The sequence below is a fragment of the Tauraco erythrolophus genome, chromosome 10 (genome assembly GCF_009769465.1).
Source record: "Tauraco erythrolophus isolate bTauEry1 chromosome 10, bTauEry1.pri, whole genome shotgun sequence".
Taxonomy (NCBI): domain Eukaryota; kingdom Metazoa; phylum Chordata; class Aves; order Musophagiformes; family Musophagidae; genus Tauraco; species Tauraco erythrolophus.
The window spans coordinates 33,709,191-33,818,129 of record NC_141474.1 but is presented as its reverse complement, the minus strand read 5'-3'; the positions used below and the strand labels follow the sequence as shown (position 1 = coordinate 33,818,129).

Below are 108,939 nucleotides of genomic sequence, written 5' to 3'. Positions count from 1 at the left end.
TGACTAGTGTTTGACTCGCTTATTATTTTACTTCCCATTCTTCCCTCTCCGTGACAGCGCACGCCGTTAGCTGCATTCCTGTGTCTGCATATTTTTTATTTCTTGCCTTTTAGTCTCGTTAAAGTGCTGCCAGGGATGATGCACGACTTACTCAGTTCAATCCAAGACTTTGTTTCAGAGTATTCAAAGATTTGACTGGCTCCTCAGCAGCGTCGAGCTGCGGAGCTGCTTGCCAAAGGCTGTTGTAGATGCTAAAAATGTAGGTGCTTCACAAAGAGAGCGGAGAAATGTGTGGGAAAACCGGATCTAGAAGGGGCCATTAAATAGGAGCGTATCGCTCTGTGCTCTGGAAGTCCCCAGCCTGCAAACTGGTGGAAAATCGGAGGCTGCACAGCTGTTGGTACAATTCTTCAGGCTGAAATCAGATGTTTAGGTAAAAATCAGATATTTTGCTGCCTACCTACCATTCGTTCGTCATTTCCCATTCACTGTGAGGTAAGTGGCTAAACACCAAGAAAAATCTGGGTGTAGCCCTCCTAAAGCCTGTTTGTCAGCCTGCAAAATACGTGTACGTGTAACCCCCGAGAAGAATGAAAGGCACGAGTTCAGAAACACAAAAAACATTTCCCTTGGCAACAGAAGAAGTTCCATATTCATTAATGGAGATAGAGGTGGGCCCATACTTGGTGCCTCACAAAAATCTCAGCTTTATATTAAACCTGGCTGCTTGCAACGGGTTGCAAAGATGTATTACTCAGCGCTTGCACTTGCAACGCGTAGCTGCGCATTGCGTTAAAAACAATACAATGCCCAGATCTTTGCCTTGTTAAACACCTAGAAAAAGTCCAAAGTGTAATTTTGAATTTCTTTTCAGCAGGTTGTTGCTTGCAGTGGGAAATGGCTGGTGGTAAAAAGAAGCAGGAAAATTGTACGAGTGAGTCGTGGCTGTAGGTGAGTTCAGCTCCTGCTGCTGTGCTCAGGGTCAGGTTCCAGCAGCAAATAATGCAATAAAAATAGTCAGGTCGTTGCTCTCGGGCAGCTCCGACCAAGGACCCCTCAATGCCATCAGTCCAGTGCCTCACTCCAAGCTTCAAAGTGATGGTTTCTCTTGGATGGATGGATATGTTAAGTGAGGTCCAGCTGATGAAGGGTGGGAAGATACCGGTGAGTCTGATAGCACAGGAAGGTTTGCCAGGAACCCAACACATCCCCCGTTAAAGTGGTTCTACCTCCTTACAGATTTTGGTAGCACATTTTTTATCTAATACTAGTAGGAAAAAACATATAGTTAGAACTTTGTTGTTCTGGCTGTTATATAAAACATCAGAAGATGGTATCTGTCTGAGCTCACGGTATCTGCTGACTTACAGGCCTTGCATCACACCTAAGTGATGCAGTTTGGGTTCAGATTGTAGCTGCTCATCATTTCCAAAGCAATACTCCAGCAGACTCGACAAGGCTGCGTACGCTCTCTCCCACGGCGCTGTTTTCAATCCACACCGTTCTCTGCAGTTTTGGAAGAACAGCTTGGACATGATTCAAGGGGAGAGACACCCAGTTGCATGGGAACAGCTTGCAACGGATCATCAGGACTTTGGACTCAGGCTGCAAATTCAGCGGTACAGGAGCCAGGAGTCTGGTCCTCAGCGACGTTGCAGCCCCTTTTAGCAAGGCAGGGTATGAATGCCCTCATCCTGCTCCTGGTGACCCATCTACACCGTGAACGGTAACAACCCCCACTCTGCTATTTCCTAACTGAATCAGCTTCTGGTGGATCCCACACCTTGGTCGCTTGTCTGGGAACGCATCGCCGGATGCCTTCAAGGCACCAGGCAACAGAAAAGCTCCGTGAACATCCAGATGAAGCACACTTGACTCAGCAGAAGGGATGCAAAGCAATCTTCCCCTCCAGCAATGCCTCCTGTGCTGCTGTAAGAGTTCAGCGAGCGCCCGTGGGATGCTTCCCCCGAGGCTGCAAACAGCCCTGGGAGAGGGGCCGGTGATGGAGTTGGGGAAAACTCAGGGTTCCACCCAGATCCAGCTCAGGTTTTTAACACCATTTAGGGCAGGAAAGAATTTAAATTATTATCACCTACGTTAACGCAGACTGTAACATTGCAGGGGACAGACCATACCACGTGGCTTTGAAATAATTACGCGTGTGGCTCCCAGGCTGGGAGTTTGGTGTGGATGTGCTTCAGTTTAAATACCTCACAAAAATCTATTGGAGTGGAAAAAAAAATGCCAGGAGTGACTGTGTGCGGAGTCGGAGAGCCTGCCCGCGTCCTGCCCCGTGGCCCTCGCCTCAGTCTCCCTGCAGGATTTTGTTCTGCACACCCAATTTCTCCATCTCTCTGCTTCCCAGCCGTGATTCAGGGCTGTCAAGGATACCATTTCCCATCCTCACTGTATTTCTGGTTACTGAAGACAAGAATTTATTCCAGAGAAAGAGATCTGTGTGTTGTTCACAGTGCCTATCAAAACGGGGCCTCGTACGCTATTGTCATGTAAACTACCGTAAGAGTTCATAAAATACTATTTATAATTTAGCATAAATAATAAAAAGTAATATTTATACCATTTTAATGTTGAGAGCTTCCCACAGCTACTTTATCCACCCCCTGAAAAAGCATCTATAATCTAATTTTTACAGCGGATGGAAATTACAGTGTCTCAGTCCGGTGCGGTCGCAGCCGGGATTCCCGGCCCGTGTTCCCTACAGCCGGAGATTTTTCTTCTCCAAATCTGAGCGCTGCGGGATGCCACGCACCCAGCAAAGCTCAGACCCCCATGAGCAGCTCCCCAGCGGTTTCAGACATCTCCCCATGCCCGGAGCATCCCGGGAGAGGGGCGGTCACCCCTTTGGGTCCGGCTGTTTGTTATAGATGTCGGGATATATCCTTTGCTCCATCCCTGCTAACTGCCTTCGCGAGGGGAATTTCAGCCACCTGAGCGGAGCAGGGGGTGCAGTAAAACACGACCCTGCGGTGCCGGCACCGAGCCCCGATAGCCCAATTTTGATCCCAAATCCTGGCCACATCTGGGTACCAAACTCTCCCCCGCCACGGTCCAGCGATTCCCTTTTCCACGCAGTTCCCCCCGCCTCCCCCCTGGGGCTGCCACCGTATTTTCGCAGCAAAGCGGGCCGGATTTTAGCAAATCCTGCCCCAAAATCCAGCTTTGAGGACTCACAGCGAGCAAGGCGGCGGGTGCAGCGGGAGGCCCCGGGATTAATCTGCAGCAGGGCAAAGCCGTCCGCCAGGCAGATTAGCCGGGTCAGCGATTCGACGGCGGCGCGCAGGAAAAACCCACCGCTCAAGGACAAAACGTGGGTCCTCCTTAAAGGCTGTGGCCGCTCCGAAATGCTGCATCCATCGGCTGGGAGCGTTTCTGGGATCATAAACAAGCCAGCCGTGTCACCGCCGGCTAAATATAGTGCAGCCCGGGTTGCCTTCGCGCTGCCTGTGCCAGCTGAATTACTTGGTACGCTGATTTTAATTTTTTTTTTTTTGTTTTTTTTTTCCTCAGGGAAGGCTATGACTAAGAGAAATCCACAGTTGAAGGGATAGCAGAAGATGGAGGCCCAAGTCCAAATGCAGAAGGTGAATAAAGTCTGTAGTTTGGAGACCTGGGGGCCTGTCCAAAATATTCCTCACCCTCCTCCTCCTCCTCCTCCTCTCCTTGGCAGTATCCAAAATAAGACTATCCTAACGACAGCCACAAACACATCAGCAAACGTTCAATATTCCCTGATTTAAAGCTGCGGTGATGCCGCGGGGGATAAAGATGTACCTGGAGAAGTGGCATGGTGGGGAGCTGGCAGCCCCACTGGCCACCCCATCCCTGCCGCCCCCCCCCGCAGCACCCCGGCTGCGGCTGCCTCAGCACGACCGAAGCAAATGCAATGATGTACACATTGAGCAATGTGGTGGTTTTTTTTTCTCTTTTCTGGCCTGAAGTCGGGTTTTTAAAGGGAATGCAGCTCTGTGTTTGTCTTGGCGTGAGAAAATTGGGGGGGGGGGGACGGGGGACGGGATTTGAAGGTCAGCTTCCCAGCAGATGCGCTGCAAAAGGCTGGGTATCCGAATTCCAGAGGAGCATTTAGACACTCACATCCTCACCCCGTTACCCTTCCGGCAGGACGGACAGCTCTGCCCAGCCGCAAGCTGCAATTATTAGTTAAAGCCTGAAAACCACTCAGTTTTTCCCCATTTGAAGGTAACACGCCCAAAGAGGGCTACGTGGGGGGGTTCCGCAGGGAGCCACCGCGGCGAGCAGCCCAGAGGCACCCGGGGCTGCTCCAGCGCCCTGTGCCCGGCAGCACCCCGCGGCATTCCAGCCCCTCCGAGCGCCCGGAGCCGCGCTTTCCCGTGCCATACCCCCCCTCAAGCCACCTTCCCTCCATCCCATTACATAACAAAGCTTCAAAGCAGGATTTTATTATTTTTCCCCCTTTTTCCCCAAGCCTACCTTCCCAGCCATTACTCAGCACCACGCTATTAACACCGTCCCCCCCCCCCCTAATTCGCTCCGCTCACCCCCTCGCCCCCATTCCAGCGCTCCCCGCTCCCGCCTGGGCTTTTCCCTTACCTGGCTCTTCACATCCCCGCATCCTCCTCCTCGCCCGGTGGCTGCGGCAGAGCGGCGGGAGGTCCGGCTGCGCTCCCGCCCCCCGCCCCGGTACCGGCGGCAGCGGCGGGCGGGGGCCGCGCTGCCCGGGCACTGCGCCTCGCCGGGCCGCGGCCGCGATTCCGGAGGCTCAGGGGAGGATGAGGATGGAAGCAGACATGTCACATCTTCTAAAACGTGGCATGGAGTGGGATCGGGAGTCTGAGCCACCGAGTGCAAACCTCAGCTCTTTATTTATTTATTTATTTATTTATTTATTTATTTATTTATCTATCTTTCTCCCCTCCTCTCTGATTTTTTTTTTTTTTTTTTCTTTTTGGAGAAGGTTAAATGCTTCGGGCTTGGCCTGTCAAAGCTTTGCAGTGCTGGTAACGGGGGCAGTGTGCCAGTTGAGGCACTGGATGGCTACCACTAGCCGATGCTATATCATTGCCCCCAAAGCTTGGGGTTACGAGCTCTATGTGCCATTTTTTTTCCAAGCAGTCATTGTTAATTCCCGTTATCTTCCCCGTCCCCACCGTATTGGAGCATCCCAGAGGCTTTCATCTCGCCACGCGCCACCCAGGGAAGCGGAGCGGGGTGCTGGCTGATGGGGAACCGAGAGGGTTTCGAGGCACAGGTCCCCGGGGACAGACACGCCAATGGACAAGTTTGTAAATGAGCAGCCTGGAGTGCAGAAAGGAAATTCAGAATAATGTACTACGAACCTTGCACAAAGGGGTCGATATTGCGCAATATATACAAATACAAGGCAGAGGTGGGAATTTCAAAGCTTTCAGTGTTGTCCTGAAATCCAAAGGAATGTTTAGCAGCTCCCACAGATGCAGCCCAGCGCGTGCCGTGGCTGGAGGGACGGGGACGCCGGCCCTTGTGCCACCCCAGCTGCCCTGATGGCACTCGGGGAAAGCCAAGGCTTTGGTCTCAGCTTGATTCTGGCACTCCTCCCACATCCCTCTGCTTTTTGACCTCCAAACTTTTGCTTTTAGATCAAGTTAATTTTCTAGCTTGCGTAGCGCTTTTCCCCTCCTTGTATTTATCTGCCCTTGCACCCTCAGACGGAATTGCACGGTGGCAACACATCCCTCCTCCGCCTCCGGATTGCCACGACCCTGAACCCCAGCACCCCTCCTGCCCGGTTCAGCTCCTTCATCCACGGACGCCAAGGCCATGCCACTGCTTCCTCACCTCCCAGGCTGTGGTTTCGCTGCTTATCACCCTTTTTTTTTATTTCTCCTAATCATTTCTGAGGCTCTGCTTACTCCAAACAGGGGACCGAGGGCCCTGAGCTGTTATTTGGGAATTAAAAGAAAAAAACTGTTGGATCTGCAAGGTGGCAGCGATGGGCAGAGGCGCTTCAGTTCATGGCTTTTAATTCCCTCTACCGAAATACATGTGATGGATTACGTGGGGCACAGGCGACAGGCAAAGCCTTGCTGGGCCTAATGCTCTCCGATACTTTCACTGGGGAAAGTTCAACAGGAAAACAAAAACCACCTTACGTGCGACAAGGATGGGAGGGCAGGAGCAACCGGCTTCATCCGCACTGTAGAACTGGCTTTTTAACCCATATTTTGGATTATATCAAATAAAGGAGTTGTAAGACAGGACCTGAACAGCAGCATTGTGCCCCAAAACCTGGGGGATCCCTTCAGCTGGGTGACTTTCTGCTGTGTTCAAGTGAGGATGCTCTGACTCTTCTCCTTCCTCCCCTCTCCTCCTCCACAACTCCTACAAAGAAACCCTGGGTCAAAAATGCCCAAGGCACATCCTGCAGCCTCCGCACAGGGCAAGGGCTGGTGCTGAGCCCAGCTTTGAGCGGCGCTGGGGTACAGCTCACACACAGACACTGCCAGCACTGAGTTATAAGCAGGAGAAAAATTTTATTTACATCTTTCGAGCAGTAACATGGCTGCAGCGATTCACCGGGAAGAAAAGTCCGGGAAGAAGACTCGGGGTGACACGGCAGCGGTGCCCGGCACGCAGGGAACCCCTCCTGCCACCGCACAGTATCTCGGGTTGGTACAAAAGTGCCGTCGCTTTAGAAAAGGTGTGAGATTCACAGTAACATACCAAAGGGGAGCGCGGCGGGGAGGAAAGGCGAGGGATGCATATCGCTCCGGGACCTCATCCCTGCTGGTATTTGGTCTATGGAAATGCATTGTACGACAACCCTTCTGGAAAAATCCATCCCGAGGGCTCGATGCACGCACAGTCGTGGGATTTCTACACCTACTATAGGGCTCAAAGGCTTTCAAACACACGCCCGAGCGGCTCTCCTGGGGCAAAGACACCTGCGAGCCCTGTCCTGCCGCTGGGCGCTGCCATCTCCGCAGGACACGTTTTGCAGCAGGGGAGAGGATGAGATGCAAGAGCCAGGCAAGGGAGAGCCAGGAGCATCCCCTTGCCCGGCACTTGGCCCCGACAGAGCTGCCTGCTGCGGCCAGGCTGCTTTTATAGTCAAAAAAACCCACCCCCCATCATCTCCTCCCCTCCTGCCCAACGCTGTCGGAAAGAAAACAGCGCACGCATTTCGGTTATTTTCTAGATTTGTGTTTAAAAAGTGGCCCAGACCTTCTTCGGAGGGTCATGGGATAATCTAAAATCTTTCTTACACAGGGTTTCATTGCAAGGTGGGAGATTTGCGTCCTCCCAGCCCAGGAGCTCCAGGGGGATGGAAAACCTCCCGGGGACAGCAGTGAAGGTCCCTCTGCTCCCACCTGGGAAATTCCCTTCCAGAGTGGGATGCTGAGCCCCCCGCCGCCGCCACCGTGCCGTTGCATTCACCGGCAGGCAGGCGATGGGTGGGCAGCACGCGGGCAGAGATCCCACTCAGCGGCTGCCCGACGGCTTCTGGCTCCTTCACTGGGAGAGCACCGGGACCAAGCTGTTGCTGATGGAGAGAGCAAACATCAGGGCTCCGCTGGCAGCGCGAGGATGCGGGCGGCCGAGCGGGGATAAGACTCCGGGTGATGCGCCGAAGTTTCGCCCCTGCATCCCTAAAACAGCCACTCAGCTCCTCCTCCACTGCCACAGGGCTGCTCTCTGAGCAAAAATAAAACCAGTGACAATTCAGCAAGAGAAACTTGCCCAGGCTGCTCTGATTTATCAGATTTATCTGATTTATTGGACAGATGTTGGGGAGCAAGAGCTCTCCTGCCTCCCGGCTGAGCCCCCACGGCAGACCGCAGCATGCTCTGCCGATGCGCAGAGCTCCCCCAAAGCCGATCTAAAAACTGGCACTTTTTGTTTGCTTGAAACCTTTAAAAATACACATCTTGCTTTTTTCCTGAAATATATGTTCTATAAAATAAGGCAACCGGAGGAGACAAAAAAAAGAGCATCCCCATTGCACAGGGACTGCATTCCACCACCCAAGAGGGTCACAGTACTTCTAGCTGAGAAGAGCCGCTCCAGCCACAAAGCTCCAGCGTGCAGGAAGAGGAACATCAAGAGGAGCAGCTCGATGCTGCTGGAAATCTTGGACAAACACCTGGGCAGGGCCCTCAGCATCCCTGCACACATCCCCAGGAAGGGAGGGCTCTCCTCCCTCCGGGGTTCCGTGGGGAGGGAGCTGCTTCTGCTGGGGACGCTGCAGCCGCAGTGGGAACCGCTTGGGGACCCTCCCATCTCCAGGGGACCTCAGGGATAAAGGCAGCACAGAAGCTGGAATGACTTGATTTCTCCCCAAAACTGAAGCACGCATTAAAACAAATCTTTGGGAGAAACTCTTACAACGTGACTGTATCTTGTAGTATTAAAAGCTACAAACAGGGTAAGCACAAAGGAGTGCGGCTCATCGCCGGCACAGATCCTGCTCAGGGTCACAGCATCTCAGGAAAACTAGATTGTGCAGCAGCTTTTTAGAACTGGGGTTTCATTTCTCTCCACGGAAGAAGCACAAGCGCGTGTTCTACCTCCAGTGTTTTCCCTCTTTTGGGTGTATTAATGCTGGAAATGTGATCTTCAGGTTTCTGAGCATTGTAACATACACGTTTTCCATGTTGCTCACCAATTCCTGCTGGGCTGAGCCTGGCTTTTTAGAGCTTTATTTTTCTGAGAAATAAGTTTAATAGAAAATAATTTATAGAAAAAAAAAAAAACAAACAACAACCTACCCACCTAGAGAGCAACCTGCAGTAAACGATACCGTGGGGCAACGGGATGGCACACTGTAGGCTCAGACAGGGGCTGGGGTTGGTACGGGGGGGACAGGGACATCATGGCAAGCTGCGTAAATCTGGTGTGATCATCACCAGGGTTGGCATCACTCATCTGTGTGTCTACGTGGACCACGGACAGGAATACTTTATAGCCTCAAAAGAGGAAAAAAAAACTTATTCTAGCAGGCTTGACCTTATAAGCAAAGATCTTCTTGCCCTGACACTGGCTATAACCGTGTATCCATCGATGCCACCCAGCACACCCGGGGAAGGGACTTTAGGCACCGCGCGATCGCCTCATCTGAGCGCAGCCCCAGCGCCGCGCAGAGAAACCAAATCCATCATCCGAGTGATCTCCTGGTCCTTGGCACGAGCCGTTTAGTTCTCCTCGTCCGAGAGAACGGGTGGGATCTTGCTGGAAAGCAGGGTGTACACGTACGGCCAGATCTTGTTGGTCTCTGTCCCCGAGAAGGAGTGAAGGATGCCCCTGCTCCTGGAAGAGAGATGGGGGGAGAAGTCAGCGCCAGCCCTTCCTGGGGATGGGGGGATTCATGGTCAGGCTGGCTGTTGGCAGGGGACAGCCTGGCCAGGCTGGAAGCTCACCGATGGCTTTTTGGGTGAAAGGAGGGGGATAGACAGAAATCAGCAGGATTTATTCATACCCTCAAGTGAGTGGGAAATTCAGGGCGCTGATTCTCCCCCTCTCCTGCGAGGGCACTTTTGGCCTCCATGGACCAATTCTGCTCTTAAAAACGCTCCCAAGCACCTGCTCCCTTTCATAGAATCATAGAATGGTCAGGGCTGGAAGGGACCTTCAAAGGTCATCTAGTCCAACCCCCCTGCAAGGAACAGGGATATCTCCAACTAGATCAGGTTGCTCAGGGCCTTGTCCAACCTGGCCTTGAGCAGGTTCACTTTCAGCAGTGGATTCCTACCCCTCAGCAATCCGTCTGCTCCCAAGGGGACGACTGCCCCAAACCACCAGCAGTGCAGATGGAACAAGCCCCAAAAGGTGTCTGTGCCCACAGCAGCCCTGTCCAAGCCAGCGCTGAGGTCTCCTGCCCTCTTGCCCATCGCTCCGTGCTTCACCTAAACCCCTTAGGCCCTGCACTGATTTTTTTTCCAGGTGACTGTGCAGCACGTTCCGCCCTGGACCTGCACAGCACGGGGCAAACGGGTTTATGTGCAGAAAGCAGCTCGTGGGTGAAGGCAGGAGGGGAGATGCTCCCTACAAGGCCACTGTCCCCACCCGCCTGCAGACCCTCAGCTTCCTCAGCGACGGCTTTGCAGGGTCTGAGCATCTCAGAGCTTCTCCATCTCTTGCTCTGGAGCTCCGTAGTGTTGATGGGCAACACCTCTGCAAAGCAAACAGGTTTCCCACCCTGCGCAGCGGAGCCGGGGGGTAGAAGGGATTTGCAAGCGCCGTTTGCCACAGCCAAAAAATCCCTCCCATCGCCGGCACTGGCAAAGCCCTTTGAGGAGCCTGCCAGGACAAACAGGAGCTGTGAATTTCTTTACAACAGCCTCCTCCCTCCAAACAGGGCCAGGCAGGGCTTGGCTGGACTTCGTGCCGCTGAGGGCAGCGATTTGCCCCCCGAACCCCGGCGGGGGCCGTGCCAGGGCTCCCCGGGCTGTGGGGATGGGGCCGCAGGACCGGCTGGTGTCCCGTTTTTACGGCACGCCGCGATTTATCGGCACGCTCCAACTCACTTGTACAACTCTATGACGGGCTTTGCAGCATCCTTGTATTTTCTGAGCCTGGCAGCCACGGCCTCGGGTCTGTCGTCCTGGCGCTGGACCAGGGGCTCGCCCGTCACGTCATCGATGCCCTGCGGGAAAGCAAATGCCATCAGGGGGACGCAGCCACCGGTGCCCAACGCTGCAGCTCCTTGCCACGCAACCGCTGCCCAACGCCTCGTCCCGCTCCACATCGATCAATTGATCAATCGAGCATCCTTGGACGGTGTTTAACATAAATCCCATTTTCCTAATTAACACTTAGCACGACTCCTTCGGGCTGGCTCCCGAGGGCAGAGCCCTGCGGTCCTCGGCGCCCGCTACCCGGGATTTCTTCCCCGACGCTTTTTTACGATCCCAGCTCACGCAGAGAAAGTTTTCCCGGATCTTTTCCTTCTGTGAATGGCTCCCAGCCAGCACCACCGCGACGCTACGGGCTCTTACATGGACGTGGGGGGGGTTGAAGTCCATGTTGTACACCCTCCCGCTGCCCGGGTGGACCCAGCGGGCGCTCAGGCGGTCCTTCAGCGTCTCGAAGGGTATGTTCAAGCTGATCACCAGGTCCAGCTCGCAGATCCCATCCAGCGCCTCGGCTTGCCCCAGTGTCCGAGGGAAACCTGCACAAGGCACCACAGGGACCGTGGTGAGAGGCAGGAAAGAAGCAACGATGGAGTCAAAACCACCCACCCCGCAGCCCCGGAGCTGCAAAACCACGGCGGCTCCTCGCGACAGCGCACGCGGTGGGAAAGACAAGGCACCCACCATATGGCTACAAGAAAAAATAGCTCCTGCGGCACCGGCTCCCGGAATACAAGACACGGGTCGCCACAAGCTCGTGTTCTTCTGCAAAGTGGTGGCTGGTGCAGGGTGGGTGTCCCTGCACAGGGGCTGGAGGCAAGGGAGAGCGCACAGGCAACGACGGAACGGGGATAAATGCTGCCGTGGAAGGAAACAAGACGCCGTGCACAGGCGAGTAACACACTGCTGGTTTACATGGAGGACATCCAGGATACTGAGATAAAAGGCTTTGCACAGCCATCATCCAGCTCTCTGAAATCCCTGTCCTCCCAAGGTACCGGGCAGCGCCTTTTGTTCGGAAAAGCCAGCAAACGGGTGGGAGCACCCGCTCTCGCCGCCGGACTGCAACGAGGGGTGACTCCGAGCCGGTCCCCTCTCCAGTTTCCTCTGCTGACAACATCCACTTTTCATTTCTGTAACCTTTTTTCGACATCCATAAACCCCTCTGAGACCTCCCAGGCTTTTCCCAAGCAGAGCATTATTAGCCAAGAGCTTGTCAGGACGTCGGCACAAGGAATGGATCAGCCATTACGAGAGAGAACACGTTCAGTCTGTCTCACCAAGTGGAGTCGGTCTGTTATTTACGTTATCGAACGGACCGCTCGAAATAAATACGCTCCTCGTCACAGCGCTGCTGGAGCGGGGCTCTGACCGCAGCCACCACCCCAGGCAGATGAATCTCCCCAAAATCAGGATGAAAAATGTGACGTGGCTGCTGCCCATGTTCAGACTTTAGCTTCAGGGGCAGCCCGTCCCTCCAACGCCTCGCTAGGAGCGGAGGTCAGCGCACGAAGCAGGCGGTTCCCGAAATCCTCGTTACCAGCCCACGGCCAGGATTGCTTCACCCTCGTGGCACCCTCGTGGCACCTCCGGGTGCAGAGCCGTGATGAAACGGGAGCTGGTCCCCGGGCCAGGCTGCCGGGGGTCACACCACGATGAATCACCATCCCTGAGCTGCAAGAACCCGGATCCGAGCGCGTCGCTGCAAACCCCCGCGAGCGTGTTGGAACACCAGGGTCTTACCACCATGAAATACGTACTGGTTTACGCAGTGCTGGTTGCTGTAATATTTGTTAACCGCTGTGTTCCCCGACGAATTAAGTGGTATTGTTGTAAGAATAATGACATTTTAATAGCAAGGATTCACGGGCATGTCCAAGGCAGCCTGAACGCACAGGGTGGGGGGGTCTCTGACACCCACCCTGCGAGCCCAGCGGGGCAACGCTGCCCGGCCCCCCAGAGCCGACACCACCAGATCCCCAGTACCCACTGGGGGGAGAGAAGCTCGTCGGGACCGCAAGCCCCAGCACAAGCCCCCCGCTCCTCTGGGGCCACCCAGGGCCATGTGGGGGAGAAGCCCAGCTCTACCACCCTCCCATCCATGGCACTAGACGGCAGACTTGTTTTGGTTGTAAACTATTTTCTATTTTCCGAGCTCTCCAAAAGTCCAAGTCTGTTATAAATCAACTGTTTCAGTCTTATCTCTGTATTCACTGACTCTTCCAAAGAGCTTCAGCAGATTGGCAAGAGAAGTTTCTCTGTTTCTCCCTCTACAACGTCCCCAAATGTCACACTTGCTTGTGCCCAACACTACAGGTAAGTGCCACCTGCCCAGCCCTGCCCCATCCCCTACCCAAGCCCCAAAGAGGTTTCTGGAGCTGCCATCGACACTTGCCAGCTCCCAGGCCACCGGCAGCGATGTGCCACGGCTGCTGGCATCCAGCTCCACCACCCAGGGCTGCGGCAGCTTCCAGCAAACCCTCTGCTGCTCCCCCCACCACCTGCCTCGCCTGTTTGCTCTCAGCATCTTCTCCACCCGCACCTCGGGTGGCTTTTGGCCTTGGCATGAGTACCTCCTCCGCACACATACGGAGGTGGTAAGGGCTTGTTCTTGGCTTGCCTCCAGCCCCGCTCCGCTCGCTGGAGGAATGAAACACCCATCTCCTTTCCCTGCCTTCCCCTTTCCCGGATGGGTGCCACGGACGGACACGGACGTGCGTGGGAAGGAACACCCACGGGCAGGTATCTCTGGCAGCAGGTCGGCTCCTGCCTCTCCTCCCACAACCAGCCAAAGCACCTTCTGTTTTTTTTCTCTCTCCTGGTGCTGCCAAACCATCAGCAGCAAAAATAGCTTTCCAAAGGGGGCCGGGATTTTCCCATCCAGAGGGGATGGATGCCGGCAGCGCACTCACCGTCGAGCAGCCAGTGCTGCTCTCGCCGCTTCTCCAGCTCCGTCATCATCACGCGTGTGATGACGTGGTCCGGCACCAGAAGGCCTCGCTCAAGGTACTGCTTTGCCAAGACGCCAACTTCTGTTCAAGAGAAGAAAAAAAAAAAAGGAAAAAGCATGACATTTCCGCTTAAAAAATATCGCTCCCCCTCAAATTCTGCCCGTCCTCCCAAATCGTTCCCAGGAGCTTTTCGGCAGCATCTGTCTGCTCAAGGCTGCTGCTCCTGATAGCCAGGGCCACGCCGTCCTTTTGGTGCTGTGGAAATGGAAATGCCTCAGATACCCGAGACCAGGAATGCCAAGCTCCAGCAGCTGGCAGCGAGGGGCACCGGCACCATCCCTGCCACGCCGGACGCGCGCACCGCGCACTACGCACGGAGCTCCTCTGGTTTTGGAGCCGGCACCAGTGCGGTTACAGGTGGCACTGGCACAGATGCTGAATGTCCCCCAGACACTGAACCAGCTGCAAGGGATGCTGCCAACCTCCGTGCACCTCCGACGGCGGGACGGTCATCCCGGACCGCGGATCTGGCCAACATCCCACCTCCTGGCTCACTGCTTGCCCTAGAGCAAGGTCAGTGCCGGCCGGAGGATGCTAATAACGCCTGTTCCTACACGCACCGAGCCACAGCTGCAAATCCTGGTGCCTCCAAGGAGGTTCCCAGTGAAGCCATGAGGACAAACGACGCCTTTAAGCAACGCCTGCAGACCTGGCAGCGTTTGGCTCATAGGCACAGAGCTTCCACGCACACCCATCGCCGGGAAAAGCTGGTACCGTCATTTACAAACGCCGCGAAGAGGCGCAAATTCAGGATTTGGCGCGCGAAGCGCGGCAGTAGACAGGCATCACCGGCGAGCTCCCGTGAGACCCAAACCTCAAAGGGTTTGTTAAATCACCAGTTAAAGATGGTTTCCCATCCAAAGGGCTTCAGACTTCAGAGCCTCAACTTAAAATACGCTCAGGTAAGAGAATTCTTTCCATGATCAAGTCCTTCGAGTAAAGCAGATGTTGCTTCAAGGGGAGAAGCAATAAATTCAGTTAATCATAGAATCATAGAATGGTTAGGGTTGGAAGGGACCTCAAAGATCATCCAGTTCCAACCCCCCTGCCATGGGCTGGGACACCCTCCACTACACCAGGTTGCCCAAAGCCTCATCCAACCTGGCCTTGAACACTTCCAGGGATGGGGCAGCCACAGCTTCCCTGGGCAACCTGTGCCAGTGCCTCACCACTCTCAGAGTGAAAAATTTCTTTCTTATATCTAACCTAAATCTCCCCTCTTTCAGTTTAAATCCATTGCCCCTTGTCCTATCACTACACACCCTTGTAACAAGTCCCTCTCCAGCTTTCCTGTAGGCCCCCTTTAGGTACTGGAAAGCTGCTATAAGACAGCTTTTAATCACAGCTTTTTTAATCACATTACAGTTTCTTTCAGTCACTCGGAGACACAAAGAAACTGTTTAGAAAACACAAATATTCTTCGCCACCGTGTAGGACAAGTCCTGGTCCTGCCTCTTTCCTCTTGGACCAGGACCCCATGGACATCTCTCCTGCTCCATTCCCGCAGCAGCTGAAACAGCGTTTGTGATCGGAAATGAATCATTTTGCAATCAATTTTCGCAAGATTTCTGGTAAGGACAGCACATTTGAGCCCTCCCAAAGCACGAGTCCTCTCTAAAGGAAGCTGGAGGATCCTGCCTCTGGAGGGTTAGAGTTAGGGATTTTCCAGATGACAGCAACGTGTCAAAGCGGGGCAGGCACGTGCCCCTGGCCACGGGTCAAACTCCTGAGCCACAGGAGGGTTTTTTTTGGAGGGCTGAGTCACTGCGGGGACGGGGACCACAGTGAGGATGGGGACCATGGTGCATCCCCTCCCTCTGCTCCATGAAGGTGTTCCAGCTCGCCCCGCTCAGCAGCTCCTTCCTGGGAGCAGCGGTGGCTGCCGGGCGCAGTGAGCGGAAAACACCTTTTTTCAACACCGAGTTTTTTTGGTCGCTGCCCATCCGTCGCCGGCGCTGCTGGCAGCTCTCCTGCTTGCGAAAGCAAAGGACATGGGGATGGAAATGATCCACGACGTCTTACGCAACCAGCATGGAGACCTGCTAGGGCATAAATATTTTTGCATCCACCTACATTTTTTAATATTTATTCATACGGTCCGCGTATCGCCAAGGCTGGCAGGGATGGCGCTCCCAGCAGGACAGAGATGTTGCCAGGGCAGGGCGCGGTGGCCACGGAGGCTGGAGCTGCCGCGGAAAGTCCGGCTGGTGCCCCGAGGAGGGCTGCCCATCCAAGGGACGGGCTGCTGGGGCCAACCTGGGCACTGCAAACCAAAACCACACCGAGCCGCGGTTGTGATGTTGGGAAACGGCCGCTGCACGTCCAGCCTGGGTCCACAGCTCTGCATCCCGGCGGCTGCGGTTTTCCACGGCCCCGATACGTGTGGACGGCTCTCCACTGCTTCGCGACGGACAGCTCCGGCTGCCGGGATGCTGCTCCTCTGTGTCCCCCCACCGTGCTGGGGACATCGGCGTGGGGGACATGCACCGGCACAGGGGGGCACACGTGGGCATGGGGTGCACATGGCAGCGTGGGGGGCAGACACCGGCACCAGGGTCATGCACTGGCACAGGGGGAGTGCACTCCCACGGGGATCCACGCACCAGCACAGGGTGCCAACTGCTTTCAGACAGCTACTGCAGCCCCTCCGGCCTCGGAACAGGCGCGTATTTCAATGAAGGACCTGTGGAGCTGCCCGGTCCCCGCACCCTCGACACCAGGGATGCTCTGGAGCGCATCATCCCTGCAGCACAGCCCTGCTCCTGCGGGGGTTTCTTCAAAGCAGCCTTTATCTCCAATTTTTACACTTGCTATCCCTTCCCAGCCACACCAGCCATCCCCAGAGCCCACCCTGCTCCATACAAGCCCCTCCTGCAGGGTGCAGCACTCCCGAGGCCCAATCTGAAGGGGAGCAGGGTCTGGGCAGTCCTTCCCGAGCAGGGTGGAAGATCTTGGTCCCCTCATGTGAGGCACTGGGGCTCACCCCTATCGCACTGCATGGCACCTACGCAAGCACCACAATCCCCATTGCTACGGCCGGGTGCAGAGAGGGGTTGCAAGCATTGACTCCCCCCTGCAGTGATGCGTTCAGCTCAGGGGTCCCCCACACAAGAAGGACATGGAGCTGTTGGAGCAGGTCCAGAGGAGGGCCATGAAGATGATCGAAGGGCTGGAGCACCTCTGCTATGGAGACAGGCTGAGCGAGTTGGGGCTGTTCAGCCTGGAGAAGAGAAGGCTCCAGGGAGACCTTCCAGCAGCCTTCCAGTACCTAAAGGGGCTACAAGAAAGCTGGAGAGGGACTTTGGACAAGGGCCTGTAGTGACAGGACAAGGGGCAATGGCTTTAAACTGAAAGAAGGAGATTTTGATTAGATGTAAGGAAGAAATTTTTTACACTGAGTGTGGTGAGGCACTGGCACAGGTTGCCCAGAGAAGCTGTGGCTGCCCCATCCCTGGAAGTGTTCAAGGCCAGGCTGGATGGGGCTTTGAGCAACCTGGTGTAGTGGAGGGTGTCCCTGCCCATGGCAGGGGGGTTGGAACTGGATGATCTTGAAGGTCCCTTCAAACCCAAACCATTATATCATTGTATCATTCATTTCTCTGCAGTTTCTACAGGTAGCAAGGGGCTCCTTAGAGGCTGCTCGTGCTGCCTGAGCCGGGCTGGCAGTGGGGGCTCCTGGCAGCGCTGAGCTCCGTGCAAAACAGCTTTTTGACTCATGGGCTTAATCCCATTAACCTAATGACTGAGGTTTTAACCTGCCCTTTCACGCACGGCACTTCAAGCTCTCCGTGGCTTCCCCGGCAAGACCCTGACCTGTGGCAGTCCCTCCTTATCAAAGCAACATCGAGCTACAACCCTGAGGGACGTCTCCCACCGCCGAGGCCACGACCAACAAAACAGCCTGCCAGGACCGGGCAGGATGGGCTGGAGGAGAGGTTGTTCCCAAACACGGCGCTCAGCAGCCTCCAGACCCTGCCAGATAACCCTGGACTTTCTGCCCTACGGCGCAATCTCTTACGTGATTTTTTTTATTTAGGCTACAGCAACGCGATCTGGAGTTAACGGAGAGGAGGAAGCCCGGGTGGCTACCAGGGCACTGGCCGCAGCTGCCTGCGCACCAGCACAACTACGCTGCAACAATCCTGGCTGGCTGATGTCACCCCAGTTTTTGCACCCCAGGACTTCTTTCCCAGTGCAGACGGTGCATCCAGGGCCCTTGCTCCCACCCGCTCCCCGCCAGCAGGACGTCAGTTTAGGGAGCTGGAGCCTTGTGTGACTCCAAATTCAGGCCATGACCCACCTGCCAGACGGACAGTGGGGTCTGTCCATGGGGCGGCAGCTGACACCGGGGGAAATCCCTGCAGCCAGAGCACTGTAGTGGCTCCCGCATGTAAAGACAGAGCACGGACCCTATGGAAAACCAAAGGGCTGGTAGGTCACATCTCCGGGGCTCAGCTTCGACTCTCAGCCAAAGCCACTTGGAAAAGAAATTAAGTTGTATTGCAACTTCACTGCCGAGTCCTGCCAAGACCCCGGGATGGGGGCATGCAATGACAGGACAAGGGGAAATGGATATAAGCTGGAACATAGGAGGTTCTGCTTAAACATGAGGAAGAACTTCTTCCCAGTAAGGGGAACAGAACACTGGAACAGGCTGCCCAGAGAGCTTGTGGAGTCTCCTTCTCTGGAGATGTTCCAAACCTGCCTGGACGCGTTCTTGTGTGATCTGATCTAGGTGGTCCTGCTCTGGCAGGGGGATTGGACTAGATGATCCTTTGAGGTCCCTTCCAACCCCTGACATTCTGTGATTCTGTGATGCTGCCAGCACCAGAGACAACCACCCAGGTACTGGGGCACGTACCGGCCGAGGAAAGCGCTCACTGCCCTCCAGCACCCCTGCCTAGCACCAAAACCAGCTTTTAAGTCTTCCAAGATCTTTAAAAGTCCCTTTCCTACAGCAGAACAGCCACTCGCCAAGCAAAACCCTGAGGAACAGACCAACGCGCGGTAGCGGATGTACTCGTAGGGTCGCTGTAGCAAAACGCCAAACAATTCGGCAGCAGCCGTGCGTTCAGCCGCTCCGCTCGGCTGCGAAGCAAAGTTTTAGTTCCCCGAGACCACCGACACCGGCAGCGAGCTGGGCACGCTCTGCGCGCCGGGCAGCGGGAGGCCTCCGTGCCACCCGAGCCTGAACCCCGTGGTCACGGCTACTTGTGATGGCGAGGAGGAAAACCCCACGTGCATCGACGTCCTCGCCCCGAGATTGCTCCGAAAACACCGGACTGACGGGTCCCTCTGGGACAGCGATGCTGGGACGCAGCGGTTTGTGTCGAAGGGTCTCAGCTGCCCCAAAACACAAAGCCGGTGGCACGATAAACTCGGGCGGAGAGTCTACTTCCACCTCGTTTCCCCCGGAGCCGGCACACCGCAGCGCCGTCGTGTAACAGCTTGTCCAAAGCAAACAGAAAAAAAAAAACACAAAAAAACACACAAAAAAAGCCAATAGCTGCAGCTTACTGAGAGCTGTAAGCAGAGGCTGAGGCAAAGGTGGGTCCTGAACGTCACGCCAGTCATACCGAACTAAGGCTGATTTACGTTTGAGGAATTTTACCGGCATTTCTTAGCGTTTCCTTTGGGAAACTGAATTTACCTGATGCACTTTGGGAAACACCTTCAGCTAACGCAGTCCACAGCCCCTTCTTCCTTCTCTGCTGACCCCAGAGAAGCTTTACAGCAAGAATATGAATGGAAATATAAAATCCAGGATCGCCAACTCGTTCAGACCTCACTCGTCCAAGTCCCCGGGTGTGCACGCAGCCTCACCACGCCGCCCCGGTCCCAAACACTGCACCTCCGCTTGCCTTTCACCCAGGCCTTTTGTCCCTCAGCCAAAGCAGTCATCGGGATTTTCCTAATTTTGAGCTTCCCTCCAAAGGAAATATTTTCGTCCTCTTTATTTACAAAAGGAAATCTGGATATTTTTAAATGAGTGACCAGTGCACGGCTGTGTGCGACATCCCTGCCGGAGTGCACAGCTCTCCCAAACTTTACCCTCCCTTTCCCCCCCCCTCCTTTTTGTCACATCTCTAAAAAGGGAAATCGCTTCTGGGTTCTCTCGGCTTGTTTTGTATCGATGCCATTTTACCGCTCCTCTGCCCGGTGAGTCAGCTTCCCCTCTGGGTTGGTCTTTCACGCATTTGCAGAGGAGAGAGGGAGCTGCTGGAAAAAGAAATACGCTGGGATTGCCTAATGGCAGCTGCAGAGGAACCCAAATTCAAGCCGGGGTGCAGCACACCCGCTCCCGAGCCCGGCCGGGGAGCATCTCACCAGCCGACAGTGCTGCCCGGGGCGCAAACACAGCAAAGACCATCAGTTCTCCCAAGGGCTTTGGACCTGGATGTCAAACATGGGACAGGCAGGAGCAGGGATCCGCCGCGGCGAGGCTGTGCTCCTGCAGGCAGCTTTGCCCTGCCCGGGGGCTGCCGGCTGCGCTCTCTGCTCCAGCCCCTAAACCGCCAGGTCTCAGCGGTGCTGCCCTCCGTTTCCTCACTTTCTGGAAGGGATTTTCATAAGGAGCTGGGGATACGCACCAGCACCCCTTGCCACCCCACCGGCCTTGCCACAGGGGCTGGTACGGCACGGTACCCAGCCGCAGCACCCCATGACCCACAGCGATTTTCCCAGCGGGGTTTGCCCCGTGGACCAAAGCACGTTCCCGATCCATCCATCCCTCCCACCGTGGGTGTCGCGCAGGCACAGCGTGCACCAGCAGTTCAGCCATCTGCCGTCCACCGCGCCGCAGTTTTTACCCTGTTCCCGTACAACCACCTGAGGCAGGATGAAGTTATTAATAACGCGCGACCTGTGTCCCCGGACGCCGCCGCTAACCATCGGTGCACGAGCAGATGGGTTATTCGTACTGGCTTCTCTGGAGCTGGTGCAGGGATGGAACTATTGCACCCCAATGGTTCCATCCCTGCAGCATCGGACCCCACTTTTATCAGGCACCTCCGGCTGGAGGGAGAATGTGATAAAGGAAAGAAAACAACCTGTGGCGGATCCAGGGTGGAATTCCCCATCCCCATCCCCAACGCCGCCCCGTTGAAGATGCCTCGGGGCTGCAGACCCCCACTCGCCCCCGGTCCCCCCCGACGGCGCGGCCCCGCGGGCACTTACCGCCGCCGCCGCCGAGGCTCTCCCGCAGGAATTGGCCGCTGGAGAGGTGCTGGAGCCCGAAGCTGCGGGCGATCCTCTCGCACACCGTCCCCTTGCCCGATCCGGGGGGTCCCAGCACCACCGCCCGCAGCAGCTTGGAGGCCATGGCCGGCTGCCGGAGCCCGGCCCGGGTCCCTGCGGGGCAGGACAGCGCGTCAGACGGCCCCGGCCCCCCCGCCGCCCGCCGTGCCGTGCCGAGCCCAGCCGCTCCCCCCGCATCCAGCCGCCGCCGCGGCCCGTACACATCAGCAGGGCGGGGGGAGCACCGGCAGCCTGCGCCGCCCGCCCGCCCCCTCGGGCCGCGGCACCCTGGGACTTGTAGTCCCGGAGCCCGCCCGCGCCCGGCCCCGGTCCGACGGGGCCCCCGCCGCACCGCACGGCCCGGCCCGACCCCGGGGGTCGCCGGCAAGGGGGAGGGCCGCGGCTTGGTGCCCAGAGGCCGGGCTGAAGGTTGCGCAAAAACACCCCCGGTGGTAGCGGCGGCTCTTCGGGCGGCCGGTGCACGTCCTGCACGGCCACCACGCCGGCGCTACGTGGGTGCCGAGACGGGCGATGCCCGCAAGAGCCGCGGTGGGTGGGGGGGTGGTGGTGGTGGCGGGGGGGGGGGGGTTGGGGAGTCTGGCCGCAGCTCCGAGCACAGCGGCAGCGGAGCGCGCAGGCTGCAAACGCACCGTCTGCAAGCGCGCAACCTGCAGCCGCGCGGCCTGAAAAGACGCGCGAACGCGCTTCGCGCGCGCTCACAGCATCTGCCCCGCGCCGCGCCCGCGGGCGGCTCAACGCTGGTGGTAACGCGGGAGCGGCGGGGGGTGGGTTAACTCTTTCCGTGCCCACGCGTGACCGCGCTGCGGGGGGGGGGGGGGCAGGGAGGGCAGCTGCCCCGCACCGCCCCCCCCCGCCAGCCGCCCCCGACGGCGCCGCGGCTGTGGAGCCGCGGGAGCGCGTTACGCGGACACGCGCGCTCCCTCCCTTCGCTGCGCGCATCCGCCAGCGCGGGGTGTCGTCCCCCTCCTCCTCCTCCTCCTCCTCCTCCCCCCCGCCCCCGGAAGCGGCCGTCACATGGCCGCGCGGCGCTGCCATAAACACACGAAGATGGCGGCCCTCACGCCGCCAGCCCGTGCTGCGTCATGCCGCCCCCGGCCCCGCCGAGCGCCGCGCCCGCAGGTGGGTCCGCTCCGGCCCCGCGCCGCCCGACGGCGGCGGGAAAGGGGGGAGGAAGGGGGGGGGGGGGGCTGCGGCGCGGGGGCGGCAGGGCCGGGGCGCGGCGCGGCGCTCCCCCGTTGCGCACTATTATTTTCCGGGCGGCGGTGTTTACGCGGGCGGGGCCTGCCGCCGCCGCGGGGGTGCGGCCGCCCGCCGGGGCCGCGGGAGGAGCGGGGCCGCCGTCGTCGCCCCTTCCTCGGGTGGTTTGCAGCGCTCCGGACGGATGGCGAGTGAGGCGAGCGGGGAGGGGGGCCGGGCCGGCCCCCCCCCCCCCCCCCCCCCCCCCCCCCCGGCTGTCCTCCCGTCGGTGCGGGGGCTGGGGAGGGCGCGGTGGGAGCAGGTTGCCCGCCGTGGCTTCGCATCCCGCGGCCGCGTTGCCAAGGCGGCCCCTGGTTTCAGGTAACGCCGCCTCGGGAAGCGCCGTCGGGGGAAAGTTGGGAGGGGGCGGCCCGCGGACCTGCGAGGGGCCGCTCTCCGCATCGGCGTCGCTCCTCAGACCGTTGTATCCCCGTAACTGTTACGCTGTGTGTTTTCTTTCCTCTTCAGATTTGTGCAGATTTCTGGTAATACGGCGCTAACTGGGACGGAAATCAGGTTTGGTACCTGCGCGCCCCACGAGCTTCTCTGCAGAGGTGGGGTGAGAGCGACTGGTAGCACTGGGAGATGCCCGACCCGTGTGCTGGGGTGGGGAGTCGCCGGAGTCGTGGTCAGGGCGCATCGGTAATGCCGTCGGTGTGATGCTAAAGGAGTTTCGGTTCATGCGAAACGAGTGGAAAAAAAAGTACATGGGATCGCCAGCCCCGAAGGGGCAGGAGGTGGAACTGGAGTTTAAAAACCAGCCAGGCAAACTTACAGGGCTTTCAAAAGCGAGAACTGGCAGCGAACACTGGAAACCAGAGTTTTTAAAAAAGTATATGGAAACATGCAATGCCTTAGGAATAACAAGAACAAAAATGTATTCTAGACTCCAAAACTAATGTGGGTTTTGCTTAAAAAAGGCGGTTCTTCAGATAATAATGGGGAACCTACTGGCTCTTTTTCTCTCAGGTCTGGGTATCTTTAGTCCGACTGAAGCAAAGCAAAAACCAGCATGCACGTGTTAGATGTGAGGAAACAAACCATATTTGTACTGGAGTGTGATTCTCTCTAGAGAAAATGGCATCAGCCCTTAGGATACATGTGTAACTCGAACAGTCGTGCCAGAGGGTGCTGGGGAGGGGTTTTTCTCCTTTGTGGTTGTGTATCTTCTCCCATTAAACAGCGTGGTAGTAGCTGCTGGGGCACGGAATAAAATCCTGAAGCAGCAGTCGAGGCGTACTTGGGCTATAAAATAGCGATTCTGTTCTCATCACTCCAGGCTGTGCAGTGTAGGATTCCCCACCCTACACTTATGCCATTTGGGTGAAATCAGTAGAATTTTTCTGCTGGAATAGTAATGGCGGTGTAAAACTGCCTCAAAGTGAGAGCAAATAGTTCATCAGTTACTCAGCTCCCTTCCTTTTCAAAACTCACCATTGTATGTACAGGATTTATCAATTATTTTTTACCAATTTTTTTTGAGTTTTTTTCTCTAGCAACAGACTCTTTGATGATTAATCTACAAGTGGTGGTAAACCCGTGAGTTTTAGGATACATGTTTTAAGTCATCTGTGTCGTCTTACATCAGTATTGCATAATCTGTTGACTGTCCCCTTTTTATGTAATGTATGTTTGTAGTTTGTTTTAAAATGTACAAATATTTTTTTTCCACTGCGTGCTTCTCCTCAGATATTTCATATTTGTCTCTCCATTGCCCTCTGGAGTTAAAAACTTGTAAGGCACCATTTTGGTAGCTGGATCCAGCTGAGCGTTACGTATTTCTCTTTTAAAAACAGCCTCCGTAACATCTCAGGACGTGCTGTTTTCTAGGTAAGTTATTTGGAGTCTTATACCACTTTAGGAGTTTCTGCCTCCTCCTGGTAGAAACATGAGAGCAACTTGTACTGGTGAAGTCGATCAACATCAGAAATGAACTTTTTATGAAAACTTAACAACGCGTTAACTTTTACTGTGTAAAACCGTTATGTTTTTTAAACTCATTCCAGAACTCGGTGTATTTGATTCCTTTAACCAAAGGGGGCGTATGTGTTTAGAAATAGTTCCATGATCTTTTCAGCGATGCCTGGTTTTAAGGAAGAAAAAAAAAAAAAGGGGGAGGGGTGTAAAATACAGGTTGATGTAAGCTTAGAATTTAACTAGTTTGCAGTGGAATTGTTTATTTCACAATTTTGTATTTGGATCCTGTGACCTAAAAACGCCAGCTGCACACTCGAAGCACCCCAAGCCTTTAGGTGCCTCTTCTGCTTACTCCAGCTGCAGTCCCTTGTGAACGCAGCTGGCGGCGGGCGCTGCTCCCGGCAGAGCCCCCGGTAGGCACAGGAACGGGCACGTGCCACGCCGGCTCCAGCAGCGCGTGTGGCAAACCCCGATTCAGCCCAGCTGAACGTCTTCGCAGCGCTGTACAATTCCACCGCCGCTGGCGAAAGCCTGGCAGGCTCGGTGCACCGTGCAGCCTGGTCACGGTGTGGTGCTGCCCTCGGATCCGTGCCGTTAAGGATCCCGCTCCTCAGCTGTCGGATAGAGCGGTGTGGCTCCATTAACTCACCTGGCGCTCTGCCAGTATACCCACTGTCTGGTTCATGGCGTTCAGTAGCATAAACCAGCTGCTGCTGTGAATATAGGGGGGAGCAAAGGGTGCCCCCGTTCTCTCCAGTGATATCTGTAGAGGTTGTTACCCTTTCTCTATGAAATCCAGCATGGGTGGATTTGGCCAGGAGAAGCTGCTACGGAAATACTTTGAGCGGCATTGGAGAAGCCACCGTGGTCATTAAGACAGCGCCAATTATCTGGATAATTTTCTGGACTGAGTGCTCAGATGCAAAGTCACTTCTGTTAAATGCTCCTGAGCCTTTCAGCTGGGCATCCGTTGAGGGTGATGTGGGGTTTTTGAGGCGCGGATGAGATGAGGATGAGGAGGACGCTCCTGCTGGGCTCGGCAGTGGTGCGGAGGGGCCACAATGACTGACAGGCTGCCCTGGCTCAGTTATCACAGTGCTGATGCTGTCTCTTGTAAAGGTACAGTACTGTGATAACTGAAGGATGGCAGCCATCTGAGCTTCACGGCGCCCCGCGCCACCGCTTCTCCGTGCTCCGGGGACGGACGGACTGACACGTACAGCACAGCGTCCTGCTGAAGTGGAGTGTACTCGTCTTGAATGTACCCCTTTGCAGAAAAGTCAAAGGTTAAGAAAACACTGTATTTGAATAAAATATTATACTTTATCTCCGTTGAGAGTTTGGCTGTTCATTGACTGTTTCGCCTTAGAAGATCTTCCAGAAATGCTGTGCTTTGGAAATCTTCGAAAGTGGTTCTGAAAGCGGGGTCCTGTGAAGTGTTAAAGAGTTGAGGGGTGGATTGATGGGTAATTCTTGGTACCAGAACACAGAAATAACTGTAGCAATGCAGAAAACAAAGCCCTTTTTAGATACTTTTTAATACTTCTTGCTAAAGATACCGCAGTCTGGGCTAACTAGTCTCCTAACTCATTTTCTGTGTGTCTCAATACATGGAAATAGATGGTGGGACACAGGTTATTTCACGGTCTGCCCAGTGTGCTCTGGTGATGCAGCTGGTACAGTCCCTTCCCGGGTTTGCTTGGGCTTCTCTGCCCCCGTGAGTGGGAGACTGCGAATTTCCCAGGTAATTTCTGTAGTAATGTCAGCAAAATACCTAGAAAGGACAAGGTTTTTGGGGAAGCTGCCACCTGATTGTTGTGCCATGTGAATTAAATCGTGCTGGGAGGCCGAGGGTTCCTCTGTCCCTGCCTCGGTGGCTCTGGGGGGGTGCTGGGTGCAGGAGTGCGGAGCTGGGCTGCAGCGCTGGGACACGACAGCAGAGGGGACCCGTGGGCAGGTTGTGTCGAGTGCGAAACCCGAGGGATTTTTGCGTAAAAGAAGCAGAGACTTGCAGACGTGTTCGTGCCGTGCCTGTTGCTCAGATTCTTCCCCGAGGAAGCGTATGGCCCTGAGGCCGATGCAGCAATTCCCAGAGGTCTCAATTTATTCTCGATAGGGATGATAAGTGTGGTCATTAACCCAGTGGTGGTCAGGAAACTTCCTTCTGGACTGGATGATTCATGACTGTGCAGGGCTTTGCCCTCTGCTTCCCTGCACAGCCTTTGCTTCTCACTGCTCTGGGGAGAGGACAGGGATTAGCTCAACCAGCAGTCTGCTCCGAGATGGCAATGACATGGTTTATGTTATTTCTCGGATCTTTGCTGGAAGGCGTTCCTGCCGGAGCGTGCTGCTGGCTGTGTCCGTGGGCCCAGGCAGGGTCGGTGCTGTGCAGCCGTGGTGGAACGTTTTGCCAGCGTGCATCGTTTAAACGGGGGAAGTTATTGCTGGTGTTACGAGAGCGGCTTGAGTCTGTTTCTGGAGGAGGACTCTATGGTACTAGAAACTCTCCAAATGATAAAAAAAGACATCCTGCTGCCAAGAGTTTAAGTTCTAGATAGATTAAAATCTGAGCAGAGTCAACCCTCAGCTTCCTTTCTGCCTCTTTCTGAAGCCCCCAGGGACTCCTTGACCTGGGCAGGAATCTGCTCATCCCAAAAAGGGGAGGTGGTCATCTCCCATGGTACAGGTACGTGCCGTGCCACGCTCCTGTTTGGGTTGCAGGATGAACAGGAGGGAAGAGGAGCTCTGGGATCTTCAGGGTGGGAATGTTCATAAGCTTGCAGGCTGGCCAGGGCTGGGTTTCATCTCTCTGTAGCTATTTCTGCTGTCGTTTTAGGATCCAGCAGGTGCTCAGGGAACATCCATCCCCTTTCCTGGGAGAAAGGCAGGTGCAGCGGAGTTCGGAGCTGGAATGAGCATGACGTTCAACCAGGTCCTCCCCGTGCTGACCCAAGGAAGGCTTTGGGTGTTCACTGATGAATACAGTCAGGACACCGACTCATACTACAAACCAAAAAGTCCATGTCCTTCCCACGAGAAGTAAGGTAACTGCTCAGAGGCAGAGACAAGGTTTGTTATGGACCAGGTCCAAGGAATACGGTTCCTCACCTACCGAGCCTTGGGTCAGGTTTGAGGGTTAATGGCCAACCCAGCTGATGGACTGGGACGTGCTGCAAAGCTGCTGGCTGTGTACCGCAGCACACGCCGAGTACTGGGGAGAGAGCAAAGAGCCTGTTTGAATGATACGTGCCGCTGGCTTCAGATTGTGAGTCTCGTTTCCTGTTACAACAAGTAGAGCTTCGAGCTCTGGCATGGGACAGGAACTGAAAACGCTGTCTGTGCCTGAAAACAACACCTCTCCCATCAGATTTACTGGGAGCCTTTATCACCCTCTGCAGCTCAGCGGACACAGAGTCCATCTCTTTTTCGTGTCACTTCCTACTGATACCGTAATGGGACAGACTTATTATAAATACTGGTGGGTTTGCTATGTCTAAATATTGCTACACACAAACAATGCAACTATCAAGTCTTTTTTTTTTGGCAGTGGAGCACTTCCTCCCACGAACCGTGTTAAAGTAAGATGTAAACAACATGCATGCAGTGATGTATCACATCACTTTCTGCTCAAAAATAAGATCTCTGAGGACCATCCGGTTTCTGATAAAACTTTCTGTAAGTGATGGGTTTGATCCCAAAGCAAGGCAATTTTCCCATGACACGTCTCAGCTGTCATTCCAGATGGATTTGTTCTAACACCGTGGCTCTTGGGCTTTTTCATTAGGAAAGTCCCTTTTCCCATCTGGAGGCCGTCACCTTCCCACCCACGTTTCGCATGAGAAGAACAACAGTTCTGCTCCTGCGACGTCTCCTCAGGGCTGCGAGGCTGCAGACAAGAACGGCTGCTCTGCTCCTGGCTCTCATCCACAGATCATCCTTTTAAGGGTCAAAGTTTCTGCTCTGAGCAAGCTGGCCAGCTGCTGTTGGCTTCTGGCAACAGCAGGATAAAAGACTTCCATTGTCTGCTAGCGCTCAGCCTTGAAACCAGGTGGAGATGTTGCCTTTCCCCAAAATGCTTTTTTTTTTTCAAGTGTGACTTCTGTTACTGTTCAGCATGAAGTGTTAGCACCAAAAAGCCTCATTTTAGTTGTACTAAAATGAGAAGAATCCTTCCCAACAGAATTTCAAGCATGCAGTCGTCATTTCAAAGTCCAGCAGTGCCCCGTATGAATCAGACTCTGTTTTAATTGCTGTTCATTCAAATCGTCTCTGGCTAGCGCAGAGCACTTGAACTTGAACTTTAATCCAGGCCTTTTTGATTAAACATCTTTAAAAATCAAGTAGCCTAATTACAGTGTCCCAATATGCCCAAACATTAGATGTACCGGAATCTAACAATGACAAACTTGTTTCTAGGTCAAGTTAAGCAATTTCTGGAGGTGCTGGACAACGTAGAATGAAAAAAACAAGTCGATGAAGACTCTGCTGAAGTCTCTGTTTGATCAGAAACGTCACCAGCTCAGCGCCGCAGTATGCTCTTGGCATGCCAGCTTCAAAACGTGCATGAGCTTCAAGAGAATCCAACATTATTCATTCATTACAAATATGCTCGGCTCAACTGTCGTAGTGTGTTCATTTTCTTAGAGGAAAATGGGATTGCTGTGTTGGAGCTGCATTCCCACTCTCGCTGTTCTCTGTGGAGCTCTGTGATGATGTTCTTGCTCCTGTTTCCAGGCGAGGGGTCCTTTTCCACTCAGTGCAAGCGCTGTGCAGTAGCAGTAATGGCAATTACACGTGCCTCTTACCTGGCAAAGTAGTCCCTGGGAGTACTTTGTGAACAGAGAATGACATGATTATTTCTCCTTTCTGCATAAAATGTTTCTGACTGTATCTCACATTTTGGGGAAAGCTTCTTGACGAGTTATTGGATAATAAGAAGGACATGAAGCTGTTGGAGTGGATCCAGAGGAGTATCATGAAGATGATCCGAGGGCTGGAGCACCTCTCCTGTGAAGACAGGCTGAGAGAGTTGGGGCTGTTCAGCCTGGAGAAGAGAAGGCTCCAGGGAGACCTTCCAGCAGCCTTCCAGTACCTAAAGGGGCTACAAGAAAGCTGGAGAGGGACTTTTTACAAGGGCATGTAGTGATAAGACAAGGGGCAATGGATTTAAACTGAAAGAGGGGAGATTTAGATGAGATCTACGGAAGAAAATTTTTTACAATGAGGGTGGTGAGGCACTGGCACAGGTTGCCCAAAGAAGCTGTGCCTGCCTCATCCCTGGAAGTGTTCAAGGCCAGGTTGGATGAGGCTTTGAGCAACTTGGTGTAGTGGAAGGTGTCCCTGCCCATGGCAGGGGGGTTGGAACTGGATGGTCTTTGAGGTCCCTTCCAACCCAAACCATTCTGTGATTCTATGCTATGTAAACCCTGTGTTTTTGTCAGTAGCTTGATTGACAAAGGGAAACTGTGACTTTAATTGATGTCTGACTGGGGACAAAAATACTCATCAGGAACTGAGTGTTTCGGTGTGGTACAGCATCAAAGTCACTGCTGTCATTTCTGTATTCAGGCAGATGATAAAGTCAAGATTGTGCAACTTGGTACATAATTTGCTCTTCATAACATTTCACAGGCGGAGGAGAAGGGCATGAGTCTATGGGTGGATTAATACACTTTTGCACGAGATCATGCATTTACGATGGGCTAATGTTACGAGTTTTCTGGGACCAAATGCTACTAGAGGCAGAGGAAAGACTTGACTCTAAAGGGCTGTGGCTCAGACCTGCACTGCAGATCATAGGTGAAATTCTGATCCCAATCTCAAGTTCCCCATTGACTTCAAGAGGACGAGAGCTGCACTTTGCCTGCGTTGTTTTTTTTTTTTTTTTCGATGTGCATCTGACACTGGAAAAAGCCTCATTCAACCATAGCAGAAAATAGGGAGAAAACAGAGTGAGTCTGCTCAGGAGGGAAACAGGTCTTGGAGCGGTGGAGAGGGCCGGTGGTTATTGGTGCTCCCTCTGCCACAGTTTGCTGCTTCCTCCCTACAGTGAATGTGAGACCTTGCTATCAACTGCCCTCCCTTTTAATTAACTCCAGAAGCAGGCAAAGTACACTGAATAATTCAAGAGAGACACGTGTTTAAACATTTGCACAAGCTTCAGGTTCCTCCTGCCCAAAAATAAGTCTGTGAGAGAGCAGACGATTCCTGTGCGAGGTGTTGGTAGATGGACAACAGAGCTATGGACCTCTGTGTTGCTCCACCCAAGAAGACACCATCTGTGGGTCTTGTCCTTGATGCTGGGACCAACCTGAGACTGATGGTGGTGGAAAGTTGAAGGAAATGAGTCGAGGGCTGCACACACAAGGGCAGTGCCAGCACAGGCGGTTTTGGTCAGACGGTAGCAAAGGCCTCGTAGGGAAGAGCCTGGAGAAAGGGCTGGTAGAGGAGTAGGTGAGGTCAGTAACAGCTTTGAACATCAGGGTTTTAACTGGTACTTTGAAGGTACAGGGGTAACTGTTTTCCAAACTGGGAGTCTCCCTTCCTGCAATTTTTTGATAGAGCATGACTTTAACAAAAGCACACAAGCAAAAATGTGAATGCGTAGATGATTCTCTGATTCTGTACCCTTTAGGGTCAGTGGTTTGGAGCACCAGAGCAGAAGCGATTCTTCCAGAGGGAAGTGGATGAGGAGGAGTCAGTACCTTTCCTGTGGAAACACACTGATCAAAGCTGCACTGGTTTAGATGGGCACAGATAGCAGAGACAACGTGAGAGGCTCCATGCTGATGTGTGCCTGGGATTACCTGCTGATTTGGTGTATTTCATGTAGGAGCAATTTCCTTAAATATATTGGCTTCATGTTCCCAGGGTGACACAAAAAGTTACGTGTTTGTTTTAGCAAAATTTCCACCCAGTGCAGAACAGCATCATCTCAAGACAGCATGTGATGCGTCCCCTCCAGCATCCAAAGCCTTGCTGCATTCTGGTTTGAAATGCAGTGCTCCAGGGCACTCTGGAAATTAAAATTTCCAGAGGCTTATTGCTAATGAAGCTTAATTAATTTTGGATGTAAATGTGACATGCTGCTGCAGTTGCATTTGCATCCCCATTAAAGGAAAACTCATTTTAATCACAATCCACAGTGGGTGTTTTATCTGAAAATAATTTAGAGGAACACAGTATCTATGTAGTTCCTTCTCAGTCCGAGGATTTTTCACTTTTTCACCTGTTTAACACAGCTGAGTTAAAGGAAACGCACCGCAGCCTTTTAAAACAATTGCATTAAATATGGCAGTTTTCACTTCAGAGGAAATGAGGAAAAAGAGTTCCATAAAATGGGAGAAAAATCCTACTCTGCTTTTCACCTCCATGGGTTTCATGGAAAGAAATGGCAACATCAGCCATTTCCACCAGATTTTGTATTGCAACCAGAATGCTCTCTGTACGTTTGAAACCCATAGCTAACAATATCCAAATGCACTGTAATAATTATCCTCGTAGTGTGGACCCAGGGTGGCAGAGACCAGTCTGAACCTCACCTTTCTCTGTCTCTTGAGATCAGTGGCATCTTTCTTTTTTATTTTTTTCTTCAGAACTGCCACGTGGTCCCACCGAATCTGTGACCTACATGGCTAAGCAGCGTAGCAGGATGAAGGCAAAGACTGGGGCACTAAGCTCCTGACAGTGATACCGCTCGTCTTTAATGGGCTTGGGGAAAAGTCCACGTTTCTCCAGATTTGGAGTTTGTTTGGCATCCTGCTTGTAATTCTGAGCCCTCCGTGCCATTATGAGCAACGCCCTTTCTGGAAACATGACCTTAATTCTCTCTCTGTTCACAACAGAGGGAGGGAGAATATGGCAAACACCACATAAAAATCATAGAATCACAGAATGGTTTGGGTTGGAAGGGACCTTAGAGATCATCTGGTTCCAACCCCCCTGCCATGGGCAGGGACACCCTCCACTACACCATGTTGCCCAAAGCCCCATCCGACCTGGCCTTGAACACTTCCAGGGATGGGGCAGGCACAGCTTCTCTGGGCAACCTGTTCCAGTGCCTCATCACCCTCAGAGGGAAGAATTTCTTCCTTAGATCCAATCAAAATCTCCCATCTTTCAGTTTAAATCCATTGCCCCGTGTCGTGTCACTACACCCCTTGTCCAAAGCCCCTCTCCAGCTTTCCTGTAGCCCCTTTAGGCACTGGAAGGCTGCTGGAAGGTCTCCCCAGAGCCTTCTCTTCTCTAGGCTGAACAGCCCCAACTCTCTCAGCCTGTCCCATGGCAGAGGTGCTCCAGTCCTTGGATTGTCTTTGTGACCCTTCTCTGGAACTATTCCAACAAGTCCATGTCCTTCTTCCAAAATGATACTTTATAACGTAGACCAAGGAGATAGTTTCCAAAAGCACACAATGTGCTGTGGAAATTGTCCAAGCAAGGCTGTGTATCCTGGCTGCTAGTAATTTGGTAAAGATTTTCGAAATGCTGTGTGCTCTAGGTTATGTGTGTTCTCCTGAAAGAGACAGGGCACCTGGTCTCGGATGCTGGACACTGACCTGAGAAATGCCCCCAGCCATGTAAACAAGCTCCGTGAATCTGTGGACCATGAGGGATGTTAATCAGTGTTCTGCATCGTTACAGAAAGGCGAATGCTTTGGTGACAAACATGGTGTTTCCAATCCTAAAACATTTATTTATTGCTCTGACCTCTAGTTGAGGTCACTGCTCTGCTTCATCCCTCCCTACCAGCAGAACCCACCTCCAGTTCCAGTTAGTGCTAGACTTGCCCTTATAGAAGCCAACTGTTGCTTTTTCTGGGATATATATATTATGTATGCATGGAGCTAGTATATAAGCAAGTGTGTCTAGCTCTAGTGGTGTGGCTGGCAAGGCAGCCAGGCAGCAAGTGGGTACCCGTGGACTGTGCCAACACCAAACTCATCCTTCTGCAGACAGCTGCGCTGGAGAGCAGATGAGCTGAAGAAAATGCACTTGAGGTTCTGGGCAATATCGATTTGTCTTTGCGTATTTTATTAGTCTGCTTGAAGCACAATAAAAAAGTGCTCACCAAATGACTCTGACTTCAGTGGAGGGGGGATCAGGAGTGGGGTTTGGAGCTGGCCACCACCACCACCACCACGCTCACGCTGCTCCATTACATCTCAAAGCAGCGATGGCTGAGACAAAAAAGCAGATTTAGGCTGCACTGGTTGCAGCGTGCCAGCTGCCCTGGCCACGGGCACTGGTGCAACTCCATCCTTTGCAGCTCTTTTCAGAAACCCAGTTTCTACTTCACAGCGAGTGAACATAAGGTATATTTTTCAGCAGAGAAATCTGGAAAAAAAACGCAAATAATGCTGTCGGTTCAGTTTGTTAAGAGGACAATGAAGAACCAGAAAGCTGGCGATGGGAAAAAACAGACAGTGAAGGCAAGCAGCAACATGAACACGCCTGATGCAGGACTGAGACACAACGGCAGCATCTCCACGCTCCCAAGCTTGGAGCAAAGCGAACAAACTCCAGCCTCCAGGCCAGGGAAGTCGGGAAATGGAGCTACGTGTCACACCTCCTACACACAGCTCTGCCAGCTCGCTTCAGCCCTGCGCAGGAAATCCCCCCGCAGCTTGGCTTGCAGCAGCCGCTGCCACGGCACCCTCAGAACAAGGACTGCTTTGGGCTGACAAAATTGAATCCTTTTTTTTTTTTTTTGCAAAGTAAATTTGGACTACCGACATGAAGTACCTCTCCTTCCCCAAAACGAGATTATGAGCAACCCCACTTAGCTCAAAAAAACCCACAGTTGAGCACCATAGTTAGAAGTAGGTAATTACGAAGAAGCAATTCACACATTCCAGGTGTCTCAAAATAAATTCTCTCACTTGCTTTTCCAAGCAGAGACAAGCCCTCTGAAAACAGTGTCACAAGCACGGTTTCACGCGCGTTATGTGAGCACAGGAAATTTAAGATAAATTCAGCAACAGATCAGATGAAAGAACTTGTGCACTTGCATATCTATTTATGCAGCTCCCACGGCAAAACCTCACCCCGTCGCTGCCGTATCCGGCGGCCTCGCAGCCCCCAAGATATGGCATGGTGATGGTGTGCGGTGCCATCCACTTCACCGAGGAGAAGACATGACAGGGAGGAGGGTGCAGGGGGACTTCCAGCTGACGGGCACCCAACGGATGGTTTGGAGCACCCGAGGTTGTTGCTGCGTGACCCCCTTTGCCTGGCGTGACTCTGCGCTGCCCGATATCCTGGTCCAGCGGAGAACAGCTTCTGCTCCCTGTGTTAGAAAAAGTAACTCTAAGTGAAAAGATTAGTTTTGTCGATCTAGAGGAAAAACGCTCATCTTACTCTTCTTTGTAACCCCCACTTTTTTCCCTGGAGATAAAAATGGAAAGAATGTTTTTCTTTTTGGGGAAAAAAAAAAAAAATCTAATTTGAGCAGCGCTGAACGTAGCCTGACACTCTGCAGAAGCATACAAGAGCACAGAGAATTACTCTCAGAATACTTTCTAATACCATTACAGTTTAGAGAATTGCTGACATTGAAAGTCAGCGGCCCGTTTCCCGCATTACATAGCGTTTGTGACTTCATTACCTCCTCCTGATTTTCACTAGTACACACCAGAAGAACCAGGCACCAGAAGTCCTGCCAGGAACAAATCGATGACAAGCTGAAACCACTTAGATAGTGTTAAATCACGTTTATGTAAAGGTCCAGTCAATCCCAAGCTGATGGCATCGGTGATTTAAAGCACTTTACCGTACACAGGGCCCCTCGCTGCAGCTTGAAATGCCACGAAAAAAAGCTTTCTGAACATTGACACTGTCTAAAGTAGTGTGAAAACATCACCATTTCAGAGGCGAAGGTCAAGTTTGGCTTCTAGAAGCTTGAAAACCAAACTGCAGAGCAGGCAAGTAAGGGATAATTTGCGCATCCCTCCCTACCCTTGTTTAAAAAAGGCTACAAGAGAGAATTTGTTTGAATTTAGCTTGATTTTTAATTCACAAACACCAAGACAATCAAGTCTAGTCATCTGAATTTTGCCTTTTTTTTTTTTTTTTCTGTGTGGAGGATATCAGTGCGTCCTGGAACTTGCAAAATAAAGAAGTACGTTAAGACATGAAATAATTCTTCTGACCTGTCACTGCACCTCAGCCCAGCACTTGTGGGGGTAAGAAAAACTTACTTTGCATCGAGAGCCTTTTCTGCAGCTCTTTGCCTCCCTATTCTCTTGAAAAGCAAGAGAACATGTTCAGCTACAAATACATGTGATTAATTCCTTAGAGAAAATGACTTTAAAGGTTGTAATACAAAATTACATACTCCCCATAGGATGGTATGTTGTGGCAAAACCAGACCATTTTGGGGATAGGTTGGAAATCAGCCCCTGTTATTAACATAGTTCTTGGAGTAATTTTTAGAAGCACACTGATTTCATCCCAGTTATATGTCACACAACCACTGGTAGAAATCAGCAGGCACCAGTGTCCTGAAATTGAGGAGAAAAAGCAAAAAACCCTTACATTGCAGGCAGCACTAGGAGACTGAACACGCAATTTCTGTAAAACTATAAGTGCCATAGGAGCCCAGCCCCATTTTTTCAAGTGAGGTGTGCGAGCATGGTAGAATTTAATTCTCACTGAAGGTCATGGTCTTTGGGAGCCTGGGTCGTTCCTGGACGTGGTCTTGGGCTCTGGGCACTGGTTTAGAAGAAGGCAGAGGTGAAGCTGTTCTCCTCTGAGCTGCGGCAGCCATCAGCAGCCCCAGGCTAAGCCCCTGATGCAATCCTTCCGTCACAGCCGCCTTCTCGGCTTTGCTTTGATTTGCAGCGCTGAGCTTCGGGATTTAAGGACATCCACAGCATCAGTTGCACTGCTGGGAAACGAGCCCTGCATGTAAAGTTTAAATAATAAAGATCTGGTATGTTATTGGGTGTGAAAACCCACCGAGAAAAAACGATTTTATCGTTAGAAAGGCAAAGCCATGGAAAGGGCTAGCAGGAAGGAAAACTAATTAATGGAAGCACAGCCCCTGCCAGCAAATAATGGGGGACGGGGAACAAGAGAGCAAGGAAAGGTCGGGCCCAAGAGCTGTGGCATGGTTTGCAGGGTTTGACCTCTCTCCTTCCAACCTCTGGCTCTTTTCTAACCGGAGTGAACACTACCGGAGCGATGGAATCAGAGTGTGACTGCAGCACCTTCCCGTGCACCCAGGGAGCACGGTTAATCCAGCCCCAACGATGCCACACGGCTGGGGAAAAAGCTTAATATGGTGCAAAACCATCCCGATTTCTCTCCGCTGGTTCCCTGAGAGCTGTGGAAGCAGGTGGGGAAGGGCTGGCTTGGTTCCTCTTGAGAGAGGGGGGAAAAAATTAAAATTAAATCCATGATCTATCTTTAGTTTGTAAACTCCAACCAGCTGGACACGCACACACGTGCGCTCACGTGTAACCAGCCCCCAAGTCCCAGCTCCTGCGCGGGAGATGAAGAGCTTCGGGTTGATTTCCTGGAGAAAAGGTTCAAAACTCAGGATCGCTGAGGCACAACGCGGATGAGCTGGACTCTGGATCAGCGTATAGTCCGTATCATAGAATCATAGAATCATAGAATGGTTAGGGCTGGAAGGGACCTTCAAAGGTCATCTAGTCCAACCCCTCTGCAAGGAACAGGGATATCTCCAACTAGATCAGGTTGCTCAGGGCCTCATCCAACCTGGCCTTGAACGTCTCCAGGGATGGAGCATCCACCACCTCTCTGGGCAACCTGTTCCAGTGTTCTACAACTCTCATGGTAAAAAATTTTTTCCTAACATCCAATCTGAATCTACCTCCCTCTATTTTAAAACCATTACCCCTTGTCCTATCACAACTGGCCCTCCTGAACAGCCTCTCCCCATCTTTCTTGTAGGCCCCCTTGAGGTACTGGAAGACCGCTATAAGGTCACCCCGGAGCCTCCTCTTCTCCAGGCTGAACAGCCCCAACTCTTTCAGCCTGTCCTCATAGGAAAGGTGCTCCAGCCCTCTTATCATCTTCGTGGCCCTCCTCTGGACCCTCTCCAACTCTTCCATGTCCTTCTTATGTTGGGGGCTCCAGAACTGGATGCAGTACTCCAGGTGAGGTCTCACAAGGGCAGAGTAGAGGGGGAGAATCACCTCTCTCGACCTGCTGGCCACGCTCCTCTTGATGCAGCCCAGGATGCGGTTGGCCTTCTGGGCCGCAAGAGCACATTGCTGGCTCATATTGAGCTTCTCGTCCACCAGTACTCCCAAGTCCTTCTCCTCAGGGCTGCTCTCGATCCATTCACCACCCAGTCTGTATTTGTGCCTGGGATTGCCACGACCCAGATGTAGGACCTTGCACTTGGCCTGGTTGAACTTCATGAGGTTGACACGGGCCCACCTCTCCAGCCTGTCAAGGTCCCTCTGGATGGCATCCCTCCCTTCCAGCGTGTCGACGGCACGTCGTACCGGCAAAACGAGTCGTGCAGCCGTGTGCTGCCACGCACGAGACAACCTCCATGAAAAGACGTCATCGGAGTCTCCGATTAATCCGAATTACATAAAACTACCATGACGTCAAAAGGGGGCACGTTTACCAGGGTGGGTGTGTTTTTTTTTAACAATCGATTCGGCTATTAGGACAATTCCCCCAAAAGGCACCAGCGGGTCGGCTCTTGGTTCCGAAGCGAAGGCAGAAGCCGTGCGCCATGTGCGGGATGGAGGGAATCGCTTTATTGAGCCGAACCGTGTTCTTAACTGATACTACTTCCACTTGCGCCGCTTCCCACGACTTTGGAACCGCCAGGAAGAAACCCATTTCTCCTCTGTGTAGACGGGAGAAGCGTCTCCTCGTTTCGCTGCAAACACCGAGTTTACACCGGCTCGTTCATGCCTGCGTGGAGTAAAGACGATCCAACACACCCGTAGCTCAGCCCGCACCGCGGCGGACACCTGCCGAGCCGACAGTCACAGCCCCGGGCCCTCCCGCCGCCATCCCGCCGTCACCCCTTGGCCCGCTCCGCCCGAGCGGCGGGAGGCACCACCCCGGGCGGGCCCGGCCCGGCGCATGCTCCGCAGGAAACGCCGCCGCCGCCGCCGCGCCGGGACCGCCGCCCTGCTGCCGCCGAGTGTCCGCGGGCTTCGCCTTCACGAGTTGCCGGGCCACGCCGCCCCTCAGCCCCGCGGCTGAGCGGTACGGCCGCCCCCGCGCTCGCCGCACGGCCGGCCCCCCGCGGCGCGACGGAAGCGGTGAGTGGAACCGGAGAGGGGTTCCCGCGCCGCTCGGCCGGGCCCCGGGCCGAGGGGAGCCGGGGAGGGCGGTGCGGGCAGCGGGCGCTTCCCTGAGGGAGGCTCCCGAGATGGCCGACGGCGCGGGGGCGGCGCGGGGCTGCCCCGGCGGCCGCGCCGGCTCCTTCCCGGGCTCAGCGCGGCGGCCGGGCCCGGGGCCGGCGCCGGGGATCGAGCGTGCGGTGCCGCCGGGCTGCCCTCGGTGGAGCGGGGCCGAGCCCGGGCTGCGAAGGGGTTTTCGGAGCCGCGTTTCGGCGAGGGGCGACTCCTGCGCGGCCGGGTTTTGGTGATGGGAGGAAGCGGAGTGATATAACGTCGGTTCTGCCCGCTGGTGGGAACGAGTGGAATTAAAGAATTCCCAGGTGCTCATCAGCGAGTGTGGGCACCCCGGGAGATCACAGGAGTCCTGGGTCTCCTCTGGGAGTGCGGCTGCTGCAGAGGTACCGCTGCCTTGCGCTTCTGTGGGAATTAAAAGCTTGGAAAAATTGATTTGGTCCGGCTGTCAATCTGGCGTCTGTTCCTCCGTTAGGGACAGAGATGCTTTCCAGACATCTTTCAGCCCCCCCCTTGGTGGGTGCTCCTTCCCCGAAGGGTGGTGACAGCCGCCGTGCAGGCAGGTGACACGCTGGTTGGATGTGTGTCACCCGAAAGGACACGCGGGATGTGGAACAGGTAACCCGACAGTTGGCAAGTTACACCTCCTTCCCACCTGAAAATGTAATTCTGCGTTACCGGCCTGTGTGTTCAAACGATTGGTCGGTTGCTCCGATAATCCCGTCAAGTTGGGATTTCAAAATATGCGTAAGGAGCTCATACATGAGGAGCACCGGGACACAAATGCCGACCCTGCTGCTGACCGTGTGGGTTGATGGCAGAAAGGCGACACGGCAGTCGCTCGGAGAGGCCGAATCTGGCTCGGTTTAAACAGGAGTCGAGTCTGTGCTTGGAAGCAGGATGGATGGGGTGGTGCTGGGGAAGCCTGTGGCTTAGCAGGGTGGCTGCTCCGATGGATTAGGGGTGGACGGGGGGTGTATTTTGAGGCATAGAGACCTGGAGGGCAGATAAGTGCAGTGAAAGAAAGTTTGCTTGGTGTTTTTTTTTTTGGGGGGAGGGTGGTTGTTTGGGTTTTTTTTGCAGGGGGGTATGTGGAAATATTTCAAAGTTGCGTCGGTGTTTAAGCTGAACTCCAATTAGTCCACTTTAACTCTCGCTCGTAGGAGATTCTCTGCTATTTTCTTCTTGAGCGGGGTGCGTGTGCGTCGGTACCATTTTATTAACAGGTGCTGAAGCTCAGTATTAAGTTCAGTTTTGACCATATATGGGGAGCCATAGGCATTTCCTCATGGCACTTGTTTTTAAAACACTCAGGAAGTTGCACCTTGTTCTGGGTTTGTGCTAGGTGACACCGAGACAGGTGCTTTGAGCTGCAGAGTCAGCCGAGGACATGCTGCTCGCAGCCGAGCAAACAACAGGTCGCTCGCAGCGTTTAAAGTTAGTGAGTGCAGGCAGGTTTTACAAGCGTTTTTGTCAATATGTCTTTTGTGTGTCAATTCTCCTTAAGTGTCTTACTTGTATCTGCAAGCTGTTTGCCCCAAAGCCCAGTGGAACAGAGAACATGCTATGCTCGTGCAGAGCAAAACTGCAAACGTTTGACCTTTGGGAAAGGTTAAGTGAAAAACTTCTAAAAAGCCAGAGTGAGTGGGTTTGAATTTGCGCAAGAATATAAACACCGAACTGGAGCAACTTTAAGTTTGTGAACTCCCAAGACTCTGCACTGCAAAAATATTTCCGAGTTACTTTCAAAGTGGCCTTTCTTTGAGAGGTGGGTTCTGTAAATCTTGAACTGTTCAGGAACATGCTGTTTCTCTATGTCCAAATTGACTTGTCTGTTCAGTGAGTTTATTTAAAAAAACAAGTGGAAAACAAGATCTGGAGGTAACATCTAACACAAAGGCTTTGGAAAGCAGATCCTTATCAATTGCAAAGCAAAAAAATGAAGTGTGCCTGAACCGTGCCTGGACAGACTCAGTGGGTAAAATCAACATACCTTTTAAAGTCATTTTTTCCTGGGTCAAACGGAGTCTGCAATTTAAACTCACTTTAATTCTTTTACTTTACCTTTTGGGGAGCTGGAATTAAGTCAGGGTTCTTGGTTGGCAGAGTACGTGATGCTAATTCAGTAAGTTTAGACAGACACTTCTGTAGTAGTTCAGTCTTGCAAATAAAAGATTGAATTCACAGAAATCAGCTTCCCTTTTTTTTTTTTTTTTGTGTAAAGGGGAAGAATCTTTCCGTTTTCGTAGGCAGCATCCTGACAGTGATGCCTGCTGTTGTGGGCAGGAAAATTTCACCTCTTTCCTACCACCTACCTCCCCATCCTCCCTCTCGATTTGGAGGTGAAACACATTTTTCACATGTAGAACTGGCCTCAGGTTTCTTGGCACCTTGCAGCTGCCCGAGTTGGTATGAGGAAGAGAGGTTCAAAATGCAGCACAAACCCAAATGGAGAACCCTTGAATCTGGATGCTATGTTGGGCACGAATTGCACAAGGAAGAGCTGCTCTGTGTTTACATAAAGAGGAAGGTGTTTGAATTGTTTTGAGAGCTTAAAGCTCTTACCAGTCTCAAGAGTTTGTTTTTATGTGTTTGTGTTTAGATATGAAAAGGATTTTTAAGAGAACTTATGAACCAGAAAACCTGGCTTCTCAGCATGCTATGGAGAGAAGACTGAGTTGGATCTTGCTTCCTGACTCGTCTCATGTCCAACAGCAATTAAAAATAACAAAACGTTTTCTTCTGAACAACAAACTGGCAATATTCAAGCTGTTTTTTGTAGCCTGTCCAACGCTTTGCAGTTTCTTAAAGATTGGGCATTATTCCTGTAAACACACTCAGAGTTGCTCCAGACCTCTAAAGCACTTAAAATGCAATTAGATTTCTGGTATTGACAATGGCAAACCTTGCTGAATTGATAGAAAATGGCTTTTAGAGCTCAGCACGTGATTCAGTCAGTTAATACTCAGAGCCTGCCTTTTGCACAGAAAGCTTTTTCGTGGCCTGGTACCACTCAGTTTTGCTGGTGGGGTGAGACAAATGTGCTTGAACCTCATCAAGAAGGAAAGTGGATTCTCAAAAGAACGGCGTTTTGGTGTGTTTGGCAGCTAAATTGTTACTTCCATCTATTGCTATAGTTTCTATACAATACATGAAGTGACAAATTAAGGGGGTTTATTCTGCTTATTCACTTGATGTCTTTAGCAGTGCTTTAGGTACCCCGTCAGCACTTGCTTTCCCCATTCACCTGATCCTTCCAAAAAAACCTGAAGCAATGCTAAAAAGTACGAGGTTACCGGCAAAAAAAAGTTGATGATGGTTATCTTGGACAAATTGGTTGCAATTTATCTTGATTCAAATTGGGGGGGGGGGGGGAGCTGGTGGATAAGGAAGTGTGATTTAGTGGTTTTAATTTCCTGATCCGTTGAGAACAGGTGGATTTTTAAGGAACAGGTCCTGATATTTTCTTCGTGCTGAAAGGCTTATAAAACTTCAGATAGTTTTACTGGCTAGAATAATCCTCTTTTTCCCCAGAACTAGTTATATAAATGTAACGTAAGTTGCATAACTGACAGAAAAACTGAGCTATAGGAAACTGGAAGAGCAGCTTCTACTTGGAAAAGCGTAGTCTGTACCTCTTAGATTGCATATAATTATCTTTTACCATCCCCTGACGCTGTTTGAGTTGTGCGATAACAGGGACACGAATATGGTTCTTTGCATGTTACGTGATTGTGATTATACTTTTAAACAACTGGGCCATAAAAATGATCTCTTAGAATTTTTTTTTAGTTTTCCTGTAGGATGTGAAAGGTAAACTAGGAAATAAAGGAAAAGAACTGGAAGTTGCTGGAAAAGCAGAGGATGTGTACATCATCCCCAACTAAGGAGTGAGGTAGTGGTGAAAGCCTGGGAAAAGTCAAATTAGAGTTTTTGTTGGAGGAGGAACCTGCCTGCAGAGTTAAGATTCTGAACAAGTGCAGCTATAGCTGCCAAAGAATAGGAAAATTGTTTGTGTTAGAGTAAGTGGCGTGGTGTTGCTATTGATTCTGCTTTGTCAGCGGTTCTGATAGTGAACAAACCGTCTTCCAGAAATACCCTGTCGCTGTTCTGCTGTAGCTATGGAGCTCCCAAAGCGGCAGAAAGGGCTTGCTGGTAAAGAGCAAGCTTTTCCAAGGGGACTGGCTTCAAGAAACTCATCCGTCATAAATGTACGTATCTGTACAGATGAGTGTACATCAATGTGCACTTTGCTCTGTGAAGTATTTTGGACTTCTACTCCTTTGAAGCTGGTTTGCAACAAAAAGGGCTAATAAATGGAATAAATTCGGTATTTAATGCTATATTCTCTGACTTTTGAAGCATGTAGGATTTACCATGAGTCAAGACTTCGGTTGCCTGTGTGTGTACTGGAGGAGGGGACAGGAAGGTTGGCAAAGAGAAGGAGTCATTCTGCAGGTGGATAAGCCGTGTTCCATGGGTTTAGAAGCCTCGGGGTGTGTTCATCTCAGCTGTGTCACTGGCCAGTGCCCGACTTTGGCTAAGCAACCTGTTTATTCCTTCAAAGCGTGTCTCCTCCACTGTCTCCTGGAAGTGCTGCGTTCCCTCCGCAGTCCCCAAAGGCTTAATTCCCTTTGAACACGAAATCGAAGTGACAACTGCTATTCGCACTTCCAGGAGAAAACTCCCAAAGGAAACTTCGCAGCTCTTCAGACTGTGGTACCAATCTCCCTTGTTTGCAGAGTGGGTGTGAGAGGGGCCCCAGCTTGTTGAGGTGCCAATACATGAATATAGTGTAAGTTTTTAGCAATTTTGGACACCGAGTGATGTTTAAACTGTTTCTTGGGTGTTTAGTTTCCTGTCGTTTCCAGCGGTTTGAAGACTGAACGGAGTCTGGATTGCCCATCAGGTGGCCCCGTTGGAATTTAGCAGGGTATTGAAATATTTAATTTTGTTAGCAGTACTCTCAATAATTGCCCTTCAAGCTGGGGCATATTCTGTCAAAATAACTTTGTTGGTGTTCTACTTCAGATCTTTTAAACGACTTAATTTTACTGGCTGGAAGTTGAGATTGAGGTAATACTGACTCATGCTATTTTGAACAGGAAAAAATTCTTGTTCAGCCTAGGAGGTTGTACCTAGATCTGCTGTGAGAGCTACCATGCCTAGGGCTGTGCTGGAGACAGAAGTTCTGGAGAAAATCCTTACACCTTTCGTGTCAGGAGGAAGGACAGATCTAAGCCTTCTACATTTTTTAGACAAGGAAAATGAAGCAGGCTGTGTTAGATCTGTGACTTGGACAGGGAAGTGAGGGAGGAGAGGGAACACTTGCAAGAAATTTGTTTGTATGTAGACTCGATTTTTCAGGAAATTAATTTGGCAGAACTAACTTTTATACTCATTTTGAGACACTAGCAGCACAAAGAGATGTATTAAACAAAACAAACCGTAAAAGCCTTGGCACTTGTACAGTCTAAATAACTTCCTGTTGCTTGCCATCCAGAAATACCTGTCTCTGCACTTCTCTGGATTTTACCAGAGTATAATAACGAATTCAAAGGAAGGTTTTTGTTGGTTTTGTTTTGTTTTACTTTGTTTTTAATAAACCTGTATTAGTTTTTAGGGCGTTAGATGTTTGAGGGGGGAAAAAAAGAAGTATAAAAGGTACCATCTGGCCTAAATGTTGCATTAGGCTCAGTCTTTTCTATTTGAATCTGCTGTTTTGCATGAGTTGGTTTTTTTTTTGTCCCTAAGATGTCAAGTTCTCGCATGTTATGAGATGCTGACGGCCTCCTGCATGGAAAGAAAGTGTGGCCACCCTCAGTTCTGAGGCTTTTGATCAACAACAGCTATAAGCTGGCATTTGCAGTTCACTTCATATGGTTTTCTTGTACACTCAGAGTCTTTCGTGTTTACTGAAGATGCACAAGAAATAACCTTTCACTTCCTGAACACTTCTGTATTTCACTTTTCCTCAAAGTATGGCAAAACAGATGCTAATAATTTTGAAATTGCCAGAGCCCATCTATTTAGAGAGTTTGAAAGTTCAAAAGGAGCCAGATGGTTAAATCAGTGAGCCTGACCTGTGTGTATCAGTCTCTTCTCTCCCTTTACAGCTCTATGACCTGCGCGGGAGCGTTCCGTTCTACAGGAGTTATCCTCTGCTCTGAAAGCAAAAGATTACAAATTCACTGGTTGCCTTTTTGATTTTTCCTGCTATTATTTGGTGTTGCATTGGTATTAAACTGTATTTTTTCCTTCTCTAAGTCTTCTGCCCTTCTTTCTTGTTCTTAAGGCTTAAGCCGAAGGAAGAGGAAGGTGCGTTTGACTTCATTATTGAAGTAGCAGCTGCAATTCCAAAGGTTCACGCTTGCTGCCTTCCACAGTTTTTAACAGTGAAGTGGTACATAGGCTTAATCGACACCATGCTCCTCTGAAACGAAGTTACAGCCCCCTGACTTTTCTGTTTTTCCATTAGAAACATAAGTGCCTGGCTTAGATGTATTTTATTTGACTGTCATGTATTGATTTTTAGAAAGTCTCGTAATAACTCTGTCCCCTAAAGACAGGAAATAGTCAAGAGTTCATCCAGATTCTTGAAAGTGCTGGTATAGTTAGAGAAAAGGAGCCTGTCCTGTCCATGTTTTCTTGAAGGGTTGTAGCTGTTCGTTGCCAAGAAAACTATTGCTTGTGTCTGTGCTGCTGTATCCCTGCCCTCCTGAAGGGAACACGGAGGTTGTGCTTAGTGATGTCGCAGAACAAGCCCCCGTACCCCGATGAGTGTGTCGTACGTAGATGCGAGTCGCTAGCTCAAGCATTGCCAACTGGGATTCTCACCTGGGAGCCTTTGTCTTACCACCAGCATCACCTGGGAAAAATCAGCTTATGGTGTTTTATACCAGCACTTGTTTTAGTAGTAATTCACGGCCATGAACACCTTTCTTCTAAGTGTGGGATTGATTAGTACAGGAGAGCAGGGGTTTGATTTTGCTTTTGTCAAAGCCACGGGTGGTAAGTGAACGGACACGCAGGGATGGCTGATTTAGAGCTTCATTTTTACAACCGAACAACAGCTATCTTCTGCCAAGTTACAAAAAAAAAAAAAGTCCTGTGGGTTTTACAGTCCTTTCAGCTTCCTGTGCATGTGACTGACAACTCAGCCAAGTTACATCTATATAAGCAACACACACCAGCAAACAGAGGGCTCACTTTACTTAAAAAAGGGCACCTTTAAATCCTGAATACTCAGGCTCTGCCAGCACAGCTGTAAACAACTAAAACCTGAGATGCTGGAGGTGTTAGCTTGGCTGGTACAGATGAACTCTTTGCCCTTTGTTGATGTTGGCTGAAAGTTTCCCTTGCAATAAAAGCATATGGCATCTCCAGGCTTAATCACGCTGTGTTCTGACAAGTTTGGTCTCAAATTAAGTGAAAAACGAGCCTGTGTTTTTCTTAGCTTACGGGGTGTGTGCGGAGGGAGGAGGTAAGCAGTGCTGCCGGGGTGTCTCACGTTGCAGGTCGCAGCAGCGCTGTCTGAGGGCACTCCTGTTGTGGCATGTCACCCCTTCGGTTGCGCAGCTGGCATGCTCCGATGGGTACCTCTTCCAGCTCCACAGACTTCTCATCAGCTCCGCCCCTGCTTTTCACAGGGATGTTCAAGGCTAGGTTGGATGAGGCTTTGAGCAACCTGGTGTAGTGGAAGGTGTCCCTGCCCATGGCAGGGGGGGTTGGAACTGGATGATCTTTGAGGTCCCTTCCAATTCAAACCATTCTATGATTCTTTGTGCAGACTTGGACACTGTTGTGAAGATCCTGCCTGAGAGAGATGTATGTAACATCCTGTTAAGCGAAAGCACTTCGACTTCTTCATATAGCCTGGTGTACACAAAATATTTTTCTCTAGAGCTGGCTTGCACTGCAGCAGGTACCTGTTGACATGCCTTGTGCGTCATTTAGCGTGCAGAGGAGCCTTTTTGTAGAGCCACCCTCTTGCTCTGTGTAATTGGAGGATTAATTTTATGTCACAAGGGCAGGACCTGCCAGCCTACAAATCCGTGGTAGGACTCTGCCTCTTTAGGGAGAGAAATCTGGATCGTGCGTTGCCTTCACCTCTGCCATGCTGGCACAACCTCGTTGCGTGCCTTGAGATTGTTTCATGCTTTCTCTGATGAGCAAATTCCTTAGGACTTTTTCAGTCCATTATATCTTTGTTACATGGACTGCTCGGTGAAGTTTAATTAGCAGTTAAATGTAAACTGCTGTGGTTGGTTGTGTACACACACGCTGCTAACTCCTGTTTGTCTTCAGGGTTCCACGCAGGTTCAGGTTCGCACAGACACATCAGTGCATATCAGTGAAGGTGAGTAATTACATAAAGAACTTGATTTGTCCCAAGCTTTGGGGTGAGTTCAGCCTTTAAAATACAGCTGAGATGCAAACCGCTGTCTCTTCCTGATAATTTAGCTGAAGCTGGCAAAGGCTTTTGTTAGAACGACAACTTTTTTTGCATGGCTCCAGCTGGAAATAAGATTTAGCACACATTTCAGCTCACATTTTTAAAACAATTGAAGCAATGCTAGTTCTGCATTCAGGACCAAGACAGCTTGCACACGTGCACACCACCACTTGAGATATGCCATCCCCGAGGTGTTTTCTGGTCCCTTTCTGTTGGAGGGTTGGAGGGTACTGCCCTGCTCCCTGCAGCTGAACCATAAACACTTCCTTTTTCCTTTTTTTTTTTTTTTTTGTGGGCCAGCAAAAACAGGTAACCATCAGTAAAATAGTAACATCTTCATCGGGCTGTGCTGCATGTACGCCTGCTTACAGCCAAAGTAATTTTAGAAATATTTGAGGGTATGTCCTAATAACTGAATTATGCTTTAGAATAAAATCCTTTTTTGTAGATACGGTTTGGAAGTTTTCAAAAGCAGTGGAGATCAGCAGCTTTCCCAGACCATTTCAAGGTGTTTGTTTTTCAGAACCTATTATTAACTCAGTTTAAGAGACAGGGAAAGTTGACAGTAGTTTAATTAGTAGGCAGGAGTGACATAGTGATCCTAATCTTATAAACAAATACAGACTTAGTCCGACAAAGCTATTCTTCTGGTTTTAGTGGGGCATCTTGTGGTGTGTTCTCATAGAGAGGGCACAGCCTACAAGCACCTAACCTATAATTTGCTGAGCCCCAACCAAAGCCTTAAGAAGCTTAATATGTTATATCTCTGCTAATAGAGATTAATTTTTCAGGACTTGCTTTAGAATTTACCTACCCTTAAGAAGAATTTATATGGCATAGTTCTGTAGAGCAGCAAGCAGTCTGCTCCATTAACATCCCACTATAAAATGTGCTAAAATGGAGTAGTTTGCTTTCCCCTGTCTGTCTCAGTCTCCTCGATAATTAGCGATGAGCTACGAATGTCTTTCTTAAAGAGGTAGGAGGAGAAGATACCTTATTTGGAATTTGACCTGAGAAGTCAAATAATGTGGAGAAGCCAAGTGTGATGGGTGTTCTTCAGTAGTCAGTATTCTGCAATAAACTGATGGCTTAGAAACACTGTTGTAGAGTTCTGTCTTGATTTCACAGAATCATGGAATGTTTTGGGTTGGAAGGGACCTTCAAGATCATCCAGTTCCAACCCCCTGCCACAGGCAGGGACACCTTCCACTAGATCAGATTGCTCAAAGCCCCGTCCAGCCTGGTCTTGAACACCTCCAGGGATGGGGCAGCTGCAACTCCTCTGGGCAACCTGGTCCAGTGCCTCGCCACCCTCCGAGTGAAAAATTTCTTCCTTAGATCTAATAAAAGTCTCCCTCTTTCAGTTTAAAGCCATTGCCCCTTGTCCGGTCACTACGCACCCTTGTCAAAAGTCGCTCTCCAACTTTCTTGTAGCCCCTTTAGGTACTGGAAGGCTGCTGGAAGGTCTCAGAGCCTTCTCTTCTCCAGACTGAACATCCCCAACTCTCTCAGCCTGTCTCCATAGCAAAGGTGCTCCAGCCCTCGGATCATCTCCGTGGCCTCCTCTGGACTCTCTCCAGCAGCTCCATGTCCTTCTGATGTTGGAGACCCCAGAGCTGAACGCAGCACTGCAGGGGGGTCTCATGAGAGCAGAGCAGAGGGGCAGAATCACCTCCCTGACCTGCTGCCCACGCTGCTTTGGATGCAGCCCAGGACACGGTTGGCTTTCTGGGCTGCCAGCGCACGTTGCCGGCTCATGGTGAGCTTCTCACCAACACCCCCAAGTCCTTTTCCTCCAGGCTGCTCTCAATCTATTCTCCACCCAGCCTGTACTTGTGCTTGGGATTGCCCTGACCCACGTGCAGGACCTTGCACTTGGCCTTGTTGAACTTCATGAGGTTCTCACAGGCCCACCTCTCCAGCCTGTCCAGGTCCCTCTGGATGCCATCCCTTCCCTCCAGCATGTCCACAACACCACACAGCTTGGTGCCATCTGCAAACTTGCTGAGGGTGCACTCGATCCCACTGTCCGTGTCGCTGACAAAGATGTTAAATAGCACTGGTCCCAGTACTGACCCCTGAGGCCAGTGCTGTCTTTGCGTGATTTTGCATGCTGAATCCCCATCAAGTTTTCGTAGTTTACAGCTGATGTATATCTTCCTGGTTTGATTTTCATTTGATTTCTCATTTCCAGAAGCTGTGACCTTTAAAAAATTAACTAGTGTATTTTTTCATCTGTGAGCATGAGTAATGTAAGGGGGAGGAGTGGCTCAGTCCAATTAATTTTACAGTAATTCCGTCCTCTTTTCTTTTGCGTATTATGATTTTATAGCTGCGGTCTCGTTCTAAGTCAAAGGCATGGGATTTAGGCAAAGAAAAATCATAATTTGATCCTGATGTGGTTTTTATAAGGCAAAATACCATCTTATGCCTAGGAAAACAAATAACACTTTTAATCTGTACACTGAACAGTTTTTTCACGATTATAGGGCTGGAGCATCATTCATGTAAATGGTAATAACTGGTAAGGAATGACTTGTTATTGGAATATCTGGTGTGCTTGTGCAGTTTCCCTTGTCACATCTGTTTGCTCTCTTGTTACAGTAAACAGAAAAGAATCTACAGGATTTTAAAATGGTGATTTTGGCTTCTGTAATTCTCAATTAAGCTTTCAGCATTCCTAGCTAAAATGACAGGGTGGCTCTTTCAGAGTTTTTGTCAAAAGTATTTTTCAGGAGTCTAGGTTAAGTATGGGATGATAATGAACGAAAACAAAGAAACGAAATCCTTTGCCTTGATTTCAGTGACTTCTGGTCACAATCCAGTAGCTCTCAGAATTTCTTAAGGAGAAAAAGAAAAGTACTCTGCTGTTTCTGATGTGTTTAAAACAAATCAAGTCTTCTATTATCAAAGAAGAAAAATATAGAGCAATTTTCCTGACTCTCTCTTGAATCTCTAGGTGTACTTTGGCTTCCTTGTTATGAATGGTAGTAACTAGTGGCACGCAGATTTCTCTCTCTTTGCAGATGTTAGGAGTTGAATGCTGCTTACGGTGATTTTGTAGAAAAGGCTGTTGGCCTTTTTTTGCTTAAATTCAGATGGATTCGTTCATGGGAGTGTTTTCTGCATGTCTTGTTCCACTAGACTTTCAGTTTTCAAAAGAGATTGAGAGATAAATTGTACACAGAACACTGGAGAGGGGAAAAAAAAAGGCTGTAGGTTCCTGTTGGGAGCCAATGGATACTGAGAGCCAACCTTCTGGTGGCTTTGTAAGAAAACAAGAAAATGAGAAATTTGAGGTTCTCATAACTGTAGGTGTCGTGCATTTTTTGAAAAATAAAATTGTGCATGAGCCCTTTTGACAAGCATTGTCAAGAACCTCTTTTTCTGCTCAAGAGCCTGTGGCTTGAGAGGAGCAGAGCAGCACGGAGTGTAACAGGCATGGTGCGAGCATCCGTGTTCCATGAGGATGAAGATCCTGCCAGGGTAGAAACTGTTAAACATATCTCGAAAGATGATCTCCCGTCCTGAGTGCTGGCGTATGACACGTTTTGGAGTGGAAAGGAGAAATTGTGGAGAGCGCTGAAATCCCCTTTCCCCCCCACTTTATGCCTGAGAAACCTGCGAGGATGGAGCACGGCGGTAGGATTATGGCCGGGGTGTGAGTGTGATCTGTGAAATCCTCGGGATGCTGGAGACACGGTGCCAGGAGCCTCCGGCACAACGTCCAGGGAGATACAGCGGTGGTGTGGATGGGGCGGGTTGTTGTGTGTTGTGGTGTTAGTCATCGTGATGCGCAGACGTGGAAGTGACAAGTTCGGCACTGTTGCCTTATTGAGTGTCTATAGACCCACAGCACGCTGGGGGATTTTGAGTTTATTTCCCCTTAAGAATGAGGGAAATATTTTTTTTTTTTGTTTGCATAGAAAGACTGTGTCTATAATGCTATAAAGAAACGCCGTAGACTGTTTTTAACTGCATATAACCTTGAATATTAAAGATAACCACTGCGTATGCACAGAAGTCACATATATAAAAATAAATGTTGGCTTTGGAATTTCTGGTTAAGTACAATTTATGTGCATTTAGCACTTGAGAAAATGAAGCCATTTTACTTCGTGACATAGAAGTAAACACCAAGGCAGAAATGCAGCTTGGTTACAGCCAGATTTCTAAGTTGTAAGGCACAGGGAAAGATTTTGATTAGTTGTTTGAAAAACAGGGTATTTCCTCTCTGTGAAGCTCATAGGATAATTCTCAGATTGCTTAAGAAAACTGCTGGAGGGGCGATACATCCAAGTTACTGCAGGAATTACAGATCATATCGTTTTTTTTTGTAACAACAACAACAAAAAGTATTGTAGAAATGAGTTGTACCTAATTTCTGTGAGTTCGCTCCGTCTGAAGTCTCTAGTTAACCTTCCAATACAGAGATCTGCTTAATGTAACTAATATTTGTTTAATGTTTACTAAAATACTCTTTAAAAGAAAACTTCCCAAAATGTAGAACACTGTGCTAAGTTACAAATCAGTAGGTTTTTTGACTGGTCTTTAAATTCTGAAACTAGTCAAGCGTTATGATTCTTTTAATTTGTTTATGCATCTGAAGCTTGAGTCGTTTTTTCATGGGATAACAGCCTTCTGGGAATTGCAGTGACTTAGGGCGGTGGTTTGGAGTGAAGCTTCTCATCTCCCTAAAATCCTCAGGACTTCTGTAAACCATGAGGAATGCCTGATGTGGTAACCCTGACTTTTGTAGGGGCTGAGCAGTTGGAAGACTGGGATATTTGTGTATGTTAGGATAAACCCACAGCATAAGGAAATCGGAAGTTTTGTTGTTAAGATTCCTGCATGTTAACTTGCAATTAAATTTCTAAGTTGCTTTTAAGGACAGAGAAAAGGAAGTACTTTTATGGTTAAGAGTATTTAGAGCTCAGGCTTAAGTAGCCATCTTAGGCTGCTGAGCTTCCAGGCTGCGTACTCGGCACTTCGGGTACGTACGGTGCACCTTCTGCTTTTATTTTTATTACTTTCTACAGAAGTGCATGTGCTTTAACAGGCAGATTTCTCCCCAAAGATTGTTCTTATTTGTAGGCAGTATTGCCCACTACAGTTAATATTTATTCCCCAAAACAGCTGCACTGTGGTATTTGCAAATTGTCTGGCTGCAGACCTGGGGTTCAACATGAAATGCTCAGCTGGTTTTTTAAAAATTCCTTTTCTCCCTAGTCCTCAGTTTTGAAATCCAGGCTTTGGAATTGGAATTGTAAAACATACGGTTGCATCACAGGGTATAAAAACAGGGGAGAGGTGTGATGTGAAGTTCCTCGGATTTGCCTCTCTCCTTCTCCTCTTTTTTTCTGCTGTCTTTCCTAATTTCCTGGCTTCACGGGAGGACCTCTCTGGTAGCCCTTCCTTCTCAGCTATATTATTTTTTCTGTGTTTTCTCATTCGTACCAGTATGAAAAGGAGTACGATGGTGTGTGAAGCTGCTCTCTCTGATTAGTTGAAGTTAGAACGGAGTCTTTGTGGCAAATAATTGGCACCAAAAAAAAAAAAAATTGTGGCAAATACCCTCCCCCCTCTAAATTCAGAAGATTTTGTGTCTCATGGTCTCTGGTATCAAGTTCAAAAGGGGAAATACGAAACCCCGATTCTAGAGCAGTTCCTGTTTTTCTGTCTTGTCAGTTTGAGTTCGGACTTTATTACTGCTAGTTTTTGTTAGTTTTGGAAGCAGGAAGATGCTGTTTGATAGTTAAGCAAATGGGTCATTCTGGGCATAATGTTTATCTATCTTCTCTTTCTTCTGAGTTACCCAAATTAGTCATGTAATATTTTTTTCTGATAAAGAAGAGCAGAAAGGGATAATTTTTAAGGCTGGTACAACATAGAGAGAAAATTACTGTGAACAATTCATGCATAAGGTACCTGATAAAGTAGTACAAATGTAGCACTCAACAACTAGGGACTTCCCTGAAATATCAAGTATTTTTCTTAAAGGTTTGAGGTTAGTGATTCTCCTCCTGCATTTTCTTTTCCCTTGATGTCCAAAAAAGCCACTCAACCCCAAAAGAAACTTAGTAACAGCTGTTATTTTCCCAGTGAGAAGTGAAGATGTAATAAGAACTTGACATAACTTGTGATGGATATATATGCTGATTGGATACAAGATGTTGCGTCGCTACCACTGGCCTCTCTCTTCTTCCCTTTGTCATTTTCTTTATGATCTCTTTCAAGGCATTGATGTTGGCTGACCTTGGCCGGATGCCCGGTGCCCACCAAAGCCGCTCCGTCACCCCCCTCCTCAGCTGGGCAGGGGAGAGAAAATGGAACGGAAGGCTCGAGGGTCGAGACAGGGACCGGGAGGGATCACTCACCCATCACAGCCACGGGCAAAACAGACCCGGCTTGGGGACATTAGTTTAATTTGTTAAAATCAGAGTAGGATAATGAGAAATAAAACCAAATCTTAAAAACACCTTCCCCCCACGCCTCCCTTCTTCCCATGCTCAACTTTACTCCCGAATTCTCTACCTCCTCCTTCCCAGCAGTGCAGGGAGACAGGGAATGGGGGCTGTGGTTGGTTCATCACATGTTGTTTCAGCTGCTCCTTCCTCCTCAGGAGGAGGACTCCTCACACTCTTCCCCTGCTCCAGCATGGAGTCCCTCCCATGGAAGTCAGTCCTCCATGAACTTCTCTGACGTGAGTCCTTCCCACAGGCTGCAGTCCTTCAGGAAGAGGCTGCTCCAGCGTGGGTCCCCATGGGGTCAGCAGTCCTGCCAGCAAACCTGCTCCAGCCTGGGCTCCTCTCTCCATGGGGCCACAGGTCCTGCCAGGAGCCTGTTCCAGTGTGAGCTTCCCATGGGGTCACAGTCTCTTTGGGACATCCATCTGCTCCAGTGTGGGGTCCTCCACGGGCTGTGGGTGGATCTCTGCTCCACTGTGGACCTCCATGGGGCCAGCCTGCCTCTCCATGATCTTCACCATGGGCTGCAGGTAGATCTCTGCTCCACTGTGGACCTCCATGGTGACAGCGTGCCTCTCCATGATCTTCACCACGGGCTGCAGGTGGATCTCTGCTCCACTGTGGACCTCCATGGGGACAGCTTGCCTCACCATGGTCTTCACGATGGGCTGCAGGTAGATCTCTGCTCCCGCGCCTGGAGCACCTCCTCCTCCCCATCCTTCTTCACTGACCTTGGTGTCTGCAGAGAAGTTCCTCTCTCGTATTTTCACTCCTCTCACCAGCTGCAATTGCACAGTTATTTTTTTCCCCTTCTTAACTATGTTATCCCAGAGATGCCACCACCGTTGCTGACGGTCCCGGCCTTGGCCAGCAGCGCATCTGTCTTGGAGCCAGCTGGCATTGGCTCTGTTGGAGATAGGGGAAGCTTCTAGCAGCTTCTTACAGAAGCCACCCCACTAACCCCCTCCAAAATCTTGTCATTCAAACCCAACGCAGACATGAGTGTCAAAATTATTTGGGTCAGGGGATGTTATTGCAAATCTGGCAAAGAGTTTGGTATATGTGATTTTTAAGCACATAAATAGTTCTGGAGGAGTACTTACATATATAAAATGTCCAGCATCGCATATTGCCACCTATAGTGTAATATGTAGTATTAAAAAGATTCTAATTGATATCAAACTAGCTTGATTAGTCTTGATTAAATTGTACCTCTATTATGAAGGTTTTGTAATGGTTTTTCTGTTCTCCTCTGTTTTGATCGTAAATGTACAGTTGAAGTATAAAACATGAACTTAACTGTGTGGAAATTCCCTATATGTGACTACTAGTTCCTGTAAACTCCAGCAAATACGACTAAGACTCGCTTTAGAAGGGTTTTTCTCTGATTTTTTTGGGTGGTTTGAACGAAGAACGGTGGAGGTACTGCATTCAGAAAGCCTGTCTACACAACACAGGGATTTCTAGGAGGATGATCTTGTTGGAGGGTGACTCAGTTACTCAGCGTGGCTGCAGCTAGGAGGGAAAGAGGATAAGAAAGGATTTTCTGAAGTGAGATGCTTGGTAATTGCCTGTCAAACTTTTTGAGAGTGGTTGAAGCATGACAACTCCTTAACTTCTATTCCTTTTTAATGTTGGCTTTCAGTCCTTTGTAGTATAATCCTGTGAATCATTTACTTAGAACTGATTATCGAAGGTTGAAAGAACCTGTAGCAAATTCTGATGAAACTTTTGTGGTGAGTATTGACACACACGACCTGTCTGTCCTTGAGGTCTTGACATCGGCAGTGGTGGTGTCCAGTATGTAAAGTAAGAAATGTTGCAGCCAGCACTGGGAAAGTAGGTATGGCAGGAGGTGCTCGAGGTGAGTCATGCACATCTGAGTCAGTGCTAAAAGCAATTGAACAAGAGTGTCCCCACTTAGCTATTTTTAATATTTGCTTACTCACATTTACTGTACTAAGCTATTTACAGGAAAAGTAGTTAAAAGCTGTAGTAAGGTCTTAAAGCCACTTCTCATGTCAACAGCTTACGTTATTGATTTGGAGGGATGTCTTCAATCCTGCCTTTTCTGAGATTTTTAGGTCTTTGTGTAATTCTTGTTCTGCTTGATGCTTCCAGAAGTACTGCAGTCCAGTATTCACAGCATCGCCTCTAGACCTACAGGGATAAGTTGGCTTTGAGGCTGGACCTTACAACCAGACTGGCAGTGGCACAGCTGATGTGCCGAGGAGGGGTGGTGATTAGTAGCTTGGTAGTACTTACAGGTGCTTTTCTACCCCACCAGGTGGAGGCCTGTTTCATACAGGACGCGATTTAATATATTAAAAAAATAATCCTGGGTTTTAGCCACAATGAATATACGAGTCACAGCTTTTCTGTGGTAAAACCCTGCTTGTAATTTACATAATCCTTAGAGTGCTGCCCTTCCCAGGACAGCAGCATTTCAGCCGCGGAGCTGTGATGACTGGTAAGGTGCAGCCCTGATGCCCTTCCGTACAGGTACAGGTACTCTCTTTACAGATGCTGACAGCTGTATTTGCAGGAGGAAGAAGTTTAGGAGGTTGCTTCGGGTGTGCGTATGTGTCATGGAGTTCAGCGGTGGCTTCCTGTTTACCGCTGCAGGGTGAGGATTTGGGCCGGGGCCAGAGAAGGTGCAAGAGTGTGGCTTGTGGATTCGCTGTTACATGGGTCTGCCTCTCCCCCACCCTCGACGTCTCTTGGTGAGGTGTTGCAGAAACAACTGTAGGCATGGGTTGGGGGTTTTGCTGTGGAGCAGTGATGGAACCGGTACGCTGGCTGGAAGTTGCTTTCTTTTCTTGCTGCTGAAAATATTTCCCAGTGTGCAGCCAAGTTCCTTGATCTTTGTGTTGCCCTTGGAGCTGGGGAAGGAGGTTGGGGTCACAGTTCTTCAGACCAGAGGTGCTTTGGTTCAGTGTGGATAAGCTACTCGGGCTGTTGAAGCTGAGATAACTTTTGTTATCAGCCGAGATAACTTTTGTTATCAGCCTCTTGGGAAGAAAGGCTGACCTGTGGCATGTACAGCTACTGTCTTGGGACTCATCCCTGTAGGAGGAGCAGAGGAAGGCACGAAGGGTTGTTGATGTCGCAGTGTAATGGTCCTGCATCCAAAGCTGCTGTTGGGAGAGAGGAATCAGAAGAGAGGGAGGGAGAACTGCAGCCTTAGCTGCTGCCGTGTGCTTCTAGAGAACTGAAATAAAATTATACCTGGACTGAAAAGTGAATTGGCCATAAACTTTTATGAGACTGCTCTTGGCCAAAACTGGAAATAGAGGCACAGTGAGCTACTGTGAATTTTCATAATATAAAGGCGCTACTGGGAATGCAGATGGACTGCTGGAAATGTAAAAGTTTATATTCCTCTCATGATTTTTGACTTTGGACAGACCTTATAGTTGTGCATTGAAGAGTACCACTTGGTATTCTCAAATACAGAGTGTGTATTACTCAGACTTTTTTTTTTTTCCGGTGTTCATAGGTTGTGTAACACTCACAGGAAAACAATTTTGTTAAAGGGAAGACCACAAAGTTACCGGGCAGCAACTACAGAAATAGGATAAGCAAATGTTTTCTAAAGAGAGAAATCAGGGAGCAGTAAATAAACACGAGATGATTCACCCTACCAGAATTTTGTAGAAGAATGAAATGAGATTGGTAAACCAGAAGAGGTGTAAGACTTTCTAGGCAGAAAAGTGCTTGTACTGCCAGGTGGAAATTGTTGTCCAGGGTGAGATCCCGTGCACCGCCGCACCTCTGTGTCAGACGCTGAGTGTAGTAGAGTCTGTCTGGGTATGGATGAACGTAGAGGCCAGCCTTGGTCGTTCTGGGACCAAACTATCAGCGAGAGTATTATTGTGCAATCTGCAGTACAAACTCTCAAGTCCATAACCCAAACAGGGCTCCCTAATTTAAGACAAATAAAGTCCCACCGCTCACTATTGTATACTAAAGCCAGTGCCGTGTCTTACCACCTTTGAACCACTGTTGGCACAGCTCTCGGAGGTAAACATACAAAATTTACTTCTCTTTAGCTGGTTAGTTAAAAATAGCGTATATATTTGCCCAAGAGATAGAATAAATTGAGTGTAAATATTTAGTTTACTTGACAGGGAGATACTGGGTATAGCTCATAGTTGACAAAAGACTCACACCAGCAATTCTCTTAATTGTAACAAGTGTACCACATCAAGCCATAGCATTCACAATTACATTGGATAGTGGAAATTCAGTAGAGAACTTGCTGAAAATAACTGTTAGAACTTCAGTGGGCTGAAAAAAAAATCCGTAATTACTGATACGGTGTCTTGAAACACCGTGCTGCTTTGCTCAGATTACCAGTGCAGCTATGTGCAAGCTGGGCAAATGCTTATGTTTGTGTTCATAGGTGATGGTGGAGGAGTGGGCTGGATTTAAAGGTTCCTTCCCAGCCCTGTGTTCCTGCAGAGCAAGCCACGTGCGGCAAAGTCTGCCTGTGTTTAAGCACTAAATTGCCTGTTACATTAGTTGTCTCAGGAGGTAAAACTGATACTAGAAGAATATCAATCAAGAATATCTCCATCCCTGGAGACGTTCAAGGCCCGGTTGGATGAGGCTCTGAGCAACCTGATCTAGTTGGAGATATCCCTGTTCCTTGCAGGGGGGTTGGACTAGATGACCTTTGAAGGTCCCTTCCAGCCCTAACGATTCTATGATTCTATGATTCTATGATCAAGGTGTTGCTCTAGTTCAAGCGAAAACCAACTGTTAGATAAGACTTCAACTGCAGCAGTTGGCAGCCTGTGTTTCATAACATCATAGGTATTCCATGTTCTGAAGTCCTGTTGGAGAACTGGGTGTGAAACCACGGAGAACGTGTGCTGTCTTAGTATGCAGAGAGCATCTGAGAGGTGACTGACACCGTGTTTGCATTGAAATGAGTGGTTGATGACTCTACGTAGATGTGTGCATGTAAGTGAAAAAGCAGGAGGCCAAAACAGCTGAGGAGGAGCATCAAACCCTGTAATTGGAAGCCACCACAGTTCAGGCTCTGCTTTTTGGTCACCAAAGGGAGATCAGAAGGATCCTTGTCGTTTGGCAGAGTTCAAGTTGTCTACTCGGACAACTTTCTGAATAGCTTCATTTGGCTTTCACCAATTGGTTTCCTCCATTTCAAGTGCCGTCTGCCAATGTACTTGTATTTGATGATTTTTAGGAAGAAAAGAGCCTGCAGCTGTGAAAAATGATGATGTTTTTTCCAGACTTTGTTTCAGTTGAGATCAGAGAAAAAGGATTTAGGAGGAGATCTGAAGCGTGTCATTTCTTCATCACCCTTACAGGTGATATTTAGGGCTTACCTCTTGTTTTTAAAGTAAGGTAGGAAATATAAGGATTCGTTAAAGCCTGAGAATGTAAAAATAATTGCAAACAAATGGAGGTATATCCTGGGGGAGAGTCTGCTCATCCAGCTTTTGAATCTCCAGTGTAAAGAGACAAGTTTAGATGCAAATATCTGAGATCCCTTCTCCGTCAAAGGAAAGATTTGGAAACCTCATCTGACATACTTCAGATTTCTGTTTCAGGGTGAGATAAAACACATCTTGGACTTAATTGTCTAGATTGTCAATGAGAGGAGCGTACCGTGTCCAGCTCAAAGGCAGGTCTGCATTTAGCCAGATGTACAGGAAACAGGACAACGTGCAAGTATCGCCAGGGTCCCCTCTCATCTCTGGCTGGGAAACCTGTTTTGAAGGCAGCTTCTTTCTTAACAAACTAATTATCTGAGGCCAGTTGAGTAAAGGTCAGTGCAAACTCATTTTTTAGCTGTTGGCTATACTGCTCATTTGGGGGAGAAGAGCTCCTCTTTTTGAAGAGATGAGATGTGCTCCACTTTTTGAAGAGAAGGGTGCCTACCCCATTGCTTTTCAGTCAGAGGCTAAATTAAATGAGTTTCAAGTTTTATCACTGTGATCCTTTTTCTCAAAAGGTCAGTTTAGACCCCATTCTCCGTAGTTTTCTGTTTTCCACTCGCTTGCAGCCACCCCTGCTTGGCCTTTGGGATGTGTGGAGTGAAGCATGAGAAGTCCTTGGTGGTAAGGCTGCCGCGTGTAGCACAGCAGTCCTTGCAGAGACCTTGCAGGTGAAGCTCTGGCCCTGGTGAAGTGGTGAGGAGAGCAGAAAATAAGCCAAAAATAAATCCATAAAATGGGAGTGAATGGACTTAGAAGAGAAACTTCCGTGTTGTGCCTCATTTTGCTTCAGACAAGCCAATTAACTAGTCGCGGTTCCTTCCTCTGACTAATAGGCATAAATGTGTTTACAGCAAACCATTAATACTGGTGTACTCTGGTGATTAGTCAATAATAAAAAGTAATTGCTATGTGTGTTTATCCCAACAGATGGGCGATAAAGGACTGTATTTCCCACTCGTATTAAAAATTACGTCTCAATGGCAGTAAATCTTCTCATCTCCAGTCGTACACGTGCTTTGAAAAATGTGCGCAGGTACGAGCACGCCGGTGGATATGTGCTGCACTGTTGGGAAGTAGTTGCTTAAATTAAAAGTTGTAAAATACAATTGGCTTCAAATAGCAATGTCAGAACTTGACTTTGGTTTTCCTTTCTGGGGACTGATCTTCCTTCTGGTCTCCGTCATGCTGGTGGAAGCCAGTATGAAATGACATTTAAATATATTTCATGGATCCATGCAATGTGAGAAAGCAGTCATCAGGATGTTGGCACGACGCTGCCTTGGCCCCTGCTGCCATCTCCTGAATGTCCATCCCTGGTGTGACCCCTTGCATGTGGTTCAGTGAGATTTCACTTGAGCCAAAGAGAAACCCACCAAAGGGTGGGTAACTGAGAGCCAAATATTCCGTGTTAGTTTGTTTCTGTGTGCACGGATAACAAAATACGGCATCTGGAAAAACGACATTAGGACTTGTTAGCTGAAGTGACAGTGAGCTTTATCTGCAGAGACCGTTCCTTTTGTGGAGCCCACCCACTCGCACGTGTGCTGAGCTCTACGTCCAGCCTTTGCTTTTCAGAAGAGGTCTAAAAGCAAATGCAACATTCGAGGCACTTTGTGGTCCTTGCAGTTGGGTGAGCGCATCCTCTGCGAACATGCAGTTCTCTTGTCCCAGCGTACGGCTCCCATCCGCAGGCGGCGCTCGTGGAGGCAGAGGTGGGATTGTTGGAGGCCTCTGGAGTTGGCTGGTTTTTAACATGAAATGCTAAGCTAGTCACTCTTTGTGCTTTTACAAACTTAGAACGTTTTTTCTATGCATGGTGAACCAGTGTAGTCCAATAACTTTCCATGGGAACTTTTTGGGTTGGGAAACTCCATATTGTTCACTTTCCATTGAGCATGTCTCTTGTGCACCTGCATGGCTAAATATAGATTTTTTGGGGGCTTTTTTTTTGTACCTTACTGTTTATTGAAGCGTTAATTAACCTAAATGCTCTCAGTTTTTACATAATAGTTCCTCCATGCTACGTCTGCCATAGTTAGAACATTTACCTTCAATTTGTCAACTGTTTTAGCACTAGCAACCAGAGTAGCACACCTCTTATTTCCAGACATGGTGACCACCATTTGCTGTAGTGAGAAGAATGAAGCCCAGCATCCAAGAAAGCAAAAGCTTCTTCAGAATACAGAAACTAATAGGTATAGTAAGACAAGGTTGAAATGTTACCTTGACTAATTCTCCTTCATTAGTTTCCCAGCAAATAGGTTTTAGTTGGAGGTCAATGCATTTGATTTTCAAAGCTCTGGTGGCATTGGCATAGCTACTGTAGAGCTCATTTCTTTCTGTAAATTGGTTTCAGATGGCTGTGGCTTTCCATGGCAACACTTGCTAACTCTTTTGCCAGAGAACATCTGCATATAAATTATCTCACAAGTGACAAAAATGATCTGTTGATATGAAGGAGCAGTTTCCCCATAGACTTGAGGTCTTGATAGCTCACTGCCCAGGATGCTCTGGTGGCCTGCATGGTATGTGATGGCGTGGGGTGGCCAGTGGGATGGGCAGGAAGAGCTGGAGTTACTTTGCTTACAGTCATGGAGAGGAGAGCTGCAATCTGTTTTCAAACATAAGTGGTGGTTTGCATAATGTAACAGGAATCATAGAACCATAGAATGGTTTGGGTTGGAAGGGACCTCAAAGATCATCTAGTTCCAACCCCCTGCCATGGGCAGGGACACCCTCCACTACACCAGGTTGCCCAAAGCCTCATCCAACCTGGCCTTGAACACTTCCAGCGATGGGGCAGCCCCAGCTTCTCTGGGCAACTTGGTCCAGTGCCTCACCACCCTCTGAGTGAAGAACTTCTTCCTGACATCCCATCGAAATCTCCTCTCTTTCAGTTTAAAGCCATTGCCCCTTGTCCTATCACTCCATGCCCTTGTAAAAACTCCCTCTCCAGCTTTCCTGTAGGCCCCCTTTAGGTACTGGGAGGCTGCAATAAGATCACCCCGGAGCCTTCTCTTCTCCGCACTGAACAGCCCCAACTCTCTCGGCCTGTCTTCATAGCAGAGGTGCCGTAGTCCTCGGATCATCATGCAGCTTATATCTGGCAGAGGAGGAGTTAATGCTTCTTTTTAGACTAGCACTTCTACCTTTCTAGACATGGAAACATAGTCAGGAGTTGAGCTTTTGTTTTCGATGGCTTTGCACCTGAGAAAGACCACCTGGAGTCCCCTCAAGTCCTTCTCAGCGGAGGAACACCGCGTGAGCGCTCGCAGTTGGTATGGCCGTGTATTCTTCCCTTGTGCGGATGCTGGAGAAAGAAGGGGGAGAGAAAAACTGAAGCTAAGCTCCGTTTCTTCCTAATGCTGAGTTTTGCCCTGCCAAGTGGCAGATTTTCCAGGAATTAGGCTCTGTCTGAAGGACAGAGGTGCCGCCTGAAGGTTTTTCACTGTTGATGTATGTTTCTCTTTCTTGGTTTCAGTAGTTGTGTTGGTTGCAGCGTAGCCACGCGCTGGTCTGTGCAGCTGGGTTGAGCTCACTGAAAGGAAGGTGTGCTGCTGTTGGAGGAGCTTGGTGAGGCCAAGCGAGGACGGGAGGAGGAACAGGCTGGTGACTTTTTGTTTGGTAGGGGTATGTATGGCTATAAATGGAAGTTTTTTGCTGAATTGGTTTGACCTGGAGCCCCGTCAGTAACACCAGAAGAAGTGGTCTGTGCTCAGATCTGGAATCCCATTGAAATTTTTCTTGTTGCTCCATTCCTGTTCTGTTTTACCGTATGTGATGACCTTTACAGATTGCAGCCTTCCAGTACTTAAATGGGGCCTACAGGAAAGCTGGAGAGGGACTTTTTACAAGGGTGTGTAGTGATAGGACAAGGGGCAATGGCTTTAAACTGAAAGAGGGGAGATTTAGATTGGATATAAGGAAGAAATTTTTTTATAATGAGGGTGGTGAGGCACTGGAACATGTTGCCCAGAGAAGTTATGTCTGCCCCATCCCTGGAAGTGTTCAAGACCAGGCTGGATGAGGCTTTGGGCAACCTGGTGTAGTGGAGGGTGTCCCTGCCCATGGCAGAGGGGTTGGAACTAGATGATTTTGAGGTTCCTTCCAACCCAAACCATTCTATGATTCTATGTTTTTTCACTGTGACTTACGGGACCACACAGCTACAATCAGCACCTCCTCTGCTACCGGAGCACCTGCTGCTTTACAGAGATTTCTGCACTTCAAATCTCAGCTTTTTACTTCATTACATCAGGTCTACATATATATAGTGCCGAGCAGAAAGGGCATTAGTTGAGACGCTGTCTTTAATCCTGGCTGTTTCTGTACCATCTGGCCATACCTTCTCCAACCAGAATTGCATCCAGTGTTCCAGTGCTGGGGCCACCAGCAGTGCAGCAAGGTGACTTTAATAAAAGATGAGCAGAGAACCCAGAGAGGGGTAAGAGATTCTGAAGATCACATTGCTCTTGCTGTTGATAGCAAATCCCAAGTTTGCTATGAAATTGTATGGTTTTGCAACTATATTACAGAAAGATGTTTTTGTTGGTTAGGGGATGCCTTTGTTGGTGGCTTGCTGTCAGTAGAAAGGCAAAGATAAGTGGTAAAGTTCTGTTTGCTTTTGTTTATGACTTATTTTAAATGATGAGCCCTTAAGAGTGAACTTTAACAATATGTTCTCGCCACATTAAAAAAAAGAAAAGAAAAAAAAAAGAAAAAGGCAAACCATCAAAAAACACTTACCAAAGTGCAAAGCCACTACAGGAAGCACACGACTACCAGAAATCTTTGTGAATAAAGCCATCTAGGGGATTCAGGTGTCTTGCCATATGCAGAGCAGATGTTGACCACATTGATGAAACTCTTTAAGGCCTTTAAGTTATTTCAGTGCTTATGGCAACAAGTTAGCGATGCTTCTTTTTAAACCGGATAGAATGCAAAGAGGTGCCAGTATAAGTTCATTCTTCTGAGGACTGCTGTGGTCTGCTTGAGGTTGCTCTTTGCCGTCAGTAATTCCTGCTTCTCGGGAGGTCCTGAGGTGCCAGAACTGCTGCTGGGCAGCTCAGCCCCATTGTAGGATGATGCTGGGCAAGTTCCTCCTCCGGGGTAAAGAAATTTTGCTGTAGGAAAACCTCCTCTCTCACCTGTTCCCTCTCTGAGGCCAGGTGACCTCCATGGATGTGGTGACTGATGGTAGGGGATGGTGTAGAGGATGGGGAGGGAGCGTGGGGCTTGCTTGCAGTCCCTCTTTGCTGTCGCCATCGTAATGTGCAGTCTGTGCAGTTACAGGACACCAGCTCCGGGGAGGAGGAAGCAGGGGGTGGAGAGAACTGGGACAAGAGTCTCCATTTTGTGATACGATTTGAAAATGAAAAAAGGTTGAGAACATCTGTAGCTGCTCTCAAGGAAGTGGCTACAGGGCTGCACACGAGGGAAATGACCGTGTGTGGTTACTGTTCTGGGAGCTTTGCTAGAGTGGTCTGTGAACAGCCGGTGAGTCTCGGAGAAGGGGAGCTTTGCAGTAGCTCTGTGGTCACCAAGAAGTCCCAGCCCCTTTGCACGTTCTACATACTCTGGAACTAGAAAGCTGTAGTGTGTGTGAAGTCTGCCTACTCAGGCCATTGGTGTCTGGAGAAACGGTTGCTTCTAATTCTACCTCTCATGTTAGAGACTGCAGAGTGGGACGTGGGAGACCCAGGCTAGTTGCCTAGCTGGTGCTGATTTCCTGGGTAAGTCAGTTAATCTCTCCTTTTCCTCTACTCATTTATAGAGGAGACATGCTGATAATGTTTCTTGTGCCATTTCACCAGTCTCGACTTTGCTAGACGTCATCCGTTTGTGTGTTTTGGTTTGTTTCTTACTAAAGATCTAAGACATGATCGGAAATCCGGGTGCTGTCATAATAAACCTAAGCTTTCTTTTTCCTTAAAAGCAAGTAAAAAGTAGGATTCCCTTGTTGAGGAGCACCAGTAGATCATGGAGATGGTCTTTGTACTTGAATGAATTTATCATCTTGGTATTATGCTAAAGGTGATGTAATGGTTGTGCAACAGGGGGTACAAACAGCCTCCTCCTGGGTACACTCTCACACTGAGTAATTACCCAGTAGAAGGCTGTTGGGTGTGGAAGGAACAGTGTGGTGCAAGGATGACATGTCCAGGACCTGGGGTTCATGTCTTCTCCGCATGCACAGCATGCTGAGCAGATGAAATTGGTTAAATGAATAAAGCGGAGATGGGATGGATTGTGGCTTATAAAATTATTGGCTTGTGAGAAGAACTTGGAGGAGAGCCTGTAGATGCACAGTGAGTCCCCAGACATCAAGTTTCTTTGTCGAACATTTCAGCATGGTGGCATCTCAGAGATTTAGGCGTTCGGGAGACCAGGACGAAGTGATCATCTCTCTTGCTCCAGTCCAGTTAAAGAGAGAAGCTGTTCTGTGGTTACAGACCTTCATCTGGAAGGCATGGACAACGAAAGGCCTTCATCTCCCTCCTGGTGCCTTTTCCTGCTTAGGAAAACTCCTAAATATTCAGGGAGCAAAGGGAGCTTGAATTGGTAGGATATTTTGTGGAGGAGGAAGGTAGATGTTGAAGCTTTGTGGAAGTCCTGGCATATCATTGGACACAGAATCCCCCTTGTGCTCTTAAATCTCAACACCATCCTGGCCAGATGGCTGCTCTTGCCACGTATGTCCATGGCACAGCGAGTTGTATGACGACATTAGCCCGCTGTAGTCTTCCAGTCGGCAGAGAACGTCACCCATGTTGTAGTGGTTTTTCTTCCATTCTTTCTGTGTTTGTTTCCATCCCGGCCTTTCTGATGGATTTTTGCAGCGACTACAGCATCTTTCCGTCTCTTGGAAAAGGTAGAGCTGTTCCCTGGGGCTTCAGCACCTCCTTGTAGACATAAGAGCTGTGCTGACTTCTGGCTTGGGCGTTTGATGGAGGACTCTTGAGGTGAAAGAGTTACCGTGCGTTAGCGGAACTGCCGTACGTGACCCCGTGTTTGCTCTGCCCCAGTTGCGAGACACGTTGGATTGGTTTTCGCTGAAGTTCTTTAGCTTTTAACTGGGGCACGAAGAGCACACGCGTAGTCTTGCCACATCCAGTTCTGGTGACCTGATGAGGACCACTTGCCAGGTAAGCCCAGAAGGATCAAGCTTTGCACAGCCTTAACGCTTTCTCTTCCAAGAAAATGTGGGTTTGGGGGTCTTTGCCGCACGGACTGATTTTCCTGAAAGCTTTTCCGTGCATCTGAACTGAACTTCAGGAAACTCCTTCAATCAGCGCAGTGCCATCAGGAAGAGGCCGCGTTTCCTGAAGATCTGCTTCATTGCTGGGAAGATGACGTGGCTCTTTGCCAGAGAACTTCCATCCCATCTGAAAGGTGCAGATTGCTAGCTGCGTGCTAGCGCAGGCAGAGGGGAGACGTAGGTGAGCGGCGTGGAGGAGAACATAAAGGAAGGAAAAGAATCATTAATGCTGTGTCTCAGGCAGGAATAAAAACAGATTATCCATGGAAATCTTTTTAAGGCTGGAATCTCCCTTCAGTCCCGTTAGCATCAGTCTTAGTAATAAAGTTCTTTTTTAAATCATTGGCTTGGGGGGGGAATAAAAGATGAACTTTCCCCTAGTTTGCTTGTAATAGGTTTTGGAGTGTTGGCTACCTGATAATTACATAAAAATCATGTCATTGTTTGGTAGGTTTCCATGATGGCTTGAGGCTCGATATGTGAATATATTTGCCTCCAAGGAAATCGATACCACTTTAGCCGAAAAGCCGTTGTTGTTGACTATAAAAGGACAGAGTAAGAGATTGTGAGCTTCTCAAAAATGGTATCATTTAAAATTGTTATCGTACCAGAAATTGTGGATGAGAAAGGATGAAGTACACGTTTATAGTTTAGAAGCAAGCTGTAAAAATTGTTCCTTTCGAGGAAGCCTAGTCCGTATCCAAAGGAACATCAGGCTGGAAAAATCAGGTAACACAGAGGAAAATGTGACTTTGCGTGCGTGCTCACGCGTCTGCAACGGCCGTTAGAGACGGGGCAGCGCTGGGGGTAAATGAACACGCAGCTTTCTGAGCAAGCTGAGAGACTTCTTCCCGCATGGGCGACACGTCACGAAATTCAGAGAAGTCGCTGAAGTCGCGCTGGGAAAGCGCAGGAAATGAGCACGGTTAGTTCTCATAGCGCGATAGTGAACTGAGTGGGTTCCTAAAGCGATGGGTCGGGAGGCTGCCTCCTCTGCTTTTCCAGTTCAGATTGCTAGAAATGCAAATATATAATATCTCTCAATATAATTTGCTGCGCTTTAACTGTTTTTGATGAAAATTTCCGTGATACGTGCTGTTAGCCTGATATTTAAAACTGAGTTTTATCAGTCATATCGCAGAATGAATACTGTAGAAAAACCCAAGGGGAATTAGTAATTCTGGGGTTGGGGCAGAGGTGAGCAGCAGGTGGTGACATCACTCTGAATAACAGAGTAAAATAAAACAAATACCAAATTTCACATTCAGTGAAAGAGTGCTGTGGAAAAAAACAGCATGTGATCGCATACATAAAGATGATGAAATATTGCGTGTGCACAGAAAGGACCCAAATACACCAAAAAAAGGCAGTCTTCTGCCCTGTAGTGTTACAGTTCTTACATTTCCAAAAATCACATTTTAAAAGCCTTTTTTCTTCAGTGTGCCTGGAAAGAAACATCCCCAGAAAAGAGCAGGGATAGTAGTTATTATAATTAATCTTAATTAGTGAACAGGAGCGTTAGAGCTGGGGTAGCGTAGTGAGCTCATACACAGGTCAGAAGACTTGGGCACCGGAGGCAGCGGGGAGGGTGGTGCTGAACCTTCTGCTGTCCTCAGACTTCCTTGGACATGGGTTGTAGACCTGAAGGAGCTCTGGGTATGGCGACGTTCTCCTCCAGCGCAAAGTTCTTACCGTTTTCTTTCCAGTGAGCTTTAGTTAATGGAGACCAGTCCAACCTTTGGCCGCCGCCGTGGTGGTTGTGCCTTCCCAGGGCTGCTCTAAGAGGGTGGTGGGTCAGCGGTGGGACGGCCCCTTCACTGGTTTGGAATTTTAACGCGCCGCTTCGTCGCTCTTTGCTGTCGTATCAGTACTGTCATTCATAAATTAAAATTTATTAAGTTAAGTAGAGCGCCTGGATTTATTTTAAATGGGTCTCTAACAGCTGATGCTAGATTAGATGGGTGTCTCGTGCTGCGACGTGTTCCTTTACTAGTGTGTTGAAAAAATAACAATAATTGGGAACTTTCAGGCTGACATAAACTGAATCCTACAAAAATGGCACGTCCTGAATGTTTAAGGAAAGCCTGTTACTTTCTTAGCATAAGCAATCATAAACATCCCCTGTCATGAAACCAGAAACTAATTTGGCTGAGAGGGAAAAAAAAAGAGGAAGAGCTTGCAAATGGTGCTTCAAACCGAGGTCTGGTTTGGTCAGATTTTAGCTGGGATTTTCCTCTCCTCGTGTTTTAGGGACTTTTGTCCCCGAAACTGACCTTCCATCTTTGCGTTTGGCTTCCACGATCTCTGTAGTGGAAGCGTGGAGAGCGCAGGGGTGGTGGTGTAACAGGGCTGGGGCGGGGGGGTCCGCAACACCGGCCGGAGTCTCATTGTCCTGCCAGAACTCCCCAAAACGAGCAGGAGGCAAAACTTGCGTTTGAAATCCGATTGCATCTCGGCGTGCAGGTTCGCCGCAGCCTTGTCTGAGCTCAGGTGAGAAGAGTTTCCTCAAAAAGGCCCAGTGGAGCTCGGAGCCAGTTTCTGTTGATGTTGGACATCTTGAAGTATCTCCCAGCTGCCAGTTTGATCCTCTGTTTCTTTATTCCAGGGAAGCTTTTTGTGTTTCAGGGTATTTTTCTTGAGGGAGGGCTCTCAGCAGGGCCAGGTGCAGATGTCCCAGCTTCATAGGAGGCTTCGGGGCCAGGCTGGCTTTCCCGGGCTCTTCCTTCCATGACAGCAGATGAACTTCTTTCTTCTGGTTCAAGGAAGATTTGCAAGTAGTTTGTAAAGTATTTAATTTATGCCCCTGCCTTTTCTTTCCTTGATTTTTGAGGCACACAAAAGTTTAAAAGGGTTATTTAACAAATAGTGTTGTACGTTTTTTTTTTTTTGCCTTAGAAATACTGGAACTATTGGGCTTGAACGGCTCTGCTTTTACTAAGGAGATCTTGGCCATGGCAAGTCTTAGACAGGAACTTGAGTTTTTGCCAAATATTTTTCTCTTCCAAATTTTCATTAAGTCTTAATAGTTTAATAGCCAAACCAGAAACAAATTGATTTTCAACAGCCTGCTGTCTAGAATTCCCTCTCCTTATTTTTTTTTTTACTTTTTCATCTTTCTGGTACAAAAATTTTGTGAGGGCCACCTCTGTCTATGAGGAAAAAAAACACTTTCTGTGGCCTTGAGCTAATCCAAAGAAATCAGATGCGAGTTTTGGCAGTGGTGAGTGCACGGTTTTGGTTCCGTGCCTGCGTGCACCCAAAATGGCTAATTTTGTGGTTGCAGCCCTAGTGAGAAGGATGAATCGTTGCCCCCCTCTGCTGGTGGTCCTCAGGGCTGGGGATTTGCTCACCCTCCCAGCCAGCCGAGTTAATCTGAGGCTGAAATACAAAATTTTAAGAAGACGGCAGGTATATTTGTATATGTTGGTCAGGATTTTAAATGTCCAGAGAAGCCCTTTGCTTTGGGGAGTGCCCAGAAGGCTGTAATGCATCAGCTTCTGAGGTGCGGAGTTACCAAGCGGTATCTCGAGAAGATCCATCCTGCTTTCCCCTAAATATTTTCCAGCATGCATCACAAAAGGCCGTTTCCACCATGAGACACAGAAATCAAGTGAAGAGAAAACGTGCTTTGAGAAAAGCAAATGCTGTGCTGTCACAGGCTGCTCCCAGCAGAGACTGAGTGTGTGCGTCCCCGCCGTCCTGCGTCGTGTCCCCTGGAGCAGTGCTGCTCCAGGAGGATGGGTTAAGCACTGGGAAGTGCTACAAGGATGAGCAGGGGAGAGTGGAGCTCGTCATGCAGGATGAGAGCAGCAGAGCATGGCTGAAGCCAGGCAAAACGCCGTCTGAGAAAGGATACAGCCAGTAAGTTCATCAGGGAAACGCTGGTGAGGGAGGGAGATAATCTGCAGAGGATACACAAAAAGCAGTGGTCCACTGAGGCTCTGAAATCTTTGAAGTGACAAAGGATTAAAATCCTCATCAGATTTCCGAGATGAAGCAGGAGAGCTGTGTAATGTGATGCCTCAGATTGCAAGAGACGGAACGTAATAGCTGCAGGGAGCTGAGTCACACACACGGGACTGGGGCGAGCCTTGGGACTGGGACGAGCCTTGGGACTGGGACGAGCCTTGGGACTGGGGCGAGCCTTGGGACTGGGGCGAGCCTTGGGACAAGGTGAGTCTTGAGACTGGGGTGAGCCTTGGGATAGGGGTGAGATGAATTCCTGCTCTTTCTGGAAGATTAAGATGATATTGAGTTTGAGAATATCTGGAAAACTCATTAGTAAATAGTAAGTCAGAGATGGGACGTTGGTTTGTTTGGTTCATCCCCAGAAGCGTATTGTAAATGAAGCAGCACTTGAGGTTCTTTTCTATTCTGAGAATTGCTGCCATGATTAGAAAAAAAGATTATGAGCTCTTAAGTAAAACCAAAGAATGCTGTGTTGAAAAGCAACAATTTTTATTTATGAATCTGCAAGAAGGCAATGGTTTTTTATTTCCCTTCACATTTTAAAATGTCTGGACAATCTTTTTAATATTATGCCCACACAGACATTAAAATATATTGAGTTTCAGTTATAAAATACGTCGTTTAGAAGGGAATGTTTTCAATTAGATTAAAGCTAATATCTTTAACCTTTTGCATTTACATTTTCTGGTGCTGTGTAGAAATAATTACTAACTTGTCTGCACGTTCCAGTAATCATGCTCTCAATTACTTCTTCCCTATATTATTGCTGAGGGAATGTGTCTGGAAACTCAAATTTAGCATTGAAGTGGCACGGATGGCAGAAACGTGCAATTTAGTTGTAAATGTGTGCTGTGCTCTTAAACATTACTTTTTTTCATCATAGTATCACGTTTGCTGGGCACCTTCCAAGCACAAGGGAAGCTTGTGCAGCAGTGTCAGTCAGACTTTCTCCAGGGTAAGCCTAAGGCTCATAAAGCAATATTCATTGAAGTCTCCTGTGTTGGATTAAGAGGAGGTGGGAGAGGAGCAGCTTGTCCACCTTTGGAAAGAAGCATCCACCTGTGCCTTTCGAGCATGCCGACTCTTTCGCTGATGCTCTGTGCTCTATAATCAGGACTGGGACTAGGGAGACATCTTTCTGGTGCCCAATCTTTCCCCACCTGCTTCTTAAGTATTCCTGTAGCATCTTGTTGATTTTACAGCCCTGGTATGAGACACTACTTTAAATAGAGGCACTGCCATACCTACCATTAAAAAAAGATGGTATTGATATTTTCCCAGTGTACTTCAGCTGATAAGGATAAGGTGTAACTTCATAGAATCGTAGAATGGTTTGGGTTGGAAGGGACCTCAAAGATTATCTAGTTCCAACCCCCCTGCCATGGGCAGGGACACCCTCCACTACACCATGTTGCCCAAAGCCCCATCCAACCTGGCCTTGAATGCTTCCAGGGATGGGGCAGCCACAGCTTCTCTGGACAACCTGTTCCAGTGCCTCACCAACTTCATTGTAAAAAACTCCTTCCTTAGATCTAATCTAAATCTGCCCTCTTTCAGTTTAAAGCCATTGCCCCGTGTCCTGTCACTACAGACCCTTGTCCAAAGCCCCTCTCCAGCTTTCTTGTAGCCCTTTTAGGTACTGGAAGGTCTCCCCGGAGCCTTCTCTTCTCCAGACTGAACAGCCCCAACTCTCTCAACCTGTCTCCATAGGAGAGGTGGGTGGGAGTAGTTTTGCAAACCAGCCCCGGAATACTGCGGTGGTTTGTGGTGTTAGATAAGGCTTTAAAAAGTGTAGGCTCTTGGAAGGTGCAGGGGCTTGAAGGCACTGAAGTCATGGGCTGCGCTCCTTGTGGATCAGGTTCCTCTGAGAAAAATATAACCCTTGCAATGATGCTCCCTTGAGTAGCTTCCTTGTTCTCTGCTGCCCACCCAAGGCTCTGCGCCTTTCGGAGAGCAAAGGAGAGTAAAACAAAGAAAAAAATCTGATAATCAAGAAGGGCAAGATACAATAGAGACTAGGGAAGAATTGTAATTAGCAATATGTAGCTAAAAGTGTGAAGAATGAAGTGACTTCAAAAGCCACGAAGGATGTAAAGCAAAGAGAACAATACTCCTTTGGTGTCACAGCTAAGGGTTGCAATGAGTACAACCCAAAACGGATGGTAGATGCTCTGAAAATATGGAAAAAACAACAAATAACCAAGGTTTTCCTCTTGTTTTTGTTGGCATCTCAGTCAGTGCACCCACAGAGTCAAAAGAAATCAGTAGACTTATATAGACTCCTGGATGCTCGCGGTGACTGTCTTTGGTTGAGACTAGATCTGGACCTCGATTAATGGAAAGATTCCCTTGGATTGCAAGTGGCATTCTATCAGCCTGACCATATATTTCATGCCTCAAACTGTACAAAGCCATTCTGGACAATTTTAAATTTTACTTTTTTTTTTTTTTCCTTAGCCAGAGTCAAGTTGCTCTTGGAGAGTGTGAAGATAATCCGTTTCAGTGGCGTAGAGGATCAGACAGTCACATAAATGCAGGTGAGTTGCCTTTTGAGGTTTGGTTTTGTTTGTTTTTCAGCGAGAGGATTGACTTGTAAACTGTAGAATTGGTGGTTTTGGCTTTTGTTATTAGTTGAACTAAAGCTTAGTAAAACATGGAACACAGACCCCATAATACCTGGAGTGTGTGTTCATCTATTTCCTTTCTGCTCTTTCTATTTAAAAACTGGGTATAAAATGCAACACGCATTTTTCTTTCGAGTCACAGCTGTCTCGTATGCGCTCTTGGCAGCCTAAAAGATACTACATTAAACCTACTTAGTGCTACTATATCCTTCTGGAGAGATAGAGAAGTAATAATAAAAAAACAACTCTCCCAGAATGCTCATTTCACCATGACATACTAAGTACCAGGAGTTTGGAAAACAGCAGATGAGAGGGGAGAAAGCGATCAGAAATATTTATAGCTGTTAAGGAGATTGTAAAAATAGAAGCTAGCTTTTTTTTAAAAAAAAAAAAGGAAATATAAATTGTATTGTTTGCATTACCCAGCCTCAGGTGTTGGTTTTCAGCCAGTTAGGTACTTCAGGATGCGAAAGTTGTTCCTTTGCAGTAAGAGAAATCTTCTGGAATAGTTGTGGAACGACCAGAACAGAGGGGAATTATTTGGAACAGTTACCAAAACCAGATGTGTTGATGTATATTTTTTCACCTTTCCCCTCATTTGTGAAAAGTACTGATATTGAATAATCAGGTTCCCAATGGGAAGACTTTGAGAAATGCTGTGCCTAGCCCATCGTAGTGTGCAGTAGCCTCATGGATTTGTGATCTGACAAATATTCAAACTCTCCTCCATGTTTGCCTTAACTATTTTTCCTCCGCTTCCAGTATCTAAACGTAAAAGAAGATTGCAAAGCCATGGCTTTCTGTGCAAAAATGCGGAGCACAAAGAAGAGTGAAGTAAATCTGGAAGCTCAGCATCAGGGTTTAGAAATACTTTTCTACCTGCAAGATAAAAATCCCATTTGTTACACCAGTGGCGAGTTTACCTCGGAGGAGCTGTGCATTGAAGCTGCCCAGCGGTGTGGTGAGTATATGGATTTTGTGTATGTTCTCAGGGGCAAGGCCTGGCAGTATGGAGAGGGATGTGTCCTCCTGTGCACGTAAGTCAATGCTTGTGGCAGAAACACGCACGTTAGGTAGTATAGGATGGAAACTTTTGCCAAGGGTCTGTTTGGGCAGTTCTTAAACTGCTTGGAGCAGAAGACATGGTGGGAGAGACTGTCTTGAGATCCATGTATATGGTGATCTCCCACCCTGGTTTCTGGCAGATACAGGTACTGATTTTTTTAAGCTTTGGTGGGATGATTAGGTTTCTTTGAAGAGAAGAGGAGACACTGTATAGGGGTAAGATAACCCAAAGCTGTCTGCCTTGTGGGCTAGTTGATAAGCCTGTCAGGATCTGTCCTGTGTTTACAGAACATTTTGGAGAAGGCTAATGGAAAAAAAAACCAACAACCAAACAAAACCTATTTGCTACTTTTCTGGTTTTAGTTTTCTGTACTTGATGCTTCTTTGCAGAGAGTTATGATGTCTGTACTGCTAATAATTCACCAGTTATGACATCGTGAACTGCGCACGATTGCAGTAATACATAAATGTATAATGAAGATTTCTTGCTTTGTCACTGTGCTCCTTGACTCAGCAAAATATTTGAACCATCTGTGTAATTCTACTGGAATTAGTGAAATTTGTTCCGTTTGAGCCACATGAACAAGTGTACTTTTATATTTACAATTTTAAAGTTCTTTCCTGCCCTGATCCCAATTTTGTGTTCCCCGAGTTTCATAATACTATTCAGCTGATGTGTGGGAGTGATGAATTTGGCTGTATAAACAGGCAAACTGGGCATAAGTCTTCCTGCAGCTTTAAAATGTTTTCTTTTCCCATGCCATCTTGGTTCTTCTAACGCTGAGTACCGTTCAGTTCATTTGCCTTGTTGCTTCTCTTTCCTTGGAAAGACAAGAATGATGGGGATCCAAAGGACAAACCTCCTCAGATTAGTACTCATGTTTTTTCGCATAGTTTTAATGAAAATGAGGAGTATTTAAAACCCTCCTGTTTATGTCAACGTGTAAGAACTTCAAGCTGCTGCCGTTGGTATGAGTGTGAACCACCGTACTGTGCAACTGCTCCCAGTAATTTCTGCTGGAAGTTTAAAACCTTTGAAGAAATTACTTCAAGTGGGCTTTCCTTAAGGGAACTTCTTTCTGCCTTCTCTCGCTTTTTCGCTAAGTCCACAGCACGTGGTAGTGAAGTACAAAAGTCTGACCCGTTCCAGCAAGCCTGTGATGCTGGTCTCTGCTGTAAATCACAGCTCCAAGAGTTAAACCATTGATGGCATCTACCTACTGCTTGTTGACCTGCAGAAGGTAGCGACTGCTCAACCCCACCTTCTATGAACTTTGCAGTTAGGCCGTTGGGTTTTTATTTCCTTGGCTTCTCTCTTCCCTTCTGCTCTTTCTCCCCAATTTATAGTAGAAAGGATTTCCCAGAATTCTGCAGAACCCAAACAAAGTGCTCTGCAGTTGGCCCAGTTTCAGAAAGGCACTTAAGCACATGCTGCAGTGCTCTGTGCAACAGAGCTGCTCACCTGACCAGGGCTTTTGGAAAAAGGTATTGCCTCCTATTGAGCAGGAAACTGAAGCAAGGTATTCAAACAAAAGTAGACCTGTAAACATGTCATAGCCTGTTTTTTCTCTGGGATGATGTAAATGCAAAGGTTAAAGTGGATCAGCCTAGACATACAAGTCAAAGTCTGTTCTTTGTTAGAAAACCCTCTATTGAATTAGCAAAGAATGGAAAAATGACATGTTGTGCTTTCTGTTTGTTTGCTAATGAGAAGGGAATTTTCACTAAAGCCTTCTCTTTCAACTATGGGAGTAAAATTTATTAATGAAATAAAACTGAGAACAAAGTCCTGGTATTGCTGAGTGTTTTTTTTAAAACATCCATTTCTGTGATCTGGAAAAAAAAGATTTTTAAATCATTTCCTCTTAAGTTCAGACCCTTGGCAAAATCAGGATTTCAGAATAAGTTTAATGTTAGAAGCAGCTGAAATGATACGCTGTTTAATACTCGATAAAACCAGTGGAGTGAACCAGTGCACAGTTTGCAGTTCCACTTTAACTGTGAATTTCTTAGTATTTGTTTTAAACTAATCCGAGTATTAGTTTATTTTTACGGTGTATTTTGCAAGATCAGATATTTTCTTTATGCATTTGTATTTTTGAGGCATGCATAGGTAGCCTTGTGATTCATAACAGTTGCTGACTTTTCTCTGACAGCTATCTCTCCTCTGTGCCACAATCTCTTTGCGCTCTACGATGAAAACAGAAGACTCTGGTACGCACCAAACCAGGTCTTTAAGATAGATGAAAAAACGTCACACCGGCTCCATTATCGAATGAGGTAAGTGCAAAACATCTGGAAAATGATTCCTTAGTCATAGGGAGGTGCTTCAACTCTTACTACTGAACTCACTGAAGAAGCAGGAAAGCAAAACCAAAAGCAGCAGCTTGCTTTTCACAGCAGAGATAAGAGGTTAACAGGAAAAGCTTAAAATGTCTCCTGATTTTTTTTTTTTCATCTTGCTACATAACCTCAAAAAAAGCCCCAGAAGTTGAAAAACCACAAGAACCTGTATCCACAAAGCTGTAGGTGACTGAGCTAGCTAAAAGCTAAATTGAGAAAAAGGCTCAAAAATATTGGTTTATTATGTCAGTGTTTTGCATGTTTCGATTTCCATTTGGAGTGTTCAAAGTGAACTGTACTCCGGCTGAAGTCATTGGGAATTTTACTATTAACTTGAAAGGAAAAAAGCACCATGCTACATTGCTTTTGAAATTCTCCTCTGGGATCGTAGGGAAATCTACGTGACCTCGCTGTGGGTGGCATACACTAGGCTGGAGAAAGCCTCAGAAAACAGAAACCGTTGTTCCCAGGATCTTTATCCGACATGTACCATCACGTTGAACTTCGGATGACATTCCTAAAGTATGGCACGTAGCCTGTGGAGATTTCTGGGGCTGAATGGGTGTGCCAGCCCTCATCCACTAGAAAACAAGAGCAGTACTGCTGACAGCTGTTGAGCATTCTCACATACTGGAGCTGAAGAAGGATGTCCTCCTTTCAGGATTTGATGGAAATCTAATTCTGCACGTTATACTGCTGCCTTTTTTTTTTTAATTTCTATTCTGACTTTTCTTCTTGCATCAGTATGAGTGTGTATGATATACATGCTCAAATATATAATATATAATAATATAATATATAATAATATATTATATAATAATATATAATAATATATAATAATATATAATAATATATAATAATATATAATAATGTAATGGACAGAATAAGCTTTGCTTCCAAGAATAATTAGTGTAGAAACTTTACTTATCTTTCCAAAGCAAGTCCACAAATCATTTTTGTCGATTTTTCAAGGTACAACTGTAAGCAAATAAGCTTCTACGTAATATTCCCTCTTTGCCTTAAAATTAATACTCACATACATGGTCAGTTTGGGCTGTAGAGATAAAACTTCAAGTGGTAACACAGTTTCGTGGATTTTATCATCTTTTCCTGATAAACTCTGGTTAGACAACATGACTGCCACTCGTATGTGCTAATGAGAGAATTGGCATGTGTAAACCTCCAGTTGTGCATCCAAACCATTTTCTAGGCTTGTTAGCCTCGAAAGAGAAAGCTTGGAAAATGTTATCTTTGAACTGTAAAATATTTTGATTCTGGTAACACTTGTGCCAGGCTGGACTTACTCTTGCTGGATGAACTGTTATGAGAAAAAAACTAAGACTGACAGTCAACAAAAATATCTTTGCTTTTCAAATAATTACAATACCAATACCTATTTTTAGAAGAGGAAGAGGATATTACAGTCCTGTCTTTTTTTTCTGTAACACAGTTTATTAGTGATATTAATGACTTAACCTTGGCTAATCTCGTATTTAAATAGCTGTGATTAAGTTTGGCAGATAAACATCATACAATAACGGAATTGAGTAACTTTCTAGAAGAAGCTGTGAGGATTCTGATGGCCTCTTACAGAGCATGAAGTGCCCCTTCTTGCTTTCAGACATCAGACAGATTTACCATGTACTGGATAATAATGGCTCCGGGGTGATCTTGCAGTCTTCCAGTACTTAAAGGGGGCCTACAGGAAAGCTGGAGAGGGGCTTTTGATAAGGATGTGTAGTGACAGAACAGGGGGCAATGGCTTTAAACTGAAAGAGGGGAGATTTAGATTGGAGATAAGGAAGAAATTCTTCTCTCTGAGGGTGGTGAGACACTGGAACAGGTTGCCCGGAGAAGCTGTGGCTGTCCCATCCCTGGCAGTGTTCAAGGCCAGGTTGGATGGGGCTTTGGGCAACCTGGTGTAATGGAGGGTGTCCCTGCCCATGGCAGGGGGGTTGGAATGGGATGATTTTTGAGGTCCCTTCCAACCCAAACCATTCTGTGATTCTAATGTGAATCTGGGGCATTTCCACCTGGTACTGCAATTCTTTGATGTGGTGTGCTTTTCTCAGTAAAAGAAGGTGGAGTTTTAAAAACGTAGTTGTGAGAGTTTAATCTTCTGATTAGAAGTATGACACTGGTTTTAACTCAATTCTTAAAAAATAGTTTCCGCTGTGTTTGGTGTTTATATGTTTCTGCTTTGGGGGGAACGAAGAGAGCTCTCCCCAGATACTCTTTCATGTGTACTGCGTCTCACTTGCATGGTGGGTAAAAGTAAGTTTATTATTTAAAACAGCTTTAACAGCTCTGTCTTATAACTCTTTGACTGTTCACATCTCTCATCAAATTTTGTGTATGGACAGAGTTATTCTATGTTGAACTTTATTTCCTGGAAGCTTTTCTATTCTACCATTTTATAGGATGAAGCTCTGGAAAATGTCCTGCTTTCTGTATTTGAAAATTCTGGTGGTTTTATTTTTTTAAGCTTTAGAGTTGGGATTTGAATTTTGGCAGAGGCGTCTCTTTTGTCAGATGTAGTTCATGCATGAAAATTGGCAAACTTTGGGCCAATAGTATGTATTTAAAATAACTTCATATGCATTTAAGAAGAGATTATATGAATTTAGGTGCTAATCTAAAGATTCCTGTCTCCCTAGGAATACTGTAGTGTATTAGTGAAAAAGTATTTTCCTTTCTTTCATTTTTGATCTGTTGTGTATCTTGGCTGAGGCATCTGAACTGAGAGCAGGGTTGAGCACTGAAAAATTATGAGCAAGATAGGATTGTGAAACTGTTCTCTAAATGAATATTGTTTATTGTGAGCTCTGCAAGAGGCAGAATTCCTCTTGAAAAAGGAAAATGGTCTGGGCTTATTTAACAGTGCAGCATATTAGACTGATAAATCATTTGGAGACTAAATCATTTTTATGAAGACAACCTTATTTCTGAAATTTTATTGTATCAATAGGTTCGATTTAGTCATGTCCTATGAAAATTATATATATAAAATGAAGGTGTGTGGCTGGGTAGTTTCAGATGCTTTTAGATGATTGATTTTTCTCCCAGTGCTGAAAGCTTTAGATTTGGTTTCCGACTGTGTTGACTTCCCATCCTCCTCCTCCTTTGTCCATCAAATCTGTGCCAGCTGGTATACTTTTGGTAATATTTTAAAAGGACTTGCTTTTCACTAGAAACTTTGTAACTAGCCCTATATTTCTTTCACTTGCCTCAAGTTAAAAACTCAACAGTCTACAACATAAGAAACCACAGTATTTTGTAATATCCTGGAGTAATTAGCACACCAGCTGATGGAGGAGGAGTTTAACTGTTCCACAGCTGGATTGTGTTTAAGTCAGAGGTAGCAGTGCTGCTTGACATGGAGAAAGAACTCAATACACATTTTTCTGGAAACTCTGGGAAGAAGGGCTAGCAGAGCTGCTATAGGTGAGAGAGAACAGCAGATCCCCCTCCAGCATTTCCACCATTCCATGGCCAGATTGAACGGGTCCAACATAAAGCTGCCCCTTCCCGGGGTGACCCCCTGGGCTGAAGGGCTCTAAAGGAAGGCTGGATCATGCTCCTGAAACTCAGGAGCACGCTGCCTCCTTTCCAGCTCATCTGCAGGACTTCTGAATTGGAAAGCTTGTGCTCCCGTTTCACTTGGTGAGATTGGAACAGTAATAATCTGTCTCCCCCTTATCACAAGTCCGTTGATCTCTTCGAGGCAGAGACTCTCCTTCTTTGTTTATATGGTTCCTCAAACAATGGGGCTCTAATTTTTATTGTAACTTACAAGTGTTGTCTTAATAAGCGCAGTTTAACAGGGAAAGGAGCAAATTCTCCTCTCAGTTACAAACAATACACAATACCTTGCCCATAATTATTTTCAGGAAATAACAAAGAATTGGAGTTATTAATTATCACTCATCTTATAAAGGAGCATACGGAAACAAAGTCATTTCCTGGAGGCAGCTGGATTTGCTTTGCTCTGCTTTTTGTGCGTCAGCTTTCTTGTTGCAGCCTTCCAGTACCTAAAGGGGCTACAGGAAAGCTGGAGAGGGGCTTTGGACAAAGGTGTGTAGTGACAGGACACGGGGCAATGGCTTTAAACAGAAAGAGGGGAGATTTAGATTGGATCTAAGGAAGAAATTCTTCCCTCTGAGAGTGGTGAGGCACTGGCACAGGTTGCCCAGAGAAGTTGTGGCTGCCCCATCCCTGGGAGTGTTCAAGGCCAGGTTGGATGGGGCTTTGAGCAACCTGGTGTAGTGGAAGGTGTCCCTGCCCATGGCATCATGGAACTGGATGATCTTTAAGATCCTTTCCAACCCAAACCATTCTGTGATTCTATGATTTAGTTAGACATTAAAAGCTTTGCTGTCAGGATATCACAGTAATGTGAAGCTACTTGCGGGACACTCACGGTGGTCACTGTCCATCAGAAATTTCTGATTTCACACCATCCTTTGTATTAATGCAGTAATACATATATACAATGCAGTAATTCTGCATTGTTTGCTTTTGCTGAATGCTTCTCTAGAGTTAGATGGCCATCTTCTTACAGCAGTTGGGTAAGCCTGCTCTGCTGTGACCTTTTAGTTGTGAATAGTTCATCATCACGTGCGAGGCACCAGCTTTTGCAAAAGGCACATTGATTCAAACCAGATTTAACTGAACTTTACTTGATTTAAACTGTTACTATAATTCAGGTAAACAGATTTGTGGAATAATTTAGGCAAAGATTTCTCAAAAGGTGCTACCAAGGCTTGAACTCCAAAATTCCATTGATTTTTTTTCAGCTGATGCCAACTCCTGTAGCAGGTTTTCAAATAAATAGCCTTGTGTACAGATGTGAGTGAAAAGCTTGTTTGCAATATGCACAGAAGATTGACTGTCCCTTTGGAACCAGATGATTTGAATTAGTGCCTTTTTCACCAGCTCCGTGCAAAACCAGAGGGAAGCAGAAATTCCAAGGAGCGAAGCATCGCGCTGCTTCCCGCTCCAGCCATGGGGGGAAACTCAGGGCAGTTCTGCCATGCGCATTCCTTCGGTGCCTGTGGAGGAGGAGGTCTGATGTCTTGTTAGCCCTTTAGATGAGCCATTTTATCTTGGCATCATAGATATTGGAATGCCAATGCCAACCATTGCATGGTAGAAGCGTTACACTCTCTTACACAGCTTGAGCAATGTCAGAGATGATGGGAACATGATTGTCCTCTGAGTGATGGCTTCTTGTTCGGTGGACAAGGGATGCGACAGGCGGTCAGGCACGGTGTCATGAGTTAGGAGTGAGATGCTGTTGAGTGGAAACGCTGAAGACCTTTGACTAATATGCCATTTTTCCCCAGTTCCTCAGGCCAGGTGTGTGGTTTCAGCAGTGGATCATTTACGTTGCAACCTCCCAGCATAAGATCAATGGGTTTTGACTTACAACTGGTTTTCTTTTAAAAGTTTAAAATACGTATCTAATGTAAATGGAGGATTTCCCCAAAAGTTTTTAAAGTTTGTTCCTCTTTTCATGCAAGGTACTACTTTACAAACTGGCATGGGACTAGTGAAAACGAACCCTCGGTGTGGAGACATTCCCCAAGGAAGGCCAAGAACTCTTACGAGAAGAAGCTGGCACCAGAAGGCACCCCTATACTTGATGCAAGCTCATTAGAATACATCTTTGCACAGGTAAGAGGTTTCTTGCAAGTGTCTCTGCCATTGTAGTCACACAAAAACTCTTTGATCCAGTAGAAGATGCTTTAAAGACCTACTTTCAGTCTTCTAAAGTACATGTAACCTTCCCTGTTAGAATTGGTGTTTTTTCCACACTTCTGGGTGGTGGAGAGAAGAGAATTTGTTCCATGAAGAACAATCTACCCATATGTGAAGTGTGTAAAGAAACTGCCTATCTCACAGTCCAAAGAGGGCTATATTTTTATAGCATACTTTTTTTAATATTGATTATTTTTAGGTGTAAATGTTATCACCTTTTCTTTTGTGAAACATTTGCACATAACAGCTTTGACATCTGTAGTTCTATAGAGGCGCAGTAGCTGTATAAAAACTGACAGCAAATATTTTTTTCTGTGTAATTGAACTAATCATACTTGTTTTGTGTGAACATTCCTGTGTTCACATACGGAATTTTGCAAAATCACTGTTTGAAACCATGCTGCAAAACTGTGTTTTGTCCTTTTTTTTTTTTTTTTTTTTTCTTTTTTTGAGTGCCAGTAAAAAGAATGAAAACACCTCTTAAGTTGAGTAGAGACCCTAATGGATATTGTGAGAAAATGTTGCATTAAGCACAGTTTTTACTTTTGGGTAATAACGTTTAGAAAAAAGGCCAAACAGAAGAACATTAATGCTAATATAAGTCAACAAAAACATTTTTGCTCTATTTTTTCACATTGTCCCAGAGCCAGGTGGCTGCCACAGAGTTTGCAATCTTGGCTTTGAGATGTGGCTTAGAGACTGAGTGCATGAGGTTCATAGAGACACCAGGGGATGAAGGGCAGAGATAAAGCAGAGACAGAAAGTATTTATTGTGTACCAGAAAGAAAAAAATCATAATGGTGCTAGAAGGGGACAGGGATGGCGTTTTCTTTAGTTAATTACAGAGAAGGTGAATTTTTGGTGAGCTCATGTGTACAAGAAGGGGACAGGGGTTTTGGAAGTGTGAGAGCAGTGCTGACGTTCTACCTGGCTGTCTACACACGTTCTTGGTGAAAGCCACAACGCTGTGGACTGTACGTGGGATGGATGAGCTGTGACGATCCACGTGGTGATTCCACCTGTTCCACAAATTGTCATTTTAAAAGATTTCTGTCAGGCACAGATAACCTGGTAGCTTTCTTTTCGTGCTTCCTGTTCAGGGTCAGTATGACTTAGTGAAAGGCCTGGCACCAATCCGTGATCCTAAAAACGATCAAGAGGTTCATGAAATTGAAAACGAATGTCTGGGGATGGCTGTTCTTGCGATCTCTCACTATGCCATCAAGAAAGACATGAAGCTTCCGGAGCTTCCCAAAGATATCAGGTAAGCTGGAATACTCTGTCTCTGTTGGGTCTGCCGTGCTTCTCTTCCAGCAGAGATTTTAAGCGTTTTACCTGCCAGAGTCTGACTGTACAGGAGTTACAAGCCCAACACTGCTATCGCTAAGTGGATCTTCCTAATCTTGTCAACAGGGATATGTATTAGAAAACCTGATTTTTTTTCTTACCTGGGGAGTATTTGAAATCTGTGCCACTAGTGAGCCCAGTGTACTGGGTACTACTGGTGTGTTGGGTGCCAATTGACTCGCTGTAAATTCAGGGTTCTGGGGCAGTAGGTTCAGAAATGGCAGTGATGTTAAGTGGCAGCCTAATGAGATAACTATTAGAATGGGTTGTGTTATTGATTTGAGTGGGCTGTATCCATCTGACTGAAAAGCTTTCAGACAAGGTTATAATTTGAATTTCTTCTGGCTATTAATGCTGTAAACCACTGGTACAGTACCAGCTGCACAGTGGTGTACTGCATCTTGCTCTCTCTAATTTCAAAGTCAGGCAGTTGTAGGTTTTGGAGACTGAGAAGTTTAGGACAACAGTATTAACTCATAGCATTGTTTTTCCTTCTAGTTATAAGCATTATATTCCTGAAACTTTGAACAAGACTATCAGACAGAGGAATTTCTTAACGAGGATTCGGATAAATAACGTTTTCAAGCATTTCCTTAAGGAGTTTAACAACAAAACCATTTGTGACAGTAGTGTGTCTCCACGTGATCTGAAAGTTAAATACTTATCAACAATGGAGACCTTGACTAAACATTTTGGAGCAGAAATCTTTGAGACTTCATTTTTGCTGATTTCATCTGAGAATGAAATAAATAGATCTAATTGTGGAGACAATGAGATCCTCCCACTATATGAAGTCATTGTAACAGGAAACAATGGAATTCAGTGGAGGCTCAAGCCAAAGGTAAGTATCTCTTGTTAAATGAGAATTAGAGGATTGCTTTTCAGGGCATAACAACTGTTAAAAAATGGTCATAATCTTCCATGGCCGCAGATCAGCTTTTTATCACATCAGCTTTTTATTGAAAGAACTTCTTTCATAGGATTATAGGATTATGCAGGTCGGAAGGGACCTCAGGAGACCTGTAGTCCAGCCCCCTGTTCAGGGTCAGCTTTGAGATCAGACCAGGTTGCTCAGGGCTTTATCCATTCTGGTCTTGAAAACTTCCAAGGCTGGACACCACACAACCTCTGCGGGCAACCTGTTGACCAGGAAGATTCAGTGGGAAGATTAAAGACTGCACTATATCTGCCAGACCAGCTGCAAGTCTTGAAAGATTCATGTCTGTGGAGGCCTTTGCAGCTTGGTGCTCTGTCTTGAGATCAAAGTCTGTTAATGCTTTTTCTGTATATGGCACGCCAGGTGCGCTGCTTGCTTATACTCACAGACTTTTCATGAATAAATTCAAATATAGTGACGTTAAAGCTAAGCTTTCTCATGCCAGTGATAGATGTTGTTCCTTGTTTCAATGCTGTTGGTTAACCTCTTCTGTATTTTGTGTACATAAATATTAAACATGCTCTAGGTTTGAAGAGGTTATGGCACATTCTACAGTTTTTCTCCATGTATGATACTGGAACAAATAGACCTCTTTTTGCTTGCCTCAGTTCCCCGCAGTGATGACAACCCCACTGATAGCTATCTTTTGTAGCACAAAAAATGTTGTGCTTCACTCTGTTTAGAGGTAACCTAACTATCTCTATCTCTGATGGAGAATTTCTGTTTTGAATTATGATATTAATGGGCAGGAGGGAAGGAAGAACTGATACTTGAGCAGAAAACCTTGCAAGAAGCGCAGCCTGTTTCTTGTAAGGCTCCTGTTTCTGCTGATTTATAGATTATATTTATTTAAATGCCTAAACCAGAGACTTTAATCTCAGTGAGAACCTTTCTGTGATTAGCAGGAAGCTTTGCTCAGCCTGAACCTTTATCTTTTTAAATAAGCAGTTTCTAATAATTTTCACTAATTTTTGACCTGTAAGATGCTCTGCTTCGTTGTGGTCTGCACGCAGAATTTCATCTGCTGTCAGCAGTTCAGGCATGGAGTGGGAGAAGAACGTGGCTCTTGCTTTTGGGGCTGAGCTCTGAGATAGTATTTCAAGTACATAATTTAGAAATTTCAGTAGAACACTTTCAGCCCTGTACTGCCCTTAAAGTTTTTCCAAGCATACTGAGAGAGAGGCAAGTTACCCAGCTAATGACTGGTTTCTTTTATCCTCGTGAAAACTTATGGACAGTTCTTGACTGAAGTATATCCTTGGAGTACAGACACACTGAACGTGCAAATGAATTGATAATTGGGTGCAAAAAGCATTCAAGAATAAAATAGCTGGATTAATTTGGCATGAATTTTTGTTTTAGCACAGAAACACTGTGCTAAAAAAGTATGTTTTTACTAGTATGCTTTTTATTCAAAATGTATTTGCAGTCTGTACAGACAGAGAAAGAGAAGAAGAAAAAGTCCGATGGCAAAACCAAGAAAGATGAAGAAAAACACAAAATTCGAGACTCGTGGAACAATTTTTCCTATTTTCCTGAAATCACCCATATTGTCATCAGGGAGTCTACAGTTAGCATTAACAAGCAGGATAACAAAAGGATGGTAAGAACCAAACCTTGGATAGGTTTCCCTCCCATGGGAAGCTGTAGTGACACAGTGTTGTTGGGCAACAGGTGACAACCTCCTTGAGGAACGTTTTCTAGTGAGACTTCTAAATAACAGTTGAAAGCACAGATGGAAAAGTGCTAGTTGGAAGAGCAGGAAGTTGGTGAGCACAGTTGTTTCTCTACACTCATTGCTGCATACGACCAGTGCCTGGTGGCCTCCTTGATACGCTTCTCAGCCTGTGGCCTTCCTCTCTGCAGCTTGGATGGCCAAAAGCAGCATCAGGAAAGAGGAGCTCAGCACGGATGGCAGAGGGAGAGGAGATGAATGCAGAGATGGCCTGGGAGGGAGGAAGAGGAGAGTTGGTTTATAGATAACCAGTTGTTCTTGCTGTGGGCTGCCAGCTGCTAGAATTTGGAAACGGGCCACTAGAGTGCCCTTGGCTTCAAATCCAACAGGACTGCTTCACTCCTGAATTTCTGGCGTTTCACGAAGGCTGGCACAAGAGTTTGCCTTACAGCATGTAGGATTAGAGCAGAACGTAAGTCATGCTGGAGAATGAAAGTTTCTAGCCAGTGATGAGTGAGGAGGATAGAGGATGGTCAGTGGTGGATTCCTAAATGTATGTGGTTTTCTGTCATAGCTTTCTGGACAATTTTTTAGCCGCTTTATTCAAAAATTGCTGAATATCAAAACATTCCTGAAATGTTTTAGCGGAACTGTAAGAATTCTTGACTAAAACATCCTTTTGTTTTAGGAATTAAAGCTGTCCTCACATGACGAGGCCCTGTCGTTTGCGTCGTTGGTAGATGGATACTTCAGACTTACAGCAGATGCCCACCACTATCTCTGCACGGATGTGGCTCCCCCGCTGATTGAGCACAACATAAAGAATGGATGCCACGGACCCATTTGGTTAGTAAAATGGTCCATTCTTATTTTTCCACTGGAGTAATTAGTTGTCTAATGTTACTGCATATTGTGATAGGACAAGGGGTAATGGTTTTAAAATAGAGGGAGGTAGATTCAGATTGGATATTAGGAAAAAATTTTTTACCATGAGAGTGGTAGAACACTGGAACAGGTTGCCCAGAGAGGTGGTGGATGCTCCATCCCTGGAGACATTCAAGGCCAGGTTGGACGAGGCCCTGAGCAACCTGATCTAGTTGGAGATATCCCTGTTCCTTGCAGGGGGGTTGGACTAGATGACCTTTGAGGGTCCCTTCCAGCCCTAACCATTCTATGATTCTATGATATTGAATCTGTTGAGGCAATCTGACGTTTGGAAGGTGGTCAATTAACAAAAGGTTGTAGAACAACTTACTTTTTCTAGTGATTATATGGAAAAAAATATCACTAGTTCTCTCCACATCAACTTACTCATCTGTAAACCCAGCGTTTCGTCACTTTCAGAGTATTTTGAGGCTTACTTCACTATGAAGATCATTGTGAGTTGAACAGATGGGAATATTTTAGGGCAACAGAGTTGAACTGTATCTACAGTGACACTGGGAGTCCTTGGATGGATGCACAAAGCCTTTTTTTTTTTTTTTTTAAATAGCTAAAGCAATGATTTTCCCTTCTGCCTACCGTTTTGGCTTTTCCTTTTAGGTTTGAAAATGTAATATATAGAAAACTGAGACTTTATGTACGCACTGTGTTGGATGTGGAATTTCCCCATTCAGCATGGAAGAGCTTAGTCAAACTTTCCTCCCTTGCTCCGTGCAGCTAAATGCGAGCGCGTGGAATGCACACAACTAAATCATGTTTTAATAATAATATAAATATCTCTAAGTTGCTGTTCCACCTGTTCGTTCCAATACAGGATTATCCTCCTTTGTATTTACTAATAATAGATTTTGGATGCAACTGCTCATTTGTTGGTTTTCCTCACTTGCCCATTGACTCTTCCAGCACGGAATACGCCATCAACAAACTGCGGCAGGAAGGGAACGAAGCAGGAATGTATGTGTTGAGGTGGAGCTGCACAAACTTCAACCACATTCTGATGACAGTGACTTGTTTCGAAAGCTCAGAGGTACGTCAGGTGTGGCGTTCCCAGCAGTAGGCTGATAATGAGCTACCAGCTTCCTGTAATCCCTGTGGATACATTTATGTTCTTTAGGGCAGACACTCTTATCTTTGTTTGACAGCTGGTGCAGCAGAGGGTAGATATTCATAGCTTCATTTTCCCTGGACTCCTGTGCTATCTCTACAGATATGCTGTATCTACAAATATGATTCATTACATCGAGAACATTTCCCTTCATAGCAATAAAACTGTGCGTGAACACGATCGGAATTAAGGTTTTTACACTCATATGGCGTGAGAATGACTTACAGAATTTGTCACTATAGCTTACCTAATGTTTTTTGTGCGTGGATTTAATTATTTGAGTGTAGAAGCTGTGGCTGCCCCATCCCTGGAAGTGTTCACGGCCAGGCTGGATGAGGCTTTGGGCAACCTGGTGTGTTGGAGGGTGTCCCTGCCCATGGCAGGGGGGTTGGAACTGGATGATCTTTGAGGTCCCTTCCAACTCAAACCATTCCACAATTCTGTGATTTCTGCTGACACGCTGTAAAAGAATAGTGCATGAGGACAGTTGCCTTTACATGTAGAGCACCACGGAAGGGGACACATCCACAGTTAGCTGCTGGAACATACTCTGGGAAAGATGAGTGATAAGTAAAAGCTTGTGAGGTGGGATTAGGTGAGAGAACCAGTTAGAAGTAGAAAAGAAGAATGCAGTAATTGCACAGGAGTTTGAATTTTACTGGCCTCAGTAGGAAATCTTGCAGCAGACTTGCTAGTTTTGGGAAGGTATTTAAAGCGTTCACACAAGAACAACAATAATAGTATGAAGGCATATAAACTGTTTTTCTTCTCCTAGAGAAAAATGTTAATAGAATCAATGATGAGGTCAAGGAGGGACATTTGGAACAAGAAGCAACAAAATGATGAAAAAAACCACTCTTGGAAGTAATAGTCATCTCTTAGCACTGATAAGTGGTTCATCTTCTGTAGACATTTGGAAAAAAACTTTACGATCAACACTTTTCTACCGGACAGGGCAATCAAGGCGTTGAAACAAAAAATTAATTTTGTCTTGGAAATCATTCAAACTCATGGCGAGGCTTTGAGAGGAAGAAGAGGGGTGGTGTGAAGCTGCAGGGTGGTAGAGGTGAGGAAGCAGTAGAGGGTAGAACTCGAAAGGTCATGGGCTTGAGATGGGCAAGTACAGAAGCTCAGTCACTCTCCCGCAGTGTGATTGTATGAAACTGGGAGGTTTGAACAACAGCCTGAAATCTTGTTTCACTTGTTGAACAATCTGGGTTGTGAAAGGGAGTTCTGCTCTTTTTAAGTTGAGATTTTGAAACCATGGTCCAGATTCTGCAATTCTTGACCAAGTGAAGAGAAAATTCCTGCTGAAGAGTCAGGGCTTCTGTGTACTCTCAGGCTCCACAGAACACAGAAGCCATAATTTGACCCGTTAGATGATTGCATCTTTATCTTGCTCTTCTTCCACCCTGTTATTTCGAGCCTTCCTGACTCTGAAGGTTATAGGAATTTTAGGGCCGCCTTCTACTTCATTGATGGAGTCTGACTGGAGCACCCTAGCTTAGGAGCAAGTGATTAACTGGTTTTACATGTAATTTCAAAGGCTTTGGAGCAGCTTTTATGGCTTTAAAACATTCTTTCACTTTAATAATTATATTTTGTTTCTTTTTTTTTCCTCCCTCTTCCCCCTAAATCCAGATGATAAATAATTCAATCCAGTACAAGAACTTCCAGATTGAGGTGAAGAAAGGCGGGTACTTCCTACATGGTTCCAACAAGTCTTTCTCATCCTTAAAAGAGCTGATGGATCACCTGAAAGGACAAATACTTCGGACAGACAACATAAGCTTCACACTGAAGAGGTGCTGCCAACCAAAACCAAGAGGTAGGCTGTCCTGTAAGGGGGGCAACAAACTTTGTTGTTGAAAGGAAACAAACTCCAGAAGTGGGAGGCATTCTTTGGTTTGTTCTCTATTCTTGTGTGAAGCTCTTTTTGACACTTAAAAAATTACATATAATAAGTTTTTTTTTACTTCTCCGTGGAGGAGTCTTGCCAAAAACCAAGAGCAAGCATTGTGAACAAGGTTTTAGGAGTTTCCTTTCAACGTTACAAGCTCAGCACAAGGCGCTCAGGGGCTGGTGCTTCCCAGGAGCCTTTTTTTGTGTGAACTTTTGAAACGACAGTGAGAAAAGTTCTGGTTTCCCTTCTTGCACCTAAACAGCTGGCCCTGCAGTATCATGGGCAGAGGTGGAACTCGAGATCTGTTTGAAAAGAAAATGTCACAGCTGACTCAGAGGCACGGGCTGAGAGCTGTGGTGAAGCTGGGACCGTATAAGGTTCTTCCTTTGCTCCACCGAGTCACGTATGCCAGCCAGCATCACGTATGCCAGGCAGCGTCACGTATGCCAGCCAGCATCACGTATGCCAGGCAGCGTCGCCACGCATCGCGCCGCGTCCCTCTAGCACAGGAGGGTTGCAGCCTGCGGTGGTTGTGGAGCAGCCTCTGGTTTTCCAGCTTGTTTGCTCTCGTTATGAGCTGTTGTTGGCTCTATTAAATCTTCCCGAAGCAGCAGGGAAGGCTTGGTCTGGAGCAGCCTGGCAGTCAGTAAATCCATCGGTGAGCTCAGGTCGTAGAGGGCTGGGACAACCGTGCGTTAATGCCAACGCTTAGTAAAACTGTTTGCTAGAAACTGCAAGTGTCTCGCAGCTGAGTTTGGTATGAAAGAGGAAACACAGTGGTGTGATTGTGTTGATCAGATTAACGGTTTCCTGTTAGAATAAGGGGAATAATTGAGCTGCAGTAATTGCCTGCTTGTTCCGACGGTTTTAAAGGAGAGTGCTCTGTAGATAGACACTGAGCTTATCGGCGCTTTTGAAGAATGTTGGTAATTTTCTGGAGCATGGAGAGATGAAACATTTTGACATTTTGATTACATTTTGACAGCTGTATTTGGAATAAAATAAAACAGGTTACAGAGTTGACTGCCCACTTCAGCTTTTCATCGGCATTAGTTACAGTGGGATCCAGTGCTTTATCTATGCTGTTCCCTGTTCTCTCTCTTCCTTGTTTTTTGATTTTTTTTTTTCCTTGTTTTTGAATCTATTTAATTGCTTATTCACAAAGAAGTTTAGGGGATCCAGAAATAAAGCACTTTTCCCAGTGTGTGGTTCATTACTGGTTGTTTGCAGAGTGTTAGATCATGGTTTAGCCGTGACACACATGTTCTGCTCCCAGTAATGGGAAGGCCAGATGCACATGGACATGTAAAACCATCATATTGTAATAAATAATGTCAGCTGTCAAACACAGGAAGACAAAATTCACGTGCAAGACTTCTGCATCTAACGATGCCTCTCCCTGACCAGAAGCAGGGAGGAAGCACCGGGCTTTTGAGTCTTTTCCTTCTGTTCATTTCCCATTCCCCAGTTTAATTCTAGTGCTCTGGGGGCAGACTGTTAGTGTTTCCCAGAGTGCAATGAGTTTTCAAGGAGGTAAAGAGAGGAAGTGAGACTCCAGCTATCCCTTACCCATCCGCACGCTGGAGAGGAGGCGTACCAGTTGGCAGGAGAGAGTGTGTGTTATTTTACTTAAAGCATGGCAGAGGTATTGCCTGTTTCAGTCCTGGGTATTTCTCTCTGCAGTTAATAACTAACAATTTCTTAATATTAGCCTCAGTATAGCTGATATTAAGATTTTATACATAATATAAAATCTATAGCTCTATTTTAGTGAATTCTCTGTTGAATGATAGAACAGAAGTTACTCGACAGAAGTGAAGTCGAAGTTTCTTCTTTTCTCCTCCCTCCTCATTCATTTGGGTATTTACCTTGCAGTGAGCACGTACCATAAAGTTACTGACTGAGCAGGGTGAACGTACGCAGTTATCTTTGAAAAGTCTGAAAGAGTGTTTTCTCTCCCTGCCTTCCATTCCAGAAATCTCCAACTTGCTGGTTGCGACCAAGAAGGCGCAGGAATGGCAGCCTGTTTATCACCTGGGGCAGCTGAGTTTCCATCGAATCCTCAAGGAAGAAATCGTGCAGGTAAGTAGCTGCTGGACTGTGCTTCTCTCTCACCATCAAAGAAGTGTGGCAGCCCACTGTACCCAGTCAAGTAATATCAAATCACCCCCTTCTGGCTGGTCCTCCCACTCCCGTTTCTCCTCAACAAAACTTCATTTGAATCTTTATTTGTATTAAAGCTTCTTATTGCAGAATCTAAATGTTTATCTGTCCTTGTCCGAAAAAAAAAAAAAAGGGAGAAGCTTGGAAGTAATGCCTTTCGCTAGAAATCAGATGGATATTTGAGCAATTTCCCTTTGTGGAAAGGGGTGCTTCGAAGGTCATTCTTAAAAAATCAGGAAAGCCTTAAGAGCTGCTTTTCCAAGCCAGTTTGTTGCTCAGTGTGGCTGTATCTTTTAGAGCCTGACATACCAAAGAAGCAGGCACCCTGAGTTAAGATAGGATCCTACAGTAAAATAAAAAGTGAAATATTCAAAAGCTCTGAAGAGTCTTACACCTTTCAGAATTTTATGTTCCAGAGTGATTCAGCAGCCAAATTTTCTGACAGTTGTGTGCAGTTAGTGACACAGGTGACCCAGATCAACTTCAAAAAACACACAGTGGCTTGAATGCACAAACCAGCTTTAATGTTTCTAAAAGACCTGAGCTCTTAAATAGTGCAGTTAGCCTCTTCACTTAAATAAAAAGTTTTGGGTTTTTTCTTTTCTTTTTTTTTTTTTTTTTTTTAAATCACATCACCAACTGGAGAGGACAGATATAGATTACGTTAATTGTTTTTTGATTGGTATATTTACAGTCAGCACGCAGGCTTCCTGCAAAAATACCCCAAGGCGGAATCCTCTGTTATTTAGGAGGAAATTGCATTCCCAAACAAAGTGTTCCATTGAAATATTACTTCCTCTAACTTTTGGAAACACATTAAAGATTGCCTCACTAGCAGCTTATTGTAAGGGCAGTTGTTTATTCATTCGGTGTTTAGTCTAATCACACTGAACCTGTTTGATTCTGATGGAGGTGGAACAGCCCTTTAATAGCAGGTGAGTTCACAGTGGTGAGTACAGTCAGAGAGTCCACTGCAGAGAAGAAGAACGTGCTGTTATTTGGTTTCTCGCTGTAATAATTTTAAGTCTATACGTAGCTAGATCAAGTGGAGGCCAAAGTCCACTCTCCACTTGGAGAACCAGAATAGAGTGCAGATTCGAGTATTTGTGTAAATCTACACTTGTTTGCTTCACGTCCTGATTGGAAAAATATATGTGTTGTCTCGTAGGGCGAACATCTTGGGAGAGGGACGAGAACACAGATTTACTCAGGGATTCTCAACTACAAAGATGATGAGAACGAAGGCTATCAAAATGAAAAAGAGATTAAAGTCCTCCTCAAAGTCTTGGACCCCAGCCACAGAGACATTTCTTTGGCAAGTTTTTTCCTTTTTGTATGTTGTACTACAAACACCGGGCATCACCCTGTTGTACCTTTTTGAAAAAAAAGGGGTTGTGTATATAGTAAGGGAACGGGAAAACGCTGAAGGTGTGTCTCACTGTTGTAGGCAGCCAAATCCATCACTGACCAGCGTTTTTGAGATACTCCGTAGGCTGATCACTAGGCAGGCAGCAGCATCGGGTCTGCCCGGAGCACGCTGGTGCTCACTTCCAGCCTGCACAGAGGCCGTGAGTGGAAGGAAAATGGACGCAGACCTTTCCATGGTGTGAAGTGCATTGTCACACCAGTACCCGCCGTCGTGCAGCTGTGTCACTTGAGAGCCACGGGTTCAGTGAGGGTCCTGCTGCCTCCCGGAGCTCACCTCCGCCCTGCGCGCAGAGCCGAGAGTCTCTCACCAGACCAGCTCTGTCATCGACACGGCCACGGGCAGGTTGCTTGATCTGTGTTTTGTTCAGTCATCTGGAGAGATGGGTCAGGTGTGGGCACGTCTGCGGGAGTGCAGGGAAGAGCGTTGGTTGCTTCCATGACCTAGTGAGCAACAGCCCATCTGTGACAACCCTCCACTGCCCCGTTACTACTGTGGGATGGCACATCCCTACCATCCCCAACACAAGAAGGACATGGAGCTGCTGGAACAAGTCCATAGGAGGCCACGAAGATGATGTGAGGGCTGGAGCACTTCTGCTCTGGAGACAGGCTGAGAGAGTTGGGGCTGTTCAGCCTGGAGAAGAGAAGGCTCCAGCGTGATCGTATTGCAGCCTCCCAGTACCTAAAGGGGGCCTACAGGAAAGCTGGAGAGGGACTTTTTACAAGGGCATGTAGTGACAGGACACGGGGCAATGGCTTTAAGCTGAAAGAGGGGCAATTTAGATTGGATATAAGGAAGAAATTCTTCCCTCTGGGGGTGGCGAGGCACTGGCACAGGTTGCCCAGAGAAGTTGTGGCTGCCCCATCCCTGGCAGTGTTCAAGGCCAGGTTGGATGAGGCTTTGGGCAACCTGGTGTCGTGGAGGGTGTCCCTGCCCATGGCAGGGGGGTTGGAACGAGATGATCTTTGAGGTCCCTTCCAACCCAAACCATTCTATGGTTCTATGATTGTCGTCCCTTTCAGTTACTGGATCTTTTGCCAATGTTTCTATTGCTTGATGCTCTGTGTTTGTTAACGGTTGACTGCCACCATGAGCAGCAGTTTAATGGCTGACCTCTGTCACTTTCCAACAGGCCTTCTTTGAAACGGCGAGCATGATGAGGCAGGTGTCTCACAAGCATATTGTCCTCCTTCATGGAGTCTGTGTCCGGGATGTCGAAAGTGAGTTCGGTGAAGGTCTCTCTGGGCGGCACGCTTGGGAGGGACAGTGCAGCCATGGAGTTCAGCGCTGGCAGGGGGGCAGATGGGTTTAGCACCTGCTGCCTCTTGAGCTTTCAGTGCAGACACAAGTGGAATTGGAACAGCAAGGCAGCAGTCCTTTCCTCTAACAAGTATTCCCTTCTAATGCTGTCTTTGAGTAAGTGCCTTATGGGAATAAGTGCCTTAGAGGCTGACTGCTTGAGGTCGGAATGCCAGAGTGGTAGTGGTGGTGTCAATACAAACCAACCTCCTGGCAGAAGTTATTTCCCTGGGAAAGCTTTGCCCTGTGGCAGTTTCCCTTTGAAGTGCTTGGTTCCAGGTTTGCTGTTCGTTTAGGACATAAAGCCACTCTTCTCAGCCTTTTAAATTGGACTCTGAGCACTGAAAAAAACTTGAAGGAAGGTGAAATACAGACAAATCACAAGCAGGTTGCCTGGGGGGGGCGGGGAGATGGTAACAGATTCCTCCAGACACTGGTTATTGCAATACTGACTTTGTGCACTTGACTTTTTAGATATCATGGTTGAAGAGTTTGTTGAGTTTGGGCCTCTGGATCTGTTTATGCGTCGGAGGAGCGAAGTTCTGACAACTCCTTGGAAATTCAAAGTTGCCAAGCAACTTGCAAGCGCACTAAGCTACTTGGTAAGAAGGCATCTTGACAGAAGCACTGCCTGGAGCTGCTGCAGTCTGCGACAGGGATTTCCTGTGCATTAGTAACTAGTGAATTTCCCTTCTCAGGTAGCGGGGTGATGCGGTGATAGGATTGTTGTATGGATTATGTTGCTTTAAAAAAAGAGAATGACTCTCAGAGAAGGTGATGAGCTCCTTTATTATCAGCAGGCAGAACAGTGCTGGCATTTGCCACCAGTTCCGTTCTGTGCCTGCAAGTATGCTCTTTGTGAAAAAGGAATGTAACAGTGGTCTTTTTTCCAAAATACATCAGCTCTACAAGCACAAACACTTAAGCGTGAGCAGTATGTTTCCCTACTCCTCCTTTCTCTGTTTTCTATAGGATAATTTCTTCCAAGCTGTATTTTTGGATTTCAGCTTGGGAGTATTTTACAGTGATCCCCTGTGCTGTAGGTGTGTTCGAGCACTTGCAGAGCATTGCCAGCTCACTGCACTCACTATTCTTTTCCTCCCTTACTGTAGGAGGATAAGGATTTGGTGCATGGAAATGTGTGTACGAAAAACATCCTACTGGCAAGAGAGGGAATTGACACTGAATATGGTCCTTTCATAAAGCTGAGCGACCCAGGAATACCAATAACTGTGCTGTCCAGACAAGGTATGGTACAGGAATCAGATTTCTCTCTGCAGTGTGGTGGGGAAGGGCAAAGGAAGAATTACCATTTATACCAGCTTAGATCTGGCTCCAGAATAGAAGTAATCAGCTTCTGTGAATGTGGAAACTACACGGAAGTAAAGGAGTGCTGCTGACGGCGGGTGCTTGTTGTATCCAGTTCTCTTAAAAAGTCAAGTTAAGTCTAGTCAGATAATACAGAAGGAATCTCAGTTTCTGGATGGCTCAAGGCACAAGCTTGGAAAAGCCACAGAAACGTCCTTCTGAGAAGAGGGATTTGAGAATCAAAGATTTGTCTGAAACTAGACGAATGCTGCAGCTTGAGTTTATTTTAGTCAAGCAGCTGCTAGACGAGAGTAATTAAGTCGAAGCCTGTTTCTTCAGTCGTTTGACATTAACTCCAACATGCACTGATCCTGTGTTTTGCCTAAGAATGCGTTGAGCGGATCCCCTGGATTGCACCTGAATGCGTTGAAGACTCCAAGAATTTAAGCGTTGCAGCAGATAAGTGGAGTTTGGTACAACGCTGTGGGAAATCTGCTATAATGGAGAAATACCACTGAAAGACAAGACGTTAGCAGAGGTAAAACCATGTTATGGGAGCTTTACCTTGACATCTCGGATACATCCTCTTTGACATTCCTGTATCCATGCCCAGTTTGAGTTGCTTTCAGCTTAGAGGAAAACCAGCTTGGCTGGACTTGATAAGGAGCTGATCCAGCCTGGTTCTGCAGAGCTTAGAGAATGCACAAGCTCCCCCCTCATCCCATCTGCCCCGAAGCTGGTGCCTTCTCAGAGGTTGGGAAGAGCAGCCAGTACTGTGCTGTTTGCTTGGCAAGAGTTTTCGCTCACCCGTGTGTCCTGGTGCACGAGTAACACGGGGAGCCTGGCACCTGGCAGAAGGAGAACTTCTGAAAGGTGAAATCTTTGGCACGTTTTAGAAGCTTCATGTGTTACAAGTGGTTGCTCCAAACTACAGCAGATTGGGCACAATAATAATTTTCTACTGGCAGGAGATTAATTTAGAGTTACTGCTGAAAAGGAGCATTTCCTTGATGAAGTTAAGTTGAAGTTCACAATGAGTTAAGGATCTAACAGGCTCATTTTCTGATGTAGAACGCGGGTTTATTAAGTTAAAAGCTAAAATTCACGCAGAGTTTCCATTTGTGCCTCACAGAAGGAGAGGTTCTACGAGGGGCATTTTGTGTTGGCAACACCGTCGTGCAAGGAACTAGCTGACCTGATGAAACAGTGCATGAACTACGACCCCCATCAGAGACCCTTCTTCAGAGCCATCATGAGAGACATCAACAAACTGGAGGAGCAAAGTAAGGCCTGGTTCTGCTCATCAGGGGTGAGGAAGGCTGGTTTATTTGGCTAACCGGGCACCGCGCAGCAGCGTTCTTCCATGTGCACGGTTGCATTGACAGGGGCGTGCTGTGTCCCTACAACAGGGGAACTAACCCTCTCCCTAGATGGGTGCAAATAGGATGGGAGCGTGTAATTCCTACTGGATGTGTGGCTTAAGTTTTGGTGGTGGTGCTGCCATTCCATTCGATGGTCCGTGTTTTATACAACAGCTCAAGTTAGATTCAAGACAATCTTTCGGCTCCGTGAGATTTCCGTAGGACTCTCTTGGCCGAGGCAGAGTATTAACACAGGTGGCTCTGGTTTCTGGTTCATCTTACGTTGCAGTTACTTCAGGGCAACTAACAGACCATCAATCACATCCCATACCGAGTAATAAATAATCCTAGTCATAAATAATCAAGGAAGCTGAGTAACTACTTCAGGGGGGGAAGTATACCAAGAGAAAACGGAATCAGTCTGGAAGAAGACCCAGCAAGCAAGTGAGGGAGGAAGATCAGCAAGTGATGGACTGGCACGTACAAAGGGAAGGAATTCCCTGTCAAAAAGCTGGCAGGATTTAAATCAGAAAAGTTGTGACGGTAGGGACGGACGTGCTCTAACAGTGGCAGCCTGGAAGGGAGCAAGGATGCCTTGAGGTGTCAAGGCCAAGATATCCGTGCAGGAACCTGTCTGACCTGGGGCTTTTTTTCCCCACTCCTAGATCCCGATATCGTCTCGGAGAAGAAGCCCGTTACAGAGGTCGATCCCACTCTCTTTGAGAAACGATTCTTGAAAAGAATACGTGATTTGGGAGAGGTAAGAGGAATGTCAGACACGGAGCACGGGTAACCGTGTTCCTGGTGTGCGTGCGTGTGTACACAGCGGCGTGTGCTCTCCGTGTCCCAGCGGGAAAACGTCAACGGGAAACGCTTGAAACGGTTCCTCGGCGACGCCGTGGTGAGCGAGTGGTGTGTTAAATGGGGCTCCCTTTTTCTCCCACAATTAGGGCCACTTCGGCAAAGTCGAACTCTGCAGATACGACCCAGAAGGCGACAACACAGGGGAGCAAGTGGCAGTTAAATCTCTAAAGCCGGAGAGCGGAGGGAATCACATCGCTGACCTCAAGAAGGAAATAGAAATCTTGAGGAATCTCTATCATGAGAACATTGTCAAATATAAGGGAATTTGCACAGAGGATGGTAAATATTCATGTGGAATATTAAAAGTCTACACTAAAAGTATAAGGATTTTCCTTTAAAAATTAAGTATTTTAAAAAGCAAACCAGTCTTAGTTCAGTCTTACGGGTTTAGCTTTCTTTCTTTGTGGAAAATGCAGCAATTTCTCTGTGGAGTCTTCCTCCTGCCCATTTTTGTGGTTGGCTAACCTGGATGTGAGCAATGTGGGTGGTTCTCTCCAAATCCATAAAAACCAAAAGAGCACTGGGGAGGCCGGGGGTGTCCGTGTTCCAGGAGCGAGCTGACCCTTGCAGCTGCGCCATAACCCCGTAGACCCAGAGGCTGTTGTCAGAAGCAAACGTTATTAATGGAGAAGAGCTTTATTGTTGTGTCTTTTTGCAGTAGTGATTGCTTTAAGCCAATATTAAAAATGTTTAAGAACTTTAAGTTCAGTGACTGTCCTGCCTGCAATAGATTTTCCTCCGGATGGGAACAGTGACGGATGATGGGAGTCAGCCCATGGCCGGGGTGCTACCAGTGCTGTGGGCTTGTGCAAAAGTTATTGGTGTTCGTGGTGTCAGAAGGGTCACGTGTCTGCAAATTAAACACAGGGTCTGTTTTTAGGAGGAAGTGGGATTAAACTCATCATGGAATTTCTTCCTTCGGGGAGCCTGAAGGAGTATCTCCCACGGAACAAGAACAAAATCAATCTCAAACAACTTCTGAGATACGCAGTTCAGATCTGCAAGGTGAGCCTGGCACCAAAGCCTTCCTGCAGCTCTTCTGTTTGATTGCTTTGATATTTAATTTAATTGCAGAGGGGGCGGGGGGGGGGCTTTCTCGATGAACCAAACCATTCTCTTTGCTTTGTCCCCAAGGACCTGAATCCTAAAGCAGTCTCCCCCGTGCTTCAGGTGCTGCTGGCACAAAGATCAGCAGGGGAATAATGTCATCTTATTATTCCCACGTGCAAAAGTCTACTGTGAGAAGTTGTTCCTGCTGCAGAATTGGAAGTATTAGGAGGGAGGGCAGCATTTAGAAGGTGTGTGTGGGCAAGAGGGAAGGAGAAACTTGTGAGTCTAAAGTGAGGAAGAGATCCAAGCGCAGTCAGGCCGTGTGAAGCAATGTGGTTACTGCGAGAGACTCTGGTTTTGTAAAGATTATGGTGCACTGGGCAGTTGTGAGGGTTAAAACTATCAGTTTTAGGAGTTAAAACCATCAGTTTTAGCAGCACACAAAGGAACTGCTGCTGTGGAGAGAAGGGTCTGAAGACGGTGGCTGCTCAGCTGAAAATGAAAAAGCACAAAGCAGAAACAAGTGTCTCAACAGATGAGGAACCCAAAGGCCAAGTTTAAGGGGGGTGCGTGTCAGACCAAAAAAGGACCCTGGAAAATGCCAACAGATGGAGAATCTGCCACGGGAAGCCTGGATAGAGTATTGCCATGTGAACAAGGGAACATTTGAAGGGCACAGTGGAGGAAAGCAGTGATTAAAGTACTGGAGAAACCAGCATAAAGGGCTTTCTTCTCTTTTAGGGAATGGACTACCTGGGCTCCTGTCAGTACGTGCACCGTGACCTGGCAGCAAGAAACGTCCTCGTTGAAAGCGAGAACAGAGTGAAGATTGGAGACTTTGGTCTCACCAAAGCCATCGAGACCGACAAGGAGTACTACACTGTCAAAGATGACCTTGACAGCCCTGTGTTCTGGTAGTAACTTACAGCTTATTTTCTTTAACCAGACTGTGCAGTAGAGTAACTTTTCTGCTCCCGTAGACTCAGGCTTTTAGCTGTCCTGAAGACTTTTCCTGTTTTGACAAGAGGCCTAAATCAAGGTACAACATCAGAGCAAGGAAAAGGCACCTGGTAGACTATTGTTATCTACTCTTGTGCTGTTTATTTCTTCCTGCACTTCATGATCCGTTTTCCCACGATCTTGTTTTGGTTTTGGTCTCCTTTAGTTTCACAGTGACTTGCTGTGTAACCACGTTGTATCATATTTACTACTTCTGTGGCATCTCAAGCCCTGTGGGCACCTTGATTTATGTGCAAGGACCCTATAAATCCAGAACGTGCCTCCTTAGTTTGCTGAAACACGTGCGGGTCATGCAGGTCATAGAATCACAGAATGGTTTGGGTTGGAAGGGACCTTAAAGATCATCCAGTTCCAACCCCCCTGCCATGGGCAGGGACACCCTCCACTACACCAGGTTGCCCAAAGCCTCATCCAACCTGGCCTTGAACAATTCCAGGGATGGGGCAGCCACAGCTTCTCTGGGCAACCTGTTCCAGTGTCTCACCACTCTCAGAGTGAAAAATTTCTTTCTTATATCTAACCTAAATCTCCCCTCTTTCAGTTTAAAGCCATTGCCCCGTGTCCTATCACTACACACCCTTGTCCAAAGCCCCTCTCCAGCTTTCCTGTAGCCCCTTTAGGTACTGGAAAGCTGCTATAAGGTCACCCCGGAGCCTTCTCTTCTCCAGGCTGAGCGGATCGGTGCGGTTCCGAGGGAGGTGTGACGCTGTCGCGTTGTGTCCGCAGGTACGCTCCGGAGTGTCTGCTCCAGAGTAAGTTCTACATCGCCTCCGATGTCTGGTCGTTTGGGGTGACGCTCTACGAACTCCTCACCTACTGTGACTCGGAGTCCAGTCCCATGGCAGTAAGTGGTTGTTTAAGAAATCGCTGCTAAAGCTGCTTAAATCAGATCGGTTTAAAAAAAAACCATGATTTTTGGAAACAAGAAGTGGAATCAATCTATCTTACGAAAACAACCCTTGTGGTTGTCTTTCACTGGAGAACCTGTACAGAGAGAAGCTGTGATGACTGTGTCCTGGTGAGGAAACTGTATTTATAAACGTTCCCACCCGTTTTCTACCGCCCGTGGTGCACAGAGTACCTGTGCAATGAGCACCTGGTGTTCGTTTGAGATCAAAATGTCACAGAATGGTTTGGGTTGGAAGGGACCTCAAAGATCATCCAGTTCCAACCCCCCTGCCATGGGCAGGGACACCCTCCACGACACCAGGTTGCCCAAAGCCTCATCCAACCTGGCCTTGAACACTTCCAGGGATGGGGCAGCCACAGCTTCTCTGGGCAACCTGTTCCAGTGCCTCACCACCCTCAGAGGGAAAAATTTCTTCCTTCTTTCCAATCTAAATCTCCCCTCTTTCAGTTTAAAGCCATTGCCCCTTGTCCTGTCACTAAATGCCCTTGTAAAAAGTCCCTCCCCAGCTTAAAGCTCCATCTCCATGTCAAAGCGAAAGGGCCTGGATTTGAGCAGGGCAAGAGGATGCGCAGCTGACTCCTCCTCTCTTCGCAGGAGTTCTTGAAAATGATCGGCCCCACGCAGGGACAGATGACGGTAGCGCGGCTGGTGCGCGTCTTGCAAGAAGAAAAGCGTTTGCCACGTCCACCCAGCTGCCCGGAGGAGGTAAGGGATGCTCCTGCACTTCGGGAACCATGTCCTTCCTTCGGCACCCAACGAGCAGCAAAAGCACCACGCGCTCGTGGTTGCACAGGCCTGGCTAATCTTGGTAGGAAGACCATCCGGTACGCCATCAGAAAGGCATTCCCAAGTTTTTTAAGTGTTATTTTAAAATGTTTTTTGGCGTTGACATTCCCAAGTTTGTGACGTCCCTTCACAGGGGTTAAGAACTTGGCTTTAGTGTCCGCATCCGTGTGAAATTAATTCAGAATCCTTCTGATCTTTGACATACAGACTTCCTGGGTGTGCAGCAACCCAGATGGAGGAGCACCTCAGCAGGGTCTCCGTTAGGAGACCCCCCACGCACAGCCCGTCCTCTCCTGCCCTTGGAGGAGCCGAGAGGCGGCCAAGCTCTGCCCTGGGGATGGGCTGTGGATCCGTAGCCTCTGCCTGAGCAGAGGGAAGGGCAGAGCAGAGGAAAGGGAAGGGCAGAGCTCAGGAGGAGCTGCCTGTCCCACGCTCTCGCAGGCTCCGGGCACCTGAACCAGGCTGGCACGTAGGTGTGAAGGAGGCTGTGGATGCCTGGCTCTTACCCAGTGGGTACCAACCAGTAATTAAACCAGTAATTACTGATTTAACCAGTAGACTGAGAGGTACAGGGTAACACTCGCACTGCTGAAGCTGTGAGGAAGCTGTTGCACTGTTGGAAGCTGTCTGCACTCCTGCTGCATCGACGGTTTCCCTGTCAGGCAAACACCCACCTCTACTTCAACAAAACCACCTCTGGAAACAGCCACTTGCTAATTCTGATCCAAATCTGAGGCACGTTCCTGTCATTTCGCCACAGTGGGAATCTGCTCCGTTGTATTTACTGGAAAAACAAATGAAACGCTTCACGCAGCCTTGAAAAATTTCTCTGTTTTTGTTGTCAGGTGGACCAGCTGATGAGGAAGTGCTGGATATTCAAGCACGATGAACGGACAACCTTTCACAATCTCATTCAAGGATTTGAAACAATTATGAGTAAAATGTAATTATTTTTTTTATACTGTAAGTACTTTAAATGTGTGTCAAATATAAATGTCCAGGACCTTTTGTTTATTGTTTTTTTTTTTTTTTAACTACTGTAATTTGTACTCTGACTGTGCTAATGTGTTTAAAGGATTCTTTTTCCAACAGTTTCCTTTTTAATTTTAGTCAACAGTTGGATCAAATTAAGTAAAAGGTATGGCAGAAACAATAGCTTCAACTCCTTTTGCTGCTGTTATTGCAAGGCAGTTTTATCTTTATCTGATTTTTCACAATTTGAACCGCCCTGATGAACGTGAACTGAAAGACAGAGGTAAAACCCCGCTGTGGTTCCGGGTGCAACCTGCACCATTGAAAACCAGTCCGCTGTGCCCGCTTATTCCTCGAGTAACTCATCTAGTGGACAGCAGAGGCCTTGATACAGTAATTTAATCCTTTTTGTGGGGTTTTGAGGACGTTTGAAGGAAAAGTTTGGCTGACAAGTATCCTACGTGTGCACTTAAATTTAGTAACAAAAAAAAAACAACTCTGGCATAAAAATCCAGAGAATAAAATAATCAGCTCGTCTTAACCAGTCTGCAGTTCTGAGCTTTTACATATAGATCAAAAAAAAAAAGAATTGCTTGATGGTGGTGTTCCAAAATACCAAAACCAACCACCAAAAAAGCACGGATCAGCACGTGTCGTTATGCATTTTTTTGAGAAACCCAGTTTCTGGATAAACGTACTTGCTTTCCTAACTCAGCCCTCCCCTCCCACGTCGTTTCTGCCCACTGAAGCTGCCCCCGTTCCTGCAGCTCTCCCCCGTGCCAAGCCCAGGCTTTGCCACCTGTAGGGCAGGTGAGCCACAGCGCGGTGAAACACGCCGAGGAAACCAATTACACACTTTGGGGATGGAACAGAAAATGGATCCGTGTACGGAACGTGGGGGGTGCTCCTCTAACAAAGAGTAATTAATGACCTAGTAATCACCTAAGTCGCTGAGCAGCTGGGCAGCGTCCCTCGGAGAGGAGGGCGCCCAGCGGTGCCACGCTCGTTTTTTGGGTCGATGATGTCTTTGGCCGGCGTGTGAATGAATTCATTTCAGCAGTTGTTCTCCAAAGCCATCGTGATGGTTCCTTAAACCACAGTCCTTTATTTCCTGGGACTCACCGACCCAAACCCCGTGCTCGTGGTGCAGTATGTGCCCTTAACCGAAGGGAAAGCCGGTGGGGCCAGACTGGGACCAGTTTTTGCATTTCAACTGGACGCAAGTCCAGCGAGGGCCCTGCACTCCTGTAAACCGGTCAGGCTCTGCTAAACAGGGCTTTAACTGGAAACCTTTTGCTGACCTGTTTCCTGGAACTTGGGTGATGATGTTTTCCCACCACACCTGGATTCTGAAAATGCTTTGAGGAGATAGTTCTGGCAATAACAGAAAGATGTCTTTAAATATATATATAAAGAAAATTGTAATTATGAGCTGCGATGAGGTCAGATTTATTTTTACAGTATTACCTGTTTTTCTGTATGTCACTTACAAACCTGATTTAAATCTGTAAGCACTTTGTTACTCTTTATATAAATGAATCTAATAAAGATGTTGTTTTTTTTTCTCCATGTGTGTATCTTTTTTTTAATCGTATGTTAAACAGAGAAAGATTTTTAAATGTAACTTCCCTAGGAACGGTGATCAGAGCACGTGGTCTCCAAACAACCTTTCTCTACATTAAAGGATTACTTCAAATCTAGTCCAGAGAAGTTTTCCTCTCCCAGAAACCCACTTTAAATGTGTACCAACACTTTATTTTCATGGAAAAGTGTAATGAGTTGAGAAAGTTGCATATACAAACAGAGGGAACAAAATATTACACGAGAATTTATCAGTACGTACACGTGGGATCCCAGAAGAGCTCCCAGAACCTGCCTTGCTGTTGGGCTGCCGTAAGCAGGGATTGGGATTGTGGTTTGGGTTGGTTTTGGTTTTTTTTAAGCTTTGAAAATATCACAAAGCTTGAAAGGCAGAGTTTAAGATTTTATTTTTTTTTAATAAATCGGATTGAAAAATGGCTTCGGTGTTATCTGGCAAGATTAAGAAAGAAGGATGTGGCCTCCACGCTCCGTGACTTCAGTCCAAATGACTTGGCACCAGGATTCCGAGGCGGCAAACCCGTGCTGGCCGGTGATTTATCTGCCAGAAACACTGATTTCAACAGTACTGATTTCTGAGTCTTCCGCTACGATGCTCAGCAGCAGAAGACTCTAGCCAGAGTTGCTTTAAATAAGCTAAAACTATACAGTCTTTTTAAAAAAAAAAAGAAATCAGAATACAATCCAGCTGGGATACAGCATCTGCAGGGAGCTGGGCTGGGCCATGGGCAGAGGCAGCTGGTCCGTGCCACGCCGACAGTGCGTGGGGGTGAGCCCGGACCATACACCTGGGAGAGGAGAGTGAGTAAATACCTCCTCCTTCCACTGAGAACTACTTCATGCAACAGGTAGTATGTAAGGAGGAGTTAAAAAAAAGCGCCAGGCTGCTCCGCTCGAGCACGCTTTGGAGTGCAGCAGATATCAAAGTGAAGATACTTAGAAAAAAATACAGAGAAGAGGGGAAGGCAGGAATAAAGCTGACATCCAGGAGCACGGCAGTCGTGCTTCTGCTCTAACGCTGAATCATCCAGATTCAGAAGTGGCCAGAAAGTCTTCCACTTTCACAACACCCCATCACCTGCCGTGCTGGAACGTGTGCCCAGGGGAAGGAGTACGTACACTGTTTTACACAGAGGCATTCACAAACTGGAAATTACTTATTCCAAGGAAAAGCTGTGGATTCTTGGCCTAGAAGCAGATAAGGTTATTCCATTGTCCGAGTATCGCCTATCCGAATGGAATTTACAGCACACAGTATAGCATCTCACTTTTAACAAACATTTATTGAAAAAAGGTCACAGAGGCTCTGGGAATACATTTGGTATATCTCCGTTCCAGGATTAAGAGGAAATATTAAAATATAAAGGCTGTAAATGCAGAACTCTTAATCCTGGGGAAAAGTAAGATTGAAAAAACCCTCACATTCTGAGTTTTAAAAAAAAAAAAAAAAGAAAAAATTACTATCACAACTTCATCTTTTAACTTCGTCCGTCTGAGGACTAGAGAAAGGATCCGTGTTCCCTCCTCGGCATTTTTATTGCTTTCGGCTGGTGAGCCACCAAAACTCACCAAATAAAAATGACTTTTTGCTTTGCCAGCCTCAGCCCACTGTTCCCTTCAGCGGCAGGGAACACCAGCCCGCGCTTCCAGAAGGCGACTCCGCGGGATGGCCACCCTCGGAGCAATACGTACCGTTTCCTCGGCAAACCTGCGCGTTACAGAGGTTGTTCCTCTTGGGAACCTTGGAACCCACACAGAAAGAAGGATTATTTGTCTGAAGTTAAGGCAGCAATAAATAGCAGAGGTACAAAAAAATCCCGCCTTGGCCCCTGAGGCAGGAGTGACGGTTGGGGTCTCAGTAAACGCGCTTCTTTTTCAGGGAGGATTCCGCGTACCGGGCCACGGAGCCCTGCGGCTGCTGGCCCAGGAGCTCCCCGGGGCCGGGGTCCGGGCAGGAGCCCAGGTACGAGGCGCCGCGCTTCTCGCTCCGCGGGGCAGCCACCTGCGGGCGAGAGGAGAACGGGTGACACATGGGCACGTGCAAACGGCGTCGAGAAATAAGGGTGGGAGTTACCACGGACCCGGAGCCAGGGCCCGGCTCCGTCAGCCATACACAGCTCCCTTTCCCTAAAAAAAAGGGCTCAAACCTGCGTGGTGCCCGCCGTACGTGCGGTTTTGTGCGGGCACAGGCTGGCGGGGCCAAGCGGCCCCGCTCCGCGGTGCAGGTTTATAAAGCAGGTGGGTAATGGCCATGCTGTTACCCCGCAGCGTCCCAGCAGCTCCAGACATCTTTCCTCCTTTCACCTGTAAGGCACCAGTGGGCCACTGCTTGTGCCTCTTTCTTTTCTCTCGGAGAGCTGAACGGGTTGAGCTGGCCTGGCCACAGCTACCAAAGCAAGGCAGATGCTGGTGAAGGAGCTGGTTTCAGCCATGCCAAAGCAGGTCTGTGTTGTGGACTACGGCCAACCAACCATCTGCACTCGCAGGCACGGGTCTACACGGGGTACCAAAGTGCAGGAGAACGCAATTCCCATTCTTTTAATCAACACTTCAGTTTAACTGGCGTGCTTCCTGTGCTACACAGAAAGCCTTGAGGGTCCCAGGGAGGGCTTCTGGTGAGGGCACAGGGGACTCGGCTGCCACCGAGGGCCTCTCGGGCACACAGGACTCATGTTCCTCTCTGGGACCCATCAGAGCAGGACATTGACACATCCACGGCCCTACAGCCTTAGAAGCTGAAGGTACACATCAGAGCCCACCACCTTCATCTGGCTCACACTCTCCTTCTCTCCACGTCATAATTTCATTACAAACAGCTGCCTCGTTCTAAAAGGCAGCTCCATCCCTGGAGACATTCAAGGCCAGGTTGGACAGGCCCTGAGCAACCTGATCTAGTTGGAGATATCCCTGTTCCTTGCAGGGGGGTTGGACTAGATGACCTTTGAAGGTCCCTTCCAGCCCTAACCATTCTATGATTCTATGATTCTATGAAAGGCTGAAGTGTCTGCCCTGTAACAACCACCTGAACCTGACCTCACCACGTCCTGCTCAACCACACTGCGTACCCTGCGTTCCAGCTGGCTCCCAGACCAGAAGATTCAGGGGTTTGGTTCACGTTGGGAGTGAATATTTTAGAAACCTTAACCAGTTTCACAAACCAGACACCAAGTCCCTTAACTCAGTCAAATGAAACGCCGTGCGGACCAAGCGTCCCTGAGCCAGCATGTCCCAGCAGTTCCCAGCAGCACTCCTTGCTCAGCCACATTCCCGACACAAACCACCCTCTGCTAAGTCCAGTTTCAAGTGCGCTCGTCACTATCACAAATAGGAATTTGCTTGAGGAAAGACTTTTAGTTTTCCTCCTCCTCTCCACTGCGCTCCCAACAGCCGTGGGGATGCCACATGCCTACGGTGCCCCTCTGCCACACCCTGGCTCGCGTGGCACAGCGCAGCATCTCCGCTGCGTGCCCCGACCATGCTCTTCCTGAACCTCTGAAATGCAGCTCATGGACGCAGGAGAAAACCACGCTCCCAACTGACAGACCCTCTCAGGGACCAGCCTGCATGTCCTCTCCACTGAGATTTATCTTTTGATCCCAGGAATGGGAAAAACACCTTGCTGGGGAAGCAAACTGTACCTCTGTTTAGTCTATGCCACGGGACTGCTCTCCTTCTGCCTTCTATGGCATCTGGCATTAAGACAAACTTGAGAAAGTGTGTTCCTTCTACACCTCCTCCGAAAAAAAAAGGGTAATATCTCATGCCAAGTCTGAAACGTGAGTTTCTGAATGCCAGAACATCACGTGCCGAATCCTGCTGCTCACCTCTGCGGAGCGAAGGGATTGATTCCTTGATGGAGGAGTGCCGGGCAGGAGGCCGGGCCACGGAGCTCCGCCAGATGCCACTGACGACTCCGGCCGTGGCTCCTCTCGGCACGCCCAGACACCACGCAAAGGGCCGTGCGCTGCACCGGGGGCTGCGGAGCCGGCTCCGCATCCCTCTGGCAGGGCGCCGGGGGATCGGGATTGGCATCGCTCTCACGGCTGCAGGGCTGGGGCTGGGCTCCCAACAGCAGCAGCTCGTTAGGGTGATGGGCATTCCTCCCTGCAGCTGCTCCAAGAGAGACGACAATCTGGCTTTTAAGGGCTCTCCTATCCGTAAAAACAGGAGCAATGTGATTTATCCACGGCATGAAGGTAGGACCTCTTCAGGACTTCTCAGGCACTTGGGAATGAAGATGACCTATGCTCAGACTCAACAAGGCTTTTATCCCTGCTGTTTCCATCTGTGTTAAACCAGCCTCCTGTTAGTCCAGACTCCAGCGTCCTTTAAGCCGGCCCTCACTGCTTCCATAGCATTTCCCCATCCCTCCCACAGCTTTATTCACAAAAACAAGTGTCTACTGGGTGCAACAGACAAAGGAAGCGAGTCTGGCTGAACTAGGCTGCCTCTGACGTGTGTTACACGTTTCAAACGAAAGCCACTTT

At 47.8% G+C, this 108,939-nt stretch overlaps 2 protein-coding genes across 3 annotated transcripts; one reads left to right on the top strand and one right to left on the bottom strand.

Annotated features, from left to right (window-relative positions):
* Window positions 1–6,485: 6,485 nt before the first annotated feature.
* AK4 (adenylate kinase 4) lies at window positions 6,486–20,936 on the bottom strand. 2 transcript variants are annotated; one of them, XM_086617177.1, is made up of 7 exons: window positions 20,792–20,936; window positions 13,517–13,636; window positions 13,032–13,033; window positions 11,396–11,414; window positions 10,971–11,149; window positions 10,500–10,618; window positions 6,486–9,282 (listed from the first exon to the last, which is right to left on the bottom strand). In XM_086617177.1, exons 1-7 carry the CDS (start codon window positions 20,934–20,936, stop codon window positions 9,168–9,170), a joined length of 699 nt encoding a protein of 232 aa, XP_086473303.1. In that variant the 3' UTR covers window positions 6,486–9,167. The 2 variants fall into 2 exon arrangements, with proteins under 2 accessions (XP_086473303.1, XP_086473302.1); XM_086617176.1 differs by lacking the exons at window positions 11,396–11,414; window positions 13,032–13,033 and having other exon boundaries at window positions 10,971–11,143.
* Window positions 20,937–42,187: 21,251 nt separating this feature from the next.
* Window positions 42,188–102,863, top strand: LOC104374521 (tyrosine-protein kinase JAK1). Its single transcript, XM_086617857.1, is given in 26 exon segments — window positions 42,188–43,092; window positions 72,448–72,527; window positions 73,377–73,575; window positions 75,836–75,959; window positions 81,545–81,698; window positions 82,883–83,046; window positions 83,628–83,970; window positions 85,496–85,669; window positions 86,430–86,587; window positions 87,587–87,710; window positions 89,430–89,616; window positions 91,667–91,773; window positions 93,023–93,169; window positions 94,416–94,503; window positions 95,057–95,184; window positions 95,695–95,830; window positions 96,278–96,355; window positions 96,358–96,428; window positions 97,023–97,173; window positions 97,917–98,011; window positions 98,202–98,394; window positions 98,996–99,120; window positions 99,907–100,079; window positions 100,912–101,029; window positions 101,690–101,800; window positions 102,727–102,863. Coding segments are annotated over 25 exon segments (3,456 nt in total). The 5' UTR covers window positions 42,188–43,092; window positions 72,448–72,521; the 3' UTR covers window positions 102,829–102,863.
* Window positions 102,864–108,939: the final 6,076 nt, after the last annotated feature.

Coding starts and splice junctions, on each gene's coding strand:
- AK4 (XM_086617177.1), bottom strand. CDS start 20,936: ATGGCCTCCAAGCTGCTGCGGGCGGTGGTGCTGGGACCCCCCGGATCG. Junction 13,637..20,791: donor GAGCCTCGGCGGCGGCGGCG/GTAAGTGCCCGC, acceptor TCTCTTGAACAG/AAGTTGGCGTCTTGGCAAAG. Junction 10,619..10,970: donor TCAACCCCCCCCACGTCCAT/GTAAGAGCCCGT, acceptor GCTTTCCCGCAG/GGCATCGATGACGTGACGGG.